The sequence below is a fragment of the Uloborus diversus genome, chromosome 3 (assembly GCF_026930045.1).
Source record: "Uloborus diversus isolate 005 chromosome 3, Udiv.v.3.1, whole genome shotgun sequence".
Lineage (NCBI taxonomy): Eukaryota > Metazoa > Arthropoda > Arachnida > Araneae > Uloboridae > Uloborus > Uloborus diversus.
In genome coordinates this window covers 215,194,408-215,319,360 of record NC_072733.1, presented here as the reverse complement: position 1 = coordinate 215,319,360, position 124,953 = coordinate 215,194,408, and the positions used below count along the sequence as shown (strand labels likewise).

The 124,953-nt window shown below is 32.4% G+C and overlaps 1 protein-coding gene across 1 annotated transcript; it reads right to left on the bottom strand.

The window, feature by feature from the left end:
* Positions 1 to 3,822: 3,822 nt before the first annotated feature.
* Positions 3,823 to 118,324, bottom strand: LOC129218586 (la-related protein 1B-like). The gene is made up of 20 exons (XM_054852901.1): positions 118,014 to 118,324; positions 98,571 to 98,632; positions 97,057 to 97,113; positions 93,058 to 93,196; positions 90,409 to 90,561; positions 83,598 to 83,687; positions 76,142 to 76,286; positions 70,369 to 70,513; positions 60,982 to 61,135; positions 60,314 to 60,432; positions 58,153 to 58,265; positions 49,985 to 50,183; positions 47,341 to 47,466; positions 46,730 to 46,842; positions 36,955 to 37,091; positions 27,596 to 27,740; positions 17,176 to 17,285; positions 16,011 to 16,135; positions 14,436 to 15,424; positions 3,823 to 6,738 (listed from the first exon to the last, which is right to left on the bottom strand). Exons 2-19 carry the CDS (start codon positions 98,601 to 98,603, stop codon positions 14,444 to 14,446), a joined length of 3,084 nt encoding a protein of 1,027 aa, XP_054708876.1. The 5' UTR covers positions 98,604 to 98,632; positions 118,014 to 118,324; the 3' UTR covers positions 3,823 to 6,738; positions 14,436 to 14,443.
* Between the last annotated feature and the right edge of the window lie 6,629 nt (positions 118,325 to 124,953).

The following is a 124,953-nucleotide window of genomic DNA, read 5'->3' as shown; positions in this document are numbered from 1 at the left end:
TAGGATCTCTACTTCACCCCTTTGTTAGATAGGCCTGATTTGTATCTAAATAAAAGGGGGGTGTCTCACTTACCCCTTACATGGGATAAGTGAGACCCCCATCTGGATTTTTAAAAAATATAACCGTTAAGCATATTTAAAGCAATATTTTAGAAAATCGCGATAAACTTTTGTTTATTTATATCGTCCAAGATAAAATAAGTTGAAATTTTTTTTGTTTCAAAACTATCTCGTATAAGGTTTCGAAAACGAACTATTCTCAAAAGGGGTCCCACTTACCCCAACCAGCCCTATTTGTATATATTTATTCAAAATATAAATTTTTAATTGAAAAAAAATAGTGCAGAGGGATCATATATACATTTCTGCTACATTTTTGTCCTTAAAAAGATAAAAAGAAATAACATTAATAACGTAAAAACAAAAGTTGCTACAGGGTGGCAAAGACAAAAGAGTGGTAGAGGGGAACATTGAGTAGGATCAATATTTTTCGCATTCCGATTTAAAAGTCCAGGACAAAGGCGCCCATATGCAGAATTGTAGGGGGGGGGGGCCCTCAGATATTTTCTCCATGGTTTAGCTGGGTATTTTCCCCATGGAAACCGATATCAAGACAGATTAGGGTCATTAAAATTTGAAATTTTAATAACTTATTCGTTAATGACTGGAGAAAAAATGTTTTTACATAAAAAAAGTACTAAAAGCAAGGAAGTTCTAATTACTAAGGGGGGGGGGGATCGAGCCCCCCTCCCCTATGGGCGCCCATGGTCCAGGAACTAAATTATTCATATAAGTGTCATGTGAATACCAGCTGTGAGAATTCAGATCCTTTAATATTTCATTCAGTTTTAAGCACTTTCTAAACTATTTGTTTTGATTTTACTCGGTATACTTTCATAGTTTCTTGTTAAAGGTATGTTTGGAAAAAATATTTTGAAAAATATTTTTTCCATTGATTAATCTGCTCATCCCTACAATATGTTCAGCTTTCAGTCATGTCTTCGCTCATTATTTTTTACTTTTGTTGGTAAACTTTTGCTCAAGAAAATAATCCGTGACACCACGCAAGTTCCAGTAAGGATTAAGGAAGTCTTGCCAAACCTTAGGGGAGGCTTTTATCACCTTGTATTCTCCAGGAGCTAAAGCTAATAGTGTCTCTTCCTTCCACCTGTTGGTAAGACGGGATCTCCTTCAGGCGCATCTACATCCATTCAGCATGGTGGACTCTCTTTGCTGCATTTTGTGTGGAGAGGGAGTGGTTATAAATGGCACGCACCTATAACCGCTGGGGCTGCTCAGCACTTTAGAATTCATACATTTCTATTTTTTCAAGACGCTTGCCCCTCCTGGAGATGCTTTATTTTTGTACTGAACTGCAAGACTTTGTATGCTCAAAAGAGCTAACAGTTAATATTGCTCCTTTAACTATTTGAAGGACGTAATTAGAAAAAAAAAATAAGTAGGCTACAGATAGTGTTGGATGATGTGTACGCACATTAAATTTGTTAAAGCATAAATTACGCAAGACATTTTGCATGGAATTCTTTTACAAACAAAACATGTATAGTCTTTCAAGAGAAAGTTTCAATCTCTTTTCTTTCATTAATTGGATGTAGGTAAATAACTAGATCATTTCTATTTATCTCTAAGTTGGAGTAACAATAAAACAGAACTTTCCTCTCTGCATCTCAAATAATACCAATCAGCAATAAAAATCATTTTAACGGTCTAGTTTCAAGTAAATCCTAGATTTCGAGAGCAGTGTCAGTAAATTCTTTGCCATGAAGTGCAACTAGCCTCTGTGCTGCTATTTTATCACAGACATTTACCACATTTGGTTTTGCTGAATAGGGGATGCTGTTAGTATTCAACGAAAACCAAGGTAACATATTTTAGAGTTTTATTGACCACCTAAGCCAGGTATCAGCAAGTAATTTTGTTTGAGTCTGGATGTTTTTGAAAACTTGTATCCAGGTCCAGAAAAAACCCTCATATTATATTATACATTAAGCATTATAAAACTAAAACCGTCACTCTATTGGTTTCAAAATACTAGAAAAAATGATAAAAGGGGATGAGATTAAAAATATTGTTGCCAAAGTTGAAGTATTTTGAAATATTTTATTTGTGTAATTTATACTTTCAAAACAGTGTTTCCAGTCCAAGTTTTCACCTTCCGTGGTCCGAAGGTCGACTGCTGACCTAAGCTGTGACATACAAGAAATTGATACAAAATGAAAACTATTTTCTTTCAGAGGATACCTTTTTTTAAATCCCGATTTTAAATATGACGTGAGAAAAAATTCACATAAGTTTGGGGGAAAATCTAAGGCAAGGGGTTCCAACAGAACTGAAGTTTGCCCCTAAGGAGAAAGGGGCCTAAATTCTAAGAAAGGATCAAAAATACACTATAATCTTAAACTATTAAAGGCTAAATTAAGGGTGCACTATTCATCAGCAATTGGCCCTTTAGCTGATTATCTATAATTCGCCAATTGATGAGCTAAAAAAATATTTTTATTAAAGTTACTATAGCTTAGAACAATTAACTATGCTGAATTAATTTTAGCTGATTAGTTGCCTGATTTTTTTCTTTTTTAAAGTCGAAATTACTCTTCCTTTGAACAAGAAACTGTGCTGAATGAATTTATTACATCAAAACCAGTTTTGGTACTCCAGCTGCTGTGCCTCCATTTGAATTAAAATTTAAATTATAATGGTAGGGGTGCAAACACATTAATATTTTTTTAGGAAATTTTTTTTCAAATGGATAAAAGAAAGAGGTTACAGGAAAAATAAATAAAACTGACTACAATTTCGGACCAGATTTTGAAAAAACAATTTTAGTATCTTAATACTAAAAAAAAGGACTAATAGGGAAAACACCAGACTAGTTGTATGTCTTCCAAAAGTGCCATGCCTGGGGAGGGGCTACTGTTTGTCTTAACAGTGCCAAGCAGATAATGATATCAACAAGTGTCAAGCTGCTTTGTTTCTCACTTGTTTGTTAGAGAAACATTATTTTTAGTATTAAATACAAGCATTACTCTGAAATTTGTGCTTCAAAAAATGTTTCTAAGAAAATATTTTGATTAAGTTTTGGGAAATGGAGACATTTGAAATTTTCACAAATAATCTCCTTAAGTAAGTTTTGGCTTTATTAAAAACCGAACCACCAATTTTCCATTACAATTAGTGAATATACTCTTGATTAATAGGTCATGACAGAATAATATGGATAACAAAGAAATACCAGAAAAAAATCATATAGTTTTGAACTCTCTACAACAAGATAAAATTTTAAATTCCATTAAAATAATTAATACTAATATTTAATAAACTAAACCCACTAATTATGAACAACAATGTTAGAAATACCAAGTAAAAATAAAGCTTTTGGGAATGCTCTAAGTCACAGACTATCTGCACTTAGTCTAGTTTCTATGAGTGATGTCACTACACCCTTAAGGGCAGTGCCTGTTCATATTTTCTCGACTTCTATGCTAATTTAGGATACATATTAGAGAAAAATTGCAAGATGGAGAAAATTAAAGCTTCTGCAATGGCAGCAGGATAAGACCTGGAGCAGTAAGGTGAAAACAACTATGGTATCTGGAAAATGAAATCTTATAGCTGTTCATACTTGCCAGATTTCGTGAGTTCCCAAATGTGAATTACTTTCCATTGGAAAAAATGGAGTATGCACATTTATAGTTGATAATCTACATGATGGACATCTTGTTTCTAGACCATAAAAATCAGGAATAACTTTCCAGATTAACTTTCCAGATGAAAGCTAAGAGAATAAAAACAAAATCTTCAGACGTTTTTAAAAATTTTTATTGCCCATTCATGAAAATCAAACACCCAAAAACCCCATATAACACAAACAATGGAGCAGTAATAAACATAGCAAAAACTCACATTTTAACGTACAAGCATTACAAGATGCATAGGCACATGAAGTCATTAGTACAAAATCCTAATCAAAATTTTCAAACTTTAAACAGGCACTTTTCAAATTTCCATTTCAAAGTCTTCATTTACCTAGTATTTTCCTTTCATACAATATCATTGCTTGCACTTGAGCAAAAAAGATATATTTGACAAACATTATTATAGATAACCTCGCAAAAATATTTACACAGAAAAAAAATCAAGTCATTTTTAAGTAAACAAAGAATGACAATATACTTCATTACAAAATAGTAAACTTGTTAGAATAAATGTTTATGGAAGATGGACCACAAATTCAACATAGAAAGGAAAAAATGTTAATAACAATAAAAATATCCTACATTAAAGCAAAATTTTACAAAGTTAGTAATCACAATTCATTCTCCACTAAATATTTCAACTTTTGAATCTCATTCCATATGAAACAAATACAAAAAACATAAGTGAGAAATTTAATTGTAAGATGTTAGGATGAATGGCTGTTCAAAATTTTTTTTAAGTGTTTGAAAAGTATTTCATGTCAGAAAATAATTTAGACCAAATATGTGCCAGACTTTCAAATAATGTTTGTCTTTATGGCAAAAATGAAAGACTATTAAAAATTTTGTCCCCCCCCCCCCATTTTATCTAATGCCCTAAAGTTTATTTTGGCACATGATTAGAAAGTTATGTATTTTATATATAAAATGTCAATATAAACTTAAAAGAAGCACAGGATTTTAATAACTATGTAACTGCATTGTTAGATTTGAGTTCATAATAAAAAATCCAAAACCACAACAAGGTAAAATAGATTGCTTTACATTTTTTGATGTTTTCAAAAGAATTATCTTTTAAAAGCTACCATCAGTATTTCTTTTGGTATGCCAGTATTTTAATAAACAATCATTGAAATTTCCAGACAACAGCCTGACTGTCATGCTAAATTCATTGTAAATAACATTGAACTTCATTTTATTTATTAAGATTTAAGATAGAAGAGTAACTTTACACAACATACTAATGCGTAAAAAAATTCAATAGTTCAAAATTTTAAATGAAGAAACTTGAGAAAATTTCCAAGCATTTTCGAGAACTGATACCGTGAAAAATGTCAGAGCTCTCAAATTATGAACTAAAAAGTGAACATTACAACATCAGAAAAACGAAGTAAGATTATCTAATAGAAAAAAATAAAAAATATACAAAACTAAGAAACAACATTTCAGTGATGAAAAAAGATTTGTTTCTTCCTTTGCCATAATTGCATATTTAGATTTTGAAATGTAGGCAAAGAGGACTTCCCAAACAATTTAAAGATTGAAAAAAGAAAAAAAAAAAAAAAGGAAAGGGAGGGAATAACACATTGGCCACTTCTAAATTCATAAGACTAGTGCAAAAACTTTAAGATGCTGATTTATGACTAGAGCACATGGAATAACCAATTTTACGAATGTAATGTTGAAAACCAAAAGGTAACTTTGAATTCTAACAATGTAGCCCACAAAGCACAAAGATAACCCTGTTTTAACGATAAAAGAATGCTAAGCTGAAATGCACCAGTAAAATGTAGCAGAGCAAGGCATTCAACATTACTTTCAGTAATATATGTACATATAGTATGGACAAAGATAGAAAACTTAAATGTGAAAATACTGAAAATTTCAACCTTGATTTAGTAAACTGAAATTTATTTTTCTTCATTTTGAAGGAAAATAAATTTATGAATGAACCGGTATAATTTATAAAAACATAACTTTAAAATATTTAATGAAACTTTTTTTTTCGTAACTAGGTATAACATAAAATCTTCAGAAAATTTGAGCTTTATTCGTTCAGGCAGTATAAACTCTAATCAACAAAACTTAAGTTTTAAAGACATAAAATATACATTTGCAACATTGTTTCATTTAACACTTTTACTATACACAGCTTGAAATGAAAAAAGTGTACAGGAAAAAAAGGAACTTGGTAACGAAACTTCATTCAGAAAAATTCAACAGTTAGTCAACATAATGCAGTCCAGTCGAAAAATAGTTTTCAAATCAACATAACTCATTAAGCTTTTTAAATTAAAAAAGCCCACCAAAATAAAGCTACTTGGATTCATTTCCCTATCACAAAACTATATACAACCAATTGTCAAGATACTGTGATTTGAATCAATCAAAAACATTACTCATTGAAAAAAAAAAGTCTGAAAAGTAAAATCATACCAACAGTTATTTGTATGATTAAAAAAAAAAATCTAATAAGTATCCTTTATAAGGAGAAGACTCATCAAATTTACAAATTTGAACAAAATAAAAGTAACAATAAATCGTAACATCATTATCACTGGAATTAATAGACTGATTATAACAAAACTACAAAAAAAAAAAAAAAACTATGAGAAACAAAGTACAGGTACATATATATAGATAGTGAGCTCAAGGAATATTAATAAAATATTGTGAGATTTCATTTCTGAACAAAAGAATAAGTACAGTTCTACACAAAAAAAGAACATATTTTATCATAAAAATACATAATTTCTATGTAAAATTTAATTTCAAAAAAATATTAAAACACAAAAGAGAAAGAAAAAAATCCAAAAATTTATATACAAGTTTTAGTTGTCAGAAATGATATAGGTAGAAGGCACAACTATTATTTGCAAATGGCACAAAAGAATTTTTAGTATTTCTAGAGCTCAAGTTTTTGAATATAAAAATATCTTTATCACAAAATCACATGAAAGTTACCATAATAACTTTTAACTGAAGAGCACTGCTGAAAAATTGGACTTGATGTGGAAAACGCCTGAAACACAAAAACAAAAAGCCGATTAAATATGCAAAAAGAGAAGAAAATTTAGGGTGGAATTATGACATTATTTCATCCGAGATTACTTACTGAAATCATTATTATTAAAGGCAATTGCATTGTAGTAAACTCTCAAATATGCGCTAGTTCTAAAGCAAATTTGAGAGGGAAGCATATTTTCTTTATCACTATGCTTGTTTAATTAATAATAAGTAAATGTCCCTGCAGCAGCGACAGCAGAACTTAAAGAGTTACAATTTAACATGCATCATTGATTCCTTTATTATCAACTATTTATGTTAATGGTCTTATTCTGTGCCTAAGTAATTAACATGTTTTTACAGGAATTAAACATAGAGGAAAGTAAAAGAGGGCAATGCAGTATGTGTCTACATCTAAAATCAGCAGAGCATTTGACCTCTTTAGGAGAATTACTTATACAGCTTACATTTTCAATTAAATTTTCAAATACAGAATCACTGCTTTATGTTACTAAAACAAATTAGTAGAGAAAAATGAAAAGTGAATTTAATTGTAACATAGTTTTAAATTTTTTGAAAATAATTTGAAAAATTCTCTTTGACAGCATTTAAAATTTATTTTGAAGTGTACTTTACAATAGCCATTATAACGCAGAAACTTGAGGGATGAGATATCTCAAATCACACAATATTATTTATTTAACACATAAAATAATGCAAACCATTGATATTTTTATCATAAATAGGGAAATTTGCACTTGTTTATTCTGGTAAACATTGCAGAGTTTATGGATAACTGGAAAAAAAAAAGCATTAGAAATTATACTTTTACATAAATCAGAATTTTCCTCCTTTTCTCGATTTGAAAAAAGAAAAAGAGACAGGATATGAATGGACATATTTCTGCTGTCTTTGTTATTTATTTCATTCATTTCTGGTCAAACCTTTGAAAACAGTACTCTTTAAGCCAAAAGCCATCCCTCAGAAGATAAATTCTGATGGCAGTAGTGGATGTCATCATTTTATTTAAGAACCAATATTGAAGGGAAATCTTGCAAGATAAGAAATTTTAAATAACACAGTAAAGTGGTGCAGATCATCCCACATTGTACAATAAAGGGAATGAATGAAGTGATAAGAACAAATTTTGCTGGAATTTTAAATTATTAAGCATGCCTGCCGACTTCTTCAAGTAAAAAAAAAGACTGATTTAAGATTAAAAACCAGTAAATTTCAATAATCAAGCATAATTTTATACTACTATATACTCCTGAAAATTAAAAAGGAATGAATTACAAATGAAATAACATGTTGAGTTTCCAACCCATTTTAAAAGCACATAGACAAGAAATTTGAGGTTCAGATAAGCAATCCTAAAGAAGATTTTTACTCTGAAGATACATTACAAACCAACAACAGTTTCATGTATTTTGCAAGTAATAACGTATGATCCCCAAAAAATTACTTATATTTCAAGGGAATATAATCTCAAAATTTTTTTTTGTAAAACTAACGATAGAATTTCTTATCTATAAGCCAAAACTATTCTTAAAAAAAAAATCTCTTAGACGTTAAAACTAGAGATAGCACAAAGCGTAATTTGGCCGAAACGCTGAATAGGGAAGCTTGGTCAAAGCTTCCGCTGCTCTGTATGTTGAGTTTTGGCATTAAATACACAATAAATGATTATATAACATCAGGTAATCTCCATGTACTTTACTACTTTTCCTTTTTTCAACATTTTCAGCTTACTGTGTTTTTTTTTTTTAATTAACACGTATCAACACTTAAGATGTTACTTTTGCTTTGCTCTGGTAATACCAGAAAAGCACATGTTTTTAATTTTTCATTAGAATAAGTGATATAGAGCATTATTTGGAATATAAAAGGCATGAACTACAATTAAGTTAATGTTAATAATAATGAACTGATATGATTAAATACTAATCTGTAATTTGAAATATTAATCTAGAAAGTTTTTTTTTACATATATTAACTAATCTAGAATAAATTTTTAGCCTTTAATTATTTAGAACAAATATTTACCATATAGATCTAGGGTGCATATGCTGCTAATGGACTGGATGCCTTCCTCATATTTTGGTTTACACACACACACACAAAAGAAAAAAAAAGATTAAAACTAAAATGTTGCTTTAATTTATGTTTGATATTTATCTGCATGTTTTAAAATCCTGATTTATTGTTGATAATCTTGATCAATCAATACAAAATAATTTGAAATACTATTTAAAAAACTAAAATATTGTACCTATAATTATTAAATAAAATATAATTTTAAAACGAATTACTTAAGGATGCCGATTTGTCTCATATCTGCCCTTGCATATATAAATAACATCATTGTTGCTAGATATATTTGAAGAATGTTTAATGCAGTATATTTTAACAGCATCAATTAAAAAATTAAGTTTTTTAATAATACATAAACTAAATATAACCTAATGTACCTTTCATTAGAATACATTGTTAATAATTTTTGTATTAATTGTTCAATGAAGTCTGGCTCCAAAGGTTCAATACACACAAAATTTAAAATTAAATATACATTTCTATTATGATTTACCATAAGGTACAGTTTTGAATTTAAAAGACAATATCTTATACAATAATTGTAAAAGAAAATTCGCAACATAAATTGTTTCAGGCCAAAGCGGCTGAATCACAGCTCATGATTCTGCCAGGCCAAAGCTTCTGTGGAATGGCTGAAGCTTTGTTCCATCTCTAGTTAAAATATTAGATGTTGGTGGCATAAAAGTTTTTAACTTTTAGACAAACATTCTAATTAGTACCATTAGATGAAGCATTTAAAGTGCAATGAATATCTTATTTGCTCTTTAGATGAATAAATATGTTTTATTAGAGGCTAAATATTTAAGATAATGAATGACATAAGCATAAACTAGTTTCTAACATTTCTAATTTCACAAAAATTTATTCCAACCACCTGGTGTTATCTTTCACTCAGAAAAGTTCAATAACTCTGTTTGAAATTCTTACTAGATCTTTTCAGTTTTGAGATATTAAACAAGAATGTTAAGTTTCAGTATTATTTTCCGATTTAATTCCCGGCCTAAAAATGAAAATTACATAAAAAAATACTGATATGCCCAAGAAGATGATTGTTACAGGCTTGAAATGCTAAAATTTCAGTCATCCTTTACAGGAAGTAAAGGATGACTTTGATTTCGTATTTCAATACACAGATGCCAATAAAAGTAGGAACAAAAACCTTTTTCCAAGCAAGTATATGTTTTCATTTTAAAATTAAACTATATTTATTAAAATAGCTATTAGCAGTCTTATCCAAAAAGTCTTATAAGCTGTTGAAAACTCGACAAGAGTGAACGTTGACCAAACAAACAGAAATGTGGGCATTTGTGCTTTCTAATGTAGTTAATGATATTAACAATTTTTTGTTTGAATAATTACTACTGAAAGAAGCAAATTAGGTGAAGAATGGAATAAATATTACAGGAACAATAAATTGATTAGAAAATGAAAAAAATGGAAGATTTTGCCTTCTGGCCAGAAGATCAGAATATTAACGAAAATAAAACCAGAAGCCTTCTGGCAAAATGGGAAGAGTTAACAGTTACGCATTAAGCCTTAAATAAACTTAGAAATTTAGAATAAAAATTGGAAGAAATAAACTATAAAAGTGGAGACTCAGCTGATAAGAGGTACTAGCCAACTACAGTTGGAAGAGTTTTCAGCTCAATGGAGAAGAGCTGAAGCAAACAAGGCCAGGGACACAATGCAAGACATCGCAATAGCCTAGAGATAGCATGATTATTTTTCCTAGTAAAGAGATAACTAAAAAATAAATAAGCACCTTTATTAAAAATAAGGACCTCTAAGAGCCATATAAACCCTGTTTACTGATCATGTACTTGACACAGCAATATAAATAGAGCAACTGAAAATTTTGATACAGCAGTACGAGAAAAGAACGACAGGACATGTTGTTTACATTGATTTTCCAAAAGCTTTCGATAAGGTATCGCATGTTGCTCTACTTAGCAAATTAGCTGATATAGGAATAGGAGGGAAAACTTTCATTTGGGTAAAAAACTGGCTGACCGGAAGGAAACAAAGGGTAGTTGTAAGGAGAAATTATTCTAATTGGGTTGAGGTTTTAAGCGGGGTTCCTCAAGGATCAGTGTTAGGGCCTGTTTTGTTCATTGTTTTTATGAACGATATTCACAAAAATATTTCTGGGAACATGAATTGTTTTGCTGATGATGTCAAAGTTATGGGGACTGTAGAAAATGAAGAACAAGCAAAACAGCTGCAAGAGGATCTAGATCATATTACGGAGTGGGCTGATAAATGGGGTATGGCTGTTAATGTTGGGAAATGTCAAGTGCTACATTTAGGGCATGGAAATAAGTGTACAAGTTATTATTTGCAAGGTTCAGTCACTAGTCAGGCAGACAAAGTTACTGATCAGGGGGTCTTAATAAGTCAGGATTTAAAGTTTAGCCAACAGTGCAGCATTGCTAGTAATAAGGCCAATAAGATGCTTGGGTTTATCAATAGATCTATTTCAAACAAATCTAAAGAAGTTCTTCTGCCTTTATATAGAAGTTTGGTAAGACTTCATTTGGAGTATACTGTTCAGTTTTGGTCTCCTTATCTTAAGAAAGACATTAATGTATTGGAAAGGGTTCAAAGGCGAGCTACAAGGCTAATAAATGGACTTTCTCACTTAGACTATGATTCCAGGCTTAGAAGGCTAAAAATGTAGTCTTGAGCAAAGAAGAGACCAAGGGGACATGATTCAGTTGTTTAAATTTATTAAAATGAAAGATGTTAGGAGGCTGAAGTTTAGCACTGAAAACAGGACAAGGGGTCATTGTTTTAAGCTATTTAAATCTCAGGCTAACATGGATGTTAGGAAAAATTATTATATTAGCAGGGTAGTGGAACCTTGGAACAGTTTACCGGAAGAGGTGGTAATGAGCAAGGGAGTAGATAGTTTTAAGAGGGCCATTGATCTTCACTGGGGATTGTAAATTGACTAGGACCAGTCTAGCTGGGCCCAGAGCCTGTTGCTGGTCGTCACTTTTGTATTTGTATTGTATTTGTATTTGAGTATTAGAAAAAATCTTTTTTATAATTCCAAGATAAATTAGTATAGTTTAGGAAAATTAAGGATATTCAATGTTTCAGGAATTTCAGGACAATAAAGAACAAAAGTAAATAAATCCATAAATTATAAAATAAAACAAGCCGTTTAAGATAGAATGTATAAAAACAACTTATATCCGTCAAACTAATTGAATCATTCATAAGATACAAAATGATCTAAATCTCAAACACAGCATGGAACTTTTGACAAAGACTGTTTTGACACATTTCTGAAGAAAGGTTTTTACTTACATGAGTTTGAAATTCAGAAAGCTCAGTAAAAAGTATATTGAAGTTAATGAATATCATTCCAACCATTCTTTTTAACAAAAGTTTATCAAAAAATAATGGGAAAAAGAAAATATGGAGTGGTGCTGGTTTTAAATATATTTAAACTTCTTCAATCTATTCCATTTTCCACTAATTACACAATGCTCATTTCAGAGCACTCTCACAATACAAAAATTTAGATTAATACAGTGATTGCTAAGGTGAGGGAGCAGGAATTAACAGAGTTACAATCATTTCTTCTGTAAATATTTTAAAATACATGCCTACTGCAACCCACATAAAGTTTGTTCTCTGTCAAAAAGTCTGTTATTGACAAATGTGGTAGGAAGCCAAAGAGTGAATAAAAAGGGAGTTCAGTCCAGTCACAACTGTTGAAAATGTTTGACAAAATAGAGTTATATAGAAAAACACTAAGCTTATTAACCCCCTTGCGGTTGGGCAGTCCAAGAATTACATGTTACATGGGCGAGATATCTCGCCAAGAACTGCAAGGTGGTTAAGGGTGAGGGAGAAGGAGTTGACATCTTGTACTCATCTGAAAGTGCTTGAGATTGGCTGGTGGTTATAGTTGCTCTTGAATCAAAGAGAAAAATAGGACCACTTCTTAAAAATGAGGAATACATTGTAGCATGGCTACTGTAGAATCATACATGGTTTCCACTCTAAAGTTGAAATCAAAATAAAGCACTTGAAGCATCCTCTCCGCGTTTTTTCTTTTTGTTATTTGTACAACATTTTATGGTGCTTCAAAGTGTTGAAATGAAATGCATAAATAATTCTTTAACACTTGCCCTTAATATTTTAATAAAATGCAAAAGAAATACTTGTTTTGAAACTATAATTAAAGATATTCAGTAAGTTACTGCCCTATAGCCAGGGCTAACGCAGAAATACATGAAATACACCGGCAGTTCAGTCAATTCCAGCCGAGGATTGCAGTTTCAACAAGTAACTTACTGGATACTCCTGCCTTGCCTTCAATCTTTGAGTTGAACTGAACCATTGTTTCGGTCACTGGTCTGGTCAATGCTAATTCTGTATTAGCTACCAGTTTGTTTGGCAGTCTTGGCTTCCTTAAGTGGTTTTCCACCTCAAGCTCAGTCACTACTATGCCAGGCTGTTGAGTGCTAATAAGCACGAAACTGCAGTCTTCGACTGGAATTGACTGAGCTGCTGGTGTATTTCATGTATAATTAAAGATGTTGGTAATTTTTTTAAAACAAAATGTACTCTTGAAAAGCTAAATTTCATCTGCAAAATTGTAGCTTATCCTCATTGCTTTAGAGGTTGTGAAATAAACTAAAACTATTTTACTTAAATGCACTTTCTTGCCCACTCTTCATTCCTTACTTATTAATTTTCAGAAAAAAAAATAGAAATATCGATTTTTTAACTTAAATTTTCCATATGCATGTTGATGTAAATTAATATCTTTTAGAACGTGCATAAGTTCTACTTATTTTTTTAAAGAAACTAGTAAAAACTACATCCCTTTTTGTACTTCAAAACACAGTGACACAGGTGTGGATAAGGGCCACTTATAAAATTTCTGAGTCTTGTTCTTTGTCTCAAAATAGAAAAAAAATAATTTGAAATATTTTTGTTGTTTTATGGTGAAATACAAACAAAAGTTGCAATTTAAACTGTAACAAATTAAGCTATGGAAAAATATGCCATTTTGTTTTTTGGTTATAAAAAAAGAAAATACCTTTTCTTAGAAATATAACCTTTTTTTACTGTGATTTCAAATGTAAAGCAATATTTTTTTAAATATAAGATTTAGGGAAACAAAGGAAAAGTGCACTATATCTGAATGACTGATATAACGAGGCGCGCGATGAAACAAGGGTTTACTCTATCTGTAAAAGAAAAAGTAAGAATTCCACTGCATTTTCTGGCGAGAAGCACCAAAGATATTAGATAAAAGAAACTAGTGTTTTTCTCCTGTGTGTGTGTGATAAGAATAGAGAGCAAAAAAATAAAGAAAAAAACAGAGAACACATGATTTTAGCAAAAATATTGGACTTCCAGAAAAAAAAATAAAGAATTGATAACTGGAGGCTGTTAAAAAAAATGACAGCAAAAGATGGGTAATTATAGAAAATATGGAGAGAAAAATTTAAAATGTATCATCAAACCAGTTAAGATACTTGAATTAAAGCTTTGAATCAAAAATATTGTCGATACCATTCTGTACAGTTTTATAAGCATAATTTTAGAAAACACAAGCAAATTAAGTTTTTGTAAAATAGAAAAAAAAACTTCTACCTTTAACTTTAGTTAACATGTTCTTCCATACCGTCTTCAGGGCTCAATTTCTTTTCAGAATTACTAATGCTGGAGTCATCATTTTTAATACTTAAATCACTTCCATCTTTATCTGATATGGCTTCAGTTTCAGCTTTGACTGGAGTTTCTGAAACATGTACCTCAGAAATTTCTGCTGAAATAAGCACTGGATCACTTTTGATATTTTCAGAAACTGAAGATGCTTTCTTTTCATTAACTTGGTCACTGCAATCAGGATTTTCAGAACTTTCCTGACAATTTTCTAACACTTTGATTTCCTCTAACTTCACATTTTCTAATGTTTGGATTTCCTCTGACTTCACATCTTCTAACATTTGGATATCCTCTAACTTCACATTTTCTAATGATTGGATTTCCTCTAACTTCACATTTTCTAATGTTTTGATTTCCTCCAAATTCACATTTTCTAACGTTTCAATTTCTTCTAACTTAATACTTGTCACAACAAGAGAGCTGCTATCTTCTTTACAAGAAACTTCAACATTTTCAGCTGCTATTTCCTCTATATGAGAGCTAATATCTTTCATATTCAAAGTAGATTCTTCATCCTTCACACTTTTATCTTTTTCATTCATTTCTACTTTCTTTGGCTCTGCCAAAGGTATTGCTGATGTACTTAACTTGCTTGTCGACTCCTTTTCAAGGATAACTTCTTTTTCCACAGCAACTTCATTTTTTTTCTTCAGATTAAGAGAAGCATCAGTAGAGGAAAGGGCAGAATTTTCGCTTGGTACAATTGGATGTTTAATATGCAGAGATCCTTTTCTCTGGTCGCTCATTTTAGATCCGCTTGCTTTTCTTCTTCTTGCAGTATCAGCAGCAGATATGGTATTTCTCCTTGAGCGAGGTTCCATGTTGTAGCTTCGGTTTTGACGAGAACCGGAGGATTCTGACAAATTGCGATGACGCTCAACAGCAGGACCTGTAGCATAGCTGCATTCATATGCCTGTGCAGAAGAAATATTTGACATAATGAAAGAATATCAAGATAAGTAATAAAGAAAAAAATGCACAAAAGTTTTCTACAACTAAAAGTATACTTTATGTAAGTAGCATTAAGTGAAAAATTATCACATTCTACTTGGTACTCTTTGGTGAAAACAATTAAACTAAACTAAATAATATATACATAAAAACAATTTAACTAAACTAAAAAATATATAGATTAAAAAAAAATTGCAACAGAAAATTTAAATACAGGCTCCAAAAACTTCCAAGCAACTGAGAAATCACCTTAATGATAATTTCTTTCAGAACAATAATCTCATTGAAGGAAGTTAGCATTTTTACTTTTAATACAAGTATTGATAATACTGAATAAAGTTGGTTTTAAATACAAAAGGTTAACAAAATAAAATTACCAAACTGATTCCCTGAAAAAGTAAAATACACACACACACACACACACATATATATATATATATATATATATATATATATATATATATATATATATATATATATATATATATATATATATATATATATATAGAGAGAGAGAGAGAGAGAGAGAGAGAGAGAGAGAGGACTTACTCTGAAGTCTTCCACTGTTTTGAATCCCTGGAGCGTTGCTTTAAGAACTGGATCAACATCAAGAGAATTCTTTTGCCCAGAATATTCAAGAAAAGCCCAAAATTTCTCAAGTCCATAAAGATAACCTGAAATGCAAGTTTTAAACAGCCATTTAGAAGAAGACATTTATAATGAAACCACATTGAAAGACAAAATACATTTCATTTTGAAAACGGTATTTCAATTTCTTATACTCAAAATAACAGTCAGAAACCATATTAATTAATTTCATATTTAGTTTTATGAATAATGTATTTAAAAACAAACAAGTAATCTTACTATCAATAAACATCCAAATAAAAGAGTATAACTAAGTTACATCTCAAAAGCAAATTTATACAAAATAAAAACCTGTCAGTTACGTTTCAAAAGCAAATTTATACAAAATAAAAACCTATCCTGTACATGCAGTATGAAAAATTTAAATATTTTTAAACTTAAGCATTTTACATAAAAGCCTTAGAAGTGCATCATGTCAACAAAATTTTGTGCTTTAAATATGCACCTGAAGTCAAACAAATAAAATAACAATCAAAATGACCTTTTCAATTGTCCTTATTATGGAAAAAATATTTTTGATTCATTCGCAAATGCACAATTTTCACACAGTTTAAGCTTTTAATTATACAAAAAATGATGAGAAAAATGTTGAACAATGAATAAAAAACAATCTGTAATTGTAAAAGTGTCTTGATAGCTAAAAAATCTGCAGTTAATAAATGCATCTCCTGCTTTCAGAAATTAATTCAATACAAATTAAGAAAATAAGTTTTGCAAAAAAATGTGAAGTTACTGTGAAATATATTTTTATAGTACAGTATAACTCTGGTTTAACGATTGTCAAGGGATTAGAAAAAGTTATTGTTAAATCAAGCATTGTTAAATCGAGAAGAATAAATACATTCAATGCAGTTAAATCTGGACCAGTGAAATGTATCATTAAATTGAGGAAATCGTTAAATCAGGGTTTTGTTAAATTGAAGTTAAACTGTACTTAGAAAAACTTAAATTTACATAAAATCTTAGCAAATGATTTTTTAGAAAAAACATATAAAGGTTAGCAATTGAAGCTAATTCCAGAAACATCTCAAAAATTTACAGAAATCTTTTCGAAAAATTTAATTACCATTTTGCAAATCCTTTAGAGTTTCATCTTGGAAGTCTTTAAAAAGATCTTCCCTGAAATGCTTTTCCAAACCGTAACTGTAAAACCGAAAGAGGCACTCCAAACCGTACCTGTGTGAGAAAAATGCAAGTAAAGTTTAGGTTCCAGGGTATGAAAGTATTTTTCTTAAATAAAGGTTTCCTGTTCTCCTATCTTCAATACATATGCAGGCGTCCCTAGTATAACACGGTTTCGATATTACATGGTACCGAATTTGCGATTATTAAAGCATGGTTTCGATATAATACAGAAGTTATGTTTAGAAATGATGGAATTTCATTTTTGTCAAATTCATTCTGTTAATGTTTAATAATAAGTTTTTACTCTGTTTTTTTGAAACTTGGTTCCGATATCACACGGTAGACATCCCTTAATTCACATTATTGCTAAGTCTCATATAGCACGGTTTCGATGTAACAAAAAACATGGTTTCGAATACCATACATATTGACATGATTTTTACTATGTACATTATTAATTAGTGCGAAAAATGAGTTAAAAAGCTATTTTCAAAAAAGTCTCGTATAACATGGTTTTAATACTACACAGAACAAACTAACCGTGTTATACAAGGTATGCCTGTACACTCAATTTATAAAAGAACAGTTAAATGCACTCATATTCATACCCTCAAAAACTTATTGCAAGCTTGACAGCCAGTAACATTTTTCAAGGTAAATGAAATCAGTGACGTATATATGCTTGAATTTTGGAGGGGGGGGGGACAATATGACCAAATTCCCCTCCCCCCCACATACTTTTTTTTTGGAGACTGAAGTTATTAGATGGAGAAGCTCTAGTGCTAGATATTCAATTTTTCCTAAGGAGGAGCAAAGAATTGAAACTACCACACTATTCATTTTAATGTTAACTTTCTACATCTAGTTTTAATTTTTTTAAAAAAAGGAGAAAAAAGCGAATTTATAAAAAAATGACATGAATTTCTTGCAGGGAATTTTTTTTTGTGTCCGATTTGTTGCTTTGAAGGAAAGATGGACACTAATAGTTATATATCCTAAAAAAACTATTCTAAGACATCCTTCAACTTCAGAGGAAAGACGGAGGTGAGGATATCATGGAAGTCAATGGGAAAGTTTTCGAAATTGAGGTTTTAAGAACTCTTCAATGCAAATTTTTCGAAAATTTAGGAGGAGATGGGAGAGTAGGAGGGAAGAGTAGATTTTCCCAGATTCCACGAAATGTTGAAATGTTTTAATTGAAGTAAACAATGACAATTTTTGATACAGAAAGTTTGAGCGCATTTCGGAACTTTTTTGAAGACTGAAGCTATGTTTAGGCTATCTTTGATAACATTAGGGGCTCGTCTCGGAAACTTTCTAAAACTGAAGTAATTAAATACATAATTTTAAACTTCTGTCTGGAATTTTTTCTATACAAAAGAGCAACTTTATGTCATATTTGGTAGTGATAGAGGAAAAGGGGCTCCCTGTCAAAATTTGTTTTGAAATTGAAGACAATTTTAGGCTGTGTCTGAGAAGGATTGGTTTTGGGATCAGGCACCTGGACCTTCCCTTCAAGGGTTTTTGAGACATAAGTTTAAAAAACAATTTTAGTCTATCTTTGAAGATCTTAAGTGAAAATGGTTAGAATGATAGCTCTGAAAGTTTTTTGAAACAAAAATCTTAAAGGCACAATTTGTGTACCCCAGGGTTCATATTCTATTGGGATAAAAAATTCCATGACTTTTCCAAGACTTCACATAAAAAATGTTCATAACCTTGCTACACAAAGAGAATAGTACTGCATATTTTCCAATGTTCTGCAATGGGTATTAGCAAAACTATTATGTGAAAGCCACTACCTTATCAAAGCATTTACTTGTGACTGAAAAAACATCAACGCATAGTACAGAAACTAATATCTATTCTTATTTTTTTAATTTAAGTAATGCAAAAATATAGTGAATGCAATATACAGATGTTTCAAGTAATAAATATTTAATAAACAGAGCACAATAGTAATAAATGGGGAAGAATATTAATAAATGGGAGAAAGGTTGAATGAGTCATCACAAAGTTTTAAAAATAAATTTACTTCATGAAAATATTGCCCTTAGGTGTCAACAGTGTATCTAATAATTTATGTAACTTGACAGTATTTTTGTTCATTGAAGTAAAGTCTTGTTTTTCAGTAAATTCATTTTTTTTAAGTATTAGAATTCCCTATTTCTTTGTTCTATCGCCTGACTAAATGTTCATTTTCTAAAGCCTTCAACAAATTAAGATAAACTCTGACAAGTTTAATAATGATTTTTTATGAGTGGTTGAAACGAACTCTGATGCAATTGAGTGGGTGTCGTAAAATCTAGAATGTGCAAGTCCAGTTCTAAAAAATATAAAAAGTGCTGAAAATAATTGTGAATTCCAAATAAGTGATGTCCCAGCAGTAAAACCACATTACAAAAAAGAAAAAAAAAAGCGGATGGCTGTTACAGAAGCAAATGCAATAGGATTCCAAAACTCAGATTTGTTTTTGAGATGGTTCAGTTTTCCAGTGTAAACGGCTTTTACATGCAATACTGTTAAATCACTGAAGATTTCTAATGTTCTTTTAGCTTCTGTTACTTTCTTACTGCCCAAGACATTTTTCCATGACTTGAAATAAATATCCATGACTTTTAATGAAAATATTAATTTTCCATGACTTTACCAGAATTAAAGGAGGAAGTTAGTAAAAAGGATGTGGGCATTAGCTTGTGTGTTAAATAGTGGGAAAATTCCAGAGGTAAAGGGGAAAGTTATTGCTGAAGTGACTGACTGGGAAACAAAGGGTATAATTTTGGAAGATTCAATGGTGCGTGAGGTGGGAAACTCAATAGGCAGAGTTAGACGTAAGGTGGCTAGATGTTGTTTGCCAGGGGCTCGGGTGAGAGATGTAAATAGGGTTGCTGAAAAGAAGGGGGTATTTAATAAAGAGGATGTAGTTACTTTGTGGGTGGGAACTAACGATGTAGGCCATAGTAACAACGACGAGTTTACAAAGGAATGGGATTCCCTGTTGGACAAAGCAACCAACTGTTCGGCAAATGTCCAAGTGGTTGGTTTGCTTCCCAGGTATGGAGTGCACAGGAGTTGGTTAAACCAACGGGCTAGGTGTATGAACCTGGTACTCAAGGAAATTTGCGTTAAGTGTAGTATCAGGTTTATTGATGTGTGGAGTAAATGTAAACGAGATTGGATTGCCAGGGATGGCCTGCATCTGAGCTCTACAAGGGTCAAAATGGTTAGTGGTTTGGTTTTAGAGGCTTCAGAATCAAAAAACTAAGTTGGAATGGGGGGCATGGTTTAAGGAGCAGAATTCGAAAGGGTACTCTACTAACTATTGGGATTTTAGTAGAAACGGAAATAGGGTGGCTAATAAGAGAAAAGATTTTAACACTTGGGATTCAGACGATCGTGCAGCATTAAATAAAAGTAAGATGGGCTTACTTAAGGTTCTTTATACAAATGCTCGTAGTATTAGGAACAAGATGAAAGAATTGAAAAGCATAATTATAGACGAGAGGTTGGATATTATTGGAGTTACCGAGACATGGGCTACCGAAAGTGATGATGATTTATTATCTATTGCTGGGTATAATTTGTTTAGACAAGATAGAGTAGGTAAAAGAGGTGGTGGGGTTTTATTTTATGTCAGAGACACTTTAATTTGCAATGAATTGGTAATTAATGATAAACCTAATGAGATTGATATGATTTGGCTGGAGTTGATTAGTAATAAGGGCAAAAAACTACGTTTGAGGAATATTTATAGGCCACCCAACTTAAGCCAGGGTCAAGACGAACAGATGTTTAGTATTATTAGTGACATTTCTAGCAAGGGGTCAGTCATCATAATGGGAGATTTTAATTTTCCAGGAATTGATTGGAATAATTTTTACCATAGTAATAGCAGAGAAGAGGAATTTTTGAAAGTAATTGGTGACTGTTTCTTAGATAAAATTGTAACTCAGGGTACTCGACAGGACGCGATTTTGGATCTAGTTTTCTGCGACATGGAAGGCTCTGTTCAGGGGTTATGTGTAGGGGAATACATTGGAGATAGTGACCACAACAGTATTAGGTTTGGGATTAAATTTGATATGCACAAAGTAGAGAATTTTAGGTTTGTGCCCAATTTCAGAAATACTGACTTTGTGGCACTTCGGCAGAGTTTGAAAGCAGTTTTTTCTTCTGGATTGGACAATAGTGATGTGAATCTTTAGTGGGCAGAATTGAAGGAAAATCTAGCGAATATGGTCAGGAATCATGTTCCTTTTAGGAGAAAGGATGTCAACACTAAAATTTGGCCAATGTGGTTCTCCAGGGAAACTAAAGACGCTCTAAATTACAAGCAAGCTGCTTTTCATAGGTTTAGAGAAACAGGTCACAGTGCAGATAGGCTCCAATATTGTAAGGCAAGGTGTAAATTTAAGTATTTGGTACGGATTCAGAAAAGAGAGTTGGAGCAAAGACTGGCAGATAACATAAACAGGAATCCCAAGAGGTTTTTTGCATACGCTAATTCGGGGAAAGTTCGAAATAGTCATATTGGGCCACTGGTTGATGAGCACGGAATTTTAATTCAGGACGATAGTGATATTGCTAATGTTCTTAATAACTTTTTTTCGAGTGTTTTTAACGATAACTGTATCTCAACAGTTGACACCAACAAGACACAAGCTATAGTACAGCTTGAGGACTTTGTATTTTCCAGGGATGACGTTTTACTTCATTTGAAAAAAATTAAAGAGACTAAGGCTCCGGGGCCAGATAATATTTATCCAAAAATTTTAGTTGAATGTGCAGAGGAATTAGCAGATGTAATCGCAAACATTTTCAATGCTTCTTATAAGTCGGGGACAGTGCCAGAGAACTGGAAGCTGGCTAACATTACACCGCTCTTCAATAAAGGGTCTAAAGGGAGTGCGGAAAATTATAGACCTGTGAGTCTAACTTCGGCGGTTTGCAAAATTTTTGAAACATTGATGAAAATTAAGATAGTAAATTTTCTAGAGACTAATAATCTATTGACTAGTTTTCAGTACGGTTTCAGGAAAGGTAAATCTTGTGCAACTAATTTATTACATTTCTATGACAAAGTTACCATGGCTTTGGACAATAAGAAGCCTGTAGATGTTGTTTACACTGATTTTCAAAAAGCTTTCTATAAGGTACTGCATGTTGCTCTACTTAGCAAATTAGCTGATATAGGAATAGGAGGGAAAACTTTCATTTGGGTAAAAAACTGGCTGACCGGAAGGAAACAAAGAGTAGTTGTAAGGGGAAATTATTCTAATTGGAGTGAGGTCTGAAGCGGGGTTCCTCAAGGATCAGTGTTAGGACCTGTTTTGTTCAATGTCTTTATGAAGGATATTCACAAAAATATTTCTGGGAACATTAATTGTTTTGCTGATGATGTCAAAGTTATGGGGACTATAGAAAATGAAGAACAAGCAAAGCAGCTGCAAGAGGATCCAGATCATATTACGGAGTGGGCTGATAAATGGGGTATAGCTGTTAATGTTGGGAAATGTCAAGTGCTACATTTAGGGCATGGAAATAAGTGTACAAGTTATTATTTGCAAGGTTCAGTCATTAGTCAGGCAGACAAAGTTACTGATCTGGGGGTCTTAATAAGTCAGGATTTAAAGTTTAGCTAACAGTGCAGCATTGCTAGCAACAAAGCCAATCAGATGCTTGGGTTTATCAATAGATCTATTTAAAATAAATCTAAAGAAGTTTATCTGCCCTTATATAGAAGTTTGGTAAGACCCCATTTGGAGTATGCTGTTCAGTTTTGGTCTCCTTATCTTAAGAAAGACATTAATGTATTGGAAAGGGTTCAAAGGCGGGCTACAAGGCTAATAAGTGGACATTCCCACTTAGATCATGATTCCAGGCTTAGAAGGCTAAAAATGTAGTCTTGAGCAAGGAAGAGATCGAGGGGACATGATTCAGCTGTTTTATTAAAACGAAAGATGTTACGGGGCTAAAGTTTAGCACTGAAAACAGGACAAGGGGTCATTGTTTTAAGCTATTTAAATCTCAGGCTAACATGGATATTAGGAAAAATAATTATTTTAGCAGGGTAGTGGAACCTTGGAACAGCTTACCGGAAGAGGTGGTAATGAGCAAAGGAGTAGACAGTTTTAAGAGGGCCATCGATCTTCACTGAGGATTGTAAATTGACTAGGACCAGTCTAGCTGGGCCCACAGCCTGTTGCTGGTCGTCACTTTTGTACTCGTATTATTTTTTTTCCATGACTTTCTAGGATTTCCATAACCCGTACGAATCCTGGTATCCCCTAATGTTTTTTGGTAGTAACATTAGGGAAAGGGAAATAATAAAAGTTTCTCAACCTTACTTCAGTCAAAAAATAAAGACTTAAAACACCGCTGATTTACAGCCTCATAGGCCTACAATTTCGGATAAGCCAAAAACAAATGCACCAGCTAACTGCAATGTACAAACAAGCCACTAAGGCACAGGAAAAAGGGAGGGAAATCAGAAGAACAAATGACTCGAGGCATCAGCCTTTTGTTACTATGTATGCACTGTGCAAGCCTCTTTACTTCAGTTCCCCCTTTCATTACTGCAGAGGAAGTATAATTAAAATACATTAGGGAATTACTAAATGAAGGAATGTAAATCACACACACAAACAAGCTATTTCACTTGGCCCCATCAACTTTGCCAACTATGCACTTGACTGTACAAATCATTTAAAATAAATAAGCTTAAAGTTAAACAAATAAATACTGAACTCTGTATCAGTAGGACTCAATTAAAATTTGAATGTTAATAACGATAACTTCATCATTTAATAATAAAAAAAATAATTATTGACTAAATCAAAAATTTAAAAAAAAAAGATAAATAATAAAAACAAATGGGTACCAATTTTTGAAAAATTGGTTGTAGTATCATATTCTTTGATTTTCAGATATAATTTTTCTAGACTGGAATAGATTACATATGATACTACACAGTTAAAATAGTACTAGATACGCAGCGCTGAAAGCAGAGTAAATATTTCACCATTTCACTTTGCAACACTACTTAACTTTGTCCCAGATACCCTTACTTTTGGCATTTCTTCTAGTTTAGAAAACGAAATTTGACAAAAAGGATACAGAAATGCAATACACAAATAATTTTGCCACCTCTTTATTTTTTTTTGAGGGGGGGGGGGCAGTCATTGTCGTTAAAACTTCTTTTTTGAAGAACATGATCGTCAAACACCATCTCAAGAACAAAATTTTGAATCTTCATACAGGTTATAAAAACTCCAGAGGCACTTTTGCAGGACAAATACATTTAAACATGCACACTGTTTAAAGTTTTGTCTTTATTATAATCATTGTTATAAGAATTTTCAAAAAATCTGAGCTTTTTCTTAGTCAAGCTTACAGCCAGTGCTTTTAAAACAAGCTGATTCCAAATAATAAGGCTAAATTTAATGCATTACTAGTCACTGATTGAGATGAATAAGCCTATCATTTGACCTTGAGCAAGCACATCAACACAATTGCAATTGAAATCAAGTATATACAAAGGTCAAAAGTTTCGTAAGCATAACAAGATTTTCTTTCTCCTTCTGCAAAGTAGTAACTTGTTGTGTTGTGGCTTAAAACATAAATATTCAATTTTTTATATGCTGGAACACCATAAAATTTCTTAAGTTTGAGCAATTTAATATTTTTAAAAAGTTGCTTTTGGTTAGTTGGAGGTAATTTGACACACTTTTTCTCCTTTTATGTGACTAAAATACTATAAATGCTTCACATTTCTTTGATAACTTTGCACACTAAAAACCAGGCAAATTCATAGACAAAAGCTTTTACACAAAACAATGCCATGTTAAGAAATTCAACTGAATTAGCTTAGAAGTTTCTCACAACTAGAACAAAAACACAAAACAATTCCTTCCATGAAAAATAAATTTTACCTAAATGCATATTTTCTAGAGATGAAATTTTTGTTTTACCTTTCTTGTTGGTGAAGTTAAAAAATACAAGTAAACCTCAATGCTTTCTTTAAAATATTCAATCACGTGTAGTTTAACACCAGATTTAAAGGTACACAAGAAGGGGGACATTTTTTTAATGCCATAAACTTATATGAAACTGCTGCCTAAAATCAAACTAAAAATTGAGCAAAATCATATTTGGAAAAACTACTTTGAGGTTTACTTCCATATGTCCTAAAGTATTTTGCATTCATTTTTATAAAATTGGTCTATTTGGTACAGACAATTGAGGACTAATTTATCAAAAGGAGGTGAAAAAACCAAATTAAACTAACAGCAAAAAAGTTTTATTATATTTTCTAATACAATTGAGCACAAAGGCATAGCAGTTTATTTTCCAGAGTAAAATTTTCATACAAAAAAATCAGGATCACTATTTTAATTTTGGATATGTGCCTTTTTGTTTGAGAAACGTGATGATATGCCCCTTTTGAACGAAAATCTGAGTGTTGCTAGCTCCAACTTCACCAAAACTCTAATACCGCATATACTCGCGTATAGGTCGATCTCGCGTATAAGTCGAACCCCCCTTTTTCAGGGAAAAAATCCAGAAAAAATCTAAAACCCGCGTATAAGTCGACCCGCATACTTTCCAAAAACATCGCGAATTATTTTCAAAGAAATTTCAAAATAATGAACACATTTATTTACAAATAAAATAGGAATTAAGTAGGAAAACATTTGTAAAAGCCTTCAAACTCGGATTCCGAGTCGGACGCAAAAAAAAGTTCATTAAAGTCCGCTTCCGTCATCACCGCGTCATCGTATACATCGGCGGCTGCAGAATCGTCATTGATATCAGAGGATGCGTTCGACGAACCTCACCGGTCAACCGGTAAGTAACCAGTTACTAACCGCAGCGTTCTATGATCAACCGGTTACCACAGCGGTTACCATTCTAAGCAGTTGATTGGTTGATTTGAGCATGTGATCATTAGCTGTCACGTGATTAACTAACCGGTCGCGCTCGTCGAACGCACTCTCAGTCTGAATGGCGTGACTGTTGACGATAAATATTTTCATACGTTTCACGATATTTGTTAATTGCTGATTTGATCCTTAATAAAGAGGAATAAAATTATCCTTATCTATGTGTATTATTTAGGATTTTTAGTTATTATTTTTGAATAAGTTTACTTTTTCACACGATCAACTTATCAGCAACTACCTGTAACCGCACATCGGCATTTCTCGTAGCTTCCCAGCTCTCGTTGATCGGAAATTTTTTTTCGGAAAATTTGACCCGCGTATAAGTCGACCCCCCTTCCTTTGATCTCATTTTTTGGACAAAATTTCTCGACTTATACGCGAGTATATACGGTACATCACCACCTGATCCATGTCGAATTACTTGAACCTAAAACTAGTGGACCAATCGTTCGTAAGCCTAATGGAACAATTGAAGTTTCGACCATCATAAATTTATGAACTTCATTCGTGGGATTGCAAAGTAATAATTTTTCTAAGCATTTTAATGAATAAGTGTTAATGATTATACTCTTTCATAAAATGTAGGATATAGTAAAATGGAACAAAAGTAAAAGGTAATAAAAACAAGAAATCTACCCCTGAAACACCGATTAAAACATTTTACTCGGAAGATTCACACAGAAAAATTTTGAAAAGACTTGTTTTTGGTAAAATTCTCAACCCTGAAAAAAATTTCCCTCATTAAAACACTGGTAATAAAGGTAGACTATAGTTTTAAGAGGAAAAAATAGTCCAATGTGTTAAAACCCTGTTGCTGGTTAAACTAGACATGTATATTAATGTCTTCTTTGCCAATACGTTCTCCATCGACTTCATGGTCCTCAGAGCTTATTTGACGACACATATGCCGAAGAAGACCGTGAATGCACTTTAACAGTAGCAAAATTTGTCTTTTCCATGAATCACACATAAAAATCACCTGTCACCTAGCTGATGTTTTTTCACTTTTCGATGAACACCAAGTAGGGATTCGGACATTTTTATTCAACAGATTTATTCAGGATTTGTTCCCTTTTGATTGAAATGACCTAACAAAAATTGTAGGGAACGGATTTGTTACCTTTTGATTGAAAAGCCAAAATTTACCCTTTAATTAACTATCGACTTGTTCCATTTCTCATCCTAGACACTAGTGGATTTGAATGAGTTCACGCGAAAGATATAGAAAATGCTAAAAAGAGAGTTTTTTCAAAGTGGATATGTTTTCTTTTGATAGATTACTCCTCAATTACTGTTGACAAAAACCTTTGAATTTATTACTGAAAAAAATAATATTTTCACTCACACATTTGAGCTGCATTAATTTAAAAACTAAAACTCAAATATTGTAAAAAAAAAGGAGAAAGAAAGAGCTCTTACCTGTATTGCATATTAGCATCTTCTGTAGCTACTTTACGAAATTCTGTATACATTCTACGATTAAAGTGGTCCCTCAAGAAGAATGACCAGAAACGAAAGAGTGTATTCATCTCCTGAGACTGTCCAATGCCAAGAACCTTTCGTTCTAAATATAAGAGCTAGTGTTAGCAGTCCAGCTCAATACATTTTAAAAGCTGTTACACAAAAAATATTTATTAAGCATTACTGATAGGATAGATTTTGCTTCATATTGAAATGTCCACTGTAAAGTCTAAAAAGTAACTGCAATGAATATGTGAGCCCCTTTCTCTCTCTTTTTTTTCTAAAAGTGAAATCATTCCATTGTGGCGTACGATCACCATGACGTTGATGATGATTGTCCGAGTCGGTAATTGAGCCACGGACCTTTGTGATGCTAACTCAGTGCTTTAACCAGTGAACCAAAAGGACTTCCAGGTTCGGGGGCAAAGTTAGGTTATGTGCTTTCTGATGTACGCCACATTACCCCCCCCCCCCCACCAAGTGATGAAGCAGGGAAGCGAGAGAGATATTCAATTTTTATTAACAGGATGCGGGATGTTGACAAACCAGTTGTTCTGGCTGTAGTTGTGCCGTTGCAATTATATGAGCAATCCACAGTTGGGCGGACGACTGAGCAAGTGCTCAGTGCTCGAGGAATGAAGGGCCCATGGCGTAGGCCTCAGGCTACGTTACATGGCGCCATCTGTTGAGTTGCCAGGTCACCACTATATGGCGTACGGATCACCATGACGTGGATGATGATTTTCCGAGTCGGGATTTGAACCACGGACTTTTGTGATGCTAACCCAGTGCTTTAACCACTGAACCAAAAGGACCTCAAGGTTCGGGGGCAAAGTTAGGTTATGTGCTCTCTGACGTATGCCACACCATAATGGACAATAACAGCATATCGTAAATTTTCCGAATTTTTATGCTAATTCATCTACTAATCCAACTCTTTTCCTACACGAAAAATTATTTAATTATGCATTAAGCATTTTAACCGCCGAAAAAGTGCCATGAGAAGAAGCAATCCTTGATTAGTCTGCCATCATCTGTGCCCTCGTACACCACGCCCTTTTGTTCGGAATGAGTTTTACAATGAGAGTTTAACACGATGCTCATTTAAATTTCATATTCTTATTCATACATATAATATTTGGAATATATTTTCGAATTGTAAAGATTGTTGTGTGATGGATCAAGGATGGAACGTGAATGTTCAAGGACTCCAGAAAACTGAAGTCAAAAACTTACCGAAAAATAACAAAAGAGAAATGATTATTCAGTTCTTCACTACAAATCAGCATTTTTTTCGGCTGAAATCAGATGTAAAAGCTCAAAGGCATGATATTTTAGCTTATTTTTAAAGTTACAACGCTTTGTAAGTCATGAAAATTTACTTAAATTACAAAAAGGAGATAAATAGGCTGTAGAGTTAACAAGTTTATGATTTTGATAGTCATAGATGGAAAGATTACTGCATGCATGCAATTTTAATCTTCCCTTTTAAACACGATGTTTTTCCATTAGATTTGAAAATTTATGGCACTGAACAACTCCAAAAATCCTCTCAATATTGCTGTCAATTTAGAAAAAATGTAAGCAAATTAGAAAAACAAACAATTTTAATGCCAAAAATATGTATGTGAAACAAAAATTAATCTATCGAAATCTTTAACAAAAGTTTGTCATGTTTAATGCAACATATTCAAGAAACTTCAGTTTTTTTTTTTTTTTTAAATATTTTACTCAAAAATAGTTGCAGATTGTAGGCAAAGGATGTTAAAAAATGCAGTACTAAATTATTTTGAAATTTTTTTAATAAAGTTTTAAATTTTGAAGAAAAATAAATATTTTTGTGTTTTTACAAGGCCGTAATCAGGATTTTTTTTTTTTGGGGGGGGGGGGCATAAATTTTTGACAAAAAGAAGAAAAAGTCACCTGTTGGAATGATTTTTGAAGCATATTGCACATTGGTAGACATATAGCAATGGGGGGGGGGGGGAACAGAAAAATTAAAAAAAAATAGGAAGAAGAGGGGGTAGGGGCAGGCAGCATTATTGGTTGACTTTCTTTTTTGGAATTTTTCCTTTTGTTCAGTAATTTTACTGAATTACGAAGAGTTAAAGCTACTTTATCAAAATAAGAGCAAATGTTTTCTCAGATAATTTAAATATAGTATTATAATATCATTTAGTCAAATTAAATAATGTACAAGCTTTGTTGGTTCAAAAAAGGTGCGTGGTGTCGCAAATGTGAACAATACCAATGACATAAGGACCTTTAATTGGCCCTGAAGTTGAACATGAAATTGCAATATGTACCACCAATCACTTTTCATGAGCTCTAAGGGTCAGGAGCGTCCAAATAATTATTTCTAAAGGAGGTGCAGACCTAGGAGTATTTTTAATATTTTGAAATACATACCAAACTGACATTGGGTTTGGTATCTCATTTTAGACATTTTCAGAAGACATTTTTTTAAAAGCAATTTCAGGCTATATTTGGTAGTAAAACAAGTGAAAGGGTTTGATTTGCACGGCACGGTGCTACCCAGGAAACTTTTGAAGGCCTAAAAATGCATTTGGGACTGTCCCTGGAAAATTTTGTTATTGATGTTTTAAAAACACAATTTTGGGATGCATGTTGACATGTTAGGGGAAAAGGGGGTTGCTCTTGCTCGGTAATTTGATTGAAGTTATGAGGCCTAGGCTTGATGACGCTGGGGGAGAAGAGAAGGTTCGAGGGTTTTCAAATTAGGAGTAGTTCGGGAGCTTGAAAACTAATTTTTTTTTAAAATTGTAGCTCTAAAAAGGCAGTTTTAGAAGATTTTTGGTGATGTTAAGGGGAGAGGAGATTCAAAGACCCAACATCGGAAATTTTCTTAATTTGTAGTTTTAAACATGCATTTTAGACAACTTTTGGTAACATAAAGGGGGGAGGGTCCCCCAGTCCATTTTTGAAATTGAATCGTTTAAAACGCAATTGTTAATTATCAACTATTATGCTATAGAAGGGGGGGCACTCCCAAAATTTTTCAAAATTATAGTTGCAAAAACGTAGTTTTAGCCGATCTTTGATATTGTTAGGGGGAAGAGAGATTCAGAGCCAAACCCCAGGAATTTTTTGAAGTTGAAATCTTTTAAACACAGTTGTAGAACGATCTTTAGTGACGCTAAGGAGACTTTAGCGTCAGTTCCTTCCCAGCTGAAACTCCAAAAACGTAATTTTGATCGACTTTCAATGATATCGTGGGAGGAGTTTTCGGAAGCTCTCCTCCAGAAAGTTTTTGAAATTCAAGCCCTGAAAACTAAATTTCCGACCGTCTTCAATAATGTTGGCGAGAGGTGGGGGGGGGGGAGACATTCCTCCAACAAATTTTTGAAGTTGGCGTTTAAAATGCGGTTTTTAGAAGATCTTTGCAAATGTTTGTAGGAAGAGAGGTTTGGAGGCCATTCTTTTGTAATTTTCAGAGCGCTCCAGCAGAAATTTTTTTGAAATTGAAGCCCGAAAAAACAAAAGTTTAGACGATATTTGGTGATACGGGGGGGGGGGGGGACATCTTGAATTTTTCCGGCATGAAATTTGAATTTTTTTTTTGCATATAGAACTTCAAAAATTTTAGGGGGCAGGGGGTTCTGACCCATTGACCCCCGTCGCTGGCTACAGCGTTGTGTTCTTACAGAGCTGATATTTCTAAGCTTACAGAAAATTCAAAGTTTTTTTCTTTTGTCCAGATTTTAATTTACCTTAAAAGCATGTGCTGGCCTTATCAACTTGAAAAGGAAACACTCAAAAACAAATAATTAAATAAATAAATAAATAAATTTATGGAAATTTAATTTTAAGCTAACTTTAAGGGAAAAGAATATTTTAAAAAAAATTTTAGCTTTTTTTTTCTCTGCTCCAAAAAATGAAGTATACTCTATATTTACTTTTTTTTTTTAATTTTTGAAAAAGAAAAAAGAGGAGGGGATTTAAAAAATCATATGTAAATAATTTCATAACTCTTGAATACGATAATCATAACTCTGTGTAAATTCATAACTTCTACATTTGAAATATAAAATTAACTGCATTTTTGCCCGCATTCCGTGATTATAAAATACTTTCAAAGCACAATTAATTCCTTAATCATAATCTACAAACACAAATGAGGCGACCAGCTACAGGCTCAGTTTCCAGTTAAGCTGCTCCTAGTTAGTTTATTAGTCCCCAATGAACATTAATGGCCCTCTTAAAGCTATCTACCCTTTGCTCATTACCGCCTTTTCTAGTAAGCTGTTCCAAGTGCCCATGACCCTACTAAAGTAGTATTTCCAGCTTGGCCTGATATTTGAATAGCTTAAAACAATGACCCCTCATCCTGTTTTCCATGCAAAAAAACTCGTTAACATCTTTCATTTTAATAAATTTAACCAACTGAATCATGTCCCCTTTGAATCTCGTTTGTTCCATGCTATACAAATTAAGCCTATTAACTCCGGTGTCATAATCTAAATTTAAAAGTTGTCCCCTTACCAGTTCTAGTTACCCTTCTTTGAACCCTTTCCAATACAGAAATATCTTTCCAGAGTTAAGGAGACTAAAACTAAACAGCTTACTCCAAATGAGGTCTTACTAAACACCTATATAAAGGCAGAAGAACCTTTTTAGATTTGTTTGAAATAGACCTATTGATAAACTCAAGCATTCTGTAGGCTTTGTTATTTGCAATGCGACACTGTTGACTAAACTTGAAATCCTGATAAGACACCTTGATCAATTACATTTTTGCCTGACTAATGACCAAACCCTGCAAATGATAACTCAGATGCTTATTTCCATGATCTAAGAGTAGCACTTAACATTTCTCTACATTAACTGTCATACTAAACTCACCAGCCCACTTAGTAATATGATCTAAATCCTCTTGAAGCTGTTTTACTTGTACTTCATTGTCTACAATCCCCATAACTTTTACATCATCAGCAAAACAATTCATGTTTTCAGAAATACTTTCATAAATGTCATTCCATAAAATAATAAACAAAAGAGGCCCCTAAAACTGGTCCCTGAGGAACCCTGCTTAAAACATCCCTCCATTTAGAATGATTTCCCACCAGAACTACTCTATTTCCTTTCAGTCAGTCAATTCCTAACCCAAAGTAAAGTTTTTCCTCCTATTCCTATATCAGCTAGTTAGCTGAGAGGAGCAGCATGCGGTACCTCATCAAAGGCATTTTGAAAATCAATATAAACAACATCACACTTTTTGTTATCTAAAGCCAAGGTAACCTTGTCATTGAAATGCATTAAATTAGTAGCACACGATTAAACTTTCGTGAAACCATACCGCAAACTAGCCGACAGACTATTAGTCTCTAAGAATTTCATAAACATAGTTTTAATCAAAGTTTCAAAAATCTTACAAACCACTGACTTACAGGTCTATAATTCCCTGCATTATTTTTAAACCCTTTCTTGAAGAGCAGCTTTATGTTAGCCAGTTTCCAGTTTTCTGGCACTGTCCCCGAGTTGTAAGAAACATTGAAAATATTTAAAATAATGTCCACTAATTCCTCTGCACATTCAACTAATATTTTTGGATAAATATTATCTAGCGCTGGAGCTTTAGTTGCTTTAATTTTTCTCAAATGAATTAGTAACTCCTCCTGGAAAACACAAAACCATTAAGCTATATAATAGCTTGTGTCTTGCTAGTGTCAACTGTTGAGATGCATTTTTGTTTGTGTGTTGATTTCTGCTTATTAAAAATATTGTCTTAACCACCCTGCAGTTCTTGACGAGATATCTCATCCATTTCACATGTAATTCTAAAGGAAAAAAAGAGGCAATCCGTAATGCCTGCCATCCCGTCAAAACGAAGAACTTTGTATGTATGGTGTATTTCTTGGGTCTGCTCAAATATTTCTACACTGCAGTAGCATATCTAGGAAAGGTTATGGACGGTTTTTCGCCACAGACAATCTCTTTTTTCTTTTTTCAAAAACAGGGTGGCATTTTAACTCACAAAAGGAAAAGAAATATTTTGAAACATTATTCAAATAAGATACAAATGAGTGCAAACTCCTCCCAGAAATATTACAAATGATTGGCAAAACCTGCATTTTTAAAGCAACAACTTCAAAAGATTTTCTCCCACTCTCTCGCGAATTTTGGCTTCGATTTCTTAAATGTTCCGAGTGAGAGTCCCCTAAAACTCCTACAAAGGTCGGCTAAAATGTTCCAGGGAAGCGTCTCCCCCTGTCTCGCCAAAACCATTCAACACTGTCTTAAACTTTACTTCAATTGTAGTTGAAAAATCGCAATTTTAGACGATCTTTGATAATGAGAGGAGAGGTTTGGGTTCTCTCCTCCGACAAATTTTGCAATTGAATTTCTAAGAAGGCAATTGTAGAGTACCCTCGACTGTTTTTTGAGAGAGGGGCTAGGGGGGGGGGGTTCTCTTCCTTTTTTGTAAAAGGAAGTAAAAATAGGTGGAACATCATTGGAGCATTTGTTCCATGTGTACCCATCCCATTCCATTACTCACTTTTTTTCAGTAAAACCGGAAGCTCTTCTATTTGTTGTGCTTATTAGGATTAATTACTCTACATGTTTTCAAAGTTTCAATAACTCAGCAATGGTTCCTAAGTTCCAGTGGGGAAGTAACTACAGTTAGATCTCTGTTTAACAACTTTCTCTACTTAAAGATGACTTTTCCCGGCCCTGGATGCTCCACTGTAGTTTTAAAAGAACAGTGCTAGTAAAAAAAAATTGCATCACCCTCTCCTTTACACAACAATGGGATTATGTGAGAAGTTTTGGTCGACCAATTAACGATGCATGTAGGTAAAATTCTGCAAAACTTATGAAATAAACATTTAACAGCAGGAATCCAATAATTGTTTACGTAGATCGGGGCTGTTTCCGGGCGAAGGCAAACTGCTGACCCTGTGCTCATTTTTCCATTTTTGAACCTGAATGTGAGTTAAGAGAAAAAAAAAATTACTTAACCTCATGTCAATTTAAGTCTAATGCCAGGATAAAGGTTTTTAAATTGTTATATACCAAATTTGCCCTATGGCATGGAGCAGAATCATCCTGGAAAACGACATTTGAAACTGAAGTAAAGTGATCCCGGATAGTAGGAAGCAGTTTCTCCTCCAAAATGCCAATATACACCTGAGCGTTTATTGTTCCTTGCACAATGTGAAGTCCATCAACTTCTTGATCTGAAATATATCCCCAAATCATCTGGGATATGGGATGCTTGACTGTGTGTTGAATGCAGTCGGGACGATATTTCTCTCCTTTACGGCGCGGGTGATGCAATTTTTTTACCACCACTGTATTCTATTTAAGGACCATTTTTTTTGTGGTCCCTTGAAAGTCCTTAAATAGAGAGCAAACTGTAGTTTCTTTTCAGATCTCTGAATAGCCAGTAGCCCAGCTTGATATAAGAATTCAGCATGAAAAAACAAGGCTGGGAAAAAATTTTTTCTATCTTTTGTATCTCTTTCTAGGTTTATATAACCGTATGGTGAATGTGATCTATGTTACTTCGGTAGCAGCTCTAAATGCCAGATCTTCAATTAGTTCTAACCACGGACATGGGCCCCCAGAGAAAAAAAAGATTGATCTGATCTGCATCATGTAATTTATTTGATACCAACCATTCTTACCTGCACACAATATGTTGTGCGCAGAGAAAAAAAAGATTGATCAATCTGATCTGTATCATGTAATTTATTTGATACCAACCATTCTTACCTGCGCACAATATGTTGTGCGCAGAGAAAAAAAGATTGATCAATCTGATCTGTATCATGTAATTTATTTGATACCAACCATTCTTACCTGCGCACAATATGTTGTCAGAAAAGTACAGAACTGACCTATGTTGTCAATTCCGATACTTTTCAACTTCTTTATCATTAGCAAACATGGCTGCTTCTACTTTTATCTAGAAGCAGCAATGAGCAATTCCAAATTTCATTGTAGCATTAGCAGCCTTTCGCCTTCTCCAACCTTCCTGAGAATTACTCATTTTATGTTTTTAATGCATGAGAAAAAATTTAGATATTGACTAGAAAAATTTCTCCATGCTATGCATTACACAACACTCATGTTATTGTTTTAGAATCATTAAAAGCAAATTTGTGCATCAACATCATTTTCCCTTGTCTTTGAGAATGTAGCAAATTGTTTTCAGCATTTTTTATGCTATTTTGTAACAGAAAATAGGACATATGTAGTTTGTTCCAGCATTTGAAAATTTTCAGATTTTTTCTGTTTGAAATTTTGGAGATTATGATCCCCCAATAAAAATTCCAAATTGGGAGAGAAAAAAACAAAACTGAGGGGTGTGGGGGAGAAACTTTTAATAAAACCTAGTCCCAGACATGAGATTGTAATAAAATATTAGTAAAAAGGGAATTTTTGCAAAAAATCAATACTATTAAACACGGTGGTAACAAAATCCAGAAAAAAAAGTTCCCTGACAATTCCCTGATTTAGTTCCAAAAAATTCCCTGATTTTACAATCGTGGGATAGTATAAGATAGAATCACAATAATATAGCATACCTGCCATTTTTGCAAGAAACACAAGCAGTAGATTTTAGTTCGAAAAATAAGACAAAAATCAGTAGATTTTTAAAACAGAAAACAAGAGAGAAAACAGTAAGATATTAACAATCAAAATGCTTTAAGACCAAACTTTTTTTAACTAAATTTTGTTGGGTGACATTTGAAAACACACTCAAAATGATCAAAACAGAATTTTGATTAAACATTTCTGAATTAATGTTTCAATGAAAATAAATAAATATTAACATGCCTTTTAACAAAATTTAAAAAATAATCGAAAATGAAAAACAAATAAAAATAAAAACACGGGTGCAAAAATATTGAAATCATTACCTGCATGAAAAAAAACTAAAATAATTAGACACCATTGTCAGAACGTTTTAGTAAATTATAAAAGGGTCAAATGAAACAAATCCAATTTGGGGTAATTTTTGCAAATATTTATCATTTTTTGTTGGGTTTGATAACAAGGCTTTGTTGGTTTGTAGCAGTTCTTAAAAAAATAAAAAATAAAAAATTGAGAATGTTGAGCAAGTTTTTCATTTGGTAAAAAAAAAACTTTTGTGTCCAAATAAAAAGAAATTTTTGGGAGGAAAACCTTTAGGAGTTTGGTGGCTAGGTGATTGAAAATTATAAATTTCCCTGATATTTTGAGAAATTTTTTAAATACCCTGAGGATTCCCCAATTTTTTCCAGAAATTAAAATTTTCCTGATTTCTAGGCTGTGTTACCACGCTGATTAAAACTTAAAAAATAACAAACCATTCATGCATCTTGCACGGAACTTATGATAAGCCACTTGTGTAAAGCCATTTTCTTTTAAAAGTGCATGACTAGGATGCTCAAATGAAGGCAGCAATTGGGCACTCCCATAGCTACTGGGAGACAAAACGCTTTCGCTGAAAAAGAAAATAAGTAATAAAACTTTTATATTTAACCAATACATAGCTTGCAACAAACAATATAATCTCAGCCTAGCAGAGCTGGCAAAAGGTACTGTATTAGAAGGAAATAGTGTTTTTGTTACAGAATCATATTTGTTTCCACAAAGATTAACAAACAATAAGTGTTGTTATGATTGCCATATTAATGGGACTTCTGCTTAACATTAGAACAGCAAAATTCTGCATAATAACCACATAGTCCATGAAAAATATAACTTTGGGACTGACTAATTGCAAGCTGATTAAATTATATACAAATGACTTTTAAAAAACCTAGAGTTAAGCTGAAAACATATAAGGTTCATTCCATGCGAAATGAGCAAATCAGCTGTGGCTGACATGTCAGATTTCAATGAAAATTTTTATTTAGGTAAACCATGCATATCTATGAGGGAATTCGAAGTATGGAAGTTTAAAAACTTCTTGCTGCTTTTTTATAGAAATTAGAAGTTGATGCTTACACTAAGCTTAAATTTTCAGAGTTCATTGCTGTCAGTTCGTGACTCAATAATAATTCCATAAGTTATAAACGTACACTTAAAAAAAAATAAATATTTCCGCATTCTTTAATACAAATTCCTATTGGGAAAGAGCAAAGTAAAATTTATTCAGATCTTTTTTTAAATCTGAGATATTAACAAATATTGAAATTTTGTCAATTTACTTCAGATTTCAAATCACTTTTCTAGCTCTTTTAACGAAAAAATAACAGTAAAAATGATTCAGATTGAAAAACTATACATAAATAACTATCTGCTCTAATTTAGTAATTGTTTATGAATTTATTGAGGATGAAATCGTACTTTAAAAAATTAAAACTTTCCGAAAATTTCATTTTTTCCTCTATTTCAGATGTTTTTTTGAAGATGTGGGAATGCTCTAAATTAACTCAATTTTTTGATGTAACATATTGTAGTGTCTTTTAGATGATACAAAATTTTAATAATTGGAATCAGTGTATTTTTGTTACTAGAATAACTTGAACTAAGGTAAAATTTCATTAGTTACTTCTTTTTATTGTAAGTTTAGCAATACTAACCATTTCTTTCGTGTTTCATTTTCTCAAAAGCATGTTTGTGAAGTATTGCTGAAATGTTTCCTTAATTATTGTGTTGAATTTTCCTCTCCATTCGTGACATGGGAAAAATAGCTCTTTACCCGTTCGAGACGGCAGTCCGCAGAGATAGCGCTCCCTCAGGAAGGCAGCTGTGTGACGCGGAATGTGCGCACAGGCCGGGGCAATTTCTCCCGCTTGTTGACATAAAAAAATTCCTTTCCTGAACTTTCCCAACGTTCTAAGCCCATGTAGCAGTTGTTTTTGAAAGGAAAACTAATGTTTAAAAACTCGTCGTTTATTTGAACACTTAATCATAACTATTTACAGGAAAATAAAATAAAAACAGAATCGCTTAAAAACAAAAACGATCTCCATCTATCAACTTGATAGTCACCCTCACTCACTCATTCATTCCAAACACCACCTCATTCCATCTCAATGCACGTGTCTTATGCACGTCGACTCGGCACGTGCCGATCGCCGATTGGCGATGACGTCAATCGCGTCAGCCCGCACCCAGCCGACGTGCAAGAACGAATTTGCATGGGAATCAATAATTTTTTCAATAGCCAACATCGGCCCCCTTCCCGTGCAAATCACTCTTCAAACATACTATCACTTTCACAACATCAAAAACATCAATTGCAAATGTAACTAACATTTCAAAAACACAATACATAAATATCACCAGTATTAAATCAAAAAAATTTGAAATTTGAAGAAAATCTAATAAGTAAAAAGTTAAGCATAACTAAAGCTCAATAAGTTCACTTTGAAATAAAGTCAAAAAGTTCAAAGTCAATGAATCTCAAAAAATCACACAGCATCTCGCTGGTCAAAACGTAAAGTCCGGAAAAGTCATTCTTTCCAAAAGAAAGCACATTCAAACAAATACTTGATCACAAAATTTCTTCAACTCCAATCTAGTAGGTGGCTTCGTAAACAAATCTGCAACATTTTCTTTCCCAGAAACAAATTTCAAATTGAAAATTTCATCATTTACTAAATTGCGAATGAAATGGTATCTAACGTCTATATGTTTCGTTCGCGCATTTTCTACACTTGATTTCGTGAAATCAATTGCCGATTTGTTGTCGCAAAATAAAGTACAATCTCCAAGACTGAAGTTCAAATTTTTATCCGCTAGTACATTTTTCAGCCACACAGACTCTTTCGCCGCGTCAGCTAGTGCGATATATTCAGATACCATCGAGGACAGACTCACACATTTTTGCTTCGTTGTTTTCCACACAATAGGAACTTCGTCGATAAAAATTATCATTCCTCCCAATGAAACTCTGTCGTCCCTACTTGCAGCGTAGTCGGCATCTGAAAAACTTTTCATTTCAATGTTTCGCACTTTGGACAAGTTCAGCTTATATTCTTTGGTAGACCTAACGTAACCTAGAAGCTTAAGTAGTATTTCCCAGTGTTTGATTCCGGGATTTTCCTGCACTTGCGATAAAACATTTACCGCGTAGGTTATGTCGGGGCGAGTGCGGTTTGCTAAAAATGCTAAACTACCGAGCAAACTTCGATAGGGAATTCTTTCCATTTCTTCTATTTCACACTTTGAACTTGGGCAATCTAATTTTGAAATAACAGTTCCCTTTACTATGGGTAAAGAAGTTATCGGGATTTTATATTCTTTAAATTTTTCACAAATTTCTTCTATGTAACTTTGTTGATGCAAATACAAATTTTTATGATCTTGACAAAATTCGATCCCTAACAATTTTCTCGTTTCTCCGAGGACTTTCAGATCGAAAATTTTTCGCAGACTTTTTATGACTTCATCTATATACTGGTTTTCCTTTCCGAATATTACGATATCATCTACGTAGAGTAATAGGATGGTATTTCGTCCTTTAAAAACGCAATTACACCATTCTACTTTAATGAAATTAATATTTTTTAATGCTTTCTCGATTTCTATATACCAGTTTCTTCCGCTTTGATGTAGTCCGTAGATTGACTTTTTCAGAAGACAAACTTTATTTTTATCTTTACAAAAACCTACGGGTTGGTGCATATATATACTTTCCTTTAATTCGGCATATAAATAAGCGTTTTTTATGTCTACTTGACAATTTTTCCAACTATAAAAACAAACCAAAATACAAAAAAATAGTCTAATAATTGAAAAATTGACTACTGGGCAAAAAATAGCGTCAAAATCTTCTCTCCTTTGTTGACAACCTAAAATTACCAACCTCGATTTGAATCTTGAAATTCGATTATTTACATCCCTTTTTACGCTGTATACCCATCTATTTCCTAGTATAGTTTTGTTCGGCGGTCTCTCAACTAACTCAAAAACTTTTCTTTCTTTCATCGTATTTAACTCGTCGTTCATGGATTCGATCCAATCTTGAGCATTTTCTGATTCTATAGCGTCCTTGAAACTTGTCGGAATTTTCACCTCAACAATGTTCGCTTCATTTTTTTCAGTTTCGCGTTCCGTATCATTTGCAAATTTAATCTTTCCCGAAAAAATATTCTTTCCGCTGAAATCAAACAGCTGTTTTTCGAATTTTAAATTTTTACTTTTGCAATATTTTTCTATATCATTACATGATCTAAATCTTTGTTTCGTTCCCTCTAAGAAATAATAAATGTCATTTCGCGTCCCGTCTGGTCTCGGCACTGCATTTCTAACCCAATTCAATTCTGACGCGCTTTTCGCAAATTCAGATCCGTTTTCTTCGGAAACTTTCTCAGTTGAATCTTCACTAGATGTTCCACCTTCATCGCGATTTTGCGCGCTTTCTTCTTCATCTAACTCATAATGGAATTCCGAGTATTGAGTTCGTTTTTTAGGTTTTTCTATTGGGTCTAGGACTTCTTCCACTGCATTCTTATTTTCATTAAACTTAACATTACAAGTTTCAATTACTTTTTGCTCGTTATTTAACCAAATTCTATATCCTCTGGTATTTATCGCATATCCTATCATTATTCCCTCCACTGCACGCATTTCGAATTTATTTCTCCGTTGCTTTGGAACATTAACGAAAGCTTTGCTTCCGAAAGCTTTTAGGAATACTACCGAGGGTTTTCTGCCGAAAAACATTTCAAAAGGGGTTTTGGTTGTTTTATGACAAATTCGATTCCAAGTGAAAGTGAAACAATATAACGCTTCTGCCCACCATTCATTGTTCATTTTCGCGTCTTTTAGCATTGCTTTTATCCCGTCTAAAGCTGTCTTGTTGAAACGTTCGCAAATCCCGTTTTCCTCTGGTGTATAAGCATTTGTTCTTTGGGCTTGAATACCGTAAGAACTTAAATACCGTTCAAACTCTTCATTGCAAAATTCGCCCCCGTTGTCTGTACGAATGTTTCTTTCCCGTTATTCTTTCCATTTTCTTATGATAGTGGATGAATTTGCTTAAAACTTCATCTTTTCGTTTTAAAGTGTAAACAGTCACGAAACGACTAAAATCATCAATTATCGAAAGAAAATATCTACTCCCACTTTTTGATGGCGTTGGTCGAGGACCACAAACGTCCATAAAAACTAACTGTAGTGCAGAATTTGAGGTCTTAGGATTTGATTTAAAAGAAATCCTAGTTGACTTAGCTAGAATGCAAACTTCACATTTTTCGTCTGGTTTTTCTATTTTTGGAAGACCATTCACGCTTTGATTTTTACTAGTATCTCGGATGTAATCATAATTTATGTGACAAAATCTCCTATGCCAAAGGTTAGAGAGTTGATTTTGTTTAACAGTTCCAGCATTTACGTTAAATCCGACTTCCGTTTGTTTATTTTCTACAATTTGCGTTTGTTTAACAGTACCGGCATTTACGTTGAATCCGCTTTCTACTTGTTTATTTTCTGCAGTATCGTACGCAAACGGTTCTACATAGTATAAACCCTCTTCTCTCCGTGCATAAAATAGCTTTCGCCAATTATTGAAGAACACGCAAATTTTTCCTTTACTACCAACAAAATGTGCACTGGCTGCTTCTAAACGTGCACCGGAGATTAAATTTCTTCTCATGTTTGGGTTGTATAAAACGTTAGTTAACTCTATCCAATTAACTTTCCCGTTCATTTTTACAGCAAATCTCACAGTTCCTCTTCCCAAAACTTTACTATTAGCATTTCCCACTGCCAAAGCCATATTTACATCGGAAATTTCTTCAAAATTTTTCATTAAGTTCTTGTTATTACAAAAATGCGTTGTTGCCGCACAATCAAAAATCCAGTGAAACTGATTCCTATTACAATCTTTACCTGCTCCTGATTCAGAGGTCGAAATGTAACTCTCAACTAACATCGAATATTTATCATTGAAGTTCGAAAAGTTATTACGATTTACGTTACTTTTACATTGCGCGATCAAATGTCCGTATTGATGACATCTATGACACGGTCCTATTAACTTTCTATCCTTCGTATTTTTAACAAATTTAGCATTTCCTTTGTTTTCTACTACTTTTCCTGTCTTCTTGCTTCTATTAGTAATATTGAAAGCACTCACCTCAGGTTTTTCATTGTCGGCTTTTACCTGTTTCAGTCTACTTTCTTCTTTCACCAGCTCCTCAGCAATCTTGTTGATGTCAAAATCTTCATCACTCCAACGGTAAATTAGTTGGATTATACCGGTATATTCCGGCGGTAAATGCCTAACAACTTGGAAACCTTGAAAAAGCGAATCTAAACTATGGCCCGCGTCATACAATTTCTTCACATCTAATTTAACTCTAGCTATAAAAAGACCCATTTCTTCGTTATCTTTATAACGGATATTAAAGAATTCATCCAAAAGTTGTATAACTCTCGCTCGCGTTTTTGGTTCAAACTGAGCTTGCAGAATCTCCCATGCTTTCTTGCCATCTGATGTGTCCTGAATGAGTGGTCTGAACTCAGGCTTTATAGCATAATAAAGTGTGGTGTAAGCTCGATCCTGCAACAGGAGAAATTCGCTACGCTCACGACTAGTTGCCTTTTCATCTAAAGCGACTACTTTCCCTTCAATAAATTTCCAACATCCTTTATCGAGAAGTAATACCTTAACATCTATTTTCCATCTATCCCAGTTCTTTTTGCTGAGCAGTTCAAAACCTTCGGGGAGCAAAGCCATGGCTGTAAAGCAATGTTCAAAATTTCTAACTTAAACTTGAAAATCTTCAGACTTTAAAAAGCTCATAAGATTTTTCAGTCCTTACGGCCCCCGAAGCCGATATATCTCTCAAAATGAAATATTGCAACATGGGCACGGCCCATAACCTGTTGACATAAAAAAATTCCTTTCCTGAACTTTCCCAACGTTCTAAGCCCATGTAGCAGTTGTTTTTGAAAGGAAAACTAATGTTTAAAAACTCGTCGTTTATTTGAACACTTAATCATAACTATTTACAGGAAAATAAAATAAAAACAGAATCGCTTAAAAACAAAAATGATCTCCATCTATCAACTTGATAGTCACCCTCACTCACTCATTCATTCCAAACACCACCTCATTCCATCTCAATGCACGTGTCTTATGCACGTCGACTCGGCACGTGCCGATCGCCGATTGGCGATGACGTCAATCGCGTCAGCCCGCACCCAGCCGACGTGCAAGAACGAATTTGCATGGGAATCAATAATTTTTTCAATAGCCAACACCGCTAAGCCTAATACGCAATTTCGGAAAGTACGCATACATAATAATGGATAAAATGTATACTTTAAGCAGAAATGAAACCATTTTTTAATATATAATAAAATATATCAAAATTTCAATCATAACAAAAAAATTGGATGAAAATAATTGATATTTATCAATAAAAATGCAAAATATATTGTTTTTTACAATAACTAAAAGTACCAAAATTAAACAACATATTTTCTACAAAACAGGGAAAATATTTGCGCTTAATATTATGAAATACTTGAAGAATATTGTAACAATTAATATTTTAAATGAAAAATTTCAACGCACAGATAATGCGCATTGAGCATTTTACACTCATACAATGTGTTACGTCTTTTCTTCTTTTAGCAAATTACACATCTCCGTGTAATTTCTTTGCCTTCTTTTTCAGTGTATCATTTTCGAAAGTAACTACTGTATGAAGAACTCCAACAAAAATAATTTATAGTTGTATCAATGTGACCCAAAAGATCCATAGATGGATCAGTCATAAATTAAGATGGATCAGTCATAAATTAAGATATCTCCTCCTCGGAAAGATAACGTGTTCTCCATGGCTACCAAATGAACATAAAAGTAAAAGCCCTTACTAGAATATATCCTCTTCAATCCCATTATAAATGAAACCGAAACTAGAAAGAGCCACTTCAAAATGAGTATACGTTTCCCTTCTCACTTGCGAGCACATGTTTATATTTTCTTTCACGAAATCCAATAAATCACAGACACTTGACAGACCCCATTCTGACGTCAGACAGAGAAATACTAATGCAGGAGAGCCATCATTTGAACGGAACATGAATAAGTAACGCGATCTAATAGTTCGTTCCAAATCCAAAACGCAGAAAAGAATCCAAAACATTAGGCAGGCTGCATATTACGTACCGTAATGCACGGATGCGCTTTTCAACTCCGAAGAACCACCTAGCACTGATGCAAAGACGAGTCGTTCGTCCCGAACAGGTTAAAGAACATACTGAATTTAAAGATATGGGCAGAGGACCATCTCATCTAATTCTCGTATTATTATAACTTGTTATATGTAATATTTATCCGCAAATTTTTTTTAAAAATAAAATTCACATTATACCAGTGTATTTTTTTTTAAATTGAAATAAATATTAGATATACTTGCTTTTGCATCATTTAGTCATTTATCTAGTTCTTTGAATTCTCGTAATTTCACATAAGGGTCAACTCATGTCCAAGTAATCAAATTAAAATTATTATTTTAAAAATTGCAATATGTTTTTTTCAGTAGAATGTATGGCACAATATACGTAATTTACGAAGGTGAAATGAAGTTTTGACGCTGTTTATTTCTGTTTTAGTGTGTGAATTGACTAGCAAAATTGCTCAATTTCAAAGACTTGTATCTTTTTTACAAACCAAATACAAAGAACAATACATATAACATGTATAGTACTTGAATGGAATATTCAATTGGCTGAAAAATTTTATTTTTAATTCCATCCCCTTTTGGTTTACAAGGGTCTAAAAATGTCATTTTTGTCATTTTCCCGGTTTTTGAGGAGCTGTAATCCAAAAAGGGTACACAAACACACAACAGTTACATATTCTTTTTAGCATGATTCGAGTAATTAGTTTTTGCCGTATTTCATTTTGTGTTTTCGTCCCCTACGCGAGTTATTCCCCTTTGAAATGAGTAAAATTTTTAGATTTGACCTTGAACTTGAGCCTGTTCCCATTATTTTAATTATTAACTTACAGTTATGTAACTCAACATGTAAGACTATCAACTTATGCACTTTAACATCAAAGTGTTAAATTAACGGTCATAAATGTAACTGAAATAGATTTTGGCCAAAATGCAAAGGACTAAAAGTCCCATTTTTGACTACGAAAATCACTTTTGATGACCTGTAAAAAAATCAAAGGTCCAGTTGAGAGAAAAAATAAAAGTGGTTTTAAACATCTTTTTCATATGCATCTTTTAGGGATATAAATTTCAAAATATTAAAAATGGTCTAGTGCACTCCTCCTTCGAACCTGTATGGATTGACCCACAAAACACAAAGAAAATGCTATTTTTCTGAATTTTATTATACGTTTGGAAATCGAAAACCATTTTCGAGTTTCTTCAAGCAAATAGTAGAAACACAGCTCCATATTCTTGCAAATTTTTAAAGTTGTCTGAATTTTCCTTTATTTGAATTTTTGTGTCTATGTGAAGGGGAAATCATCATTTTACAAAATGTCACTAAGTTTAAAACTGATTTAGAAGAGAAAAGAGTTAAAATACAACTTCAAAAGTAAAGTATTTCTTTTATGATACTTAGCACATTATTGGGTATTAATTTCAGCAGAGCTAATGCATGGCTTAAAGATTGAGATTAAAAAATAAAATGCTTAATTATGATAAAACTGAAATTTTTTCACTTTTTGAAACTCTGTTAAAAGTTAACTATAATAACTTTGAAAATTTTACTGATATCAGATTAATTACCCTACTCCATAGATTGCAACAACATATAACTTTTAGGTTTTCATTAAATAGTTAGTAAGATAAAAGCCTTCAAAAATGCAACATTTAGCATTTATGAGAATGCTGTTCAATTTGACCAATTTTCAATCGCATGTAACTATTCATATAAAAAATATTCAGAAAAATTATTTTAGATATTTTTATATAGGCATAAAAGGAACATGTATACCAAATTTCATAAAAATATGTTACCATGCGGCCACCACTTTTTTGTGAATTTTGCTCATTTCATATGGAATGACCCATAAATGATTCAATTGTACAAAAGGAAATGTCAGAATACTAAGTGTCAAAAGGATTAAACAGAGCAAAAACCAATTACCTCTTTTTTTTGTCACTTTTATTTCAAATAACAATTCAAATTATAAAAACAATAAATAATTACCTCGCTGAATTTGTACGAGAGCGGGAAGGGTGTTCTTTCACATCCATAACCCAGCCAACGTGTTGACCTAAAGCATCACTGTTGCTTCGTTGTATTTTGTGAAATCTATTCCTCTGAGAAATAAAATGGAAAAAAAAAATTAAAACAATTTGCTTTTAATATGAAAGGGTTTAATAAATATGAATTGTTTTTATTTTTTTATTCTAAAAAAAATAATAATAAAAAATTATAAGAGAAAAAGAAATTTTTTTCCAGTACACATGAAGTGTTTTAAAAATAAGTTACACATTAAAGAATTTCAGCTCAGTTATAGATTTTGTAGGAATTAGGCTTTTTCGCTAAACCACCTCAAAGCCAGAGTTACTAAAATAACGTTCACCTCAGCACCACATTCAATTTTGTTGGACAATATGAATTCATTAACTTTTGTTACCATTATTTTACGATATAAAAATAATTTTCTTTAGGTAACTTGAAAGTTGAATGATTCAAAATTTTAAGGTGGTACTTTGCACTTCAAATTATCCAAGTAAGACTGCAGTAAAGTGGTGTGCTTTTTACTTGAAGGGAGAGTAATTTTATATAGTAATTAAAATATGAAGAAACCACACCTGATTAGTTACAGGATAAAAATGAGAAGCAGCATAATTTCCTTTTGAATGATCCATTCCAACATGAATAGGCTCTGACGGTAAGGACATACTATTGTAATACATAGCAGAGCCTTGGAGAGGAACCTAGGAAACCATGAAAAATACAAGTTTTGATACATTCATTTGATACATCAAGTTTTTAACATGAACTACTCTTCGTGAAAATACAGAAAAAGTAGTAATAGAAAATATGCCAGTTTATCGTACATTGAAATTTTAAATCTCTACTAGTTATAAACAGTAGTGTCTTGTCTGAACAATAACCAAACTAAACTATTGCACTTACAGCTATAGAATTTGGCACATATGTAGTTCGACTTAACTGTTTTCCTCATTTGGTCAATATTAAGTCAACTGTTGTTTTGGGGCAAATAAAGGGCTGTACAAGGAAGTTAGTTTGCAGTGATCCCTTATAATCAGGGGACAGTCATTATGCACCCTTGCAGTCATTTGGGAATAATAAATTTAAAATGAAGCTGTACATCCCATTTTAATTGCAATGATTACCACTATAAAGTTAAAATGAGCCAAAAGATACTGAACAAAAGCTTTTTTTCTTAGGAATAGATACAATTGCAATTATAAAACTTTTCTCCAACTTCTTTTATTTCTGTTTTATGCTGAAAATATTCTCAGTATGTAATACTTTGTGCCATTCCTTTTACTTTTTAACACTTTTTTAACTCATTTAATTATTATAAACATATTTCTTTCTCTTTCGACATACATATCTTCTTATTCAAAACATGCAAATAAATACTTCTCATTTTTTAAGGAATGTGTTAATGCACCTCAAACATATAACTGCAAAATTGAATCACTATAATTTTTTACTTAATGTTTTGTTACTATTTAGTCGTTATTTTATGCATCATATCCAAATAAATTCTGATTTTTACAAAAAAAAAAAAAAGTAGCTCCTGAAAGAGTTACATTCTTCCTTATTAAGCATATCTCATGATGCTATTTTTAATTGCAGAATTAGTTTGAATTACTATTATTATTATTATTTTGGTCTAACATTTATAAATTCTTATATAATACTTTCTTTTCTTGTTCCCCCCCCCCCTCTGCTAAATATTTCTTAAACCCCTATTAAAGATGCTCTTTTTATGTCACAACTGGAAATTGTTTTCTCTCGGTCCTCATGTGGGCAAAATAAGGCAGTGCAATGTGCAGTAAACAGTGCAGCAATTTGTAGTAAAGATAGGGCAATGAGCATGATACCAACTATTATGTAGGTTGATCGAAAAAAGTTTACAAGCAGAAACATTTGAAACAAACATTGTGGAGCGAATATTTTCACCCAGGGTGGTTGACAGATGGCGCTAGTTGTCCTACAGCGGTTTAACGAGTAAGTAGCGTCAGTATGCAGAGACGCAAGAGCAACAGTAATGGCAAGACATCTAGAAAAATGGTCTCGCAAAGAGGTGCTGGCCGTAATTTGATTCTTATGGGCCAAGAATGTGGCTGCATCCGAATTTCAGACAAATCATTGAGGTATACGGGGACAAAGCAATGAGTAGACAACAGGTAGCGTATTGGTGTCATTCTTATCAAGCGGGTAGGGAGCAAGTGGAAAACTGCAATATGGAAGGTTCAAGTGGAAGCTCTGGAATCACTCCCCCCCCCCATACAGCCCCGACTTGGGTCCCAGTGACCATGTCCTTTTTCCGGACTTGAAGCGAAACTTTTCTAGAACACGGTTCACCACCGACGATGCAGTGAAAACGGCTGCCGAGAAATGGCTCAAGGAGCAAGGCCCTGATAAACAAGTTGGTCGAACGTTCTGGCAAATGCCTAAACAGGTTTGGCGATTATGTGGAAAAGTGAAGGCCAGATGTGTCTCTTGATTCCCATTTGTATCTTGTTTCTATTGTTAATAAATACATTTTCATTTGCCTTGTAAACTTTTTTTTGGATCACCCCTCGTATATTAAGAGCAATAAACCAACATGCTATTACTGATTTTGGTGCCATTTTTAAAACAGGTGAACAAAAAATATTCAAAGCTAACTTTGCCATTGGCTAAATCCTATTTATAATTAGTAAGAAATCTTCTAAATCAAAAAATTGCAAGTTTTAGCCAATGGCAAAGCTTAGCCTATAATGGCAGGGTTCTTTCAGTGTTTGAAATTTTGTCTCAACATTACTCAAAAACTCATTAAAAGTCTAATAATAACTGTCCCGAAAAACTCAGAATGACTTTAAGGTCAAAAGTCACCTTGAACCTTAAAACTGTCGTAAGAATGTTATGTAATATATCAACAGAAAGTTCTATTTCTTAGCTTTACAATGGTTTTTGAACTTTCATTCTGCTCTAATTAGGAGAGAAGTTACACTCATTAGTAAGAACACTTTTCTTTCACATTGAGCATAAAAACAGCTAAAATATGTAAATTTTAGGCTCTTAATCCATAAAAGTTGGCAACTATGCTTGCTGTACTTGAAATTAAAAATGCTTGTTATTTTTCAAAGTTTGTATTTTTTTTTTTTTAGTTACATTATTAAAACAAATGATATGAATCAACAAAATAACAAAATAATAATACAGAAATATGCAGTAAGAAGTTGATTGACTTAGGCAGAAAAAAATACTAACATCAGATACATATCTGCCAATCAAATCCTGTTCATAATAATGAAGACCATCATTAATCGTTGATGCCATTTCCTGACTCATTATGTAAGGAGTCCAATTATGCTTATTCCCACGATCATGCTTGCGATTACTACTCTGTGTGACAATGATTAGTTTATTGATATCTTGATCACTTAACTCATACTCTGGCTTAGAACTCCTGAAAAATTTTAAACATAAGTTCAGGCATGCAAGCAAATAGAACAAAAAAAAAAAAAAAAAAAAATTATCTAAAACTACAATTAAGACAGAAAGCTGGAAAAATTTACAATATGAATCACATGTAATTAATACAGTTAAACCCAGTTTGTCCAAAGATGAAGGAATCGAATAGAAATTTCACTATAGAAAGCTAAATAGCAGAATGTTAAACCTAAAGGGGAACTGACACTATTACGTTATAGCTATAAAATCAATTTTTATGGTTTTTTTATATACAAGCATGACAGTATAATCTATGAAAAAAAGAAATTGATGAGAAGAACAATTTTTCCTGGCTACTTTTAAATATGAACCACAATTGGTGCAAGGATTAAAAAAAAAAAAAATTGTGATCATAGCAAAAATGTTTATATAACTTGTATTTAAGTACAAGACTTAAATACCGCTGATATGCAATTAGTACCTTGAAGAAAACCAAAATATTATACAGTAAAACTTCCTTAAAATTTAGTACTAAAATGTAATGAATCTCAGTACTAATGTAATAATTAATTGGGTAAAGGAAGTCGAATACTTGCTTGAGCTGATTTAGAATGAGAGGAAAGTGTTTTTTACATTCAGAAAGCCTTGAAAAACATAATTAAATTTAACTAACTTATTCTACAGAGGGAAAGCTTTTGTTAATGGGTAGTTTAAAGTGGGTAAAACTGAATGAAATATAAAAGAATAACCCTAACATTAGATATTCATATGACACAATTATGAGTAATTAAATCACACTTTTAAATTGCAATGCAAATACCTGAGTAAGAAATCATTCCCCTTCCATCCCCAACCTCAGATTTGCAATAAATAAAAAGAACTTTCAATCCATATCAAGTCAATGTTTACTTCATCCTATGCCCTTCCCCTACTCTTTTCTTATCACCTAACTTGAAGTTTCCTTTTGTTTTTATGGCATCAATGTTATTTTTATTTATCTTTTAAAGGAGAGAAATGTAACATAAATAAACAAATGTGTATATGATCTCCCTGCTCTTCTTATGACGATGATTATATATAATGATCCCCTCAACTCTCTCTAACAAAAAAGAAAAAGCTCCCCCCCCCCATGCTTCTTTTTTAACCTTACCCCAGAATTTAATGACACACACTAGGGATATGACGTTCATGAACGAACGGGTCAAAAAGAACGAATCCTTAAAACGAGCGGATCCGTTCGTTCATTTTAAAAATGAACGACCATTCTTTTGAACGGTGAGCAGTTTGGAACATTGTATTAATGTACTTCTGACAAAATCGAATTATTTTTTTAAAATTTCATTTATCTTCAAATTTTTAACTCTCAAATCAATCTCAAATTTCCATTTCCTCAGTGCAGTACATTATATTCATTCGAACTTTTTTAATTTCTGCTTGATTCATCATTTTTCTTTAAATGTTGCAGTTCATTTGCTGCTAAACTCATCCTCACACTTTGTCGTCAAAATTATTTCTAAAAATACCTTTTAACATTTTTCTGGCAATCTTTTTGTCTTCTATAACATTCCTATTAACTATCATCTATATTGATTTGGCTTGATTTTTAACTTGCTTGGTGACTTCCAAGTCATGTATTTTACATTCAATAACCAAAGATTAATAAGGATTATTACTGTCTAATTTTTCCCTCATTTAAAAAAGTGTTGGTTTTTTTTTATGTTCTCATTGGTACTGTGGAATAATTTTGGAGTCTTTTTTTTAAAAATTAAGTTATCTGCTACTTCGGCTGAGCTATCTACAGCACCTTCTGCACCTCTATACTGTAGGTGCATTGATGATCTGTTATGTAATAATTTTGACAATTTTTCTGAACTCGGCAAATATAAAAAAAATAAATTTATCACAACTCCTTAACATTCAAAAAGACTCGTTTTAATCTATGCATTTTTAATTTTCTAGATCTGAATATTACAATTGGCTCCTCATAGGATATCACGTTTTATGATAAGAGACGAGAATTTCAGTTTAAGTAAACTGCCTTTAAGATTTTTCTTCATGCCTAAGCAAAAAGGTTTTTACTGGTTTGTCTCACAAGCACTTAAAATTAAAGGAATCTGTAACACAATCCCAGAATTCAATCAAGAAATTTCTTTGCTCCAAAACAAGCTTATTGATAATAATTTTCCTATTAATCTAATCAAATATGTTTTCACATATCACCTTTAATCAACATTATGCTTCACTGTAACTATTTAAATGCTCAAGACTATGATATAACCATGAGAAACCATGCACCTAGGTTGCGCTTATGGATGAAATACTTGGAACATCTTCTTGGATGACTGGTGATGACTGGGACTTATTTTTGGAATGGATTAATTGATTTTTTAAAAATTTATTTGGGGTTTATGTTATATTTCGACAATTGGAAAATAAGAAAAATTTTATGTGGGCCTGGATTTAATTCATCTACTCAGAAAATTAGGTAACACATTGTTTATTTTTTGTATGTGCTGGTATTGGGTCCAGTAGCGTACCATTATTGTAGCTATTTGGGTTCTAATGGTACAGACAAAACCCCCAACTTGATTTTAGGTATAAGTCACCGTTTAATTGTATGTATTGTAGCAGGCGGTGCGCATAGCCCAGTGCTATGATGCAATGTAAATATTCGGAACCTGTACATTCCTCTTAGTTTATTTTAAAATATCTTTGGCTTTTCAACCAGAGATGGAGAGATGGAATTTCAACTGCGGATGAGTACTGTCTCCATTTATTAAGTAATTTTTAGTCTTCCATTTAATTCGCAATCATATTTTATTTAAACCTTGAACTCTTTTATAGGCTATATGGATCGACCCTGGTATATAATATATATACCTATATATATATACGCTATATGACCAAAAGTATTGGGACACTTTCAAAAATTTATATTTTACGGATTTCTCAAAAAACAAGAAACCAATTGCTCTGTAGTTTATTTCACATAATAAGTATACTCTAGCTCTCATTTTGCCTAATTAAGTCTACTATTAATTTAGGGGACCAGCAACAAATTGAGAAAACAAACAAAGGTTTTACCATCCTTCATTGTAAATAGCTAGAAAAAAGCTGTAAATTTCAGGAAAAAGTTAGCGAACTATGTAGAATTTTATTTTTCATATTTTCGCCAAAGTATCTCTCATTCCCACGGAGATATAAGCATTTCTGTCAAAAAAAAAAAATTCAATTTGAAGGTTTTGGGCACATAACACGCAGAATTTTTCATCAAACATTACTAAATTTTCAGAATGTTTTGACAGCCTACAAGAGAAACATAATAATAAAATTTGATGTTAATAAATATTTATACTATTTTGACTTATCACTGAATATTTAAGATAGTTTAAAAAAGATTTGTTATTTATTTTTAGAAAATAAATTACAAAATGTTTCATAAAGGTTGGAATAACATATTTATTTTTGAGTTCATAAAGGAATGTTTTATATACTCATGAGAAAAACGGTGACTTGCCAAGATGTTTTTTGGAATTTCTAAAATCTAAGCAAATTAACTCACAATCACCAGGTTCGAAAGCTTTAAATCGTATGAAATTTATACCTAGGCCCAGTGACAGAAACGCTGCAACACGGCGACATCACGGACGACGAAACTTTTGGACAATTCTGTCCGCGCTAAAACAAATAAAGTTGTCTGCAAAAAAAAAAAGAGAATGTCCGCAACTGCAGGACATTTTCCCCCAATTGGCAGTACACAAACTTCGGCATATTTGCATGAACTGTAGATGCGGGGATGGAAAGATTGAGAAAAGTAGGAACTAATAGTAGAGGAGCTAATGGTCCTATTTTATATTCCGTGCGATTTTGTGATACAATAATGGGAGTTAGTTTTTCCGAAAGGTATTGACCCAAAGAGAAAGAATTTGGATGTTGCCAGTGTGGAAAATGGTGCAGGGGGAGGGGGGGTTTTTGTGATATAAATATTGATATTTTTGTGATACAATTATGAGAGTAGGTTTTTGTGGAAGGTATTGGCTGAAGGAGAAAGAATTTGGATGTCGCTAGTTTTGAAAATGGTGCAGGGAGAAGTGGGAGGATTCCTGTGATATAATTATAGGAGGGGGCATGGGGGCGATTTTTGTGATACAATTATAGAAGTTAGATTTTCTGAAAGATATTGGCCCAAGGAGAAAGAATTTGGATGTTGCCAGTCTGGAAAATGGTGCAAGGGGGCACGGGGGGGGGAGGAGATTTTAGTGTTTAAATTATGCAGTGAGGGAGCATGGAGGCCCTTTTGTGATACAATTATATCAATTAGAGTTTCTGAAAGGTATTGGCCCAAAAGGAAGGGATTTGAATGTTGCCAGTATCGCAGATGGTGGGGGGGGGGGGATTTAAGGAGGTCTATTTATGTGCTACAATATTATCTGAGTTAGTTTTTCTGGAAAATATTCGCCCAAGATGAAAGACTGGATGTTTCTAGTCTCAAAAATGGTGCAGGGAAAGGAGCACGGCGAATTTTTGTGTTACAATTATGGGGGGGGGGGAATTGAGGCAATTTTTGTGATGCAATTATGGGAGTTAGTTTTTCAGAAAGGTTATGGCCCTAGGAGGAAGCATTTTGATGTTCTACGTCTTGAAAATGGTGCAAGGGGGCGAGGGGATTCTAGTGATACAATTATGCAGGGGGGGGGGGTGGAGATGAAGGTGCTTTTTGCGATACAATAATGGGAGTTTTTCTGAAAGGTGTTGGCCCAAAAAGAAAGAATTTGGATGTTGCCAGCCTCAAAAATGGTACAGGGGTTGCCTGGGCTATTATGGTGGGGGGGGGGGGGGGCGTGGAGGCAATTTGCGTTATACAACTGTGGGAGTTAGTTATTACGATAGGTATTAGAGCTCGACTAATGGCATTTGGATGGGCCGATTGTTTTTCACCAAATGGCCGATGGCCGACGGCAAGAAAAAAAAAAAAAACGGAAGTAAATTGCTAAGATTGTCAGGGATTTGAACGATCCTTCCCCCTCCCTTTCCTTCTCTTGCCACCATTTTCCTGATGTCAAAAAAGGGAAGTTTTTGTTTTATTAGGAGGCTTTCGAGAAACTCTCTTACAATCAAGTGTCAACTTTTTCTTACAACGAAATTTGGGAAAACTTCTTTGTTTTATTCCACCTCGAGTTAACCTCGACAGTAGAAAAAACATTGGTTCCATGATTTTCCTCTGTCATCCCCTCAGTGAAAAACAAGGAATTGTACTGATATGCTGTCAAGAAAAACTCTCTTGTTTGGTATCTAAGCAATTTTATTCTCGTAGTGTTACAAAAGACTTACATTTCTAAGAGATTTTCTTTTCGCCTGCAAATATAGATTAAAAATATACTATCTGAACAAGAAAATACGTTTGTTTTTCCAAAATATTGAGGGTAAATTTGCCACCCCTAAAAAAATTCCGCCTGGGGCAAACCGCCCCCTTTGCCCCACTCTAGCTGCACCACTGGTCTCACGTATCCCCTCGCCCCCTCTATCACCTCAACTCTATTTGGTCAATACAAGTATAGTGTAATCGGAAAACCGGGATTTGAAACCGAAACAGGCTATTTAGTTGAAGTAAAGTAAGTTTGTATGCAAAATGTATATATTACTACTACACATTTAACTTTATTTTGAGCATGTTATTATTAGAGCTCATGAAATCAAAGAAGCAAAGAACTAATGCACATTAATTTGAGGAAATATATGATCTAAGTGAGATGGCATATAAGACCAGCTACGCTGGTGGGAGGGCTGCCATTGTTTGTGATTGATAAATTTCTGAATGTTTGGTTGTAATTAACGCAGTGCATCAGATTACTTTTGGTACCTTCTTCGAAACTTTGACTTTGTATGTGGTGCTAGTGCTAAAAATTCAGATTCACTGAACGATATGTGGATGAAAACTACACCAACAACCTAAAAAAGGCAATGATGTCGAAAATATTCAAATGTGGCCACAAAATTGAGCTAATTACAGTTATTTTTACTTTTTCATTTTATTTTTCCCTAACATGCACGCCTCCCAGGACTCTTTTTCACCCACTAGGGAGGTGTGCAACTCCCCCGCCTCAGTTTGAGAACCCCCGACTCAGAGCGAGCAGAAAATCCCTTTTAAAACTTGCACCCCAGTTTGTTTTGACATGCTGTGGCGGATTTAAAATGTCACAAATGTTGCAATTGCGCGACAGGCTCCATGACCATAGGGGCCTCTTACAAAAATGCTCATGATAAACGTTTTAAAACTTCCGTGATAGAGAAAGAGAGCCCCAAAATGTATTTCTACGAGTCCCTAACTTGCAACTCTACCGAAGTGATACAGAAAAACCTGCATTACTTGATTCATATTACAAATATCGAAAAATTAAAAATAACTGTCGGTTCAATGGGATTCTAACAAAATGTACCAAAAATCGGTTTCACCATCTCATATTTGTTTCCAAGTTGGTCTCCAATTCGGCAATATTACCAAATGATCAGTCTAAGATGCTATATTAGTTTTGCATTGAAATAAGTAATTGATAGCCACAAAAAAAATGAGTAAATAGGCCTTTTAGATTACCCGATTGAAAACAAAAAGGGAAGTGCGCAACTGGAATGTACGCAGACCCCACATACGAAATTTTAATCTTCTACAGCTTACCATTTTTGAGTTATGACTTATGAGAGATACATAAGTACATCCAGCCGCAAAAAACAATGCAAAAATTGACTTGTTTGTACCTGAATGCAGTATTAAAAATTCTTTCAGTGGTGACTAAAATAGAAATTTATACTGAGATTCAAGTAAAAAATTTTATATGAAAACAACCTTGACAACCAACAATATGAAAACTCCCTTTACTTTATATGAAAAAGTAAAACAGTGAAGGTCCTGCTTTTCGAAAACATCGACCAATCTCATCGGCTTTTCGATGTTTTTTTAAGGCCAATGGTTCTTTCAAGTTACCGCCGATGCCGATGGCTAAATTGTTGAACCATCGGCACCGATACATCGGTCCAGTCCTATTAGGTATTGGCCCAAAGAGAACTGTTGAAACTAAGCATGAGTTTTGCAGACTGATTATGTAGTTCTAAAAGCTTGTCGCAGTCGGCTACAAAACTTTCTGCCACTGGGTACCTAGGAAAGTTTTAATGTTTATTACAACAAAAATTTTCAAATTGTGTTGAATTTAATGTGTCATACATTTAAAAACTACCCTTGGAAATTTAAAAATAAATTTTAATTAAAAGTGCTCCAAAATTAACCTGCCGACCAGTCTACCCGCTCATATCTTTAAATTTTCATGTTTAGTTAACATGTCTTGTTGACATTAACAATAATAAGAATATAGGCTGAAGAAACTGGATGAAATTTTCAAATTACTTTGGCAAAATTAGGGAAGTGAAGAAAATTAAATTGTCTCTCAGAAATAAACTATTTCTGAAGCAGAAATCATAAAAGAAAAAAATTGGCAAAATCGGTAGTATAAAAAACAACCATCAAGATCATTTATCTGCTGATTAATCATCTGATTAATCAGTTATTTGCCCAATTTGCTTAACGGTGTAACCTTACTCAATACTTCAAACTTCATAAGTAAGGCACCCTTTTAATGGTTTCTTTCACTGCTTTTGGAGAAAAATAAACAAGTACACAGGATAAGGGAGAGGATGTGACAGAGGATTTCAGTTTACTAGCTGCTTGCTTTATTTGCACAATAAATTATAGAATAATTCAAAGCTGTACTGATCTTCTCTCAACTCATGATTCTTTTAATGAGTCAGTGACAAAAAAATTTGATGTCCAAACTGTTAATAACAAAGAATTCATAGAAGATTTAACAAGACAAACAAAATAATGACATTTTTTTATGACACTCACGTTAGATTTGTCATTAAAAAGAATATTTTAGACTTTTTTTTTCAAATTATATAACTACCAAGTTTAAAAAAAAAAAATGAAAAAAACTTACTCAACAGTTTTAGAAGCTTTTTGACCATCTAATGTTTCATTATTCAGTTCTTCATCAAACTTAAACTCAAGTTCATCCATTTCTGACACTTTGGAATTTTCTTCTTTAATGCCCTGAAAGTACAGGAGAGATTTAAATTTACAAAACAAGTCTACTAGCTCTGCCTGCAGTACAAATTTAAATGAAGTCACCTAAGAGCCCATTGTTGATACTTCCAATGTTTTCATTATTTAATGGAATTTTTAGATCAGAAAAAGGTTACATCTTCAATTTTCATTTTTCAATCTTAAGGGCATTTTAATCACATGTGAGAAATGGAGTACATAACTCCCCCCCCCAAAAAAAAAGAGCCAAAAATCATCTGATTTGACAGCTGGAAGTTTATCATTGTGAAATCAGAAAATCTTGAATTTGAGCTGGAAGCAATCATTATAACTATTCTGATTAACTGAGAAACGTAGTATGAACCTCATTTAATGCTAAAAACTTCGGGTTCTCAAAAAATATACAAATTTTAACTACATCAACTAAATAAAAGAAACTTTTTTGACAAACAGTAATAAAACTTCCAGTAATAAAACAAAGTTAATCAGATATTTAATGTTTGTAGAAATTAATTCAAACAGTAAGGTTAATTTTCAAGAAAAATATCTTAATCAATTGGACATGTAATACTGGAGTATTAAATGACAAAATGCATTAAGAGCCATTTTTTAATTAAATGTTTGACAACTTGTGATGTGCATGCCTTTAACTTTCTTAGAACTATTAGGATACGTTAGTAGTACTTTGATGAAAAGAAAAGAAATATGACTAGTTTGATCATGGTTTTTAGTCAAAGTTTTAAGTTACAAATTTATGGTGTAAATTATGGGATTATTTTACATCTAAAGCCATGAGTATTTTCTAGTGGATCACTTATAGCTTTGAGGGTTTAGGTCTGTGAATACTGTTTTGTCTTCTTAAACCCTAAGTGATCGGACATCATGTTTCTCAAGCATCATATTATTTTAATAAATTCATGTCATTAAATTTCTTCCAAATTGTCAACAAATCACTAATAATTAACAGGATTAGAAAAAAATAATCTAGGAATCTAAAAATTAATAAGCATCTATATACTTACATTAGAACTTGAATGGTTCAAAAATTTGTATTGATACATTATTATTGAAAGCTGCTGAGTAAAAAATAGAGTAGTTGGTAAAAACAGTAATTATTTTGAAATAAAAGTGCTTTATGAAGCATATACAATACCGGGTTGCCTATCCTTAAGAAAAAAAAATGAAGAGAATATGTGTTGATTTTGAGGAGCATTTTGCACGTTTTTGCAGATTTGTTTAATGTTGAGTTAAAATCATTAAAAAAAAAACTACAACTACTTCAGTCTGTGTCGGTTAGTGGTTTGATGATCTAAAAACTAACATAAAAATAATTACTTTTCTGCTAGTAAATTTATTCATACATTTGAGTACTAAGAAGTTCAAGGTTTCATACCTATACATAGCTTGTCATTATAACGTAAAAATGAAAAAGATAACAATAGAAAATATTGACTATTATTAAAAGATTTAAAGTTATGATTTTAAGACTTTGAATAAGATTAAATTGTGAATATATTTAACTGACAATCCATTGAAAATCAAGAGCATCTAAAGTAAGGTCAATTGGTTTTTATGGCATTCTTTAAGTCTTCTTTGGTAAAAAAAAAGTCTGATACCTTTAACTTTATGTAAGCATTTGTGCAATTGCTTGAACATGCTCAGTCAATGAATTTTTGCAAGAAGTACAAAGCAAAATAACTTCTTTGGAGATGGGCCCATCATTTGGATTTGAGGGGGGGGGGTATACTTAATACAGATTTTGCAGAAAGACAAAAAAGGACCCTGCCCACTTGTTTGAAAAATTATCAAATTTTCAAAGAAAGGGGGGTCAACTGATGTCCTGAATGATGGCTGATCGCAGGGTTGCAAAATTTCAGTGTTTATTGGCAAACTCAGAGAAAGAGAAGCAGACACCAACCCAGTGCTCTTTCATATACTTTTTAAAATAAATTAATTATAAAAGCTCCCAACTTTCACATGCTAAAAGAAAACTTGTCACAAAAAGAATTAAAATACACTTGAATATTCAATAGTTAAAAATTTGATAAAGTTCATACTTCCATTGTAGATGACTTAGTTCTCCATCTTGTTTCCTTTTTACCGCCATTCATTTGTAACACATTTGGTTTCTGAGATAGATCTGTTTGTACAGCACTTCCAGAACTAACTTCAGTTCCTGAGCAAAGAGAAATGTATTTGAATTTCTCAAAAAAATTGTCATGGTCAACAACAAAATGCCATCTACTCAAACTGTTAATGAAATAAAATTTGCTTGATATAATGCACTTTATGAAAATATTCTTTTTTGTGATTTCCTTGAGACATTCAAATAGTTAAAACGCTTTTTGAGCAAATCACACATCACTTATACAGCAGAACCTTGATTAGTGATCTCTTTTGGTAAATAAAAAATTCAAGAAAATATACTCAAAAATGGCTGGCAAGAGACAGCAAAAACTTGAGATCTGGCTTTAATCATGTTCACATTTATAAAATGGTTATTAAAAATAACGTTTTTAACAATACTACTACAGTTATAAACAATATTTTTCAAAAAATGCGACAGTCAGGAAATGCAATGTAAATGTCGATTCATACTTTCCAGAGATTTAAAAGGATAAATTATGCAGGATTAAAAATAATAAAAAACAAAACCCCCCTCATAAGAATGTTGTTCCATTAAACAAGAATATAAAATTTCAATAGAAGTATAAAACTTTTGTACCTGGCAATACATAAGGCTTCCCAGGAATAAAAATTGGAGCTTCTGGATGGAAGTCTGATGATAATGCATCATGAATCGGCCAAAGATGAGGATCATTTCTTGTTCTTACGAGAGAATTATCTTTGACTTCTAAATTGTCACTAGCAGAAATTGACTTAGAAGAGAAAAACAGAAAAATTACATACAGAAGTTGAATATATTTTATCAAAAAGCATAAAAATAATTTTCTGAGTTCATGAAATAAGATTGTGACTAACTGAACTGTATTTTAGGAACTTAATGTTTTAAAACTCATAGCATAAAACTCTGCTTGACAAACAACTTTGCACAAAAGTTTTGAATCACCATATCAATCGATAATGAACTATTTAGAAAAAAAAACTTAATATACTTGCTGGCCCATTATATGCAAGAAATGCAGTCCACTCTTGATTCAATAAACTTCCATTTAACAAAATGTCCAATTAGAATTTCTACATAGCCTTCAATTTAACTTGACATTCAATAAATATTTGATCTGACATAAATGGCACCACGGCTGACAGGCCCATATCAATACTGGAGAATAGCACTAACCTTCAAATGATTAGTAGCAAAATTTCATGACAATTTGACATTTAGTCAGAAGTTAACCCCTTTTGGGTGAAACGGTTTTTGTTACTATCAAAATAGTAGGTACAAAAGAATTCTGTCCATTGATATAACACTTTTTTATTACTGAAATTAAATGCAAACCATCATGAAACAACAGAGATGCTGAACTCTATCACCCAGAACCAACAGTTGTTCCAAAAAAGATTTTATAGTTCATGAAAAAGGTTGGGTTAATGGTAAACTGCAGTTATATGAAATAGCAGATCTTAAAAATATCAGAAGATAGTCAAAAATTTTAAACCAGCATGAACATTAGGGTGGATCGAAAAAAAACAAAATTTTGAATCTTAATATGGAATACCTGCCAAAAGCTGTGCATGTGTAGGTACAACACACGTGTAAAATATTATCAAGTTTGAACAACTCTTTAAGGGTCCTACCAAGACTTGAATTTCTCCAAAAATAGAAAAAAAGATCAATTTTCGAAAATTTTAATGAAAATACTAGTGTTTAAAATTTTTGTTATAATATGGTTAAAATGCTTCCTTCGAACACTCTTTTCATGTATTTTCCCAATTATTTACAGTCTTTGCACCATTAAGCTCGCACATAAGCCGTTAAGTTTCGTGAAATTAACCAAAAACTGACTGTTTTTAAGCTTTTTTGCACATTGCAATATTTCTTCTTTTAAAGTCCAGTTTTCTTTTTTACAACGCCTGTACAGAATGCAGTTTTAAACGGAAGTGAAGTTAAACTTTATTACATTAACAGCCCAGAATCCACTAAAAAGAAATGGCTTCATTTCAAGTTCCATTCTACCTTTTCCATCTGCCGAGCCACATGTATTAAGTATAAATGTATTATTCATTTTATATTAGAAGTAAACTATCAAAATGATTTAGTTGTATTAACTAAAAAAACATAGAGAGAAGTGCATTGGTTATAAAGAATGTATATTTACTCACACACAGTTGCTCTGACATATAAACATCAATATTTCACAAAATGAGAGACTTGAAAAGTATCAGTTAGTTAAAGCCACATAAAATAGTCAGTTCGTCACATCCATTCATGAAACCTCTTTGAAATAATTTTTTGATTTAAACGATGACATGATATTTCGAGGTTAGATTTTTGCTCATATGAAGTCATCTCTTGCCGATTGACAAACGAAAAAGCTTCTGTCACCATATTAGCACAGGGTTCCACCACTTGCATGTGACAGGGGATCTAAACGAACGCAAAATCGGCATTGGTATTTTCAATCTATTGTTGTATATTTTAATTAGATATGCCAGCTATAATAGGAGAGCAGGGTGGCAGTTATTGCACATTCTTGCCGGTTGATAACATCATAGTAGTCTGATGCATTAAAGTTAATCTTTGAATTATAGAATTCTCTTATTTCTTCATGAACAGAAGCCACTTGTGTGGCCTTCAAAATCTTCTCAATGCCAGTTCTATGATGTACTTTCGTTTATCAGTGATCACTGTTAAAAGAATTTTTTCCAGGTGGCAAAAATAGGCATTTCGTTCAATGACAGAATCAATAATTTTTTCAGATTTTCACTTACGTAACGAGATGCTGTAACAACCCTGATCAGGAACAGCAAAGTTTTGTTTCAATTCCAGAAGAAGAAAAACTTGCAACGGCTATACTTCCGCCAACAGAGCCATCAACATCTTTTGGTGTCACTTCAAAAGTGGAACAAATGAGGCTTTCTTTGCAAACGCTATCAAGAGTGTGCTACTAGTACGGCATTTCTGACAGATGTGCGATGTGCTGCAGCAATTGCTTCAAGAATATTACAGGATTTTGGTACTGTGTCAAAAAATTATCGCTCTAAAGTCGTTGATAGGAATAAAATTCAAAGACAGCGACAGGAAGTGTCACAGGTGAAGTAAGTGCTTCTCTTCAAAACCTGCAAAGGTTTGAAAAGTACATTTTTCGATAGCCGAAAAGACAAAACTATGACAAAAAGAAATGGTTGAAGACAGATACCATAGAAGAACCATAAGCAAGGAATCCATGGTTGAAAAATCCAATTCTTTTTATTTGGGTCATGTGACGCCAACTTCTGGAACGGGAAAACATGTCGAGATAGCAATGTGATTTTTGAACTGAAAATTTGTTTAAGCCTTAAGGATCTTTTAGCTTTTGCTGTGATGGCACGGTCACGAATACCAGAAAAAAGAACGGTGCAATTGCGGCCATAGAGAATAAAATTAGACATCCTGTCCCATGGTTAATCTGCGAACTGCATGCAAGCAGCCTTTGCGTCACCTGTTCACATTACTTAATGGTGAAACTGCTGGTCCATGTGAATTTTTGTAGGACCAATAGGTAAATTGCTAGACAGGTGCGACAATTTACCACTGATGCAGTTTGAAGCAATTACGCTCCTTGTCGTAGGTTCTGGGCTGTTAATGTAATGAAGATGAAGTATAATTTCATTTCCATTTAAAACTGCATTCAACTCAGTCATTGCAAAAAAAAAAAAAAAAAAAGACTTTAAAAGAAAAAATATTGCAATGTGCAAAAAAGATTGAAAAAAGTCAGTTTTTGGAAATTTTACGAACTTGTGTGCGAACCTAATACTGCTAAGAATGTAAATAATTTTGAAGATACATGAAAAGCGTGTTAAAAGGAAACATTTTAATGGTATTAGAACAAAAATTTTGAACCTTATTACTTTCATAAAAATTTTGGAAAATTGACCTTTTTTCCTATTTTTGGAGAAATTCAAGCCTTGGTAGGACCCTCAAGGAGTTGCTCAAACTTGATAATATTTTACATGTGTATTGTTCTTACACATGCACAGCTTTTGGTAGGTATTCCAAATTAAGATTCGAAATTTCATTTTTTTCGATCCACCCTAATGAACATGTGTAAGCTACTTTAAAAACGGATGCATGTTAGCTCTTTCTTTTGCTTGGAATTCTTATGTTAGTATGAGACAATGAATAAATCATAGATCTACTATTACACATCTAAGTCTAAACAATCATTAGCAAAGTTGACAGTAGTCAGCCGAAGTCCCTCACATGAATCATAATTCAAAAATCCTTTGAGGCAGTGAAAGGTAAAGGGATGTAAGTGGCAAAATTAAAACTTTGGAGATAATCAGTACAAATAGTAGGGGCTTTTCTCATTTGTCTTGGGCCAAGAGATAGTACTAGATAGTACTGCAATGAAAGCCTACCTAGGACGTTATCGTTAAACTCATTTTGCTCAAAATTTGAAAATGTCCTGTGCTTCTCACTGCCTCATTTGGGAAAGTTATGGCATCTGTACTTTGGGACAAACATGGATTTTGCTCATCGATGATTTAAGAAAAGTAAAACTATCGATAGGGAATACGACATGGCATATTGGATTGATTCAGTCTAGAAATCAAGAAAAAGGAGCTTCACATGTAGAAAAAAAAAATACAATTTCACCAAGTAAACACACTGCTTTACCAGTCATGAAATCAATGATCAAATTGAATGTTATCATTTTTAATTGCTTCCCAGACACATATTTGCCACATATTCCATGCGGCTACGAACATTAGATCAAAAAAACAAATTCTCTCTAATCCATTGTTTTGAAATTACCACAGCTGTTTCCCTAAAACCAATTAAATTCCGACTTAACATCAGATTGCCATGAATATTTGCCATGCATCATTTTAAAGATAGTACCACCTAGACAAGGGAGGATCCAGAAAATGTTCAAGGATGGGGCAACTGTTTTTTACTCTTTACTTTTTGGAACTTTCTAAAAACTTTCGAAGGAGTGTACTGATCCCTATTGCTTCCCATTATGTAATCAAAGGTGTCCTACAGTTGTTTCTTTTGAAAAATATCCAGGATGAGCTTTTGAACCTATCACTAATATCATTTAAGATTGTCTACAATTATCATTTTGGAGCTTCAATTTCAAGAAAAATCCTGTAGAAAGTTCCAGTCTCTATCCCCAGAGTAGTAAGAGATGGGAAATGATTGTATTTTCAAGACTTAAATTCCGGAAGAATTTTCAGGGAAGAGCTCCCTTTGTTCTAGCACCATTCAAGATTATGTAAAATTGCGTGTTTGGAACTTTAATATCAAAAATATATCCTGTATCTTGGGTCAAGGAGGGGGCAATCACCCCCATCACACCTCCCTTGAATCCTTGTGCTTGGGTCTGCCAACAATGGTGCAATTTATACATCAGGAGGGAACCTTATTTAATCACAAGTTAAAAGAAATTTACAAGCAACTTTCTCTCTGGATGACTAAAAATAATTTCTATGTAAACAAGGTCTTTTTGAAAAAATTGAAATTTTTTCTTCCACTTTGGGATTTTTTGTGACTTAATAAAACGAGCCTGATTAGTTGCCCTAAAAGGAATGCCCACACACACACAAACTAAGAGTAAGGGCTCTTAAAGAACGAACTATCTGGTTTTCACCATGTTGATGAAGACATTGCAATTGTTAACTACCCTACAGTAAAAAGTGTGCCTAAAATTTTGTAAAATATTAGATGTATCAATTTTTCATTAAGTGTACAATCATTTGTAATGATATAAGTATTACCTTAAATTGACATCTTATATTTTCTGATTATAATATACAGTGCCGCAACTTATTAAAATCCCATTTGAGCTGAGGACATTTGATTTTATTAAGTAGCTGATTTTATAAACCAGCACACCTACACTTAAAAAAGAAAAAAAGGTTTTCAAATAAACATACTTTTAAAAAGATATGGATTACAATATTTATATTTTATTTTAAGTGTTTCAGAAAAGTTGACACATTGAATCAACATGAGGAGCATTTTTTTTTATTTACACAGTTGTCTTAAAATATTGGTGTATTGTTTGATTATCAGAATTTGGAAGTATTAGAGATTCGGCAATGTTAGCACTTTTTTAACTTCCAGCATTAATTCCCTCTTTGCTGTGAAGTTCATCCAAGACATAGAGCACTTTTCTGAGATCCATTGCAAATGGCAACTTTAGTACTCCCCCATCTTCCGAGACGGATTTCTCCTCTTGGTGTGACATACCTTTTTTAACGTACATTTAACAGCAATTTTTAACGTACGCTCTCCAAAAACTTGATTTTATAAAATGATAATAGTTTTAACATAATTTGACACTGCAATGATTCTGATCTTCCAGATTTAACTTTAAAAAGCAGCTGATTTTAAAATTCAATGATTTTATAAGTAGAGGTTACTGTATCTCCTTATTTAAGGGAAGTAGGATAGTTCTTGCAAATATTCAGATTGCTGTACATACAAGATGATTATTGTTGCCGGTAATTTATTCCCAGCACATATGTTAGTTTTTGAGGGAGAGCAATGGATATGCATGTTTGTTGAAAAACTATTGTCAGTTTCAAATAGTTTGCATCTTTTGCATTATTTTTTAAAGCCAGATAATACATTTTAAAAATTGATATTTTAATAAGATTTTCTTTTAAAAGTTATTTATCAAGTACACAGTAATTTACCAATATTGAAGAATTTTTAAATAATATTAGTGAAAATGAAACAAAATGACGATTATACTTTGAAGGGATTGATACATTTTAAAAAGAATATACTCTGCAACAGAGCATACTAGAACTAGGCATAAAAAATTTGGATATCATTGTTGAAAAATATCAAAACACATCAAACAGTACGTCAAGGTAGAAATGAGATTTTCTTTTTTCAAAAATATCAGGGTTGGTGTTTAGACACTAAAGCGGAAGTTGTTGCGCTAATTCATCAGAAGGAGACAACTTCTGTATAATTTTAAGTCCTAGAAACCCAAAGAACTAAAAAAATAAAAAAAAATAAAAAAATGCTCCCCCCCCCAAAAAAAAAAAAATCAGGGAAAAAGTAGAAAATTTATTTGGGAATTGTGCTTTCATATTTTGAGGAGCAAGAGGAATCAACAGAAACAAATAAAAATGACCCTATCTCTTTATCAGCTATTCAAACACACCCCTATTGTTGACCAAACAATCCATAATTAGTGATGGACAGGAGATTATATTGATGTTCTATGGAGGTTAGAGAGCAAAATGTGGAACCTGTTCTATCACATCCCATTGTACTCTGTTCTAGGAACAAAGCTTCCTCCCCCTTCAACTTTTATCTTGAGGAAAGTCCTGAAAACAGTAATAAAGGACAAAGTAAAAGAAAGTACTGTATCAAAGCATCCTTTTGGATTAATACAAGACAATAGTACAGTAGAAGCTTATCTATTTCACATGCATGTATCCAGAATTTCTTCTAAAAATCAGAATTTGGAACTCCAATAAAAAGAAAAGAGAGAAAAAAAATAAATAAATGGGGAATATGTTCCATATCCTACTAAATACAGTTCTGAACTTCACACTTTTTTTTTTTTTTTTGTTGTTAAACTGCATTTTAGGCAGTGAGAAGCAAAGGGATGTAAGTAAGGGATGAAAGCCTACCTAGGATGTTATCTTTAAATGACTTTTACTCAAAACTTGAAAATGTCCACTTACATCCCTTTGCTTCTCACTGCCTCATATAAAAAATCGACTTTGACACGAAGACACTTTTAAGCTTGTATTCTTTCTCTTAATTCCCTCCTTTCTGATCTGCTATTTGTCATTTTGTACTTGAAAAAAAAACCACATAATTTATCCTACCACTTTAAAAATGCATTTTAAAAATAGAGCGAAAGCCAAAACAGATATATTGTACATGAGAAAATAATTTTTCACATATTTTTTTTTCAAGTGTATTATTTGAAAATAATTTCAGAATGATAATCAAAGAAAATAAGGGTAAAAAGTAACTGATTTAGCTTATTTCCTAACTTTTTTTTATCACTATATAGTGAGATGATTTTTACAGGCATACAAGTTATACATCCTCATATTTTATAATTATACATCCCATCACATAAGTTGTTGAAATTAATAAGACTTATGCTTAAAATTTAAGAAGCTCAATTCTTCCACTGAAGAATTCTAGTTTGTTTCAGTAACAGGTCCCTAGGATCTAGGTCAGTGGTTCCCAACCCTTTCCCATTTGCAAAAACTTTCTAAACTCCAAAAAAAGTTGACAAACCTCTTGGGTAAAAAAAAAAAGAAAAAAAAAGTGCACACACACACAACATAGACACTAAAATTTGGGAGATTTTTTTTTAGCTTGATGCTGCTCCATACTTTATAACAAGAACAAAAATATAATTGCAAAATATTCTCGCCTCAGAGCAACAGTAGGATATCTTATTGTTATTCCTGGAATTCGATGTCTTAGTGTTGCACTGAGGCGACGATATAGAATTCCAAATATTGCTACGCACTAAAATGATTGCAAACACATGAATGGAAAACAAATTCACAACAATTAAACACAGTGATTATTCAGTGTTGGGCTTCAATCTACTTAGAAAAATTTTTTAAAATAAAATATTAGTGGAACAAAGAGCTCTAAGTTTTGCTGAAATTTTTCTGACACAAGGGTATATTTATCTCTATCACCAAATCAGAAGTCAATTAAAGAATGATCTTTAAAATACCTTTCAGGGAGCTGTCTCAAATTAGCTAAATTAACTTTTTTCTTCCAGTAAAATGAGAATGGTCTCTAGGTTTAAGTCTTCTTGAAAAGGAATTCAAGCCAAGCTGTTTGATAAGGTTGTACTGCGCACATTAATCGTTTGATTGCTTAAGGATTTTTCTTGTAATTACGCTATAAGTGCAGAGTAAAATGCGTTTATTGAAAAATAATAGAAGCGTCTATTTTTTAATACACGCATTTACTCAAATTTTTACACAAAAGGTAATTTTTAACAAAACAAATATTTTATGCTCACTTACTACAAGTGAAATGTTCAATACAAATCTCCTAAATTATTTGTTTAAATTTAGCACAAATTTCGTTGCATGGCTGAATTCTATTTATTTTATTTTTGCTGTGAAACCTCACACTACCAAACTTTCCTCACAAAAAGTTTTCTAAAGTAATTAATTTTCCATACTTCCTGTGGTATTTTTGGGTTGCTAGCCATTTTTTCTCTTTTTCGACAACAAAACTTGAAAAAAAAATTGTAATCTATGTAGTGTGAAAACTATCTCAACGAACAGCGCGATCTCACTTCTGTGTATTTTTGGCTCAACACACGGGAAGAGTGATGGCTCTTTGTCAGACTCAAATGGTAAAGAAACTAAACTTCAAACTATTTAAGATGCTCACATATGCTCCATGTAATATTTTGATCAAGTTTAATCAATTTCTTTGATCAAAAGCTTCTGAAAAACTAAGGCTTTCAAATTCATTCATCTGAAGACATAGTATTCACAAGTAGAGCTTTTTCAGCATGGCATCTGGAGTATCATTCTCAAATAAACGCCAAAACTGGCGCTTTGCAATGACAGATTAAATTATTTAAATGTAAAATATGTCAGCAAGTATGCAAATATTTTCATGCTAAGAGTATCGCATGTGTGAAACCAAAATTAAAATAAAAAAAAAAGGAGCAAAAATTTGCTTGAAACCGATTGAACATGAGACTTCATCAGAAACAGGCATGTTAAAACTCCACCATTACAATTTTTTGTCACAAACCCCCTGAAAACCTCTCGCGAACACTCAGGGGTTCGCGAACCACCGGTTGGGAACCTCTCATCTAGTTGAAAGCGAACACTGAATAATAACTTCTAATGCACTAATGTGAGAACTGCAGTTATTACACGATCTACACATGACACTATCGCACACACAGCACAGCACTTTACTAAGCAGATATTGAAAATGTTCCTCCCCCTTTTTTATTTCAAAGTTATTGTATACCTCAAGGACTTTCGTTATATCTTTAGTCAATGCTTGCACACGATTAAAGCTTGCAACTAAGGAAATTGGTATATAACCATCAGCATCCATTCTTCTCCGAATAAAAAAGTCCTTTTGCAGGTTTTCTTCACTAAAATAATACTCACTAAAAGAAAATAAAACAAAGAATAATGATTCAATAGCTGTCTTTTCCATTAAAAATGATATCTGGTAATAAATTAAGAGAAAATCACGAATTATTCCATACACACACATTTAAAAATATATTTAATACACAAGATTATTTATTGAACACTATTTGAAGTCTATATCATCATTACACTGATGCAACAGCTTATTGTGGGTCCTGTTTCAGCGTGGGTCAAATTTTTTCCAGTTGGATCTACTTTTTACAGAAGTTTTCTAATTTGAGGATTTGATAGTAACTTTAAAAAGACCATTATTTAAAATCTATGATGTTTATTATAAAAAGCGATTATTAATTATTCTATCATAAACAAATTCAGTTCTATTGGAAATGCTTAGTAATATTGTTTTTTTTTTACCTAAGTAGTTCAACTTCGGAATTCTCTAGTGATAATCTATACTGTAAAATCTCAGCATGTTTGCTGTTATAGGGCTAAGAGAGGAGGATATATAAATGTTTTCAAATGAAAAATACACATGATGAAAATGTTTTTTGTAAATGGGTCTCAAGAAAGTAACTTTTGAATAAATATAATTTTCAATTTCAAAACTTTATTTTTTTTTTCATTCTAACATGACAGTGTTACCTACTAGAAACCACCATAAACAATAGCCCAGCTATTTTCAAATTATTTAATTCATGAATAAAAAACACAGAAAAATACCTTGTTCATATAGGGGGGGGGGGAATTTTACTGTTTGAAAATATAGGCCAATTTAATATTAAAGTAGTAATTTTGTTTAATTGTGCCAAAAAAGAGCTATTTTAATGATTAGTGTGAATCTAATACTAAGCTCTCTTAATTAAAGTACGACTTAAATTTTAGTTATCCTTTGAGTTCAAATTTTTGTCAAAAAACTGTATAGTATTAATATATTTCCAAATTAGTAAATTTGAGAATATAAGGGCAATTTATAATTTTAGTAGACTGTCTAAAATTGATGTATTTCCACCTCTATCATTTACTCTCACCTCAGCAATAATGATATTGAGTCATTCCATGTCAACTGACCTAATTTTTCAAATCGTCCCCACTTGACCACCTCCGATTTAGATGAAATTTATAGAGGCGTAGAGATGCCTTTGAAACTAACCTATGCAAATTTTCAGCTTCTTAGATCCAGATCCTGAGGATCTAGAATCTCCGAAAAATGTGATCCATGATGGCGGATTAGCTTTTTGTGCCAAATTTCCAAGTTTACACCAAGTTTACAGGAAATTTTATTACACTGGAAACCTGAAATTTGAGGCGCTTAAAGTATATTAGACCGTTAGTATATTCAAGTACTTCTGTGAATTTGAGCTCGTTAGATTTTGTGTAGCATGAGCGTGAACTTGTGAAAAAGCGCGATGTGAAATTTTTTTCCTGGATTTTAGGTTGTCATAAAAACTGAACAAAAATAATTCAAAAGCTCGTCCTGCGTGATTCCATTGTAAAAGTGCTTGTTTTTAATGGGTTACAGTTACAGAGCTTAAATATCTATTTTCTAGAAGATATTGTGTTTCAAAGTGGCTATCAAAACCGTTCAAGTGAAAAATAGCCGATTTTCAAAGCACTATAGCTCAAGTTTGTCACCTCGCATCTTCTTTTCGTTTATACCATTAGAAATAACACATTTTTTCTTTCAAATTAAGTTTTTCCTTCGATGGCGTTCTTTTGAATAAGGATGAAAAACGAGCTTGAAATTATATCTGTCATAACGAATTGCCATGTTCAATCTCAGATTACGGGACATTTTATAACACTGGAAGCCTGAAATTTTAGGAGCTTTAAGTACTTTTAGTTGTCAACACGTTCTAGTATTTTTGTGAATTTGAGTTCATTAACTTTTGTGTAACACATATGCAAAGTCTGGACAAACGCAGCAGAGAAACGTTTTCCTGGATTTTAAAATGTCATAAATTCTAAACTCATTCAAATGCTCAAACTTTGTAATTCTATTGTCAAAAAGCATGTTTTTAATGGGTTATAGTTGCAGAGCATAAATATTGATTTTCTAAGAGATATTGGCATCCAATGTGTATCAAAATAGTTCACATGAAGAATAGCCTGTTTTTAATGTCCTGTAGCTCGTTTGTCACCTTGCATCTTCTTTTTGTTGGTACCATGAGATAGAACATATTTTTTCTTATAAAAATAATCTTTCTTTTTGATTGTGTTCTTTCAGATAAGTGGGAAAAATTGAGCCTGAAATACTATTTGTCGCTAGCGAGAAAATCTCGTTCTACAATAAATAAAGAATGGTGAATACCGTGACAACCGACTTATAGGGATTTTGCAACTGTTATAAGTTAGAAAAACTATTTCTGACTAAACTTTGTGAGACCCTATTTAGAAAAAAATCATTCTAGAACTCATTTTTATTATTTTTTTATAATGTTACAAAAATAAATAAAATGTTAAACATAATTACTATTCTCGGTTTGAAAAATTTGAGTAGATCAAAAATGAAAAGTTTAGTTTTTAAGCCTGAGGAAGCTGCACTCTCGATTTTACATTGTTCCTGATCCATTTAATCGGTTTGGTTGAAATAATTTGTTTCTAAAAAAGAGCTATTTTTTTGTTTCTGCTTCTTTTTTTCCCCCAGACACTTTTGCTCATCAACTGAAAACGTCTTTTTTCAAATAAAATAATCTTTTGGTTTTTAAGAAAAAATTTAAAATTTACGCATATTCAGCACATTTTAGTAGTAAAATAACATTAAAGGCATTATTGTTTTGACTTAAATCAAAACAAAAAAGTGCTAAAAAAATAAATAATAAGAGAAAGGAAAAACATGTACAATAACTTACATTTCAAATTCAACCAAAAACCTAAATTAAACATATGAAGAAAATATTGAATTCCTTATAGAACTTTTAATTAATAATTGAGGTTTATCAGCATAAATTTCGCGCAGAAAATTATCTGAACCCATGCAGCATGTGATTATGGGTCATTCTCCAGAAAATGTAACTTTTAAATGCAAATATTTTTCAATGTTGAAACCTTTTGTTCTCTTTTTTTATTCATTCTTTCATGAAAGTGTTACCTACTAGAAGTAACCGCAAACAATGGCCCAGCTGAGTTCCATTTATTTTACTCATAAATGAAAAAAAAATTAAAATGCCTTGTTTACGGAAATAAAAAAAAATGAAAAAATACTTAAAAATTGAGGCCAATTTAATATCAAAGTAGTAATTTTGTTTATTGTGCATACAATCAGCTATTTTAATGATGAGTGCGAATATAATATTAAGCTCTCTTAATTAAAGTATGGGTAAATTAGTAGTTTCAAATGTATGTTAAAAAATAGTTTTTAGTAAATTTGAGGCTATACTGGCAATTTATAATTTTGGCAGAATGCCTATTACTGATGTATTTCTCCTCCATCATTTATTTTCACCTCAGAAATAATGACACTGATAAGGTCTGTCACGGAGGTGAGGAATTTGCCATGAATATAGGCCTAATAGATACATTTTTCAAGGAATTGTTTTTTTCTTCGTTGATAGAATCTGCACATGTTAAGCATATGAAAACATGCTCACTTCTTTTTTTACATTAATTTACAACCCTGAAATTCAAGTTCAAAGAGGTGAAAGTCAGATTAACCACACTAAGTTTTTAAAGCAAAATCTATCTTCTTGTTTTTCGACAAAAATCTCACAACTTCAACTATAGCTGAAAATAAACAAGGGGCTTCCCTTGTATCATAGAAAATAAAAATCGACGTCATTACTGCCACGTGTTAATGAGGAATGGTATTTTGAGTTTAGGTAACAGAGGTGAGAAGTGTGTGACAGACCTAACTATCCTACTAAAACGAATTAAATCACAATAGAAAAAAATTGAATATACTTGAGCATTTAGTGTTTGAGACACTTGTGAGGAGAAAGTTGTAGAAAATAAGTTTGTTGTTTTATTTAAACAAGTTATTAAGCATCATTATGAGCTACATCAGGTGTGTGACATGCGATTGAGGTGATAATCCACATGTTGTGAAGCAAAAGAATATTTAAAAATTTTTTTTTCAAAAAATGTTGAGATTTAAATGGATACATTTATGTGGGAATGTAAAAAATATTGTTAAATGAACTATTCTTAAAAAAGCTATTACTGTAAAGTGCGTGTGACTTAAAAGTTACTTTTTGAAGAATGACCCTTATGGGATGTGTTAAAGATCCCTCGAGTAAATAGCTGGCTCAGGCATTCTTGGCTTAGTTGAATTTCGTGTGCATTTTTGAATAATGATCCCAGGTGCCTTCAAAGAGTGGTAACTTGGCAACAAAACTTTTTAGTACTATTGATAATTACGCTTTAACCATGGCATCTGACACTGGATGCCATATTTGAGAATTGCACAAGGTCTTCAAAAGGCAATGGTCCTTAAGAAGCTCCTTTTTGGAAAGAAGAAAAAAAAAAGTCAGTTTAATATCATACACTGTGTGACCAAAAGTATTGGGACACTTTCAAAAATTTAATTTTTTAAGGATTTCTGATGAAATAAAAGATGAATTGCTTTGGAACTTCTGTCATGTAAAAGGTATGATCCAGCTGTCATTTTCCAATAACAATAAAAGTTACATTACTCTTGCATTTAGGGGATCAGTAACAAATTGAGGAAAACAAAAATGGTTTTTGATCATGATTCATCGTAAAGAGCTGGGAATAAGCTGTAAGTTTCTGAAATTAGTTAGCTGACCAAATACAATTATTTTACCTATTTTTGAGCAAGTATCACTGATATTAGCGAAGGTATGAGCATTTCTTTCAAAACTACGAAATTTTCCATCAAACCTTAACAATTCAAGTTATCAGTGATCTAATGAGCCCAATTTCAACAATTCTTGGATAGGCAACGAGTCGTTCGCAAGTTTGCAACATTTGTTTGCACTCGTTCAGTGTGAGTCATGATAAAAACAAATTATTTGCAAACAACCTCTCCTGATGCATCGCCTATCCAAGAATTGCTGAAATTCGGCTCATTAAATCGCTGATAACTTTCTGAACTTTTAAGATATTGAACTCGAAGTTTATTATGAGTTGAAGAATCTAGATAGGTTTCAGATTGTGAAAGTTATAAATTGCTATCTTTTGCGCAGGCACAGTGATAAATTAATTGCTTTAAATGTGCATACTTTGAAATTTTTAACATTTCAACTTCAAATTTTAGTTTTATGCTTCTCTTGTATGCTGTCAAGTTTTTTGAAAGTTTGGTAAGCTTTGAAGAAAAACTTTGCGTGTTATGAGCCAAAACTTTCACATAAAGAAATATTCATATCTTCGTGAATATTACTGCTACCTTCTCAAATGTATGTAAAATAAGTTGAACTTAGTGAACTATTTTCTGAAATTTACAGCTTATTCTCAGCTATTTACGATGAATGATGATCAAAACACATTTTTGTTTGCCTTAATTTTTTACTGATTCCTGAAACCCCGAGAGTGATGTAACTTTTATCGAAAACTGACACGTGGAGCATACCTTTCATGTGACAAAAGTTACAAAGCAATTGGTGTCTTATTTCTTGAGAAACCCTTAAAAATATTAATTTTCGAAAGTGTCATAATACTTTTGGTCATATAGTGCACTTAATACTAACATCTGTTTCTTTACTGAATCCTTTAAAGCTTCTTCTGACATTGCATATCCACTCCAATAACAAGGATAGAATGATGAATAATATGCTATTTCTTGAGGTTGAGCATATCCATTGGCTTCATATGTAGCATCATCCTGAGAAAAAGCTAAAAGACAGGAAAACAATGAAAAAAATAAATAAATAAAATAAAAAAGATATTGATTATTACAAACTTAAAGATTTGTAATCAACTCATGCTCAGTAGAATGGGAAGATTAACTATAAGATGTAGAAAAGGTAAGTGTCTAGTGAAATATATACAGGTATCCCCCATATAACACGGTTCATTCGTTCTGTGTAGTATTGAAACCCAGTTATACAAAACTTAGAAATAATGAGAATCAAGGGATGTGTACCATGTCATATCGCACCCAAGTCTTAATATAAAAATTTTACAATTGTTTAAATTTCGGCTCTATAGAACATACAAACAAAAACTGGCAACCAAAACATACCACGGCCCACTGATCCAAAACTAAACTTGTTACAAATGACACACTTTAATTATTTTACATACCTCAAATTAAACTATTTTGAACAACAAGAAAAAACTTTATTGAATTTGTTGACTAAGAACAAAATGCATTCTATTAGAAAAACAATCTGAGTTTTTCTATAAAGTAACACCTGTCTACAACGATACTATTGGGACCTAAAAAAAAATATCGCAACAAACAGGTTATCGTTATAGACAATTTGATTATTCATGCTGACATTTTGCTGGGGCCAAAAAAAAATATTGTTATAGACAGTTTATCGTTGTAGACAGTATCGTTATACACAGGTTTCACTGTAGTAATAAAGTTTGTCTGAGCAACAACAACGAAACAAAATGTAAAATAATATATTATTTATTTGATTTCATATTTTGTATTGACTACATATTTTAATATATTATTTGCCAAATTTGCCTTAAGTTTAAACATAATGTTATATTCTTACAATGCATTAGAAACAAAATTATTTTGATCTTTTTGTTACTAGAACTCTGATCAGAAACATAAAGTACTCAAAAGTTAAAAATTAGTGTTGTATGGGGAAACTATACTTTTGAGCTGGAGACAAATTTTTTGAATAACATTCATAAAAACAAAGCAAAGTAAAATCTTTTTAGAGTTATCATACATTTTTAACAGAGTATTAAACAAAAATGAAATTAAATCTTTTAAACTTCGTGTTATATCAAAACCGTGAAGTATTAAATTCCAGTTTCGTACCATGTAATATTGAAACCATGTTGCAATAATCCCAAATTTGGTACTGTGTAATATTGAAATCGTGTTATACGAGGGATGCCTGTATATATTTCATTGTTTGCACTACAACTTCCCAAATGTCCTTAAAACTGCAACTATTCATGAAACTCATACCTCTCTTACATCTTATATTTAATCCTCCCATTCTACTGTGCATGAGTTGATTACAAATCTTTAAATTTGTAATAATCAATATTTTTCTTCTTTTATATTTTTTGCTCTTTGTTAAAAATAATCACTTATACAGCGTGTCTCTTTTTAACCTGCAAGAGCCTTATTTTTGCAACCCTTACTCCAAAATGCATACTTCGTCAAAGAAATCTTTAATAGTTAATTGAAACTTGATGTAATAACTAGAGTTAAACAAATCTCTGGCGAGCAAAAGATATCTTGGCACTAGCTATTTCAGAATGAGAGGGAAAAACATGTAGTTCCTTTTCTATAGTTAAAAAAAAATAGATAAATAAAAAGTGAAGTGATAGTTTACAAGCAAAAAATATTGACACTTAAACAATTAAGATTTTTCAATCAAACATTTTCAAACTTTTTCTAAAAAACATAATATTAACAACAACAAATGAGTAAACTCACGTAAAATTTGAGAAAGTTTTCAGTTTGAGATTTTATTCAGAATTAGATATTAGTTGTTTAGTCCCAAAATTATGTTCGGAGAGTTTTTGATTAACAAAGTAAACAAAATGGTGCCTATATGTATGCATACATATATATATTGAAAACATTATAGAGGAAATAATAACAATAGAATAAACCACAAGCCCACAGATGTGCTACACAACCAAACAAATAAGCCAGGTAAATATAAATATCAATAAAACAACAAGCAGACAAGATTACAACACATATAAATGACAAAGATAAAGCCAGAATGTCATTTATCTGTGTAACCTTGTCTGCTTGTTGTTCTATTGATATATATATGTAAGAACCGCCGCTCATGTTACATATATGAATATATATATATATATATATATATATATATATTTGGATGGCGCGCCCGGTACAGGCGGGCGTCATTGATGGTAGAGCATAATGGCCCTTTTGATCAGTCTCAATTAGGAAAAACTTAAAAATTAATATAGTAGGCCTACCACACTTTACTTGAAGATCACAGGTTAGTTCCCACGTCTATAAAGAAAAAACAGCAATCAATATAAAAATTATTGAGCGGCAAGGACGGAAAGAGTAACAATAATTATTTATACGAAAAATCGTAATGATTTGAAATGGAACGTCAGCTGAAACAAGCTATTTCTACCTCCAGAGATATAAAGTATTAAGCGGCATGCTCATTGGACGGCTGTAAATCCGCCGCAATAAGCCACGCCTACTCAACAAACATTAATGCCGGGAAAACCTAAATTGGTAGTATCAGAAGAGGAATGAAAATAAACTGGTAGATAGAAGAAACACAAAAGTGAATTAACTACCCACGCAGTTCAAGCAGAAGATTTTGGAGGGTAATTATTAACTTATCAATAACAGTATTATTTGATTTAGTTGAAACAGGGGAACCTCTTGAATTGCATTAACAGCACTTGAAAATTTGGGCAAGGGTCCTGAATTGGTGCAAGTTTCAATTTTATTTTTCCGGTTCAAGGAGAGGATGAGATTTTGTCGTTTCGGACAACTTCTATAATTAGCTAGATGTTCACCCTTGCAGTGAAAACATGAGGATGGTATGTTTGAGGGTTTTCGGTATTCTTCAGTTTTGTGCTGACCTGGACACACAAGGCAAACAGGGGGTTGTGCACAACTAAACGAGGAGTGAAAAAATTCTTGGCAGTTCCAACACTGCATAGTGTCTTTTTATCTGAGAGATTCAAAGCTGATATTAAACTCCACCAATCTCTCAAGTGACCAATTTTTTTCATTTTCGACTAGATCTTTCAAATAAATGAAAAACAAGGGCAGTTTGTTTTTGTTCATGTCCAATTTTACGCAACTGCGTAATATGTTGGGGGACATATCTTAGTATGGTTAGATTATCAGCAATCCATTTGAATAGGTAGACCGCAGATAACAATCTTATAAGCTGTTTTTCTTCAGGTAATCTATGCGAGTGATTTACAATGAAATTTTCATCAAGGTTGATTTTTAATTTTTTTGTGTGCTTCAAAACTAGGCATAGAGCACATTATCTTATGTTTAATTTTGCCGGTAATAGTAATTCCGGCCACTTCAGAAAACAGTTTAAGCCGACTATCAGAGTCGTTAGTTCCGTTAACCCAGATCGTAGGCACTTTAATTTTCCAAGGTATGGAATTCTTAACAACTTTGAAAGCGTTTTCAGTTCTTATTTCAGATTGGTCAGTTGCTTCCAAAGAAGTAAATGTTTCATTCTCAGAGTCGTTAGGATAGACTGATGAGTTAACAGTAGCAACCAAAGCAGAATCAATTTTTTCGTTTTAGCTTCATTTTTGTCAATGTTTTTCACATTAGATTTGTGGATAAACACATTATTAACTTTTTTCTTCTTCTTTTTGTTTTTCTTAACATTTCTTTCAATGAAGTGTTGAAGTTCACGGTTAGCAGTTAAATCTGTAGTCGAATGTATTCCGTCGCTAAGCTTAACGTCAGGGTTTAAATCACTGAAATCCATTAGAGTTTCATTATCAACTAATGGGGATTTCTCTACAACCTCAGAACCTCAGTATTTGTAGTAGAGTCCACTGTTTTGGGTTTAGAGATTAAATCAAAAATAAAGTCGATTTTTGAATTATTTTCTAGCTTAGGTTGGGACGTTATTGAGCCGTTCCAATTGCATACCTGAGGGGGTTTAATGCCTCAGCTGAATGGTGTTGCATTTCAAATCAAAAAGTCTAAATAAAAGTGTCAAGTCACCAGAGTTTACCAAACTAATATTACACTTATATTCAAAAACTAGATTATTAACAAAAGAGAGTAAATCGCCAATATCAATCGAATTAGAGTTAGAATTAAGTTTAGTTTCAAGTAAATTACTTTTAGTTAAATAATCCTGCATGAGACTTGGATCAAGAGAGGAACCAACACTCACCACGCTTCCGTCGAGGTCGGCAGGCAGGTTGGATTGATGAGAATTGGAGGTCGGGGTTGCGTACTTGGAATGGGGCTTTAGAGAATTTCCTTCCTCAAAGTTCGATAAAGCATTCCTTTTCGACTTGCCCCAACCATACGTCTTACTGCCTCCATCACCAGGTTCAATAAAGGCACACGGCGAAGTGTCTCGTTGTACTCGAGGTTTGGCATAGCTCATGGCGGAACTGTTTCAGGGACGTCCGCTCTCAACGAGAGCTGGCATTAGAATCGATCAACGTCCAGACATAGTTGAAGTTTGAAAATAGGTACAGCGCAGGTTACAGAGTCAAAAGTATTATTCAATTTCATATTTTCATTCAGAGCTGATTGCTTGCTCGTCACGTGAACTAGTCTTGTCTAGGGAAGCTTTTTCCCCCACACGTAAATGTTTGTGTTTTAATTAAACGTTTTCAGTTTGTAAATCATTGTTTTAGTTTAACCTATAACAGGGGAGGCGAGAAAGAAGGACATAACAGGGGACATGAAGTCTCAGAGACCGCTCTGTTTTAAAATATTTTTGTAAAATCATGTACATAATTAAGATACATTTCTGAAATTTCTCTCAGATGTTATTTAAACTCTTATTAGTAAAAAAAAAATTAGGAAAAAAATGTTTTTGAATTTTTAACTGAAATATACCTTTTCTGAGGAAATTTCGCTGGAGCCATAAGACTTTGAGAAAAGTCATATGCTGCAGTAAATAATTTATTGCTCGTAATAAAGTTACTGTTGAGCATTGATCTTTTATTAGTTGCTAACATGCGTATTTAAATAGATAATAATATGGTACCCGTCCAGCATCCACGTCCCAGGTAGACCTGTCGCCTGTAAAGTATATTATACAAAACAAGTAATTTTTTTAAGAGTTAGTTTTAATTAAAATTCATAAAACAACTGACAATTGTTAATTGTAGCAAACTACAACTAACAATTAATTGTTAACTGTAGTAAACCCCAATTAATTAATCATTAATTGTAATTTTCCACAATTACAATTGATCAATTGTTAGTTGTTGTGGTTATGTTTACCAATTAATCAATTGTTAATCTTTAATTGTTCATGCAATTAAAATTTGCCTAACTCTGAGATAATCTAAACTAAACATGTAGACATGTTTAGTTTAGAACATGTAGAAACCAATCGAGAATGATTTCAAATTCAAACATTTAAATTTAAAACAAAAGCATTAGGCATTGAAAATAAAAGTTTTTTTTTTTTTTTTTCCAAAAAAACCAGAGTTTATTTCGCTCATAGAAATAACTGCTTCTAAAAAGAAAAAAAATATATATATCTAAAAAGTAACATTTTATTTTAAAGCAATTTTAGATCTTGATTATTATCTAAACTAAATATTGATTGGTAGAATTTTACTCTTCCTACAGTGATTTTAACATAATTGTAAATAACAGATATATAGACCCATATACTATAATGGTCATATATAAGTAACATTTTATTTTTAAGTAGTTTTACATCTATATCATTACTGTATTTTCTTGTGTTTATTCTGCAGATTATACGCTACTGTGGATTATCTGAGATTTGATTTTTTTCCCCCTCAACAGCAAAGCATTGACAGTAGGCTTCAAAATGGAGACCGTTACCGCTGCCTGTATGTCGTTTATTTTACATAGCTTGTCTTTGCTGCCTGCCTATAGGTTGTTTTTTTAACATAAATTGAATGTTCCTCTTATGCGATTCAGGCTATGTAAAATAAACAGTTGTGGACGAAGCCTTCATTTGCAAAAGATTAGACTGTTTGCTCCTTTTCTTGACTCTGTCTTTAAGTAATTAAGGTACTATAAATACAATTTCAAAAAGAAATTATTCCTTCAATTAATTTTGAATGTATCTTAAAAGTTATTACTTCTTAACACTTTTCATTTAATTGCTAAAATTGTATGTTAAATCAAAATTTCATTTTTTTACATCATATTGCCGGCCGATTATACAAATATTCTTTTTTCTTCAGGCTGATTTTAGGACTCGCGGATTATACGCCATTACGGAAAATACGCAAGAAAATATGGTACCAAAACTAAACAAACAAATATTAATTGGTAGTGTCTTACTCTTAATATATAGTGATGTTAACATTATTTTAAATAACAGATATATAGTTCGATATACTATGTCCCAAGACTAATCAATGTGTCTTATATCAATCAGCAACCAGTTGTCCAGAATGAGTCTAATCCCACAGCCAGCTTTTTACTCTACATCAACAGTAGTCATGTTTCGGTTTCCTTATCTCCAGAAAGATATTTCTTTATTGGAAAGGGTTCAAGAAGGTTTAATAGGCTAGTAAGGGAGCTTTCAGTTAGATTATGATACTAGACTTAAAAGGCTTAATATGTATAGCCTGGTGCAAAAGTGAGTTAGAGGGGACATGTTTCAGTTGTTTCAATTTATCAAAATCGAAGATGTAAACTGGTTTTATTTTTGCACTGAAAGTAGGAAAGGGGCCATTGTTTTAAGTTATTCAAATCTCACGCTAACCAAGAAGTTAGGAAAATTTACTACTTTAGTTGGGTTGTGAACACTTGGAACAGCTTACAGGAAGAGGCTGTAATTAGCAAGGGGTGGAAAGCTTAAACAGGGCCGTAGATTTTCATTGGGGACAAACAGACTAGGACCAGCCTAGCTGGGCCCAAAGCCTGTTGCTGGTCGTCACATTTGTATTATTAATTCTTCAAAATTTCTCAGCAGTTCTCAAAGCAAATATGTGGCTGCGTTGATGACAATGATGAGATTCTATATCAGCTATGTCACTTAGGTAGAATTTTTAAACATTACTATAAACTAAATTTTTTCAGAGTTTACTACTGAACTGAATCAACATAAAAAAAAACCCCTAAGCAGCTATCTATAAATGATGCTACATTTTTCAATACATTTGACCCCCCTCCTTCTCAAACTGTCACATTTCACCTTATTTTTCCCTTGGTCACATCTCATGCTGTTTTTCATTAGCATATTAAAATCAAACTGACAACATTTGTGGGTGACCTCTAATAGCAAAAATGAAATTTCATCATAACATTAAAACATCTAATAAACACAGTGAAAATCAATTACTAACCCCTTCTTCGTAATTTCCATTCAGTGGAATAGTTTCGTCCTTTTCTGCCTCTTGATCGCTGGTTGTAAGGACGCTCTTTTTTATTATTTTCTAAATAGAAAATAGATTAAATCAGAAACATAAAAAATTAAAATAGGGAGTTATGCCAAAATCAGACCAAAGTTACAAAATGAAAGAACAGGTGAAATTCTCGGTAAGTCTAAATATGACAATTTTATACTTGCCACAGCAAGCAAGCTATAAATTTTAAAAAATAAAGTATATTTTTATGCAAACAATTTTCATAAGCTAACCTAGATATTAATGTCTAACATTAAATTTTAAAGCACTTATATTATTTAGTGTCAATAAGTTCCACTTAATATAAAAAAACCAGTCACATTTTGATTTAACTTGATTAAAGGCTATTTTTAAACAAAAATTAATATGATTATGACAGGATGATGGAAATGCAACTATCAATAATACTAAATCTTGCTGCTTTAATTTCATAAAAACAACTGAGACAGAAAAAATATGTGCCTGTTGTGTAAAATACTGAAAATCATTGTTCATATATAATATATAAAAAAAGATTCTGAACACAAACTGTATTAGCTGTAATATTTTTTTCATTCACTAAACAATACAAGCATCAAATTTAATAGGGGAAAGGGGGGTACATGTGAACATGGTATGTTTTATTAGGATAAGGTCAAGCAAAATATCTTAGAAAATTCTCAAGTAATGGCAGTACTAGTCCTACTTCTTGGTCAAAGTTTTAAAACAAGTCGATTTTTGGTTTATTTTGCTGCTTTTTGGAAATTTAAAGAAATTACTCTATTGAAGTTAAACGTTTATGAGATATTAATGTTGCCAGCCATGGAAAAAAATATAAGGACAAGCAAAAAGTTGCCAGTTCTAAGTGCCACTGGTTGGAAAAGTATGTAAATATTCTTATGTTTGAAAAACATTAAATAACATGAATTCTTAAATTTTGAATAGTTTGCCACTTGGAAAAAATTATAAAGACGCACATTTATTTTGAAATCACGAACAAAAACTAGCATATTTAGTTGCATCATATATAGCATAGATTATTTACAATAACCCAAAACTTATGCAGAAAGTTAGTTTTTATTTATCTTGTTCTTCATTATGCCAAACAGCACACAACTCTCTGAATGTGGAAAATGACAAATTATTGCGTACAAAAGAAGTAGAATGAGTGGACAGGAAATTGTAAGGAAGGTAAACAGATCTAAAACAGTAATTTATGATTTTTTGATGAATTCAAAAGAATATGGCAAGAAAAAGTGTACAGGCAAGCTCCCCACTTTTACTAAGCGCCAGAAACGAACACTTGTTTGTGGAGTTTACTAAAAGAAAAAAAAACAGAGTTCTACTCCAATTAAAGATAAATGAATGTATCTTGCACTAATCAAGCAGTGTGTAATGTTTTGCAAAAGAATTCCAATGTTACGTATACTAAACTACCGTCACATCTGCCATTAACAAAGCTTTCAAAGATGCTCGATTGGAATTCGCTAAGAAACACGTCTATTTTGGGGTCTTGATGGAAATATGTCACATTTTCTGACAAAAAAACTTTAACCAGATAATTTTCACCATTATTGGCATGATTTGCAAAACGAAACCTTTTCTTTTCAAAATGATAATTCGGAGGTGGTTTTGTGATGGGTGTGGTCAGGATTTGCAGCTAATGTCACACCACCAATTGTGTCCATTTGAGATCCATTGAATTCAGAATCATATGTTGATATGCTGGCTGAAAATTCATTAACTGAAGTACCCCTAGTCACAGGGGTGGTGGGTGATTATTTGTTTCAACAAGATAATCAAGTTGCAATGTGTCTTGTGGATTACATTCATGGTTTGAGGCCCATTCTGCGAAAATTCTGGACTGGTCTACAAGAAGTATTTATTTAAAGCGCATAGAGAATCTGTGGGGCATTTTAACTAAAAAAAAATGTCTAAGGTTGGGACACAATATGCAAATCAAGACGAACGGACATCATCCATTGAATTGGCAGGGTACATTTTGAAATAAACTTTAACTGAACGTTTTGAGTCAACGACTGAATGATTGATGAGGGTAATTGAAAAAAAAAGTGATTTCGTAGAATATTAATTTTTTTTGGGACATATTTGTTAATGTCCATTTAGTTTTTCCCATGTTTTACCTAATACATTTGTATTAATATTTGATTTAACAATTATATTGTAATTTAATTTCATACTTAGTGTTTTCTATTTACAAGTAGTAAATTATCTTTAGTTTTGTTTGCAGTGGATTACTTTCATTCCTAACATTCATTTTTCAACGTGCCCTTATATTTTTTCCATGGCTGCATAATAATTTAATTAAATGAAAAGACAATATTTTCATTTAATTAAAAAGTGAAGTTTAAAATAATTTTAAAATTTATGAAATTTTGACTGAAGCTTAAGTGCAATGTACCCAACATGAATATTCCTTATGCAATAAAATATTTAATGCATTATGTAACCTTATAAGCTTTTTGTCTGTACAATGATCAGAACATGCTAAGAAACAATAAAATTTGACAGCACGCAGTTATATTGTTTGGAAAAAGTATTTCCGTATTGACAATTACTGTACAATTTAAACTGACACAGTATATGCTACAAACCCTTCAATGTAATTGGTACATATGTATGTGTTGCATAAGAAAGGGGGTTTTGTTGTAATATGATGCTTATCCAGCATTTTTCAGAGGTTTGTTACAATAGAAGACACTTTTTAAAAATACCCTTAAGTAAAGAAATAACTTTTTAAAACATCTGTAAAAATTACAAGGCAAAGAAAAGGCTAATCAATCAAGGGGACACGTTTGCTCTGAGAAATTGATAATATTTTTCAAAAAACAAAGAAATGAAAAAAAAAAGAAATATGTCCAGGGTTCATACCCTTTAGGCAGAAAAAAATTCAAGCACTTTCAAGTACTTTTCAAGGTAAAAAATTTTGTTTTCAAGGCAATATCATAAATTTGTACTAAAAATACTGTATGCAGATTTCATTTACTACAAACACATAGAAATAAGGCAATAATACAAAAAAGTATAGGAAAACAAAATTGCTTTTTCTACAACGAGAGACGCTTTGATGAAAGAATTACTTCGTTGAAAGTTTTTCTGAAAATGTTTGAAAAGTTTGGTCATGAAGAGAAGCAGATACCAAGAGGTTTAATTTTGAGGTTTTTCAAAGGTTGCAGCAATCAGAGATTTGTATATTTTCTAGAATCAGCAAATTAATACTTAAAAGCACTTATGAAAGGTTTTTTTTTTTTTTTTTAAACTTTTATGGGAAGAAACTAAAATACCCAAGTTCAATGGCATTGCCAGACAGGAGTTTTTGAAGTCACTCCCCCCCCCTGGTTTCAACATTTATTTCCAATATCTATACAGTGGTTTATTACAATATAAGGGCGGTTAGGACAAAAACACTACCCAGAAAGTTATTTCAGTTTGCACTATTAAGTTCTAAAAATATTAGGTTTGCAAATCATTTATAAGTATGCAAATCAATTATTCGTATGTATTTATTAGCTGTTCAGCCAATAAGGCATTTCAACTGTCCTCGAGTAAATTTAAAAATTAGGAAGTAAGAAAAGTTTATGAAAGTCCACAGTCCAGTCTCTACACCTCAAAATATACTAAAGCAGTTTAAGCAGTGATAAATACTCTGAATGCAAACTTGAGCCTATTCAGCTTTCATTGATTAACTTGCAACACAATAAATGTGCAAGTTCAGATTTATAGAGCCATATTTCGAAATTGAAAAGATTCACAAGAAGTTGACATATTATGACAAAAATAGTTTTATTTTGGGAATTAATGGGCAATTGTCGAAATTAGAATTTAAATTTAGAAAGGCAATAATATTCAGGTGTAATTGTGATTTGTGAGTTCATAAAAAATTACCTGAAAGTTTCAAAGAGCAAAATGGGGCGAGTGGGGGGGGGGGGAATAATTTTTAAAACTAAGACCCCTATTACTTGAATATACATATGTACAACAAAAACTTTTGCTATGCATACAATTCATAAAATAGTTTATTAAGTCAAAATATTCTGCATAGAAATACCATGCCCAGTGCCTGTTGATAACCAGCAACAGGCACTGGGCCTAGCTAGGCTGGTACTGGTCAATTTATTAGATCCAAATGAAGATGAATGACCCTCCTTAAGTTATCTACCCCTTTGCTGATTAAAGCCTCTTTCAGTAAGCTCCAAGTACCCACAACCTTAATAAAGTAGTAATTTTGAACATTTGAGGAAAAGGGGAAAATTGGAGATATAGGGAGGTAAAAGCATAAAAACGAACACTACTGGATTTCAAGTGAATAATCATAACACAACCATCCCTGTTATACACCTTATTTATTTTAGCAGACATAAAAAAATGATGTACTTATAAATAAAATTATATAAATCAACTTTATATTTAAAATACAAACTTTAAGTTAATTTGTTAGGTGCTCAACGGCTGAAATTTAATTTTTTTTTTTAAAAATCTGTTATGACCAAAAATTAGGTAAAGATAATCATTCGAAATTGCAAAAATAAATAAGCAAATAATTAAACAAGACCAAGGTAATAAATTCTTTAACTCTTTAGTTATTAAAATAAAAAATAAAATAAGCTAATCTGATGTAGCAGTGTCAAAATAACTACTAATTGCCAAAAATATAAAAATATTTACCATATAGGATTGAAATCTCAAACAAGGGAAGCAAATTTTCGCGAATTAAGTTTAACGTTGTCATGTTTCCCATAAAATGAACTTATATTTTACTGAAATTAAACATAAAATATGCTAATCTACGGTAGCAAATATGAAAATAACATCCGATTAGTGAATATATTTAAATATTTGCAAGATGCAAAAAGATTGAAATTTCAAACATGAGAAGCAATTTTTCGCAAAGTCCGAGTTCGTTCGACGTGGCATGTTTCCCATGAAATTTTTTTTTGTTTTTTATTAAAATTAAACAAAAAATATACTAATCTAAGGTAGCATATGCGAAACTAACATTTGATTAGCCAAAATATTTAAATATTTGCAGGATGCAAAAAGATTGAAATTTCAAGCACAAGAGCAATTTTCCGCGAAACCCGAGTAAGTTCAATGTTGTCATGGTTTCCAAATTAATTTCTTTGTTAATTAATGAAATTAAACAAAAAATAAACTAATCTAAGGTACCATATGTCAAAATATCTTTTGGTTGTAAAAAACATCAAAATATTTACAAGATGCAAAAGGATTGAAATCCCAAACACGGAAGCAATTTTTCGCGATGTTGCATACTGAACACATGTTCAGAAAATTGCATTGGTGAAATACTTTTTTAAAACTTCTAAGCACAATTCGTTGATTTTTGAGAGAATTTAAGCACTAAGAAACTTTTTCAAGGTTTTAAAACTTTTTCAAGGTTTTAAGCACTTGAAAATGAACTTTTTTTTCAAGCACTTTTCAAGGTTTTTCAAGGGCGTACGAACCCTGATGTCCCCCTTTCCCGATATTTGGGAAATTAATCAACATGACTATTCAATTAAAAGGATTCAGTGCATTAGTTTTTTAAATAACTTTCAATGGTTTTTGTTAGAGATGGAACTATGTTTCGTCTACCTTGCCAAAGCCTGACCAAATCATGAACTGATTTGGCCTATGACAGTTTATGTTGTGAATATTCTTTTCTTACAATTATTAGTATATAAAACATTGCCTTCTAAGTTATGCACAATTGCACCTAACAATAAAACTAGCAAAGTTTTTGTGCAGTGAATATTGAAAACCAAACCATTCATTAAATAATAAATGTTATATTTATTTTGGAAGTTTCTAAGAAATAAGTAAGTTGCATTACATCATATTCAGCTAATATTTATTTCAACAATTTCAGCTGTTTTAAAATAAAGCTGTTCAAATATAGCATGCAACATTCTTTAAACATTTTTTGAAAATTTTTTTTTTTTTATTTTTTATACTTTTTTTAGTACTTTTAGGCTCAATACTTCAGTTTATTTTGAATTTACAACAGAATTAAACAGATTTCAGTCTGATCAGGATGATCAATAATAACCCAAGATAATAAACACACAGAGAGTTATTAAATATTAAATAAAAGCTGAAATTTTATTATTTATTTTTGATAGATAGACTGGTAAGAAAGAATGCCTGCACTTTTTCAAATTTACCTTTACTTCAAATAAACCTTTAAATTACAATTAAATTTGAAACTCATTAAAAATTTCTAAACTTCGACTAAGAAACAGAACATGCTTTTAATATTCAAAATTAAGGTTCATACTATTAACACACACACACATTCATATTTAAAAAAAAAAAAATAACAAAACAGCTGTTTTTCTGGTATTACCAGTGAAAAGCTAAAATAAATATGTTGGTTTTAGATTTTAGTTTTAAAAAGACACCAAAAGCATATTTTGTATGAAAACAAGAGCATTATTAAACATGGAACATATGATATTGTACATATTTATTGCACATTCAATGCGAAAGCTCAATATGTACAGCACCCGAAGCTTCGGTCCAACTGTGCTTTGTGCCATTACTAATACAATTATGATCATGGAATTACTTAACATCAATTAGATGCTAAATTTCCCTATTCCTTTATATACTTGTTGACATTTTTAAAACAGAACAAAAAAAAAGAGTTTTAGAAGATTTCCTTGCATATCTCTAATTTTTTAAGAAAAATCTTCTAGGGGTTATTCGTTTTAAATTCTTTAAATACTTTTTTTTTTCAAATTTTAAATCAAACCTGTTTTCTTAGATTCTTCTTTATCGACTTTTTTCTTCTCTCCATTACTGCTATCTTCTTTTTGATTCCCTTGTTTTCCACCATTTCTAGTATTTTTTTTCTTGTCAGTCTTTACTGGCTCAACTTCTAATGGTACCCATTTTTGTTTTGTCCCTAAGAAATGATAAAAAAGGAATAAAAAATTCACAAAATATTGCAAAGTTATTTCTAGATGAAACAAGAAAAATTTCATAGAAAGAATAATGAATTAATAAAAATATGCAGCTGTGTCATGCTACATTACAGTGAACCTTTGGTTATCTTAATAGTTATATTTATGGTCATTTGATTTAATATTTCGCAACTACAAATTACATTCTTAAAAATCTAATACATTAGTTGATACTATTTAGGGTCAAGATTTCATATTGGAAACAAAACCCTCCTTATTGGTGATCCTCCCTATCAAGGAATGGAGAAACTATCAACTATATTGAGAGTTTACTTAAAATTAAAAGCATTCTTACAGTATTGTATAAAAATTGTTTACTTGATTCATTTACCTCTTGAACTGTGCTGTTTTATACTGAGGAATTTTTGTTTTGATTCAGTTCTGCATTTTTGCACATGTTTAAAAACTCTGCTGGGTTTTAAAATTTTCTTACTTAAAATTTTTATAGTTAGAAATTACTGAAACATAGCGCCTAGCAGTTTTTTACAATGAAATTCTTATTATTTACAAAACAAGTAATGGTTTGCTTTTTTTTAATGTTAAGCTGTTAATTAGCAGGAGCAAGAAATTCACAGGTACGGGTACAAAAAAGAAAAAAAAAAGGCGACTTCAAGTCACTGAGAGGCAGTAAATACTCGATGCCTCATAGAAATTAGAAAATACAGTTGGCTCTCTGTTTAACGATGCTCTATTAAACGACTTTCTCTATTTAACGACGGCTTTTCACGGTCCCAAATGGTCCACTATAGTATTAAAAGCATTCTATTTAAGGACGCTTTCTACTTAAGGACAATTTTTTGTGATCCCTTGAAAGTGGTTAAACAGAGAGCCAACTGTAAGTTGAAAATAATGTTTCATTGTTTGTTTTTTTTTTTGGCCTTTGCAAGAAGAATCTTCCGAGGAAAATGTAACACTTGCTTTGCATATAAACAACCTAGTGTGCTACTAACATTCTTTTAGGTTTATTTTATACTTGAGAACAGTTATGCCTCATGCTCTGTCATATTAATCCTAACTTACAAAATGAATATTTCTTGATTTTTGCACCTTTTTTTTAGAGAGAGAAAAGTAAATGAATTAAAAAGTGACATACCACACACATCATTTTTTATTTCTGTGAAAATTTGTTGCCCACATACCAGCACGCCATTGGTAACGTGTAAAAAAACATCTTGATGTGAATGGCACGTCTAATAAGTGCAAGTAGGTACATTTGAGATAATTTAGATCTTAAGTTAAACAAAGAGGAATGAGTGAGCGTTTCACAAAGTTGATGTTGGTCCATGAGAAAGTAGGCTCATTTACTCAATGCCGTTAATGCAACCCATGATAATTTTAAGTACATATTTGCAGGCATATATAGGCGACATTTTTAGTACATATAATCTTATAGCAGTATTAACAAAATAGCATAGAACTAGTAGTCTAATCTTGTTAATAGGACTAAAATGTGCAAGACCGTGACAAAATAACTTATTCTGAGTGACTTTATCAGAACTTCTATAGACTTTTTAAAATGGATGTGTAAATGTATTTAGCTTTGATAACAATGACTAAGGTGAAGGGATAAAGTAAGGACAAAAAATTTGAGCAGCAATAAATTTTTTGAAATACACAACAAAGATTAACTATTCTAACCTACACTCTCACAGAATTTGTTTACTCTTCCTATCAAGAAGTATGGTTTTGCTAATTATTTCTGTTCTGTTTGTAGGAATTCTTTTGTCAGTTTGGATTTTCATTTCAGAAAAAGTTTATCCCTTATTCTAAAAATGGCAGTCAAATTTAAGTTAACAATGGATGATCAGTAAAATAATCCACAATTAAAAGTTTTCTTTAAACTTGGTGAAAGAGAGATGTCTAGATTCCTTGTCTCTTTCTGTCTACAAAAGCTAGGTCAAATGTCACAAAACTAATTTAAGACTTGAAGTATCTTCTTAGACAGATGGTTCAACTGTATTCTCTTAACCTTAATGAGGCAAGATAAATCTGCAAATTCACGAAATCAGAATGATATCAGTCCTGAAGTTATTAGAATCAAGGTCATGCATTACATTTCATTCCAATAACATAAAGATGAACTTTCATTGCGAAAATTTTCAAAAAATAAGAACCATTGAAATCAAATGTATAAAGGAAAATACTTTTTGTGAGCATGTCACTTTTGAAAATCAAAAAGTCAACTGCCTAAAGGCTGAATGATGAACACAATTTCAAGCAAAAATATGCATAAAATAAGTTTTGAAACAAAGAAGGAAGACAGACTTAATGTTTAAAAAAAAAATCTGTTAATGTGCATGAAAAAAAAGCACATGAAACTCATAAAAGTTAAAAAAATACTTGAATATGGAAGTGTATTTCTTCAAGATCGATAACATAAAAAAAAATAGTAATTACAGACAGAATATGTTAAAATATTACTTAAAAGTAATAGCTACCTTTTTTCCTATTTGCAGGAATGCTGTTTGTTTTAGAACTTTCTTGGTTTTCTTTTGCAGAATCATCATCTTGTACAGAATCATTTCCACTAGTTTCTTTAGATGATTTTGTTGAATTATTTGAACTACCAGCCTGTTTCTAAAAATGACAGAAATATTTATTAGCATGCATCAAATTGCATAAATACAAGACATTTCAGTTTTTCTGCTTATATCACTTTTCAATGTTTCTATATAACTTTTTTGCAATTAAAACAAGAAAAAATTCTGGTTTAATATTACCCTGTTAATGTACTATCTGCCTTGATTTGATTATTTATCAGTATAAACAACGAAGTTTTACTACAATAATCAGCAAGGTGCCAATGATTTAAACTGATTGATTTAAATCAGTGGTTCTAACCTTTTGACTACTCAATTTTATACAAATACTAATACAAAAGTGACGACCAGCAACAGGCTCTGGGCCCAGCTAGACTGGTCCTAGTCAATTTACAATCCCCAGTGAAGATCAATGGCCCTCTTAAAACTATCTACTCCCTTACTCATTACCACCTCTTCCGGTAAGCTGTTCTAAGGTTCCACTACCCTGCTAAAATAATTTTTCCTAATATCCATGTTAGCCTGAGATTTAAATAGCTTAAAACAATGACCCCTTGTCCTGTTTTTAGTGCTAAACTTCAGCCCCGTAACATCTTTCATTTCAATAAATTTAAACAACGGAATCATGTCAACTCGGTCTCTTCTTTGCTCAAGACTGTACATTTTTAGCCTTATAAGCCTGGAATCATAGTCTAAGTGAGAAAGTCCATTTATTAGCCTTGTAGCCCGCCTTTGAACCCTTTCCAATACATTAATGTCTTTCTTAAGATAAGGAGACCAAAACTTAACAGCATACTCCAAATGGGGTCTTACCAAACTTCTATTTCTGAACCAAATCTTAAAAACATTCATATTTAGGGCAAAAAAAAAAAACTGTACTAAATTTACATACATTAGGTTAGAAAATACGCCTTTTTATGAAAAATCTTTCAATCAGGTTCAAGAAAAAATTCGACTTCACCTTCTTCAAACTAAATTCGAGTTTAATTACAATTGATTTCCAATTGTTTCAGCAACAAACAACACACTTTTGGTGAAACCTTTTTCATTTATTTAGGCGGTACATAGCTAGAAAAATGGATGAGCAGTCACTTCAAATATTTCAGAAAATACATTACTGACACTTGAACAATAAAACAATGGAAAAAGATTTTAAAATTACTAAACAATTATAATTGTGGTAGCATTTCGGCACAGCTTCACTTCTAAAGTTTTTCTCTTAGAATTTTCAAATCTGCTGCTATGCACCAAAGGTTAACCACTTGGGATTTAATATTTTGAATTAAGTATTTATATGTCAAACAAAATATATTATTTTACATGTAGACTTTTACTATCAGCTGGAAATTTACCAGCTCTAAAAGGATAGCTACCTTATTTTAAAAATATGTTTTGATTGGCATGCTTTTTTATAATGCAGCTGTCAGTTTCATTTTAAAAAAAACTACTTTTACTCCTGGTTTATAGAGGTACCCTTATTTATAAATGTCCCAACACTAAATTTAAAATCTCACTTCAGTTGCCAAATTCGCTGAGATGGTGCCACATTGTTACAATTAATGAAGGCATTTTTGCCATAATTACCTCTTTACTCATAAGAAAATTTTACTTTTATTGAGCCAAAAACACTAAAAAAATTCAAAAATTGGGCTTTTTTTCAGTGAAAAAAAAATTATAAAAAACATCATAAAGTCAAAGATAATTATGGAAGGAAAGTAGGAGATAATATGAGTTTTTGAAACAGTCTGAAAATTTTCCAACTGGATGGAAAACTATTAAGTAAATTAAATAATGAATTTATTTAAACTATAAAACAAATGAAACTAAAATTTAGACAGGGTTCCCACTCCTCTAGTACATTACAAAATAGGGCCTATATATGGCCTTTTTCCGACACATTGGTAACTACATAGAACTAGTTCACGGCAGTGGCGAAACAAGATTTTTTTTTCATGTTGGAAAGAGTTACGCTTATAAACATGCACACACACATACTGCCGTGTGCAGGTAAAGGGCAGTAACTGCAAATGTTTCATTTTTTTGCATTTTTGTCATCTATTGTATGTTATCTTTATTGTACAAGCTCGTTTATTTGGTTTCTGCTGAAAAAAAAGGTGCGAAACAGACGTCTAATTCAAACATTTCCCTAGTGTTAGTATTGAACCCAAAATGCGTTTCTTCAAATATCTCGAAACCTCATTTCTGGAGATACTGCGGTTTACCTACCCACAGCAGCATAAATCGGTATACAGTCGGCCTTTGTTATAAGGTCACTCTGCGGGATTTCTAGAAACTGACCTTATAAGTGGGGTGTCTTAATAACCATTTTATATGCATTTGTTAATGAATAAGCATGTATATGAAAAGCAAAATTCTTCGCTAAATCCAATGTGTTAGAAAGTATCAATTTATTAGGTTTGTAGCTTTTTAGCAAAAGTCTTTGCCTCTTTATTAAATGTCGAATGGTTTATCAAATCCTAAAAAATAGGGCCTTTGATTAATTTTTAGGGCCTTTGAGTACTAAATATGGCCTTTAGAGAGGCCCCTATAAACAATACTCGAAAATAGGACCTTTATCAGGGCTTTTGAGGGCCAGTGAGAACCCTGTTAGAATGAGCAATTACAATTTCTAATTCCAAATTGAATTAGAAATATTCAAGATTATATTATTTTTATTCAGGAACATTTCAACTAGTTTACTAAAAATGAAACTTACAATCTTGTATTACTTCTTTAATAAAAATTTCAGAAATAATTTTAATAAAGATTTATTTTAAAATTGCGATACTTGTAAAGGGTTCATTTCTGCACACGCATTTTTGTTTCTCCTCATCATTAACTATTCAAAATTTAGTGATGTAACTCAACATCACTAAATTTTGAATTTTTACTTTTTGTAACCTTATTACATTCAATTTATGTAGCATTTTTATTCTTTTAACTTAAGGGAAAAATCACTCTGAATTCCATCTGGAATTCAGAGTTTCCCTTGGTTTCCGGATTGTAGAGAGTCTTCCTAATACTTTTTTGCCCCTTTTGATCAGTACTCCACTCTGTTTATTTTTGTTTTGAAGCCTTTTTAAAAATATGGTTCATTAGTTATCAATGCTTTTAATAAATGCCTTCACCTACACTTGGTTCATTTTGGACAGTTTTTCTTACTAACTTTTAAAAATCATGTTGTAGCTCGAAATTCTTAATTGTATTAAAAAATAGGACATGTAAATGTTTGCGGAAAAGGAAAAAGGTTTTAAATTGTAATACTACTGAAATTTCCTTCTTAAACTTAAAATCCCCCCTCCACCAATATCAAAAAAGTAGGGTTAAAGGGGGACATCACCCATAAAATTTGAACCCTATTTCAGACCCTAACTTAATAGTTGTTGATAGAGAGGAGAATGAATGAGGTATTTCTTCTATCACCCAGCCAGCATACATTTTTCTCTAAGTTAAGGTACATTATCTAGACTCTAAATATGTTGATACATTCAATTCTGATGAAGTATTAAAAGGGATAATAAGGAGAGAAGAGATTATTGGGATTTATTCATTGCATTTTGTTTCTATACGCTTAAAGATGTGAGACTTAAAAAATAACAATGCACTGTCAAAGTAATTAAAAAGGTTTGCAAAGAATCAGCTGGAAAAAAATTCGACTATTTTTTTCAGGACATTTTTGTTAATTTTGTTACAAATTTTGATTTTGATTTTTTTTATTTTTAAGGGCTCTCTTAACCTGAATGTACATAGTCTTTTTTTTTAGATTCGAAGGCATAAAAACTAAGATAAAATAGAAATGGATCATTCCAGACAATTTAACGATGATAAAATTATCAACTTAAGCACAGAATTTCTCATCAATGCAATAAAGCTAAAAAATTATGTAAAGATACTTACTTCATTCATATGTACTTCACCTAATGTTGGCCATTCACTAAGAGAGTTTGTGTCATCCTATATGTAAGATAATAAAACTAGTTTGCAGAAATGCTCAAAAATTAAAAGTAATACATATTTTACAGAAACAAAACAAATAATGTATTCATAAAGACATAAAAATGAGATAATTTGAGCACATAAAAGTTGATTTATTTTATTTATTTATTTTTATCCTCAGGTGTAAATCCATTAATGGACATGGAACAGTAAAACAGCATACAACTATATTATCTAAGCATACACAGAAATATCTGAAAATAAAATTGTAAAAGACAATAAAATTAAATAATATCTATGACATTTAAAAAAAGGTTTGTGGAGTTAAATATTGAGTAGGCCTGGCCCTGCGGCCAGGAGGGTTAAGAGGCTGAAAGAATGAAAAAATAAAAATAAAAAAAAAGATAAACTAGAGGTTCCCTGGAACAAGGAAAACTTTAAGAACTCCAGCGAAAGGAAAAGCAGCTCTTGACCACTCTAGCACTGAGCTTCTGCTCCAGCTCAGGGAGCCACTCCCAGTCAATAAGCTACAGCTCTAGCTCCAGGTAGACTAGTTGTGGCAATTTTATGGCCGTGGGAAGGAAAAAGAGCTTTATCTGCAGAAATTAATTTTGAGAAATTTGAGGAAACTAATTTGGGATTCAATACTAACTATTAGGAGACGCTATAATTAGACTTGGGGGGGGGGATGCAGATACAGCCCTTTATCTTCCCATAACAGTTATATATCTATCTTTGATTTTAAATTTTAATTAGAAATATTAACTACTTAAAGGAACATTTTAAAATTATAACATAATGGATTGTTTTTCAGTCTTTTGCATTTGATAAAACATTCTCCTAAAAATTTTGATTTTTTAAATTATATGAGCATGCATCAAATTTTATTTTACAAGAATTGATGGTTGAAGCAATATTCAGTTTTTTTTAAACTTTATTTTTTTTTTTTCAGTTTTCTGAATTAAGAGTAGAAATATTCATGCTATATAAGACACTAGCAGTACTTGCACGGCCATGCCCGTGATAAGAATTTAAAGGAAGTCCCTTGAATAAAAAATCCCCCCTCCCCTTCTGATGGGAAATTGTCATTTTTCTTCAACTAAAATGCGTATACACCTTCTCCAGAAACCTATCAAAGCCTCTTGGAATTTGAAACTATTCGCCAAAACATATAAAGACTACAATAGCTTTAGAACTCAAAATAATCCTTCAATTGTATAGTTCATTGCTTAACGCACCAAGCAACCACACTACTGTAACCCTGCCAGGTGAGTAAAGTTCATCAAGCATAATATTACATAACAAGTTTGCTTTAAATGTGCTTTCAAATTTCCCAAAACGTTTCAGCAAAATATAAAACACACACACCAAGGAACGAAGCCAAGGTGAAATATTCTAATTAGTTAAGAAAAATAATTAGATTCCTGCAAGAAAATATTTGATTTATATGATATAAAACCTGAAAAGAAACTGACCTTTGCAGTCTCCTGAGCATCTTGAGCTTGCATCTTGAACTTTCAAGAAGAGCTCTCACCCACTGTAAAGGACATTTTCATTAAATATGAAGTAATTAGTGTAAAGAAAATAAGAGTAGAAAATATTCAAGATACATAGTAGGGTCAGATGAAATAAAATTACCTCTTAATTCATAAGAAAATTTCACTTTTGTAGAGCCAAAAAACACTAAAAAATTCAAAAATTGGGCTTTTTTTTCACAGTGAAAAAAATAATAAAAAATCCATGAAGAGTCAGCAGAAAACAGACAGTAATCCTTAAACTTGTGTTACAGTACTATTTTTTCTTACAGGAATGCCAGGCTAGAGAATTAACCTTTGCTGTCATTGTCATCATGCTTTACTCATTGTTCAAGAGCAAGGGGAGGGGAGGGTGGTTTTCCAATAAGCTATTGAATACAATTTTGATTATGGATATTCTTTATACATCAACATAAATTTTAAGATGGATATTTTTAAAATGATGTGCTATACACATAAATGATACTGAAATTATCAATGCAAATATTATTTTGTTAGTTATTGAAAAAAAAAAATTAATTAAAGATTCATAACTACTTGAAATGTTTTATAGTATTTTCATGCCAGAGGGAATGATGAAGTAATTTCTATTTTGTCAAGGTTTAGTTGTTGAAAATACAATTTGAATAGCAAAAGTGCTGAAAACCTGGTTAAAAGTTCTCAAAACCTAGTTTACCTAGAGTAAATATCCACCCTGTTTTGTAGATCTAGGAGGGTTAAATTACTAAAAATTTAAATGTATTTAAATTTCCTCATGGATTTTCACTGATACCATAGTTAGACCTTAGATGGTTCGGGCCCAGCTCCTCAAAAATATTTTTTTCTAATTCAGATAAATTGAAGAAAAATGTGTGAAAATAATTTAATACTTGTTTAATACAGAAGTGTGGAGCCACTTCCATCTGGTTAAAAAGTTGAGGGAGGTTGAACAACTTAAATCCAGGGCCCTAACAATGTTCTCCTCCAGTCAGGAGAAAGGAACTAGATAATGGGGCCCAATGTAAACATTTAATGATTATACCGGGCCCTACTGTACAAAACTTTAATGATTAGGACCAATTAATACGATAGGTAATAAGGCAGAGGCTTTATCAAGGGCGGATTCAGGGGAGGGTCAAAGGGTCAGCTGACCCCCCTGTGACAAAAATTTTAACTTCAGTTTCTTAGATCCAGTAAAAATAGTACTTGGAATCAATTAAAACTTTTTTTTGCTTGGCTTTGTAAGGTATTTCTTCTCAGCACGTCATAATCCAAAGAATTGGCTGGGTTTATTCATTGAGCTATTGCTAATTTGAGTTTTTTGTTCATTTTCTGAAGAATAACTATCTATAAAGAGCTTAACATTTTTTCAGAAGACTCTTCCACCTCAAACCACATGTGGTGTGTGGTGTTGTGTGTACTTTTTACAGCTATTCCATAGCTGTAATGACTTTAGGTGAAATTTTGAAGGAATATGATCAAGGCGCAGGTTGCGTCTTCGAAAAATTTTATAGGTACAGGTTGTAATTTAAAAGGGTTTTGATATCTTTGGGGGGGGGGGTGCCGTAGCATATAAGGAGTGCACCATCCTCTGCTTAACTGATACACTTTTACACAGGAGGTATGATGCTGGCGAATAAAACCTGACCCCCTATCAAAACCTTCTGGATCCGCCCCTGGGCTTCATCCCGGGACCTTGCTATTGCATGGGCAAAGCAGGGATTCACATTAGGTTCAAAGATTTAAGATTTCTGAAGCTATTTTTTAAGTTTTATCTATTTATTTATTTACTGGTCCGAAAAATGCTAAAATTCGGCAACAATGAAATTTTAGCGAAAATAAAACTTACAATAATTTACTTTATGATTCCGAATATTACTCTCACTTTTATTAATAGGGTGAAATTCTAAAAAAAAAACTCAACTACAGCATGACTGAGAAACAACATCTCCAAAAAAAATACCAAAGGAAAAAAACTGCCTATATAGACTGGCTCTGATAAAAAGATATTTGTGACCTTGGAAAAGTTCTTTTACATTTTGGTTGAAAGAGGAGAAATTCTTAGATTGGCACAATGCCAAAAAACATTAAGTGCAATGCAAACAGGTTTTCTTTGCCCCTATTTTAACAAATGGAATAGTTCAACCTCAAATAATCAGAAGTCATTTTGTAAGAATCAGACTATAACAACTAATGCATAGTCAAAACCATAAAATGAATGGACAACAGGGCACAGGTTTAAAACTTCTGTTAAAACCTGCACCTAATTTAAATTCCCTGTTTGTTTTTATTTTGAGTAAAAAGGGTGAGAATTATTTGGGATTGTTTCAAACTTAAACTATTATTTTCATCAATTAGGTCTTATCTCTTATATGCAGCTATGTGTTTGTCCATATTATGATTTTGAAAGTTTCATCGACTAAAAAGTATTTTTCTTACAAGACATCTACACCAATATGACAGACAAATATTACTACTGATGATTATCTATACATTTAATTACATACGATATAAAGATTATATGTTGCCTGCTCATTTAATGCTTCAATTTCAAACTGAAAAAATGCAATATTTTCAATAGTGAATTATAGCTATAAACAAAGTTTACGAAACTTAAAAAGAAGATAGAAATAAACTATTCATGGGACCAATAGAAAAGATAAATTTTAGTGACATTCAAGAATTTATGACATTGTTAAAAAAAAGAAAAAGAAAAAAGTAATTTACATTGACGGTTGTATATTGTCACATCAAGAATAACAAATTCTTACAGTGACCATGCAGCAATTCCCAGCTTGGAATTCAAACTAATGAAACACGACACAATATCCTAAATTGCATCAAACATTTTGCTATGCAAAAAAACAAAGAACTGAATATTTTTTAACTGTGAAAGACAAAACTAGATGTTGATGCACTGTACTTAATGATTTTAGATGAATATTTTTATTAATAAATACACTGTTAAATGGTTTTAATTTTTCCCCAATGGTATAAATTTAACTTTTTGAAATTTTCACACCCTAAAGATTCTTATTGTTTTTAGAACCACCCATTTGCACCAGTTCTTCTATTTTGTAAAAGATAAGTGATAAAAGTTTAACTGATGTCATTGCTTGAGACTTTTTAATTGCACATATTAAATCTATTACATTTCTTAAAACTTGTTTGTTTTCTTCTTGAAAATTTCATTTAGCAAATGTCATAAAACTACTCCTCAATTTTACAGAACTGCTCTTCAATATCAGAATTTGAACAGCAGTACTGCTCCTCAAAATGAAAAATTGATTTCCCCAGTTGTTACAGCTTTTTTTTTTTTTTTTACAATGTCATAAAACATTCTTGAATACTTCTCTTATAAATATCTTCTTAATATACTTTTATTGTCTGAAACCAGCAGGTTCAGAACAGGTCAAACTCCATCTTCCTAATAGAAGACAGAGAACCTTCCAGAACGAATTCTCTTCTAAGAAGGAATTCTTGGAAGACAGACCTTCCAAGAATTCCTTCTTGGAGAATTTTAAAAAGAAAATTTACAGACAAATATTTTTGTCTTTTCTTTCCTTCATTTCATCTTTATTCAATCAGTACTCATTTTACCACCGCAGATCTCCCCCCTCCGCCCCGGAGGGTAAAATCTAAGGTGCCTGCTAAGTGGTGGGGTGATGCTGAGAAAAGTACTCCTTTGACCTTGAAATAAACAGATTTGGAACAGGTCAAGAAAATTCACACAGGAAGTCGGATAGAATTTTTTCAAATGAGTTCTTAAATTTTTTGTCTTATTAGCTAGACATTTTGTATGGCTTTGGTGCAAAGTTTGACAGTTTTAATGTAATCTCTCGTACGGAACAAAGCATGGAAAAACGATTTCTATTTTCCCGACAAGTATTTTGAAAATTCATCGGTAATAATAAAGTTTATTTTCTTGAGAAATGCAGCAGATAGTGCTTCATGAAATAACTTAGGGGCAGTCCATTATCGATGTTTGGTTCCGAGGGGGTACAGGCATGAGTTGAAATTTCGAGTTTGAAATGAGAAGAGGAGAGGCAACGTTCAGAATTATTGCTGGTCCACTGGTCCCAGACCAGTGAAACCTGCCTTAAACCACCATAAAATAAATAATCAGTGGTCCTTGGGACCACCTACTTCTGCTACTTGTTAGCCAAATGTTTGGTTGGCTTTTTTTTACATCTTATTTTTTTTCAAATAGCTTTATATGATTGAAAATCACATCCATATTTCACTCAATATATATCATACTTGGGTGGGGGAAATAACTCCTTGAAACTAAGCAAAAATGGTCAAATTAAATTCTTGGTAACCTATTTTAAGGGCTATTATAGACACTGGATTTAAATGTTTATTGCCAAACTTTGTCAAACAAAACATTTTAAAGTTTGAAATATCAAGTTAATTAAAAAAAGGTTACTAGGAGAATTTTTAAAATTTTTTTGATCATTTGTTGCACATTGCTATTTAAAGCTTTTCCATTATTACTTATACTCAGGACTGGCGACAAGGGGGGGGGGGCAGAGGGGGCAAACGCATAGGGGCCCGGACTCAAAGAGGCCAACAAAATTAAAAACATTCCAGTGCTTAAAATGTACGCTCATTGTTAAAAATTTAAATGACAGATTAAGTTCAAATGCTTTACAGCTGCTCTTTTTATCAGCGTGACATGCTTAATGTGCAGAGAATGATTAGTTTAACTTTACTCTAAACCAATTGTAAACACTGAGCGGTGGTGTGGTTGTGGAAATTTCCAAGAACCGTGGTGCGGTGCCTGCCTAGAGTCAGTCGCTCACGTTCTCACGGGCCCCGTGGTGCTCAGGGTGCGGGAGCCCCCCCCCCCCAGTGACTCACTACCTTCCCACCCACCCCTTCCCCATCCTTACCACAGGTTTCAACCTGACTGAACAGTAAACAACACAATACTAAACCTATGTTTCTTTCAAGCTCGCATTTCAGTGCTGTTTTTATGTTCTCGAGCGATTGGTTTTGTTCAATTCCGTGTTGTTTTTAGAAGATTAATTTAACTGATAATTTTTATTAACTAATTTTTCTAGCTTTTGCATTGCTAGGGGCTGGACTACTATCAAGGGGCCCTGGACTTCTTAATTGCACAATGATATGAGATCATTGATGATGGAGACAAAAATGAAAGCATTAATTCCAAAGGGGGGGGGGGATTGTGATACTACAGTGAAGCACCGCTTATATGTTTCTCTTTTATACATTTTTATGAATTATACTTTTTTAAACTGGCCCCTGCAGAGTCTAATACACATTAACTTATAGGGGAAGGACCTTAGGACATGGCACACCTTGGGACACCATAAAATTCAGCTTTAATTTTGTAAACAGAAATTCATTCTCATAGGACAGCATCGGTGAGAGCAGGATCTACTCTTCTGCGTACTTTGGAATTTCTGACAAGAACAGTTAAAGACTGATCTAATTTTGTTTGTTTTGAAAGGTTCCGAGTTGCATTCAAGGTGGTTTCATTGTTAAAATTTTTAAGCTGGAAATGAAATAATTTCAATCAGAGAGAGCATGTAGGAATTAAAATATGTCCTTTCATAATAATTTAAAGGTCAAAAAATGTATTGTGCTGATAAGTCGAACTTTCAAAATGTTAATACATAATAATCCAAGTGAAGAAGGTTGGGACACTGTAACAAGTTGCTCCACCAATGTACAGTGCAGAAAAAGCCTATTTCAATGTACTTAATAAAGCTGATGAGTTTAAATGAAGTAAAAAAAAATATTAAAATAACAGAAATAGTGTTGTTGCAAATCTCCAGTGTTTTGCAGCGCTAAACCAGGTCTATGAAATTCGTCACTCTCAAAAAATCCAACACCAACATTGGATCCGCCAAAACATCCAATCTTGAAAGTCCCAGACAATTCAGTATATGTTCGGGGGTGGCCTGATGGTCGGCACACTTCACACAGGTTGGAAAAGTCTTTTTTCCATTGCAATAAGTCAATGATTTTAGGTGTCCACTAACGAGCCTAGTGATGGTCGTCTGATCTCGCCTACCACACTTGAGAGATAATGCACCTCCCGGGCACTTCGCCTGGTAGTCCAGGAGGACTTTGCATCTCTTTTAGCCTTAGAAAATAGCTCCAAGTAAGTCAAAGAACCAGGTGTATATAATGGTTCACCAGTCCCTTTTTTAGCCAAGATATCGGCCATCTCGTTACCGTGTACATCAACGTGAGATGGAATCCACTGAAAATGCACCTCTCGAAAAGAAGAAATATGCTCCAGTTTGTTAATAATAGAAACACCAGTACCATCACCCACTTTATGCCAATTAGAGAGGTACTGGATGGATCTTCGGCTATCTGACAGAATCCAAACGGCTGACAGAAATAGTGAGATCTAGAAAAGAAAATAGGAAGTTCCCTGCTGTTGATGCGTCTGTTCTTGAAACAGCAGCAGAAAATGTTCTAAGTAATAAGATTTCAATTATTTAAGATGACCATTATTAGGATTATTGCGGGTATCTCAAGATCCCCACCTGGTGGGGTAGGTTGGGACGTTGTAATGATTTTTTAATTTTTTTTATGAAAACTTGATTTGATGAAATAATGGAGTAAAATAAATTTTCATTGAAGCAAAAGTGTTTAAATTGCATGTTCAGCTAAGTCAGGTGAAAATTGGTTTGAAAATAAAATTTCTAAAAATCATTATCTAAAAAGTGTCCCAAGGTGCCACCTTCCCCTACCTATTATACGGTACGTTTTTTCACAGTCCCTTCAAAAACGTAACAACGGTGTGCTTCACTGTAATTCAAAAATTCTTAATTGCAGTGTTCACAATCCTGTTTAAAAGAAATTATAAAAGAACATTTAGAAAAGAAAAAATAAGAAGAAAAATTAGGTCTCAATTTAAAATGTTTAATGCTACCTTTCTTAAGCATCAAATAAAATACATTATAAATTTTTGATATTGCTTTCAGCCAAATAGGCTAAAAAAATGTTTCTTTCACAAAACAATAAAATTGGTTTTCTTTCAATGCATTTAAAATCAATTGAAAAGGGGGAAAAAAAGGTCAACAGCGAAAATGCATCATGCCAAAATTCCCAAGCACATGTCTGCAATTGTTTAAAAATCTAAAGAACTGGTTTGTAGACAGAATTAGGGTCAGATATTTTCGGGTCAGGCTTAGAGTTTAAATTACACAAAACTGTTTTTAACCTAAGCTCTCAGTAGTAAATGATTGTTTTCTGGTTTAATATTTCCTTCATTCAGTTTTAGTTTTTATTTCAATCATTTTTCTTTTCATCATAGTAGAAACTAGAACATGCCAGCTCAGCCGCTTTTTCAGATTTAAGTTTTCTTTTTTACAGTAAATTTAATTGAAAATGTTGATAGCCCTTTCAATTACTGCAAAGGTAACTGGCAAAATTAAAATGTGCCAAGCTCCTTAACACTGCTCATAGATCCTCATAAGAGGGGGGGGGCAGAGAGTGTCACACCCCCTCTACCTCTAGACATTAGTACTGCTAATTTTTCAGTAAACCTTCAGAAAACATCAAAATGTTTCAATGTAAGCCATAAATAAATGACTAAAGAAATTTCTTTCAAAATTTTTAATTAAAGTATCTGACCTGAAAATGAATGAGATATAAAAAACAAACACAAGATTCTTCACACAAATTCAAAATGCCATTTAACAAGTACATAAGTTGAAAAATAAAAGCCAAGTGGAAAGAAATCATTGGAAATCCTGCCTGCGCCGCTTCCCAACGAGGAAATTTCAGATCACACCACCAAGTCGACAGCAAAGACAAACTCAGTTCAGATGCAAGAGCCAAAGTCTATGCATGTTTCCAGGGGAACAAGGGGGGATAAGGTCCACAATTCCTCGCTCCAGAACCCCGATTTTAAGGCAGATTGCCAATCCTAGTATGGTAGATACACATGAAAAGACTTGGGACCAAAAATATTTTTATCGACTGGCACGGAAATGGTCCCGATGGACGTGGATTTTACTTTTACACCCGGTAAAAAAAAGGTAAGACTTTTGATTTTTGCTGGCGGTACGGTGGAGGGACATTATTGATAGCCTTGGCTTCTAATGTCCGAGACGAAACCCCAGTGCTTAGTTTTAGGTTCTTAGTTCTAAAAATCTGCATTCATTTTTTACATGTGGTGCTTTTGCCCTATGTAATCATGAATGTTAACTTTTTCGGAATTGGACATCCAATTCTCAGTTTTAGTATTAAAATTTTTGGTCTTTCGACCATAGGATGAAGTTTGCACTGCTGAAGAGTACTGGCTTCATCTCTTGTCATTTATCTGTGTTGTAACCATGACTGTTTATTGTTCTATTAATGTTTATATATATATATATATATATATATAATGGTAAGTAACAAAAAATTGAAAAAAAAAAAAACATTTAAAATAAAGGGGGGGGGAGGAAAAAAAATAAACAAAGCCAAAAAAAAAACAAGAAAAGAAAAGAGAGGCTGCTTTGAGATTGATCTCATCAGCATTGGAAAAAAAGTATGAAGTACCAGAACTATAAAGCAATACCAAATGGATAGTTAGGCAAACTCACTACAAATCCAAATAATGCATACTTTGAAGTGGCAGCCAAATTTAGAAAAGATAAAAAATGGGGAGAGAATGTAATGAATATACAAATGCCTGGTATGGAAGTAATCAATTACCACATGGTGTATATATGAGCATATATATACACTCTGTCGCTAAAAAATATATGCATCCAGAAGAAATTGAGCTACACTCACAAAACTTGGCAGCCATGTAGTGTATAAAGAGATAAGATGATTAAAAATTCAGCTTAGCCTTGTTTCATTGGCGCTGAAATTTTAATCATTTGCATATCGGCTACCAAACTGCATTTGTGTCGAGTTTCATGATTGTGGCTCTAATGCTTCTAGGTGCATATATTTTTTTTGTGACAGAGTATATATATATATATATATATATATATATATATATATATATATATATATATATATATATATATGAGCAGACGGTACAGACATGTTTTCTCAGAAAAAAAAAATGAAGCATGGTCATTCCGTTGGGGGAGCTGAATTCGAGGACAGCTTTCTAATTTTTCGCTATTTTCCCATTTTGAAGATACATACGTGAAATAAAATCAGATTATAATGATGCAGAAGGTGCGGTGTTAGATAACTCAAGAAGTTTCAAGCACTTTATATATAAAATAATAAAAGGAACTATATGGAACTATTTTGGACATAGTTATCAAATCCACTGCTGGAAATAAAAATATTACAATAGTGGATTTCATTAACTCTTAATCTGAGTCACTTTTTATTGAGGCAAAAGTTTTATGAATAAAATATTCAAGATTGCGAAATGAAAAAAAAAAGAGGACTTTTAATTATAGTACAAAGCTTTTTGCACACATTGAACAAACTGAAGTTTAATTTTTGAAGTAGGGATAAAAAAAATTCATTTTGATCCCAGCTAGTTTTATGCTATTCTGCACTATACCTTTAATAACCCTATGAGGAAGAAAAGATTGATAAAATTCTAAGAAAACTACAGTACATTTGTGAAACAGAAACCTTAAAAAATATCAAAGGTTTTTATCTAAATATTTAAAACATTTTGCACAAGCCTCATATTTCACCCATAACAGGGGAGGTGAAAAAGTAAGACATAACAGGAGACATGACATCTCAGAGACCACGCTACTTTTTTTTTTTTTTTTTAATAAACTTCCTGTCATTTATTTCTCTTAGATTTTTTTAAATATTTTTTAATTAAAAATTCCAATTTACCTTTTCTGAGGAAATTCTGCTAGAGCCTTAAGATTTTGAGAAAAATCACATGCTGCAGTAAATATTTTACTACATGTAATAAAAATAAAACTACCATTTATTCACGATTTTATTTTAATTATTTAATATGTACAGAAAATTTTAAAACCAGAAAATTGAATTTAGCATGTTACTAAAAAAATTTGACAGGTCCTTCTTTTTTTGCGTATTAGTCTAAAGCAGTCTTCATCCCCTCCCCCCCAGGGTTGCTATTTTGTCAGTCCAATTTTTCGTAGAAAGTCCGGGACGCCGGAAGAAACTGGACAAAATGTACAAAACTGGACGAAATAGACAAAATGGACAAAATGAAAAATAATCTGATTATGCATACAAACATTTCTTGTTATGGTGTAATAATATTAGTATATTATTCTAATACATTTTCTAAAATGTATTAATCATTTAATTAAAATAGAATCATTAGCTTTAGAATTTCATAAATCAAAAAAATTATAATAATAATAATAATAATTACACATTGATGCAGGTAATTTTAGATCACATAATTTACTTAAAAGTAATAAAATTTAACCATGTGAATAAGCTATTGGGCATGATTAGACTATTATACAATAGTAGAAAATAAACTCAATGGGAAAGTCAAAAGAAATGCTTGGAGACATACATACAAAACAAAGATTTATAAACTAAGAATATTTTATAACTGTTATATTTTTCGAGTTTTTAGAGTTTTTATTGATGTCACCTCATAGTAAAACATTTATGTAATCAGCATATTTTATGGATATGTTAATGTCATACAAATTAAGAAAAATTACTACTTGAGTAGGGTTATGGGTACTCAGAACAGTTTACCGGAAGAGGGTAATAGGCAAGAGGGTAGATAGTTTTGAAAGGCCCATTAATCTTCATTGGGGACTAATAAATTGACTAGGGATCAGCCTAGTCAGAGCCTGAGTTGCTGATCATCACATTTGTATTTGTATTGCAAGAACAGATTTCAGTTCATGTCAGTGGCATAGCTAGGGAGGGGTGGAGGGGGCAGTCCGCCCTGGGCGGCACTTTTTGGGGGGCGGCAATTTCACACTTTTGATGCGAAAAAATTTAACGCGTATCCTCAATAAGTAAATCATGCTTTCGAGCTTTTTTGAAATCAGAAAAAAGTCTGAATTCTAAGGTTGTGGTACAACTACGATAATAAAATTACTCAAACACAAAACGTGTTGTTCTTGTGTACATCTCAGCATTAAAGTGTTTTTCTCTTCCTACATCTGAAGCTACAGACTGAGGGCGGTGTCAACATTTTTCGGGAAGAACAGTCACACCTTTCTTTCCCTTAACGTCACCAAACAGCCCAAAAGTGCAGTTTTAGGCCTTGAGTCTCGAAACATTTCCAAGGGCCCCCCCCATCCCTGTACATCTCATCTTTTAGCCTAAAATTGAGTATTTAAATTTTCAATACCAGCAAATTCCTGAGGGCAGTCAAGCCCTGATCCTTCCTGTAACGTAATTTAAGATAGATGTGTATTAAGGACATCAACTTCGAACTTTAAAATCCCCATCGCATCCAATGTCGCCAAAAATAGCTGAAGGTTGGTTTTTAGAAATTTAAATTTCAGATAAATTCTAAGGGTAGTGACCCGAAATGTACACGAAATCACCTAACGTCATCATAGTTGGCTCCAAATTTCGTTTTAGAGATTTCTGAGAGAAAACCACAAAGTCTTTTTTTCTCAGTGATGAAGAGCTTAAAATGAGCAACAGTTTCAAAAAAGATTTTAGGTGGGAAAACCACCTCCAAACTCTCTCTCATGATGTTGTCCATCAAACCCCCAAAGCAGAAGACTACTAAATTTGCGACGTACGTCGCAGAACAGATGCCTGAGCTGCAGAACAATTCTGTTCAAATGTGAGAGGAAAACTCAGACAAATATTCTGCAGAAATTCTACAGATTTCTGAAATTTCTGCAGAAAATCTGCAGCAGCTGTAGATTTTCCAAATCAAGATAAAATTTTGCACAAATTCTGCAGATTTTTTTAAATTAGAAAAAAAATCTAAAATTCTCGGAAATTACGATAATTTGACGGAAAGCTCACAAGAAATGTTGAATTTGCATAGTCATCTGCAGGAACTTTAGATTTACTTCAAACTTAAAGAAATCTGCAGAATTTGTGCAAAGTGCTCTCTTGAGTCGGGAGATATTTGTAGAAAATCGGCAGTTCCTGCAGATTTTCTGAAGAAATTTTATTTTCTAAATCTGAAAATGTTCTGATTTCTCTAGCGTTTTTGGATCCCCTTTCCCTTATTTTTCAAAATCAACCTTCATCCATTGCAATTTCCTCCATAAACATATGTTTTGGAAACATGCCAATATTGAAACATGTCCATTGTTGAAAATTGTGTGTCTTGTTTGAGATTTAATCCTTTTGCATCCTCAAAATATTTCAATTATTTAGAAAGTTTTGAAGTGTTTTATTATTGACTTCCCTAACTCGACTCATTTTATTTACGATTTTTTGTATCTTTCTTGATTACTATTTTAGTAATTTATTTACTCACTAATATTATTTTTATTTCTCCTTCATGCTATGTAAAATTAACCAAAAAAACGTAGTTTGACACCTAGGTTCGGATTTTTATAAAATTTTGTATCTTTGTTCTTTCTATTCATTTTAGAAAGCATATAAAATATTTTTGGAGAATCTCAATTGGTTTAAGTTCCACAGAAATGCATAGCATCAGTAAAGTTTTAAGAACTGAAAGAAAAAAAAAAAAAAACCTTCTGTATAAAACAATTTTGATTTAGGGTTTCTGATTTGTGGAAAAGCTCACGTTTGTTGCTTATGTGTAGCTTGAAGTACTTGCAGAACAATTTTGGTCAAATGGTTTTACGTTGCAGAACATCGTCAAGTATTCTGCTTTGGGGCATCAAACTACAGTTAAGTCGCGTTTTTAGGACGTCATTTTCAAAAGGTTTTATTGGGAGTTGGGAAAACCATCTGACTTCCCAACATTTTTGAAAATAGTTGAAAACTTATGCCAAAGATAGCCTACAATGTGTCTTTGAAACTTCGGCTTTGGAAAATTTCTAGAGAGCTCCCGAACGTTCCCTATTCTCTTTAACATCATCAAAGACATTTTAAAATTGAATTGAAAGTGTGAAAGTATTTCGAGAGGAAAATCCAGTCTTTGTAAGAGTTAGGGGAGGCCCTTACACTACTAGATACAGCCTAAACTTACGTCTTTTTCGGTTTAGTTGAAAGGTTTTCCGGACAGCGCCGCTGAACCTTCCAATATCTTCACGTATCCAAAGATAGCCTAAAATTGCTTTTTTGAGACTTCAATTTCGGCAAATTTCCTTGAGAAGTCCCAATCCCCTAACCTCATCAAAGAAAGCATAAAACTGATTTTAATTTTGAAAAAAAAATCTGGAGGGAGTTCATAGATTCTTTTCTATAAGCGTTACGAAATATCGCTTGAAATTCCGAATTTTGACTTAACTTTGGGAATTTTTCAGTGGGGCTCCGTTAAAATTTTCCTAAAACACTTAATTTGACTCTTTAATGTATTAAATATTTCCCATCAAAAGGGCGGCAAATTGAGGAACCGCTCAGAGCGGCAGAAAGTGTAGCTACGCCACAGCTTCATGCCAACATTTCTTTTATTAATATCAAGTAGTTTTTCTTTTTTTTTTTAAATATGATTTTTAATGTTTTGAAACTCCAACCTTTAAAAAGTTTTAATTTCAAATTTTTAATTTTATAAAAGCACTTATTATGGGTAATAAGCCTCCATATCACAGATAAACATCTGAAAATTTACAGTTGATGTGCTTGTTTTATAAATGCAATTACGTGCATTATAATTTAACACTCATTTGATTATTAACACACTTCTTTAAACTTTAAGTGATCTTACTTTATTTTTTATTTTCACTTTAAAATATTTTAAAATCAATTGTTTATATAGTTATTTTTATATTAAAATATTACTCGAATAGGAAAAATCTATACAATTATTTATTATTTTAAAAGTTCAAATTTTTAACTCAGAACTTTCAGTTTACTGATAAAGTGGACGAAATGGACAAAATGACATTTTGTCCAAGACTGTTTTTTTTTTGGCGGTTTTTCCGGGGTGGACAAATAGGACAACCCCCCCCCCCCCCCCAACATTTATTGTGTAACTTTTGCAAACATTTAAAAAAATTATCAACCTCGTATTGAATGTTTTGCATCTCTTCTGCATAATGCAGATTAGATAAATAAATCGATCTCCCCAATTCTAATGTAAGCGTGTACTACTGCCGAAAATTGCAGCACTGCAAGGGAGGTCTGACAGACCACCAATTGAAGAATGCGATCAAATTTCAACCAGATGACATGCCAAATGATAGTGATGAGAAAAGGTGATGTTCGAGGTCTCAAAACAAGAAGCTATCAGGGAAAACATTTCAATTCGACTAAAGTACATGTATTAGGAATGGTAGAGTGAACATTTGCTCGGTTTGACAAACAGCACATCTACAATTGCAGGTTTAAAAATATTTTGTAAATATATAATTACTTGACTGAAATTGTTTGCTGAAATAGATTCACAAACAATTCAAGACAATTTTGACCATTATGGAATGTGGCTATAAATATATATTTTTTTTTAATTTGAAACATATTGAAATCTATAAAAAGATATAGAAAATAATGCAATGAATATCCCATATTTACGCTTATTATAACTCCGATGCAGGTCATTTTTGTTTCCTAAAGGTGTTTAATTAATAGTATCTCTCCCCCCCCCCCCCAACAGTTTCAAGAGGGTGCTACGCCATGCTCTCGTATTTACCTTTCTCAGTGCTTGCTCCTTGCTTATCTCTTTGAAGTTAAAAATGCAAAACTTGATCACAAAAGCAAACTAAAGATTCAGGCAAGCCTGACCTTGAAACGTAACTCATGTCCCTTGTCGACTACAATTTTATTTGAATTTAAATCAGAATTTCAGTTTTTATGAACCATTTAAAAAATTTATTATTATATGTTTTCTTAAAAAATCATTACTCAAAAAATAATTACTATTAAAAAATATATACAGTAGGCGCCGCTTAATGTGATCACGGTTAATGTTATCATTCGCTTAATGTTATCAGAATCACGAAGTCCCGGAACACTTCTATGTTAACACACGTTGAAAAAGTCGGATATTGTAATCCGTCTTTGTTTATTGTCATCACTTTTTCGTAAACTTTCAATTTTCCCCCGTTATCATTCCTCAATTAACAGAAATACATAGGCAAATCCTGACGAGACTAACTTTCTGTGTAGCAATTTGTGGTTTTCAATAGCAGTTCAAAATTTTTCTAGGAACGAAGCTACAGAAAGTTCGCCCCCAGTGACCACAGACTCCCCATAAGAAAACTTTCTTTTGCACCTAAAAAAAATCAGTCGCTGGACATGGCATTGATGTAGGATCTCCATTGTTGCCATTGCTTTGTAAACTATTAAAGAATTGTGTCGAGATTGAAAACAAAGCAAAGTTAAATTAAAATTTAAACAACAAGCAAAACCATGCTGGAAAAGATAGAAAAGCCGAATGTGCTTTGAAACTGGTTTACGAATGTCAGGGAAAACGGTCATGTTTTACTTCGCCTATTACCATGCGATTAAAAATTGCATAATTTAGCTTTAACTTTTTATAATTCAGATATTTCCATTCTGTTAATTTAATAATTTATAATTTGAAATTGCGTTCAGTTGAGTCACTGTGATTTTAATTTGAGGTTGCCAAAATAAATGTATCTTAATTGGAAAAAAATCATTATTTTGTGTCTCCTGGATTCTTTTCGGTTAATGTTATCAGTCAGTTATTGTTATCAAATTGTATTTGTCCCAAAGTGATCACATTAAGCGGCGCCTACTGTATAGTATACTTGGTGTACTATATTTCTATGATGTATGCATACAATCAGGGTTCGTCGATATACAGGGTGTCCCAAAAGGTCGTTTACAAACTTAACATGCTGGTCTGCCATATCATGATGAACAAGATTTACATAGTAACATACGTTCGCAAGCCCAATGCTGGCGCACTACGCACACCAAGTCAGGCACTAACGGATGCAGAACATGTTGCATATTTATTACACAAAGACGATTTTACACAACATTTTAGTTTTCAAGGAAGGATTATAGCTGTTGTTGAAATTTGCTGCCTTTAACTGTCAGACACCGTCGCAACGAACGAAGTACCGACCGTCGTAATAACGATCCATTCTGACAAGATTTCTCTGATCCCTGCGTTGTCGTTGCAACGTGATTATGAGAGCTGGCAGGACTCAAATTTTAGCAACTGCTTTAAGCTTTCCTAAAAGACTAAAATGTTGTATAAAACCGTCTTTGTATAACAGATATGTGACATGTTGTGCATCCGTTAGTGTCCGACTTTGTGTGCATGGAGTGCGCCAGCATTGCGTTTGCGAACACATGTTCCTATGTAAATCTTGTTCATCATGATATGACAGACCAGCATGTTAAGTTTGTAAACGACCTTTTGAGACACCCTGTATATCATGATATATATCCAATATTTATTTTGAAAATATCATGATACAGTAGAAGACCATTATAACGCCCACCTTTTGGGACCAGAGCTTTTGCATTATACAGGTTTTGGCGTTATATAGGTCATTTCACAAATTTTGAAACTAATATTCAGAATATATCTATATATTAGCACTTCAGAATGGGTTTTATCTGCAATGAGTAGTAAAGCACTAATTATAGAATTAGTCATTCACAAATAGATATGATTCACAATCAAAAGAAAGTGAATTATCTTGCACTTCATGTAACTTTATGGTTCGCATAACAGGCGCATTTTCAAGAGCCATCTCGTATTTTCTTTTTACTGTGAATAATAAGACTTAAGAAAGACATTAATGTATTGGAAAGGGTTCAAAGGCGAGCTACAAGGCTAATAAGTGGACTTTCCCACTTAGATTATGATTCCAGGCTTAGAAGGCTAAAAATGTACAGTCTTGAGCAAAGAAGAGACCGAGGGGACATGATTCAGCTGTTTAAATTTATTAAAACGAAAGATGTTACGGGGCTAAAGTTTAGCACTGAAAACAGGACAAGGGGTCATTGTTTTAAGCTATTTAAATCTCAGGCTAACATGGATATTAGGAAAAATTATTATTTTAGCAGGGGTAGTGGAACCTTGGAACAGCTTACCGGAAGAGGTGGTAATGACAGTTTTAAGAGGGCCATTGATCTTCACTGGGGATTGTAAATTGACTAGGACCAGTCTAGCTGGGCTCACAGCCTGTTGCTGGTCCTCACTTTTGTATTTGTATAATGTTCATTTAAAAGCTTTGAATTATAATGGAAAGATGAAAAACTGTTTCAAAATTTGATTTGCCTAACAATTTTTATGTTTGCTACTCAAAATAGAGGGATTTTTTAAATCTCAAAACCCATTGTTTACTTCTGGAAAGTTGTGCAGTTTATAGAGAATTGCGTTATATAGGTCGGCGTTATAAAGGTACTCTACTGTATTTTGATACTTTCGATATTTATTTTTTTGACTATGGTATGTTCAATATACAAATTGTATTAATCATAGTAATATTGTTCATTCGTTATTTAAATAATCAAAAAGTTTTGTACTATATTTTTATGATGTATTTATTACATAATTAATGTAACAAAATATAATATTCCTTTTTTATTTTATACTAGCTGCATTGCCCAGCTTTGCATGGTCTATCTCGAAAATAAAAGTTATATCAAGTGACGTATGTTCAACAACCAGGCTCGACTTAGAGGAGGGAAAAAAAAGTTTCCCGTTCAAAACAATCATTCTTAAAAGAAAAAAACGTCAAATCGAAAATTCCTGAGAAAATTAAACGCAAATGTCCTGATTATCTTCTGCTGGTGGTACAAAAAAAAAAGAAAGATAAATCGGCAATTATAATCAAGAAATTTTTACCTCGAAACAAAAACAAAATTTTATTTTGTCGCGGTTGAGAAAAAAAAAAGTGGCGACCTTCTAAAACTTTATTCACGCTAATTAAAAATGAGATTGAGCAAACGATAATTTTCCCGATATAAAATTTCTGTTCCATTAGGCTTAGTAGCAATTTAAATTTTCTCCCTATGATTTTACAGCTTTTTCTTTTTTAATTCGAAGAAACGGAATGTACTGCATGGGTGTATTTTGCGGGCTTTCAAATGGGACATGAATCAAAGAAATTCGATAATTTCCAGTAAAAGGAGCCATTAAATGCCATTTTCAGGTCCTAAAATTAAAATTAGAATGGCTCGGTTCTTTTTTGGCATTAGAAAACCCCTCTACGTTCCTTCTCGGGTGCCCAAGTACCTTCTTGCCAAATTTGGTCAAGATCTGACGAAAACTGGATTTGTATAGGGAACATACATATATATATATATATATATATATACGCATATATATATACATACATACATACACATATACATATTCTTTGTTTTATTTATATAGATTTAGAAAGTTATTAGTAATGTAAAAAATTTAATACATATTAAAAGTGCCAAATTCAATGTTAGCCGTTGGTCAGAAAAAAATAAATGTCTTATGACTGCACCGACTAATAGATGTTCTTTATTTCTGAATTGTATAACTGTAAAAGTAGTTAGCTGAAGAAATATGAGTAAAACATCTAATGCTAAATTAACTCCATAAAAATTGATAAAAATGTTAGATGAAATATTATATAATAATAACAATATAAGAAAAGAAAGAGTGATTTGAAAATGTTTTTACTATTTTGAGGACTTTAGTTTGTGTTGATTGAAAATATCGGATATGTATCAAAATATAGGATATTTTCAAAAATATGATATTTTCGAGCCCTGCATACAATATACAAAAATGTAAAAAAAATCGCCTAAAATCGGCAACAAAATTTGCTTTGTAAATGAATAAAAGAGCCCTTAGATCTGAAATCGCCCTGCCCCCTTTTGGGTCTGGGGGAACACTAATTAATTTGAATACTAAATACAAATTCATTTATGCAATAATAACAAGTCACTAAAATAAAAATACACAAGAAATAAAACATTCACAGCGACGAAACACACACCGATTTCACACTTTATATTATTCGAGTTAACGAACGTACCTTTAAATTGGCGACAGGTAAGTAACGTCATAACCGACCGACAGGCAGAAATTCAAAGAGAAAACAATTTTTTAGCAAAAGTTTTATCTCGATGACACATCAGTTCAAGAAAAACTTAAAAACCATAGCAATACAAAACGCCGCTACAGTACCACATTTTCAGGGTCACTAAATTTTTCACCAGTCGGCCTTTGGGAGTGCTTAATTGAAACGTAATTCTCAAAGCATGGCAAACAAATAACTAGCTCAAATTACATCATTTCAACTCAAAATGCAAAAATACATTGTCCATAACAAGCTAAATTGTTGAAATTTTACATAAATATTACATGATACATGTGCATGCATTGTCAGGAAAATAACAATATTTAAATGCCCTAATGTTAACAACACTTATATCACATTCCTTAGTATCACATATGGGCAAAAATGACTGCAAAACATCACTTACCTGTAAAGCGACGCTGAAATAATATTTTATAAACGTCTTATCGAAACAGCCATATGGCGAAACGTGTTTCTTGAGGTATGAATGAAGCTCGCAAAACAACAACAAGGATCGGAACAAAACACGACGTTATTAATTTTCCCACAATTTTTTACTTTTAAAATTGTGACCGCAGAAATTAACAAATTAATTGAAATGAAAAATTATAAACAAATATGTTTTAGCTACGTAGCGTGCAAAAACCACGAGATACGAGAATACACACTTTATCTAAACTTTGTTGATACTACGACTCTCCTGGCTTCTGATTTGTGTTGGTTGAAGACTACTACACCTAAAAACCGTGTTGATTCTTTTCTCACTGCGCACGCGCTTGCAGTTAAAAGTCGTCGTCTATCTCATGCTTGAGTAGACTTAAATATTAAGAAGTTTCAAATAATGGCTTTTCTATTTCACATTTTTTTCGATTAAAACAAATCTAGCATTTCCATTTACTTTTTTAACTAGAAGAACTAAATTCAAAGTAAACTACAGACTGCCTTACGCTGGGCTCGATTCAAATATCGGGAGGGCTAATCCAAACATTCTTTCGGGGATCCCAGTAGTCAAATCTTAAAATTTTAGTCATTGGCTCAAACAATTTTAACCATTTAGGGCCTCTAAAACGTGGGGCTTACACCAGAGTCTAATTGGCCTATTCAGTAATCAGGCCCTGGCCTTACGTGAAGTCAGTTTTCGTTTCAAGGACAACGTCAATAAAATATATTTCTCTTTATTTTTCTCAATTAATCATAAACACAACTGAATATGAGGAAAATTAAATTCAATTTTTTTTTGTAAACATTCTTCACTTTTCGTGTACAAAGCTAGACTTCATTCATCAACGCCATGAGCGAGCAATGGGACAAAGAGTCCCCTCCCCTAACAGAACGCCTAACAGCAATGGGAGAGACGACAATGACAAACTATTTTAACCAAAATACAGACACAAACGACTGCTTTGCAATCAGTTGCAAAAAAAAAAAAAAAAAAAAAATTCTTGTGATACTAAAAAATGTATAAACACATGCCACCAAGCCACCAATACAGCACGGCAACACTGGCCAATGCTGGGTTTGAATATCCACTAATATTACAAAAAAAAGGTTCCCGTTTGATGACGGCCGATCTAATTTTACAGGACATTCTGCAATCCTGAAATGTTTCGTTTCCGACATTTCCTAAAAATGAATTATAGTGTTGGCCAGCACAGCACGCCAGCATTTTCCCATTGCTGTGCACGAGCATCTGTCAATGCTGCAAAAAAGGTTGTAACCGATAGTGGTTAATCTTCCCAACGTTTCATTAACAACATTGAGCAATATTGTTGTGCACGTGTTTTTCTTTTTCTTTTCTTTTTCATTAAGTTCTCTACTCTTTTTAGGATTTTAAGTATTTTTAAAGTTATTAAGACGACCAAAAAAGATAGTCTAAATTTATATAGTAAATCAAGGTCATAGGTTTAATCTCTTCTATTTAAGAATCGTTTTTGAGACAGTTTAAATCTAAAATTATAAGTGTTTAGCGAGTGTTAATTAAAAACAAGGGCCACTGACGAATGGCTGTAAGTAAATTTTCAACCTATTATTTAGCGAGAATTGAATATGGAACAGAACAATTGAAGTAAATCCTTAACACGTTGTCAGTTGATAGTAAGAAATTCTACCCTTTTACTCATCTATTTTTATAAAAGTAGATAAGATACCTAAAGCGATTTCTAAGAAAATTTTAGCAGGAATTATAAGTTCCTATCTAGTGAAAATTCTAGGTTAAATTCAATTTAATAACTGGAAAACTGCAGCGTTATGTCACTGGTCCGAGTTTGGAGACCACAAATTTAAATACGACTGCACTGCCGTGGGCAGGTAAAGGAAAGGACAGTAACTGCAATTTTTCATTTTTCCTTTGTTTGCATTTTTGTCAACTATTGTAAGTTAATTTCACTGTACAAGCTTTTTTATTTGGTTTCCTATCCTCTGGAAATCGCGAGTACTAACCACGGCATATGGCCGTTTTACAAAATTTAAGACAACATGTATATTATTATTTTAAATGGCAAGAGAAAAAGACATACATCTCATCACAAAAGAAAAAAAGTTAAAGTAAGAGGATAAGTCAATGTCTCTGTAGACGGCGTCTGACACTCTAACACCCCTCCCGTTTTTCTCGTTTTTCTGACAAAGTTGGCAAAATGGGCTGCTCATAACTGGGTGTGAGTGAGTAACTGAATTTTGCGATTATAAGTAAAAATTACATTTGAAGCAAATAAATCTGTGCAGGAAATTCATATAAAGTCAACAATAAGCTTTGGGTATAGACCCAAAGCTTAAGTTGAATGCCGTATTTCAGTATTTTTAGTCATTTATCTATTTTGTCTTACAATATAGGTTACAGGAAATGCTTAAGCTTTGCTTGAAAAAAACTTAGGGCTTCAATGTTAACACATTGTGGACATCTCTCTGTGCATTCTCAAAAAACACTCTGACGCAGAAATTTATTTCTTAAGATCCTTTCTACATCTTTTATCTAGTCGATAATTAAGAATAATTTTTCGAAAAATCTAGAATATACGACTTTTTTTTTTCCATTGTCTTTATATAAGTATTTTACTTAGAGCAATTGATTTTCAACAGCATGCTGAAGCATACGCACCTTTAAATGAGACTCAAGTATATTTTTAATATTAGTTGTAACAAAGTTATTAAAGATTATGTCGGGGAGGGGGGGGGGGGAATGATGGTCCCCATTCATTGTAAAAAAAAAAAAAAGCCCCTAGCGCCTCAAAAAAAAAAAAAAAAGTTTAAAATTAACTGCGAATGAAACATTGTTAAAATCTTTGACGACAGGGCTTAAAAGTTATTTTATTGGTTGATTTAATTGCTTTGGAAAATTGGGAGAAAAATGCTGTAGTGCCCAAGTTTATTTCTAATTTTATCATTTAATCAAACATAAATAATGCACTATTTCTCTCAATTGGGCATTCAGTTTAAAATATTTTGGAAAACAGAACTGATATTCTTTTGAAGCACCTTTTCAACCAAAACCTAATCCGCTTTTTGGTTAAAAAAATACCCTCACTCTCTATTTCTCGCGATTATGGAATATTTATTGATTTCAAAAAACTACAGTCGAACCCGCATAATAGAATAATTAATTTGCTAGGTCCTATTTTCCGTTTATGAATTTCATTTACATGTCGCAGGGTTTCCAACCTTTTAGGAACCATTTGAAAAGCATCTGTGGTGATTTTTAGGAGCAATTTAAAATTTTGCGGAGCAGTTCAGCATTTTGTATGAAAATCAATAACGATAACTAAATCCACTTATCTAAAATTGTTTTAGAGCTATAATAATCATTTTAAGTACTACTATAAAAATAATTATTTTTAAATTAATAGAACAGCTTTAAACACTACATTAATCTTTGAGAATAAGCATCTTCAATTTCCCATATTCACATATTTGTTATGATAAAATAGCAAAATTTGAGCTTGAAAACGCTCGGCCGGGAAATGCGGAGTAAAATAACTTATTTGCGGAGCCGCGGAGTTTCGCCATTTGTGAGGAGCAACTCCACAAAATGCGGAGCAGTTGGGAAGTACACGTGATTTTTCTTTTTTCTTTTCATTTCCTTATTTTTTAAAAAATATTAAATTTCGCAGAGCAAAATCGTCCCCAGGATTGACTAGTCTTTTATTTGTGTCATGGAATTTTTTGAGATTAAAAAAAAAAAGAATACTTCCTTGCTTAATGTTATTTTTAAAAATATCTTCAATTGTTCACATGTGCCACTTCAGGGGGCACATGTAAATAAGACTAGGCGAATATCAGCAAGGTTAAAAAAGAAGTTCCTTCCAGAATTAAATGAGCCTACTTTCCTATATACCAATATCGACTTTCTAGTAGCTGATCAATATTCTCAAAGTAAGCTAAAATCGCAAATTATTTCAAACGTAATTTTTTAACATTTTAATCTGATTTCTAAAAATTCAATAAGCCGCGATCATCTGAAGAAATAGATGCGTAAAAATAAGTAAACGAACATATAAACTATTAGCATCTTTTAAAGAAAACAGCTAATACCTTTTTTTTCCATTAAAATAAAAAAAAAATCTTTCATCGCTTTCAAAAGGAAAGAAAAAAAAAAAAGAAGAAGAATAAGCTCATTAAAATCATTACATTATGTCAAAGAAAGAAAAAAAATCATTTCTTTTTCTCCTGTAGCCAAAAAATTATTTAAAAAATGAATAAATGTACTTAATGAATAAAAAGCAACAAAATGTCAACTTTAAAAAATAATTTTCATTTACAAAAAAAAAAAAACATCTGCGTGCGCTATGGTTGGAAAAACAACACTGTTTTTGTAGCGAACTACAACTATAACTACTTTATTACAAATGAAGTTAACTACAGCTACAACTACTTTATTCCAAATGAAGTTAACTACAGCTACAACTACTTTTTTTTTAATGCAGCGACTACAAACTACTTTTAAATTGTAGTCTCCACTTCGTTTTTTTTTTTTTAAATAAATAAATAAAAAGCATTCACACATAATCCGTTTAAGGACTGAACGAAAAAAATTCAAAACGTAGTTTCGATTACCAAATCAGCTTATTTGAACATTGAATATTATTAAGAATAATCTATTATCCCCCACCCCTCTTTTCTTCTTCTTCTTCTTTTGGAGCCAATTTATCTTTTTAAACAATTTTGTTCGGATTTTACGAATATTCGCTGCAAGGAAGTATCCAAAAGTTGAAGGTTGAAAGAATTCAACTTTCAAATTTGTATTCCTTTCATGCCAGCGAATATTAAGTTCAATTGCTAGAAATGTATGGAATATTTATTATTTTCTTAAGTATTTAAAGCTCTTTAATGTCCTTCAAGAAGTAGATTGAGAGCTACAAATCTAAGTATGTTTGTTTCTCTGATCTGAAATTGTAATTACATGGACATACGTATTTTATTAGTTTAGATCTTGAGCTTACATTCGTATTCGAGGGTAAGGTTATGTTATGACCAAAATGAGGTATTTTTTAATTAGCTAGTATTCACAATTGCTACATTGAAGTCGAAAACTTAAATTTTAAATTTTAGGAATTTAGTTTTGAGCTTCAAGAGACGTGTTCATACTTGACCACCATCCCTTTTTCTACGCCACCGATAAAATGAAATAAAAACGATTTTTCAATTCTACCAAATATTCTCAAAAATTTAAAATTATTTAGTTATTGACTTACGTTTATATATCAACACTCAATCCCTAAAAAAAGCAAAAAAAAAAATAAAACAAAATAAAATAAAATAAAATAAATAAATAAAAAAAGAAAAGCATGAAAACTATCTCAACGGATTCTAATATTCATTGTTAATTATTAATAAACAAGCTATCCGAAATACGAAACATAACTAAGAATAACATGCAACACACCGACAGTCCGCTTATCCTATCCAGAGACAGCCGTTTTGTCTCTGTTAGGAACTCATCAGTCTGGAATAGACAATAACCTGGTTGGAGGCAGATGTCATCTCATTAGCCGCGTTCACAACAAACTTTTCGACCCGGTAAATCCCCACTCTGCCTCCACAAAAAACCGATTGAAAAATTCCCCGTTTCCATGTAAAAAGAGGTTCTCCCATTATACCAGAGAAAGCGGTTCTTACCCAGCATCCTTAGCGGCTAGTAGACGAACTTGTTTCGCGTAATGCATTCTGGGTAAAAACACCGCTTTCACTCCAGAAGCTAGCAGGAGTAGAAAGATTCCACATAAACCCCGCAAATAACCGGAATGCGGTGAAAAGCGGGTTTTTTCTGGGGTCGAAAGTGTCCATGGAAACAGCCCTATTGAAGCTGAGAGTGCCAACAAACTGGTAGCTTCCGTAAATTTAGCACCTCAGCGCGAGTTCGCGGCAATAGTCAACTTTGCCTTCAATTGACCACTTAAACCGTATTATTGCTGCGGACACTCGCTAGTGTGCTAAATTTAGTTCAGCTACCAGTTTGTTGGCACTCTGCTTAAATGAAATGATATCTGACTCCAGCTCAATTATTGTCTATTCCAGATTGATGAGTCCAAAACAAGTACGAAACTGCAGTCACTGGACTGCATAATCGGGCTGCTGGTATATGGCAAGCAGTTCTGCCTTACTCCCGGTTTAAGAGTGGTAACTTATTGCTTAATAACTGCGAATGCTTATCTTACTTCAATGCGAAATTTTAAATTGTATGCCTTTGACTTATGACACCAAAAACTTTTTGATTAACGAGCAAAGTTTGCATGAATTGGAAAGTTTTCTGTTTTCATATTTTTCGGTAACGTTGTAATATTTATTGTAAGCCGGCCAGAAGGCAGTTTTGTATCATCCCATCCTAAAACAATGATAGTTGCTTCCATTTTCAGTAAGTTACCGCCCTATAGCCAGGGCTAAGGCAGAAATACATGAAATACACCGCCAGCTCAGTCATTCCAGCCCGGGACTGCAGTTTTGCGCTTAATAGCACTCATCAGCCCGGCATAGGAAGTAACTGAGCTGGAGGTGGAAAACCTCTTAAGGAAGCCAAGAGTGCCAAACAAACTGGTAGCTAATATGGAATTAGCACTGACCAGACGAGTGACCGAAACAATGGTTCTGTTCAACTCGAAGATTGAAGGCAATGCATGGTATTTTCGGTAAGTTACCGCCCTATAGCCAGGGCTAAGGCAGAAATACATGAAATACACCGCCAACTTAGTCATTCCAGTCGAGGACTGCAGTTTCGTGCTTATTAGCACTCATCAGCCCGGCTTAGGATGAGACTGAGCTGGAGGTGGAAAACCTCTTAAGGAAGCCAAGACACTGCAGTTTCGTGCTTAAGCACGAAACTGCAGTTCTCGGCTGGAATGACTGCGTTGGCGGTGTAT

Excerpts from the sequence above, each read along its gene's own strand:
- LOC129218586 (XM_054852901.1), bottom strand. The coding sequence starts at position 98,603 with ATGCAAGCTCAAGATGCTCAGGAGACTGCAAAG. Across the intron at positions 47,467-49,984 it reads TTGGCAGATATGTATCTGAT|GTTCCTCTCCAAGGCTCTGC; the intron begins GTTAGTATTTTT and ends ATGGTTTCCTAG. Across the intron at positions 16,136-17,175 it reads TCTAAAGGATTTGCAAAATG|GTTATCTTTATGGACTTGAG; the intron begins GTAATTAAATTT and ends CTTGCATTTCAG.